Source organism: Oncorhynchus keta, chromosome 14 (genome assembly GCF_023373465.1).
Source record: "Oncorhynchus keta strain PuntledgeMale-10-30-2019 chromosome 14, Oket_V2, whole genome shotgun sequence".
NCBI classification, from domain to species: domain Eukaryota; kingdom Metazoa; phylum Chordata; class Actinopteri; order Salmoniformes; family Salmonidae; genus Oncorhynchus; species Oncorhynchus keta.
The window spans coordinates 53261086-53405264 of NC_068434.1; the positions used below are offsets into that span (position 1 = coordinate 53261086).

The window sequence follows — 144179 nt, forward strand, 5'->3', positions numbered from 1 at the left end:
CAGGCTAGCTGTTGGGACTTAAATAAATGCAGGAAATCACCAATCAAAATAAACGTTCTACCGCAGTCACCAAGTTATTTTCTGCAAACCCTATTTGATTCTGAGTTTGTACATACAAAGCTTGTATTTCTAATATGCATGTGCTGATCAAATACACCACTAGAACGCTGATCAGTACAACTCTTCAATGGGGTAGGGACTTCCGAAGGATCTCGGATAGCATGGACCCTGGAACTCCGATTAAGCTCATTACATATACTAATAATTCCAGGTTTTTATTCGGCATATGCAGGTTATGGTGTTACCATTTCCATACTTGGCCTACTGCCATAGTAAGTTTAATATCGAAGTATTAGTGTGCATGTACATTTACTATTTTGTGAATGGACTAATGCCAGTGGAGGCTCCTCAGAGGAACAAGAGCAGGACCATCCTCCTCAATGAATTCCATAAAAATAAAAATAGTAAAACTATACTAAATATATTAATGTTACCAAATAATTGATTAAAACACACAGTTTTGAAATAAAGGTCTACAGTAGCCTCAACAGCACACTGTAGGTTAGCACCATGGTGTAGTGTCGTGGTAATTTGATGTATTAGTAAATGATGAGAGTTACACACCACACACCAGTCAGAGTTATACTTAAACTTAAATATTCTAATAATATGAGCTTCACCATAGCCCTGTGACTCTCAGATCAATTCAGTGTATATAAATGAATTCTCTGAGAGTGCTTACAAAAGAATACTTCATCTTTTATAGCCAAGATACACCCCTCTCAACTCACAATGACGAACCACAGATCTTAGGAACTTCACAAAGGGCCTTTTACTTGAAGTATCCCATAGCCAGATAGCATTAGCTCTAAATTATAGTTCAGTTTGGTCACTAAAACGAGATTCTAATCTCGTTCCTGGTACTTCATAGTACCAAGACATTTCCTCACTATCTGGAATGCTCTTCCAGCTTTATTGGCCAAAGACATCGTAAATCTCCTCTGTCAGTGCTGTCTCATAGAGACCCATCCTCAGTGGAACACACACACACAATATTCTAATGCAATACAAAGATGATAAAATAATCTTACAAGCACTATAACATAATCTTGCAATTTTCCACGACATCTCCCCATCACATGGTTTAACAGATATATTCATTACGAAGACAATGTTCAAACCTGACTTCTCCCTTTCGGATATTCAGCCTATTACCAGACATGTAAGAAACAAGCCTGACCTCTCCCCTCTCTGGGCCCCAAGTGACTTTTCCCTAGAGAAGAAAGGGAAAAAATGGGGCTGCCGGTGTAACCGCTATACTGCATGATTGTAGGGGGTTTACTAACACATTAGTTCTATTAGCTATGTTGACTAGGACGTTACTTTAGCTAATATGGTGACAACGATGTAGGCTGTGTGTAGTGGTTAGGATATGGTTTGGCTTGGAAAGGTTTTTTCGCCTGGTTACATACTGCTGATGCAAGTCCACAAATGAAGGGAAAACAAGTGAACTGTTTACGTGTCATCAGGGGTGTATTCATTCCGCCGACTCTGTTGAAAAATGTTTCTTAAATGGAAGCAAACGTAAATGAAATGGGGATAAACATATCTGAATTTGTCCAATAGAAACTCTTGTTTGCATTTGTTGGACTAATGATTACACCCTAGATCAGCTAGATGCAGGCAAGAGTGTGCAAAGCGGTGTTAAATGTGTCCTGTCTATCCATGTCTGTCACCTCAACATTTTCTCTCGACCTGTGTGCAGCAAAGTTGTAAACTTTAATTCATAGGCTAGGTTGTAGCACCCTCATGATGGTGTCGTGACGTGACTATCATTAATGTGATGACTATTATCTTATCAAATCAATTAACTATGTATAATTGATTAAGTGATTCAATTAATAATGTAACAATTAACTCAGTAACTTGGGACACCACAGGAAAACTTATTTAACGAGTTACTATCTCCCGAATTGGGCTCTTATAAGATATATTCATATCTATAGATAACAGTTACTTATTAACATTTACATTTACATTTAAGTCATTTAGCAGACGCTCTTATCCAGAGCGACTTACAAATTGGTGCATTCACCTTATGACATCCAGTGGAACAGCCACTTTACAATAGTGCATCTAAATCTTTTAAGGGGGGGGGGAGAAGGATTACTTTATCCTATCCTAGGTATTCCTTAAAGAGGTGGGGTTTCAGGTGTCTCCGGAAGGTGGTGATTGACTCCGCTGTCCTGGCGTCGTGAGGGAGTGTGTTCCACCATTGGGGAGCCAGAGCAGCGAACAGTTTTGACTGAGCTGAGCGGGAACTGTACTTCCTCAGTGGTAGGGAGGCGAGCAGGCCAGAGGTGGATGAACGCAGTGCCCTTGTTTGGGTGTAGGGCCTGATCAGAGCCTGGAGGTACTGAGGTGCCGTTCCCCTCACAGCTCCGTAGGCAAGCACCATGGTCTTGTAGCGGATGCGAGCTTCAACTGGAAGCCAGTGGAGAGAGCGGGGTGACGTGAGAGAACTTGGGAAGGTTGAACACCAGACGGGCTGCGGCGTTCTGGATGAGTTGTAGGGGTTTAATGGCACAGGCAGGGAGCCCAGCCAACAGCGAGTTGCAGTAATCCAGATGGGAGATGACAAGTGCCTGGATTAGGACCTGCGCCGCTTCCTGTGTGAGGCAGGGTCGTACTCTGCGGATGTTGTAGAGCATGAACCTACAGGAACGGGCCACCGCCTTGATGTTAGTTGAGAACGACAGGGTGTTGTCCAGGATCACGCCAAGGTTCTTAGCGCTCTGGGAGGAGGACACAATGGAGTTGTCAACCGTGATGGCGAGATCATGGAACGGGCAGTCCTTCCCCGGGAGGAAGAGCAGCTCCGTCTTGCCGAGGTTCAGCTTGAGGTGGTGATCCGTCATCCACACTGATATGTCTGCCAGACATGCAGAGATGCGATTCGCCACCTGGTCATCAGAAGGGGAAAGGAGAAGATTAATTGTGTGTCGTCTGCATAGCAATGATAGGAGAGACCATGTGAGGTTATGACAGAGCCAAGTGACTTGGTGTATAGCGAGAATAGGAGAGGGCCTAGAACAGAGCCCTGGGGACACCAGTGGTGAGAGCGCGTGGTGAGGAGACAGATTCTCGCCACGCCACCTGGTAGGAGCGACCTGTCAGGTAGGACGCAATCAAGCGTGGGCCGCGCCGGAGATGCCCAACTCGGAGAGGGTGGAGAGGAGGATCTGATGGTTCACAGTATCGAAGGCAGCCGATAGGTCTAGAAGGATGAGAGCAGAGGAGAGAGAGTTAGCTTTAGCAGTGCGGAGCGCCTCCGTGATACAGAGAAGAGCAGTCTCAGTTGAATGACTAGTCTTGAAACCTGACTGATTTGGATCAAGAAGGTCATTCTGAGAGAGATAGCGGGAGAGCTGGCCAAGGACGGCACGTTCAAGAGTTTTGGAGAGAAAAGAAAGAAGGGATACTGGTCTGTAGTTGTTGACATCGGAGGGATCGAGTATAGGTTTTTTCAGAAGGGGTGCAACTCTCGCTCTCTTGAAGACGGAAGGGACGTAGCCAGCGGTCAGGGATGAGTTGATGAGCGAGGTGAGGTAAGGGAGAAGGTCTCCGGAAATGGTCTGGAGAAGAGAGGAGGGGATAGGGTCGAGCGGGCAGGTTGTTGGGCGGCCGGCCGTCACAAGACGCGAGATTTCATCTGGAGAGAGGGAGAAAGAGGTCAGAGCACAGGGTAGGGCAGTGTGAGCAGAACCAGTGGTGTCGTTTGACTTAGCAAACGAGGATCGGATGTCGTCAACCTTTTCAAAATGGTTGACGAAGTCATCTGCAGAGAGGGAGGAGGGGGGGGGGGATTCAGGAGGGAGGAGAAGGTGGCAAAGAGCTTCCTAGGGTTAGAGGCAGATGCTTGGAATTTAGAGTGGTAGAAAGTGGCTTTAGCAGCAGAGACAGAGGAGGAAAATGTAGAGAGGAGGGAGTGAAAGGATGCCAGGTCCGCAGGGAGGCGAGTTTTCCTCCATTTCCGCTCGGCTGCCCGGAGCCCTGTTCATTAATTAATGTATTTATTTTACCTCATATCAGTCTCATTCTGAATGTCATAATATTCTATAAATCTACACGAACCCTAGTCTACATGATGACTCAGCATACGCAAATTGGCTTAATTATGTATTTACTAACTAATTTAACAATTACACAGAAATTCATTAACACACAGTATAGGTTGAATTGATTACTAACATAATGCAATGAAAAGTCCCTAGTGGACTAACCCAATATGACGGCTGGTTACACAATGAACGGGGTGGGGAAAGAAAGAGCAGGAGAAGGAGAGACAAAGGAATTCCACCAAATTTCACAGTGGGTGCGAGACCTGGAGAGGCCTACAAGCCACTGTGTCTCGCACACACTGTGAAATTTGGTGGAGGATCGGTGATGATCTGGGGGTGCTTCAGCAAGGCTGGAATCGGGAAGATTTGTCTTTGTGAAGGACACATGAATCAAGACACGTACAAGGTTTTCCTGGAAGAAAACGTGCTTCCTTCTTCTCTGACATTGTTCCTCAACTCTCAGGATTGTTTTTTCCAGCTGGACAATGCTCCATGCCACACAGCCAGGTCAATCAACGTGTGGATGGAGAACCACCATATCAAGACTCTGTCATGGCCAGCCCAATCTCCAGACCTGAACCCCATTGAAAACCTCTGGAATGTGATCAAAAGGAAGATGGATGGTCACAATGTGATAATTGATCATCAATGTGAAAGACTGGTGGAGAGTATGCCGAGACGCATGAAAGCTGTGATTGAAAATAAGGGTAATATTTTTTTTTAAAGTAATATTAAAAAGTAACACAATAAGAATATCGAGGCTAGATACAGGGGGCACCGGTACCGAGTCAGTGTGCAGGGGTACAGAATAGTCGAGGGGCGAAGTAGCTGGGGGCGAAGTGACTGTCCATAGGTAACAAACAAACAGCGAGTAGCAGCAGTGTACAAGGGAGGCGGGGTCCATGTAAATTGTCTGGTGGCGATTTTTATGAATTGTTCAGCAATCTAAACACATTAGTATTGTGTTAAAAAATGAATATGAACTTATATTATTTGCATTATTCAAGGTCTGACAACACTGTGTATCTTTTTTGATTGTCTTGAAAATTTCTTCCAAATTCCAAATAAACATATTGTCATTTAGAGCATTTATTTGCAGAAAATATCTTTTATTTAAAGGGGAGATCAAGCTGATCCTAACTGTTATAGGCCCATTTCTATTTTGCCCTGTTTATCAAAAGTGTTGGAAAAACTTGTCAATAATCAACTGACTGGCTTTCTTGACGTGTCTAGTATTCTCTCGGGTACGCAATCTGGTTTGCGCTCAGGTTATGGATGTGTCACTGCAACCTTAAAGGTCCTATATTATGTCATCATTGTCCTTGATTCTAAGAAATGTTGTGCTGCTAATTTTATTGACTTGGTCAAAGCTTTTGATACGGTAGACCATTCCATTCTTTTGGACCGGCTAAGGAGTATTGGTGTCTCTGAGGAGTCTTTGGCCTGGTTTGCTAACTACCTCTCTCAAAGAGTGCAGTGTATAAAGTCAGAACATCTGCTGTCTCAGCCACTGCCTGTCACCAAGGGAGTACTCCAAGGCTCGTTTCTAGGTCCCAAGCTCTTCTCAATTTACATCAACAACATAGCTCAAGCAGTAGGAAGCTCTTTCATCCATTTATATGCATATGATACAGTCTTATTCTCAGCTGGCCCCTCCCCGCATTTTCTGTTAAGCTTTCTTTGTGTCCAAAAAGCTTTCTCTGCCCTTAACCCTTGTTCTGAACACCTCCAAAACAAAGGTCATGTGGTTCGGTATGAAGAATGCCCCTATCCCCACCGGTGTGATAACTACCTTTAAGGGTTTTATAGCTTGAGGTAGTCACCTCATACAAGTACTTGGGAGTATGGCTAGATGGTACACTGTCCTTCTGTCAGCACATATCAAAGCTGCAGGCTAAGATTAAATCTATACTTTGTTTCTTCTATCGTAATTACTCCTCTTTCACCCCAGCTGCCAAACTAACCCTGATTCAGATAGTCATCCTACCCATGCTAGACTACGGAGACGTAATTTATTGACCGGCAGGTAAAGGTGCTCTCAAGCAGCTAGATGTTCTTTACCATTCGGCCATCAGAATTGCCTCCAATGCTCCTTATAGGACACATCACTGCACTCTATACTACTCTGTAAACTGGTCATCTCTGTATACCCGTCGCAAGACCCACTGGTTGATGCTTCTTTATAAAACCCTCTTAGGCCTCACTCCCCCTATCTGAGATACCTGGGTCAAAATCACTAAAATTATTATTTTTGGTCCTCAAGGTAAATCATTCAAAATTCTATAAAAAAAAATATACATTGGATTTCAAAAGGATCCTTATGTGTGTATGCCTTCATGATAATAAAAGCATAATGACATAGACTTCAAAGTAAAAAAAAAAAAGATTTTAGACTATTTTATTTCAGTGGAAGGAGGCAATTTTTCAATGTTCCAAGTGCTGCTCAATCAACTCGAACGAGAATAATTAGGAATAAAATAACATTAAAAAAACTATTTCCTAATTTTCTTCATTAAATGTTATCTTATGTATAGTCTTTTTATGTTAAATTCTGCACTTTTTCTAAGAATATTGACTATTTTCTGTCCATTCTCAAAGTCGTTGTCCACCCTATTACATTGTGGCACTTTCAGAAAATATATATTTTCTACAATGACATCACAAATAGGAAAGTATGTCACTTCCTTAGCGGGAAAACAACTGTGGTGAACCTGGTGAGTATCTAGATTTCATACTATTACATTTTCATCATTATATGTTGGTGATGTGATGTGGGAAAGCATAACATGTCCACCCTGTGGCAGCCATTATCCTAGCTTCATCACGATCACTTGGAGCCTTGTTGCTAATTTGAACTCAAAATGTCCACCCTGTTATTGTGGGTGGACATGCTCTCAACAGGGTGGACAAATGGATATTTTGTAGTAAAATATGTGTTTTTATTCATAAATTGTAAGACATAATTACAGTGTTTATAGCATGTATAGTATTTTAATAATAAATATCAATTGAATCAGGTTTTTGTGAAGGAATTGCACATCTTAGTGCAGCAGAAAGACAGCGGCAATACAGAGAACGACGTAATGCTGACTCAGAAAGAAGGAGAGAAATCTAGAGAAATAGAGGAGAAATGGAGGAAAGATAAAGAGATAGGGAAGAAGAAGACAATAGCTGAACTCAGTGACAGAGTGTAGCGTGCAGAAAGGAAGCAATGGAGAGATTCCTTTCTAGGGAGTTTTTCCTAGCCACCATGCTTCTACACCTGCATTGCTTGCTGTTTGGGGTTTTAGGCTGGGTTTCTGTACAGCACTTTGAGATATCAGCTGATGTAAGAAGGGCTTTATAAATACATTTGATTTGATTTGATGATTCAAAAGGATACTCAGAGCCAGGGCCAAGGATAGTGCATTGCTGCAGTCCCAAACACCTCCCTCAACTCCTAAAAATCAGCCTGGGCCTTCAAGGTTAGAATACGTGAAACGTCTGAAACCTCCTGGGAATGTACAAGTTCCTCTGACACAATGGAGCTTGGGAGAAGATACAAAAAGATGAAGAGAAGTGCTCCATGATAACCGTGAAGAGGGAGGTCACAATAACAGAATCTGAACTGGTCAGTCAGTTTCAAGATAGACTCGCCAAATTTAGGCAGTACATCTTTAATATCAAGTGGCAATACAGGGCCTGTAGGGAGCTTAGTGAGAGTCTGAAGAACAATGAATGCATGCCACACATTGACGTCAGCGAAAACTATTCATGCAAATACAGTCAAGAGATCCAGTCCGTGCATTTTGGAGGATCTCACCAGCAAGCCACTCTCCACACTGCAGTGCTCTACACTGCTGCAGACCAACCGTCAATTGCTTTTTGCTCCATTTCACCACCACGCAGACACGATTCACCCGCCATTTTGGCCCACCTTGTTCCCGTTATTCCTATGTTGAAGCAGAAGTACCCTGAAGACTGCAGGCTTCATTTCTTTAGTGACGGACTGGCTACACAATACAAGCAATAAGGGAACTTCTACCTACTTGCCACAGAACCACACAAACAAGGCTTTCAAGAGGTCAACTGGAATTTATTTTGGTCCAGCCACTGCAAGGCGGCACACGATGGTGTTGGAGCCTCAAGAGATCTGCAGATAGAGCAGTGCACCATGGAAAGGATATCCCAGATGCACAGGCCCTGTACAATGTCCTAAATGGTCTCCTCTGTGGAGATGTTCTTCATTACTGAGAGTGATGTTGAGGCAAGAGCAGAGGTGTACCCTCCTTCCTCCCCATACACACATACATACATTTTTATTGTACAGTAGCCGGTTGAGTATCGAAATGTGTAAGGTGTTTGTTACTCTTTATATCTTATCATATGCTATCTCTTCTCACCTCAGATGCCTGCCTTAGATGCCATTAAAGGAACAATAAAGTTTCATCAGGTTATCAGTGTCTAACCAGGCCAGATAAAATACAGGGACATTACTTGTCTGTGCAAGAAGGATAGTGGCATGTTGGACTGTCCTTGTTTTCAGCTCAAAGAGGCAACTCTGGGTGACCCTGCAGCATCTAACCAGCCCTCTGCATCTCATGACAGGGCTGACACCACATGGCGACCTGGCACCATTGAACTTAATCACGTAGGGGAGTGGTGTGTTGTCAATTATGACCATGAAGGATACCCTGGCATCATCATGGATGTAGAGGAACATCACATTAAGGTGAAGTGCATGCACCGGAATGGCATCAACAAATTCTTCTGGCCAAGTCCAAAGGAAGATATTTGTTGGTACTCTGATGGACAGATAATTTGTCTGATGCCAGAGCCACAGGCTGTTAATAAACACTCTGTGCAGATGGAAGAATCCACCTGGAAGTATGTGGAAGAGCATTGGGGTAAAAGAGGGGGAGCGAGAGAGGGGGAGAGGAAGAGAGGCACAGGAATGTGTTTTAATGCTAATTCCAATGGTTTTGTACAAGCAATGTATTTTTGTGTTGTTGTTTTTCACAATGAATATGAAACTAAATAGCAGTTCCAGTGTTGTTACTACATGTATTACTATGTAGATGTCTAGTCAGTGTTCAGTATTCAGGGTTTAATTTATGTTCTGTCCCATTTATAACTGTTCACTCTGTTATACCTTGGTCCACCCTGTTATCTTGGCATCTTTTTCAAATGAATTCAGTTACATTGTCAAATATCAAGATCCGATCCCCGGGACCACCCATACGTAGAATGTATGCACACATGACTGTAAGTCGCTTTGGATAAAAGCGTCTGCTAAATGGCATATATTATTATTATATATAATGTTTATTAAAGAGTAAGACACGGCCAACACCAGACAATTATAATCTTGGATAAAATATAATTAATACCTGTCTCAATTTAGAAAGATAAGGTGCAAATTAGATGAAGTTCTGTATAAAACCCACAATGTATACACAATCTGTTATTTATTTATAATTTGATCAGAACAAATGGACATGGTTGACAAGGGGACACAATAGCTTTATGAAAATGTAAATATTATTAAAAATTAGTCCAATGAAAGTCATTAAAGACAGTTAAGTGCATGTCTGTAACAGGGTGGACACCATATTGCTGTTTATAATTATCTAACTCGAAGTCTACAAGTCTAATATTTCCCTTTTATAGTACAACATAAAAGGAATACAAATTCTGAAATAAAACTGGTCCAAATGGTACTGTTTTGTGATATTGAACCATCTACTGCAGCCCTCATCCTCCACATACAACACCCATTCTGCCAGTCACATTTTGTTAAAGGTCCCCAAAGTACACACCCCTGGGTCACTCTGCTTTTCAGTTCGCTGCAGTCAGCGACTGGAATGAGCTGATTTTTTTTTATTAAACTGGACTGTTTGATCTCAATCTCTTAATTCAAAGACTCAATCATGGACACTCTTACTGACAGTTGTGGCTGCTTTGTGTGATGTATTGTTGTCTCTACCTTCTTGCCCTTTGTGCTATTGTCTGTGCTCAATAATGTTTGTACCAAGTTTTGTGCTGCTACCATGTTGTACTGCTGCCATTTTGTGTTGCTTCCATCTTGTTGTCATGTTGTGCTGCTACCATGCTGTGTTTTCACGTGTTGCTGCCATACTATGTTGTTGTTTTAGGTCTCTCTTTATGTAGTGTTGTGGGGTCTCTCTTGTCATGATGTGTGTTTTGTCCTATATTTTTAATTGTATTTTTAATGGCAACCCTGCCTTTTGTAGGCCATCATTGTAAATACGAATTTGTTCATAGCTGACTTGCATAGTTAAACAAATAAAGGTTAAATAAATACAAAATAAATAAATTATCCTATTGACCTCCGAACAAAAACTCCTCGCTTGGTGAGAGAAATAAACGAATAAACGCCACCTGCTGGAAACGACCGATTTTGTGCTCAGTCCATCCTGCTTTGTCTCTTCGTCTATGGCAACATACATTGCTAAGGACTGAGGAGGTGTCCGGTCGAGAGAGCAGGGACCAGAGGGCGTAGAGGAGAGGAGAAAGCTCATGGGGTGGACAGTGGGTTCTGTGCTTTACCGATCGACTGGACTTGTCAGGGGGCGTTTGGAGATCAAACAGCGAAAACAACGAAATAACATCTCTCCTGTTTTCATATACCCGACAATTGTCTGACGGACACATTTCTCTCTATCGAACTCTCCATGGCTCTTCCGGACGCCGCTTCAACACAGTAGTTTAGGTACTGGCAATGTGCATTAATCTCGAGTGAATTAACATCTGTTCTGCTATGTGTAGTTTCACACTGTTGTGAATGTGACAATGCAGTATTTGCCTTGGAATTTATTTCGGACGAGCTACGGTGAAGAGGCAGAAACACGCCTATTATAGAGGGCAATCACCGCGCCAAACCAACAGAAACAACGTCCAGAATTTGGCCAGAGAACATTTTCCATCTGCTCATCTGCTGATTTGGTTTACCTACAATAACAATGGGGTAAGTTTGTGTAATAGCCTACAATCACATGAATGAGACTGGCTTTGATTGACTAAGCTATTTGGTATTCATCTGTCCAAATCAAATCAAATTGTATTAGTCACATACACATATTTAGCAGATGTTATTGCAGGTGTAGCGAAATGTTTGTGTTCCTAGCTCCAACAGTGCAGTAGTATCTAACAGTTCACAACAATACACACTAATCTAGTAAGTAAAAAAATGGTATTAAGAAGTATAGTTATATTAGATCGAGCAATGTCGGAGGGGCATTGACTAAATTACAATACAATAGAATACACTATATACATATGAGATGAGTAAAGCAGTTAGTAAACATAATTTAAACATCATTCATTCTTCTGGATTTAATTTACAATGTAAAGGGATTGTTATTTATCAGAGACTTATATTACAAATCTGACTCGACAAGCAAAGCATCGCCATGCCTTTGACATGCAATGCAGCAATGATGGCCAAGATCATTCAAAATGTAGCCTACCATAATATTATACTGAGAATGTGTTCCAAATTGGTGGAACGCATTTTGTTATCGCTTGTCATGTTTCATCTCGATAAGCAGGCTACCTGTTCTATTGTAGATATTAGTGACTGTCATAAGTTATTCCGTAACACACCAGTCAGTGGAGGCTGCTGAGGATGAGGATGGCTCATAATAGTGTCTGAAACGGCATTTATGGAATGGCATCGAACATATAGAAACCATGTGTTTGATACCACTCTACTTATTCTGCTCCAGCCATTACCACGAGCCCATCCTCCCCAATTAAGCTGCCACTAACTTCCTGTGACACCAGTACATAGCAATATATATAGCAATATATATATAGCAATGTAATTATATGAGCTATTTGTTGTTATGTAGGGTTAGGGGTGAGGGTTTATGAGAAGGATAATATCTATGGTTAGAAAGTGTCGTCTTCATCCAAGAATGTCTATCAAACATATATCCACTACTGGTCAGTGAGGACACCAAAAACGAATGTGCCAATCTATACCAACCAGGATTATAGTGCTAATGCTCTGTAAAGTAAATAGTTCTGTGGTTATATTGGTTGGGATTGAGATATAATGGTATGGTACAGGCATCAGCACAACTCTTGTATCCACTGTGTTGTTTGCTTTTACACCTGCATTGTTTGCTGTTTGGGGTTTTAGGCTGGGTTTCTGTACAGCACTTTGAGATATCAGCTGATGTACGAAGGGCTATATAAATACATTTGATTTTGATTTGATTTGATATTCATATTGGTAAATTACTTGACCTTTCACATTCACATCCTATTCCTAGTCTCCTTCCTTCTCTCCTCATGTCGCCTCACCGGGCATGAGATGTGAATTGAAAGACTAGGGGAGAGCAGAAGGGATAGGGTTAGGCAAGAGAAGGGTCGGGGCCTTGGGGTAAAATATCGATAAATGGGAATGGAACCAGGCTATTCATCCCCCAAAGGAAAGGGAAAGAGGGATACCTAGTCAGTTGTACAACTGAATGCGTCTTCTGCATTTAACCCAACCCCTCTGAATCAGGTTCAGCCACAGTCTGTGATGAAGCACTCTTAATTACACAGAGTAGAAGGGTCCGTTGTGGTATTTAGCCCTACTATTGTTCACCTATAAGCACGGTTAAGACTAGTGTAGACTGAGTGAAGAAATTTGAATGCCAGCCCGTCCCCCCCACACACACAGGACACACCAACTCTGCCGGTGACTATGTTTCCGTTACGCAACTGCATCAATGATTTAATTAACCCACAATGGTTTTGATAATGAGATTCAGTCCACGCACGCCCACGCCCAAAGCAATTACATTTTTCTTTATTTCTCAGGATATTTACATGAATTCACGACAGTCACAATGCACTGCACTTCTCAGGACTTGACTGTACTTAACTCCTATATCTGGAGTGTGCTGTATGTGTGTGCGTGTGCATATATGTGTGTGTGATCCTGCTCTGAACCACAGCCAGCTTTGGTACTTCTTATCTAATGATGCTGTAACTGTAACCACGCTCAGCTGTGCGTGTGTGTGTGTGTGCCTCTATTATCTGTGTTGTTTGATTGTACCCATGCTCAGCTGTGAGGGTCATGTCAAACTCTCCTCTGTAAGTGCAGCAGAAAGAGCTGTCTCTGCCTCTGGCTGTCCTACAGTAATGTTATAATGTAAAGTTCTATGACAAAGTCATATTTCACCCTAAACATTCTGGCACACAACCAAACAACTTACAGCTATAATAGTAATGGGAGAGAAGATACATTACTGTTGGACAACAACTGAAAGTGAACATAGACACCTTTCCATAAAAAAGTGAACATAAACACCTTTTTTGTTTTTGTTTGACCCACGCAAACATGATGAAAGACATTACTGAAACAGGAACCATTTTGCCATGATTTATGTGTACAGCGGATATATACCAATAAATGTGATATTGGAGAATCTCTCTCACTGATTGATTGTACAATGTGTACACCCATAATATTATATTATGATTTCAGTGTGTGAGTGTGTAATATGGGGGTTAGATACATGTTTATTTTGTTATTATAAAGAAAATATTTTATTAACAATGCCAACACTGCCATGTTGGTCTGAGCTTTGCGGTTAAAAACAACATCCAATTCAAGTGTTTTTTTCTCCCGACTGACACAAGCAAAAACTCTTACATAAATGTAGCAACCCACACCTAAACATTAGCGATCTGATATGCTTTATTGCATGGAAACAAGACTATTTTTCAGTCTGGTCGACTGTAACCTACAAACAGTTGATCAGCCTACTATGCGCCTTGTCCCTCTGGCCAGTGTAAATTAAGCTGTAATATTGTGTATTTTTAGACCATTTGTTTGTGAGAATGTGAATGGGATTAAATTTGGTTTATATTCAAACTTGGGCTGACTAGGCTACCTAGACATTTTCAATCCAAAATTATTAACTGGATAGTTTGCATAGACTGTGAGCACATTTTTTATTAGGCCTATTGTTGCATAGGGCAGGACGACACGATGCCTATCCTGCATAAAGCAAACTCAGCCCTGTGAGATGTATTGTCCAATCATGTTGCTTTCTCTGTGTCTGTGTGTAGGAAACTCCCCTATTCCTTCTTTAAAATATAATTAATATTAACAAGTACAAGGTTGCTGCAGTTTGACAGAGTTTTTTCATCCTCCCAAAGGCCAGGAGTTTTTCCAGGATTTGTTTTAAAACCATGTGACCTGATTAGAAAAAATCTGGTCCCATCATAGCCCATATTAAACCTTTTTACAACAGATTAAGCATGTCATAGCGTATAAGGTCCATATTTTTACCTGGTTAGATTACAAGATCAGGGATATCTTATAAACTATGGGCCCCAGAAATGTTTTTACACCAAACCACTCTGGTACCTGTGTGAGAGTTAATATTGCTTCAGTATGTTCAGGTCATACTCTGGGTGTTTCACTGTTTTCCCATATCACATATCGTGTCTCAGGTTGATCACCAGTGTAATTTGTCAGAGACAGACAGGCAGTTCTCTGGCGGTCATGGACAATGTTCCCTGTAAGCTGATTGAGACGGTTTGGGATGAGTTGGACCGCAGAGTGAAGGAAAAGCAGCCAACAAGTGCTCAGCATATCTGGGAAATTCTTCAAAACCGTTGAAAAAAACATTTCAAGTGAAGTTGGTTAAGAGAATGCCATTTTGAACCATTTCATGTGTCTGAAGATACCAACTCTGCCTTGCCGGCGGACCGAGAGAGCAAATTAAGTGCACTATAGGTCTACCGCTGGCCAATCGGATGGCTCACATTACCATGTCTGCAGTAACGTATCAGGCATAAATGAAAGCTACAACAAAGATAATACTGTGAGATTTAAAAAAGTTTAAAATCATGACTAGAGAGAGACTGTCAACGTATACAGCAAAGAGCTGCTGTTTAAGTTCTTACTCAGCTCTGTCAACACTTTTATAAGCCAATCTATTGCGCATTCTTCTTATTTCCACTCAACGCTATAACAAGCATTACAGCAGTAATGCATGAGTATGAAAGTGTGTCGATAGGCTTGCATTGTTGCTATTATTAGCGGCTTGCGTAATTTTTAATATCGAGGAATATTTCACATTCTCTGTTCACAATCTGCCAACCTGCTCAGCATATGTGGGAACTCCTTCAAAACTGTTGATAAAGCATTCCAGGTGAAGTTGTTTGAGAGAATACCAAGAGTGTGTAAAGCTGTCATCAAGGCAAAGGGTGACTACTTTGAAGAATCTCAAATATAAAATTAGTTTCACACATTTGTAGTTATGATATGATTCCATATGTGTTATTTCATAGTTTTGATGTCTTCACTATTATCTACAATGTAGAAAACAGTAAAAATAAAGAAAAACCTTTGCATGAGTAGGTGTTTCCAAACTTTTGACTGGTACTGTATTGATCTGTGCCATTTACTTTGAACTGGAATGTGTTTACAGCATTACCGGTCAATAGATGCAGCTTATTTTGAGATCAAAGCGAGAGCTGCATGTATCCACATGTGCACATTTTGTTCATTTCCTTTCCTAGTTAGTGAGTTATTAGCCCAGTTGTAAATTCTTTGTAGTCAGCAATAGGGGAGTGATTGCTTTCTACAGGAGCACAAAACATGTACATTTCTAGACATCTTTGAAAAGCGAGTCAGGTAAAGAGATTGTTACAGATGACAGTTTTGATACTCATCACTGTGTCAAAAGGTTGGCTGGATTTTGCTAAAGACCCGTAGATCTCTACATGACTCACTTTTTGTTTACAAGGCCCTTCTTCATAAACTTCCATCTTATCTTTGCTTTTGAAGTATAGACAACTGATTTAACCAATCCTGTGAACTGGTTAACTATCGAGGTTCCTAGGGTCTCCACAAAGCTAGGTAAATCTGTTTTTAGTTTTAATGCACTCTATTGCTGGAACAAAATTCTAAATACATTTAATCTTGATGTTCTGGTGCAGTTCTGGAAATGTAAAGTATTGATTGGGGACTTATTTGTGGAGAAATGTTCTGAGTGATTTGTGATGTTTTATTTGCGCCTCCTGTGACTGTAATTTTTGTAATACTGTGTATATTTACATTGTAAATAGAGGTCACATTTGTATAAGAGATCGAGGACTCTATATGTTTTCCCTGTTAAATAAATAAAGGTTAAATAAAAATACACGGGTGGAGATTATAACAAAACATGGCCAAGATGTTCAAATGTTCATAAACGACCAGCATGGTCCAATAATAATAAGGCAGAACAGTTGAAACTGGAGCAGCAGCACGGCCAGGTGGACTGGGGACAGCAAGGAGTCATCATGTCAGGTAGTCCTGAGGCATGGTCCCAGGGCCCAGGTCCTCCGAGAGAGAGCAAGAAAGAGAGATAGAGATCACACTTAAATTCACACAGGACACCGAATAGGACAGGAGAAGTACTCCAGATATAACAAACTGACCCTAGCCCCCAGACACAAACTACTGCAGCATACATACTGGAAGCTGAGACAGGAGGGGTCAGGAGACAATGGAGGAGGGGTCAGGAGACAGCTGCAGTTCGTTTCAGAGTGGTTAGCATGTAATAAGTTAGTCCTAAATATTTCTAAAACTAATAGCATTGTATTTGGGACCAATCATTCACTAAATCCTAAACCTAAATCTTGTAATGAATAACGTGGAAATTGAGTTGAGTTGGCTAAACAGCTTGGAGTAACCCTGGATTGTAAACTGTCATGGTCAAAACATATTGATACAACAGTAGCTAAGATGTGTTGAAGTCTCTCCATAATAAATCACTGCTCTGAATTCTTAACAGCACTATCAACAAGGCAGTTCCAACAGGCCCTAGTTTTGTCGCACCTAAACCACTGTTCAGTCGTGTGGTCAGGTGCCACACAACGGGACTCAGGAAAATTGCAATTGGCTCAGAAAAGGGCAGCATGGCTGGCCCTTGGATGTACACAGAGAGCTAACATTGATAATATGCGTGTCAATCTCTCCTGGCTCAAAGTGAAGGAGAGATTGACTTCATCACTGCTTGTATTTGTGAGAGGTATTGACATGTTGAACGAACCGAGCTGTCTGTTTGTACTACTGGCGCAGAGCTCGGACACCCATGCATACCCCACATGACATGCCACAAGAGGTCCAGAACAGAACAGACTATGGGAGGAGCACAGTACTACATAGAGACATGACTACATGGAACTCTATTCCAAATTAAGTAATTAATGCAAGATTTAAAAAACAGATACAAATACACCTTATGGAACTGTGGGGTCTGTGAAGGAACACAAACATAGGCACAGACACATACATACACACAATAACATACACACTATACACACACATGGGTTTTGATTGTAGATACAGTACCAGTCAAAAGTTTGGACACACCTAGTTATTCCAGGGTTTTTCTTTATTTTTACTATTTTCTACATGTAGAATAATAGTGAAGACATCAAAACTATGAAATAACACATATGGAATCATGTAGTAACCAAAAGAGTGTATAACATCAAAATCTATTTTATATTTGATATACTTCAAGTAGCCACCCTTTGCCTTGATGACAGCTTTGGACACTTGGCATTCTCTCAACCAGCTTCATGAGGTAGTCACCTGGAATGCATTTCAATTAACAGGTGTGCCTTGTTAAAAGTTTATTTAATTCATTTCTTTCCATCTAAATGTGTTTGAGATAATCAGTTATGTTGTGACAAGGTAGGGGTGGTATACAGAAGAGAGCCATATTTGGTAAAATACTAAGTCCATATTATGGAAAAAAAAACAGCTCAAATAAGCAAAGAGAAAAGACAATCCATCATTACTGACTGACATGAAAGTCAGTCTATCCGGAAAATTTCAAGTGTGCAGTCGTGTGGTGTCAGGAAAATAACCTCACACTCAACGTCAGCAAAACAAAGGTGATCGTGGACTTCAGGAAACAGCAAAGGGAGCACCCCCCTATCCACATTGACGGGACAGTAGTGGAGAAGGTGGAAAGTTTTAAGTTCCTCGGCATATACATCACGGACAAACTGAAATGGTCCACCCACACAGACAGCGTGGTGAAGAAGGCGCAACAGCGCCCCTTCAACCTCAGGAGGCTGAAGAAATGTGTCTTGTCACCAAAAACACAAACTTTTAGATATGCACAATCGAGAGCATCCTGTCGTGCTGTATCACCGCCTGGTACGGCAACTGCTCCACCCACAACCGTAAGGGCCTCCAGAGGGTAGTGAGGTTTGCACAATGCATCACACGGGGCAAACTACCTGCCCTCCAGGACACCTACATCACCCGATGTCACAGGAAGGCCAAAAAGATCATCAAGGACAACAACCACCTGAGCCACTGCCTATCATCCAAAAGGTGAGGTCGGTACAGGTGCATCAAAGCTGGGACTGAGAGACTAAAAAACAGCTTATATCTCAAGGCCATCAGACATCACTAACATTGAGTGGCTGCTGCCAACATACAGACTCAATCTCTAGCCACTTTAATAATTAAGGATTGGATGTAATAAATGTATCACTAGTCACTTTTAAACAATTGCACTTTATATAATGTTTACATACCCTACATTATTCATCTCATATGTATATACTGTACTCTACACCATCTACTGCATCTTGCCTATGCCATTCGGCCATCTCTTATCCATATATTCATATGTACATATTCTTAATCACTCCTTTACACTTGTGTGTATAAGGTAGTTGATGTGAAATTGTTAGATTACTTGTTAGATGTTACTGCGGTCGGAAACTAGAAGCACAAGCATTTCGCTACACTCGCATTAATATCTGCTAACCATGTGTATGAGACCAATGCATTTTTATTTTATTTTATTTGATCATGGGCTGCATCAGATTTGCCTGTTCTTGCTGTGAGATGTTACCCCACACTTTCACCAAGGCACCTGCAAGTTCCCGGACATTTCTGGGGGGAATGGCCCTAGCCCTCACCCTCTGACCCAACAGGTCTCCAACGTGCTCAATGGGATTGAGATCTGGTCTCTTCGCTGGCCATTGCAGAACACTGACATTCCTGTCTTGCAGGAAATCACGCACAGAATGAGCACTATTGCTGGTGGCATTGTCATGCTGGAGGGTCATGTCAGGATGAGCCTATAGGAAGGGTACCACATGAGGGAGGAGGATGTCTTCCCTGTAACTCATAGCATTGCGATTGCCTGCAATGACAACCATCTCAGTCTGATGATGCTGTGACACACTGCCCCAGACCATGTCGGACCCTCCACCTCCAAATCGATCCCTCTCCAGAGTACAGGCCTCAGTGTAACGCTCATTCCTTCGACAATAAACGCGAATCCTACCATCACCCCTGGTGAGACAGAAACGCGGCTTGTCAGTGAAGAGCAACTTTTGATTGTCTTGTCTGGTCCATCGACGGTGGGTTTGTGCCCATAGGCGACGTTGTTGCCGGTGATGTCTGGTGAGGACCTGCCTTACAACAGGCCTACAAGCCCTCAGTCCAGCCTCTCTCAGTCTATTGTGGACGGTCTGAGCACTGATGGAGGGATTGTGCGTTCCTGGTGTAACTCGGCAGTTGTTGTTGCCATCCTGTACCTGTCCCGCAGGTGTGATGTTCGGATGTACCGATCCTGTGCAGGTGTTGTTACACATGGTTTGCCACTGTGTGGATGATCAGCTGTCCGTCCTGTCTCCCTGTAGTGCTGTCTTAGGCGTCTCACAGTATGGGCATTGCAATTTATTTCCCTGGCCACTTCTGCAGTTCTCATGCCTCCTTGCAGCATGCCTAAGGCATGTTCACACACATGAGCAGGGACCCTGGGCATCTTTCTTTTGGTGTTTTTCAGAGTTAGTAGAAAGGCCTCTTTAGTGTCCTAAGTTTTCATAACTGTGACCTTAATTGCCTACCATCTGTAAGCTGTTAGTGTCTTTTCGACCACTCCACAGGTACATTTTCATTAATTGTTTATGGTTCATTGAACAAGTATGGCAAACGTGTTTAAACCCTTTACAATTAAGATCTGTGAAGTTATTTGATTTTTACAAATGATCCTTGAAAGACAGGGTCCTGAAAAAGGGACGTTTCTTTTTTTGTTGCTGAGTTTAGTACAGTTAAATAGTTAACATACACACATGGATGCAGCGGTCTAAGTCACTGCATCTCAGTGCAATAGGTGTCGCTACAGTCCCTGGTTCAAAAACAGGCTGTATCAAATCCGACCGTGATTGGGAGTCCCATAGGGCGGCGCACAATTAGCCTAGCGTCGTCTGGGTTTGGCCGGGGTAGGCCGTCATTCTAAGTAAGAAGACAAAGGTAACTGAACTAAATGACAAATCGCCCAGTAGCACTCACCTCTGTCATCATGAAGTGCTTTGAGAGACTAGTCAAGGATCATATCACCTCTACCTTACCTGCAACCCAGACCTACTTAAATTTGCTTACCGCCCCAATAGATCCACAGACGATGCAATCGCCATCACTCTGCACACTGCTCTATCTCATCTGGACAAGAGGAATACCAATGTAATGCTGTCAACAAAACAAAGGAGATGATCATGGACTGAAGAAAACAGCAGAGGGTGCACCCCCCATATCTACATTGACAGGACTGCAGTGGAGAAGCTTCAAGTTCCTTGGCGTACACATCACTGACAAACTGAAATGGACCACCCACACAGACAGTGTGGTGAAGAAAACGTAACAGAGCCTCTTCAAACTCAGGATGCTAAATTAATTTGGCTTGTCACCTAAAACCCTCACCAACTTTTACAGATGCACAATTGAGAGCATCCTGTCGGGCTGTATTACTGCCTGGTCACGCAATTGCACCACCGGCAACCGCAAGGCTCTCCAGAGGGTGATGCGGTCTGCCCAACGCCAAAGAACTCATCACAGGCCACTTCCCTTTATTTGGCCTACGGCGGGTGATGTGCTTCCATTGTTGGGCAGCAGGATCGGTTCCAGTACAATATGCGAGGAGACTGAAAATATCTGTAAATACACCCAATCCTTTTTTATTAAACATAATAGACTCTAGCCTGTTAAATTTAACTTTCTACGACAAACAATTCACTCAAACAAATTTGCACACTCGCTCTCCTTCCAGTCAAAGAGTTGGGGTGTCCGGTAGCAGGCAGTTCATCCACTCTGAAGATTTCTACTTCAATTAGTCGGCAGCACAGGACACCCCGGACCAGGCCCTAATCCCTGACACTCGGAAGAGAAAGAGACGGTAATATAGAGGCCGACGGGCTGGTACCCTGTGAAACTATGGCGACAAGTAAATAATCCACCTCTACCCTCTGTTCTATTGGCAAATGTATACTGAACAAAATATAAATCCAACATGCAACAATTTCAAAGATTTTACTGAGTTACAGTTCATATGAGGAAATCAGTCAAATTAAATAAATAAATTAGGCCCTAATCTATGGATTTCACGTGACTGGGAATACAGATATACATCTGTTGGTCACAAATACCTTAAAAAATGGGCCTCACAATAGGCCTCAGGATTTTGTCGGGGTAGGTTCCTTGTTCCTTGTCAATCATTGGCATATTGGTGAAATCAGCAGTCAGACAATATCTTCTTTAAGTAAATCAATTAAACCTTTATTAATGCAATTGCAGACAGAAGTTGACAATGGAAACACAGCTTGTATGTTTCAGAGTAAGTTCTGCAAGTTCTGCAACCCACCTACTGTATGTATACAGCAATAAACACCCCACTTTTATTCTACCCAGCAATTATGATTATGCTGGTTTTTAAAATTGAAATGTTTTACCCCCTTTTTCTCCCCAATTTCATGGCATCCAATTGTTAATAGTTACTATCTTGTCTCATCGTTACAACTCTCGTACGGGCTCGGGAGAGACGATGGTCGAAAGCCATGCGTCCTCCGAAACACAATCCAACCAAGCCCCAGTGCCTTAGACCACTGCGCCACCCAGGAGGCATGTTTATGCTGTTTAATCAGCTTTTTATATGCCACACCTGTCAGGTGAATTGATTTATATTGGTAAAGGAGAAATTCTCACTAACAGGGATGTAAATTAGTTTATGCACAAAATTTGAGAGAAATACGTTTTTTTGCGCGTCTAAAATGTCTGGGATCTTTTATTTCAGCTCATGAAATATGGGACCAACACTTCATATGTTGCGTTTATATTTTTGTTCAGTGTATAATCACTGGAGAACAAACTGAACTAGCGACGTTCAAGACGATCTTATCAACGGGACCTGAAGAACTGTTTTATCTTATGTTTTTCAGAACTTGGCTGGTTTTCTATGCATCGGCAGAACAGAATTTCAGCATTGGGGAAGCTCAAGGGTGGTGGTGTGTGTATTTGTTAGCAACAGCTGGTGTGCGATTGCTAATATTAAGGAGGTTCTGCTCACTTGAGTTAGAATAAGCTGTAGACCATACTATTTACCAAGAGAGTTTATCTATATTTTTCTGTCTATTTACCACCACAAACCTATGCTGGCAATAAGACCTTGCACAACAAGCTGTATAGGTCCATAAGAGGTGGTGCTCCTAGTGGTCGGTGATTTTAACTGAAATCCGTTTTACCTCATTTCTACCAACATGTCTCCTGTGCAACTAAAGAGTGAGGAAGAACTCAATCACCTTTACTCCACATACAGAAACGCATACAAAGCTCACCCATTTGGCATATCTTACCATAACTATCTTGATTCCTGCTCACAAAAACAACAGACAGAAAGTAACAGAAGTGGTCTGATAAAGCGGATGCTAAGCTAGAGGACTGATTCGCTAGCACAGACTGGAAAATGTTCCGGGACTCATCCGATGGCATTGAGGAGTTTACAACACCTTCACCAGCTTCATTAATAAGTTCATAAACGACATCGTCCACACAGTGACCATACATACTTACATATCCCAACCAGAAGCAGTAGATTACAGGCAACATCCACACTGAGTTAAAGGCTAGAGCTGTCCCTCCGACTTACCATCAAACAGGCAAAGCATCAATACAGGACTATGATCGAATCCTAATACACCGGCTCTGATGCTTGTCGGATGTGACATGGCTTGCAAACCATCACAGATTATAAAGGAAAACCGAGCCATGAGCTGCCCAGTGACGTAAGCCTACCAAGCAAGCTAAATGTCTTCTATGCTTACTTTGAGGCAAGAAACACTGAACCATGCGTGAGAGCACCAGCTGTTCCGGATGACTGTATGACCATGCTGTCCGTGGCCAATGTAAGAGCTTATAATTAAAAACAAATATTTTACTTATATATATTTTTAAAACAAAACATACACATACAAAATACAACATTCATACTCACGCAAACGTCAACATCACTCCTGCCCAGACCCACCTGTTCTAACCCCTATTTCCAGTGCCTGCACTACTCTCCGCCACATGTACTCAAATTTCACAATTTTGGTTCTCTCCGTCTCCAACACTCTCAAGTTTTAGATAATAAAGGATATGTTTTTTTCATTGTCTTAATGATGGAGGATTGGTTGATTTCCAGTTTTTAAAGTATGTTTTCTCAAGATAATTGACAAAAGGGTATCACCAACCCACTGGGTATCTCACTGCCCCCCCCCATATCCCATGACTTTAAATATGCAGACTGATGGATTAAAAGTACACTTCCACTGTAATACTTCTAAAAGACAACTTTCTAACTCCTTCCATAACTTCTGGACTTTACAGTATTGGCAGAAGTCATGGATTATTGAGTCATTGTTTTTACACTTAAGACATGACTCCTGTTGTCGTGCTGTAGAATTTGTGAATTTTGTTTATTTTATAATACATTCTGTACATTAGGTTATACTGGATTAAGAGTATATTTTTGTTACTTGTAATTTCATTAGTTATTATATTCCAAGATTCCTTCCATCTTGTGCCAATATCAGTTATTTTTAAAACTTCTTCAGGATCGGTGTCCCGTCCGCGGGACTGTTGAGCTAACATAGGCTAATGTGATTAGCATGAGGTAGTAAGAAACCAAAAAAATATTTGATATGGGCAGAAAGCTTAAATTCTTCTTAATCTAACTGCACTGTCCAATTTACATGAGCTATTAGAGTGAAAGAATGCCATGCTATTGTTCGAGTAGAGTGCACAATTATGAACTTGAAAATGTATGAATAAACCAATTAGGCATATTTGGGCAGTATTGATACAACATTTTGAATAGATAAGCAATACATCACTGGATCACTCTAAAATGTTGCACATACAGTGCTCCCATCTAGTGGCCAAAGTCAATTTCACCTGGGTTGGAATAATTCATTATGACCTTTCTCTTGCATTTCAAAGATGATCCTACAACATTTTTATTTTCTTTTTCTTTTTCTTTGTATCATCTTTTACTTGATCTAATGTGTTATATTCTCCTACATTCCTTTCACATTTCTACAAACTTCAAAGTTTTTCCATTCAAATGGTATCAAGAATATGATTTGGGTGTCATTTTAGGTGAAAATGGCAAAAAAGGGTTTGATCCTTATTAAGTCATGGTTCCAATAGTTTATATTGTTTTCCAAGAGGTAGTCAGTTGGATAGGCTCTCTGCAAGGTTTTGTATATTTTACCTATCATATGCATATCATTTTCTGACTCAAGTAGGATTTCTTCAAGATTTCAAATCGAAATATCATGTTATAAAACTTCACATATTTGCATAGTTGCATGTATTTGAAAATATCTAAATTGGTCAGTCCAAAATTGCTTTTTAATTCTGTCATGGAAGTACATGTATTTCCTATTACCAAGTAATTTACGTTTTGTATGCCTTTAGTTTTCTATGTTGACCAATAGGGTTGTGTTTTTAGGGAGTGATATTGATTCTTTTAGAATCCGTTTAATTTTCTTCCATATTGTTATAGTGTTCTTAACTAGGGTTGCAAAGGGTGGGAAACTTTCTGGTAAGTTTCTGGAATTTTGCCAGAAATTCCAGTTAAGCCCTGGAATTTTGCTTAAATTCATAAAAAAAAGTTAGCTTGTTGGATACACAAGGCAATTCTAGGTCTTGTGGCATATTTTGGTTACCTGTCCCCAATTCAATGGAATTGAAACCCTCTGCATGCACAGTGCACTCTTCCATCACATGTACAGCTGATTCTCAAGATCTTGCACACCAATGAGATGCTATTGAGCCCACACTACTACACTGTCTAAGCCAAGGACTACATGCTTTCAGGTAAGTTTTGATGACAATACTGGGTGGGGGGAATATATTTTATATGACATACATTATTTTTGTTAACTAGTAAATAGTAGCCTACAGCAAAGTGTGTTTTAAAGCATTTCTAACTTGTTAACAATTTCTGCTAGTTAGTTTTTGATACCATGTACCATTTAGCTTGCTTGAGCCTGCTAACTGAGTGTAAATTCACATGTTTAATTTTAAAACATGTATCTTACAAAGGAGTTATTTCATCTAACTACTTAACTATTTATCTGTACATGGAATTGTATTTGTTTTTTTTTACATCCCCCCCCCCCTAATCTTTACAGGAAAATGCCACGGGCACTATCTGATGTGTGGAGACATTTCACTGCAGCTAATGTATAAGGAAAAGCTGTGTACATTTTCAAATACTGTGCCAAATCATATGTGAAGAATGCAACAAAGATGCAGAATCATCTGGTCAAGTGCATAAAGTTCACTCAGCGCTCACAACCAGCAACCTCTAACAAAAGTCCCTGTACTTCTATTCAAGGTAAAACATTATGAATCAGTCACCTTATCGATAGCAACAGCTCATGGTCCTCCTGGAATTAGAAGTTTTTTTTTACTCAATGGAGGAACGTAGTCAGAGAAATGCTGATGAATGTCTTGCTCGAGCTCTGTATGGAACTGTTTCACCTCTGATGCTCACAGGCAATGTGTATTGGAAGACATTTCTGAATGTTCTTCGCCCAGCATACACCCCTCCAACCAGACATGCTTTATCTACTCATTTGCTGGATGCAGAGTTCAACAGAGTTCAAGTGAAGGTCAAGCAAATCATAGAGAAAGAAGCCTGTATTGCAATCAACTCTGATGGGTGGTCGAATGTTCGTGGGCAAGGAATAATTAACTACATCATCTCTACCCCTCAACCAGTATTCTACAAGAGCACATTGGCTATCTACACAGCTAGCTTTCAAGAAGATCAGTGGTCATTGGGCAGAAATACAGTCCATCAACGAAGCTTCGCTAAAATGATTGGTGCGTAAAGTAGTCATTGATCGGTATAGGCTTTTTTTGGTCCTCCAATAATCGATATCGGTATCGATACCGATTTATAATCGGTCGACCTCTAAATCATAATCGGTCGACCTCTTCAGCAGAGGTCTCTTCACAGTCCTCAAGTCCAGAACAGACTAAGGGAGGTGCACAGTGCTACATAGAGCCATGACTACATGGGACTCTATTCCGCATCAGATTTTTTAAAAACAGGTAAAAATACACGTTATGGAACAATGGGGACTGTGAAGAGACACTCACAAAGGTAGACGAATGCATACGTATGCATTGTTGTATGGTGGTATTAAAGATTTTGTGTTGTTGATGTGTAATAATATTATATGATGTACTGTTTTATATTTTGTTTTATATGTAATGTATGTTTGATACCAGGAAGAGTAGCTACTGCTTTTAATAATAATGGGGATCCCTAAAATATACAAATACATAGAACCAGGAAGTACTGCATTGAGTGATGTATGTTGTCCTGTGTAAATATGGGGTGCTACTTTGTCTCGAATGTTCAATACAATTTTATGGGAAAGCTGTCCATACTTGGTGCTTTTCTTTGCGCAAATGTTTTAAGTGTTACAATATTAATTTGTTCTATTTTTTTTGTCTGGTGATAGCTAAGAAGGCTGTAAGATCAGTCCAACTGTTTAATTCTGATTTATATCGATTTTCATAGAAGCTTTTAAAATTGTCATAAATAGCATTGTTGTTTCTAATTAAAGCATTTGTATCCTTACGTGGATTTTTTAAAGGGCTGTGAGTTTAACATGTAGTTGTTGGCTCTCTTCAAAAGTGAAAGATCATATTTCTGCCTAAGTTCAGAAATGTTATATTCTTCTTTGCCTTTTTCTAACTCATATTTAATTTCCGCCGAGTATGTGATGTAAAGATGGCGCCGGAGAAGAAGATTGACGTTTTACGGGTTCCTAAAAATGTTTGTTTATTTCTTTGTTTCTTTGCGTTGTTTGGAACTTATTTTTTAACTTATTTTGTACATAATGTTGTTGCTACTGTCTCTTATGACCGAAAATAACTTCTGAACATCAGTACTGTGATTACTGCCTTCTGAGGGCTGCCTTCTGAGAATTCGTAGGCAATCGAATAAACCCCCACTGCCTTCCATTCTGATAGCTTTTTTCCCTTAATAAATAAAATCATCACTTAAAAACTGCATTTTGTGTTTACTTGTGTTATCTTTGTGTAATATTTAAATTTGTTTGATGATCTGAAACATTTAAGTGTGACAAATGAGCAAAAAAAAACAAGAAATCAGGAAGGGGCAAATACTTTTTCACAGCACTGTAGTTAAAGAGCGGCAGTAAAATAACAATAGGGAGGCTATATACAGGGGGTACCGGCACCGGTTAGTTGAGGTAATTGAGGTAATATGTAGGTAGAGTTATTAAAGTGACTATGCATAGATAATAACAGAGAGTAACATGGGGGGTGAAAATTGTCTGGTTTGTAAGGGGGGCAATGCAAATAGTCTGGGTAGCCATTTGATTAGATGTCAGATTGTTCATTTGTAAATTCAGAGCCTTTCGCTCTCGGAGCATTCAGAGCGCACTCTGGACACTCTGGTTGATCCGAGTGTTCTGACCTCACAACAGCAGTCAAACACCCAAACTAACTGGCTAGTTCCTTCCATACGAGAGAACAGCTAACTCTGACCGTTTTACTCGCCCTAGCAGAGCTGGTTAGACTGTTTTTATGTTATCCAGAGCGTTGGTGACTGCTGGCAAAATGTAATTACGTTTTTTTTGCCAATGTTTACTGACACTGGCCATATTCAACGGTTTTGAGATTTTGTAAATTCATCAGTTATTCTGCGCTCTAGCACACTCAGACGAGAGTTCTCTGAAATCGAAGTACATAGCCAGAGCGAATTTACCAGCTAAGTCTATCGACAGTTGTTGCAGGGACATCATGAACATTCTATTGAAATGTTTACTTGCATAGTGGAGTCTTTTGTTTAGACATGTAGCTAGCTAGCTAAACAATGAACCACAATCCCAGCTCATAACCTTACTACCCCGCATGAATCTGCAGGTAGCTAAGCAACCAGGTTCAATGTTAGCTAGCTAATAGTAGGCCATAACTAGCCATGCAAATGGATCTATGGTACGCTTTAATTTGAAATGAAAACTACTTTCTGACTAGTTTAAATGTTTATTATCTGAAAATGTAGCTCGCTAGACTATCTTACCATACACATGGATGGACACTTCTCCCTTTTTGTCACGGATGCCATGGTTCCCCTTAGCTTGAAGATATAATCCAGAGACAGGTGTTCCTTTTTCCGACTCCTGCATATTTGCAATCAAACGCCAAAATATTCTCCATCTCCTTGGCTATCATACTCTTAATTCCACTGATTTCAAAACGGAGTCCTCCAGAAAGTGGAGAGCAACACTTTTGCAGTTCTACAAAGTGATATCTTTCAAAAAAGATGCGTTATAAAGGACTATCTACACTACTATCTACCAGCTCATATTATAGACAGAAGCGGGCTACATGGCAGACCAATCCGATATCTCAGCCAATCATAGCTAGCGGGAAGGTACTTGTCTATTTCTGTGGCTAAATCAACTAGGCTCGAAATTTAACTATTTTATTCGTATTTAGAGATGCAATATACTTTTATTATTAAGGCACATGAAAGTTTATATGTTCCAGAAGGCATTTCCGCCAAAAAAAGGCATTTTGCTAAAAAAAAGTTCACGTTCAAATGGCTCTCTGGTGAAGTAGTGATGCACGACTAGTTTCCTGAAATGAGTCACATTTCGTGCAAAAAGATATACCCACAAAATAGCAAAATTGGGCCGGAGCTCGTAACACAGCAGCCATCTCCTCATCTCTCACTCTGTTTGTGTGCGTGTGTGTGTTTATTTACCTTAATTTTATTAAGGTATAAGAACGTTGATTTACCTTCTAAGAAGTCTCTTTTATAACTTGTATTTTACCCTTATTTAACTTGCCCTGCTCAATAAAAAAACAAGCACAAACAGGCAAGTATAGGTACACGTAAATATAGACAATATACACATTAAGATACAGTTAATTAAAACAAACAAATTCTTGATGCGATTGAGTGCTATAAAATCAGCTGACAGAAAGTTGAGGAGAGAGAGATGGATAGAGTTAGCTCCCTTAGCTCCACAAATTCCTGGCTCTGTATCTGGTGGTGGTCCCCTCATGAATACATATGAGCAAGCTTTGCTAGCTGCTACAGAGGTACAGGTATTCTCCACTGTGACTACTGATGAAGGATGGAATGGAAACCTGTAGTACACTTAAACAGAGTTAACACTTCTACAAAGCCCACTTATCAGGAGTCCAGCCCTGCTTGACTTCGAGCCAGCCCTGCCTATGTCCTCCCCACCTTATATTTGATTGATGGATTGATAGCTTGCTTGTTAGCTTGATTGGCATCATTAATGGTATCAATACATGGATATGAATATGCAACCTTTTCCCCAAACGCTCTTCAGTCATTGAACACACTAGAGTGTCTCCACCAAAGATAAATACAGTGGGATTGTAACGGGAATTAAGTTACAATCAGTCAGTTGCAAATATAGGAACAACTTATTATGGGTTAATGTGTATCAGGGGTGTTAACCGTGTTGAAATCGACACATCCCGGCAAGCTAGTTCCCCTTGCAGACATTGCCATTGGATGTTAAAACCACACCTGTCCTTAATATACAGTGTCAAGATTATTATTGAACCCGTAGTGCAGTTTTTCTGTGAGTAATCCAATGATGTGATGGACTCCTGAGGACACTGTGTATTTGACAGTGTGTGTGTGTGTGTGTGTGTGTGTGTGTGTGTGTGTGTGTGTGTGTGTGTGTGTGTGTGTGTGTGTGTGTGTGTGTGTGTGTGTGTGTGTGTGTGTGTGTGTGTGTGTGAGGTGGACCCATCTCTCTTATTAATGACCCCTCTCTGGTTAAAATAAGAGCCTCTGAGCTCTAAGCTCTACTCTGTTAAATGAATAAACAGCTCAGGGGAGAGGAACAACTCCTATACAGGGATGAGTGAGGGAAGGAGGGAGATGAGAAAGGGAGAGCTCTCTGGTGAATTACCTTTTCACTAGCCCCATCTCTTCCTATGATAGAGTGAGTGTCAAGGAGTTCTCACTTTAGATAGTTTGTCAAAAAAAATGAAAGTCTATATAGGCCTAAGTGGCAAAAGTGGAGTTTGCAGAGTACTGTAGAGCTGGGGACGGCTAATGTCGCCACTAACTAAACACAACAGATAAGGGGAATATGTTAGACAGATCATTTGTCACAAGAATAGTTTCCCAGACAGCAGATGACACTTCAAATGTTTAATACATAATAATATATCTTATTTGGCAGACACCATTCAGGGCTCTCAAGGACATCTTACATCAAAAGTAGGCCTACATAAAATCAAGTGTATCAATTGAAATGCAATTTAAATTAAAGGAACGGATTGAACAGCACAGATAAAAAAGGATGGAGGGGTTGGGTCGAGGATACGGTAAGAGGTTTAGGTTTAGGGGGTAGGGATGGGAATAGGATACGGACCCGGCTTAAGGTAAGGGTGTGGGTTGCAGGGACACATAGGGATACTGGGAAGGAACAGAAGGGTGGTTTGGACAGAGTAAATCATGGACCATAGGCTATAAATTATAGGCATCCCTGAAGAAGTATGTTTTTGGGAGTTTTTTTGTGGGGGTTGGGGGCAAGGAGACCAGCAGAGGGAGCAGAGTAAGTGGGAGAGGGCATAGACTGGGAGAAGGTCAGAGAGGGTGACAGGTTGTAATTCAAATGAAGTGTGTGTGTATTTGTGTGTGTGTATTTATGAAGGAAAGAGGCAAACGTGTGAGGGCCCAAAAAGGTGACACTTTTCTTTGCACTGAAACATGCAAAAAAAATCCCTGCTAGGGGGAAATGCAGGTTTTAACTAATTAAACAACAAAGAATATGATCTACATGATCAGTCTCTGTGTGTAAAATAAAAAGTGGTTAATGTGAACCTAACTCACAGCTAAAAAAAAATTTAAGAAAGCATTCCAATGTTATTTGTTGACTTTACTGCAAATGAGAATTAACAATACACTAAGATTAGGGATACACCGATATTACATTGTTGGCCGATACCGATATGCAATATTTTCCTTGCCTAAAAAACGATACCGATACCAATAACCAATATTTAAAATTGTGGCACCCTTTTAAGCATTCTAGTAGAGTTAAATAGTTAACACACACACACACACGGATGCATCTCAGTGCAAGAGGCATGACTACGGTTCGAATCCAGGCTGTATCACATCCGGCCATGATTGGGCGGCGCACAACTGGCTCAGTGTCGCCCGGGTTTGGCAGTCATTGTAAATAAGAATTTGTTCTGAACTGACTTGCCTAGTTAAATACAGGTTACACACCACGCTGACCAAAAAGTTATTTTGTTGGCATTTATGTATGTTCCCATTACCAGTAAAACATAATCAAAACCTGTTTCGTTCCCTTACGTGCTGTGCTGTTTCGTTGTTCATTTGTTCAGTCGTTTCATTCTCAACCAGGATTTCATCATACATGTCAAGCAGTGGTTTCAGCTTTGTCTGTCCGTGGCCTCTTCCTTTGTGCGCACTGTCACTGTGTCCGTTTTCATCTTGTCCAACTGTCTATGTAACATTTCACGTAAACCCTGTTTTTTGTCTGCATCGAAGTAGCGGTCCTTGTACCTAGCATCGAGCATGGTGGCGATACAGTAAAGAGGCTCAGAGAGAATACCACCGAATCGCCTCGAGTACTTTTGTAAGTTAACCCCACGGTCTGTGTCGGCAGTTTTTTTGAGCAGGTGTTTCAATGCTTTGACCGAGGGTATCACGCCTGCTGCAGATGATTCATTTGATTAGCTTATTTCTCTGAGACAGTTTGTTCGAATGGCGCTAGGAGTGTGTTCATGTTTCCAAGTTTCAAGCATGTTCTCAAATGTCATTGAAATGGCAGCAGTGGTATGAGAACCAGCACATTCTTGAGCATGCAATACGGCTTTCCTCAGTACGAAATTCTCACCGACCCACTGTGCTGTCAGACTCAGCATGCTCATGTGGCCGACATCGCCGGTCGGTCGTGACGCCCATATGAAGCATAATGAATTCCATTATCTTGGCATTAATGTATTTCAACCTTTGAGTTGTTTCGCTGAAATGTTCTTACTCTTTCAAATGACTGCTCAATTTCAACTTGTTTGAAAGTGTGCACTTAGTATTTTTCTGGTTTTGTTCTGTATAGCTCTGTATTTTTCGTGGTGTCACTCAGTCATCTCCGTACGTTACATATACAGTTGAAGTCGGAAGTTTACATACACCTTAGCCAAATACATTTAAACTCAGTTTTCACAATCCCTGACATTTAATACCTGTCTTAGGTCATTTAGGATCACCACCTTTTTTTAAGAATGGGAAATGTCAGAATAATAGTAGAGAGAGTGATTTATTTCAGCTTTTATTTCTTTCATCACATTCCCAGTGGGACAGACGTTTACATACACTCAATTAGTATTTGGTAGCATTGCCTTTAAATTGTTTAACTTGGGTCAAACGTTTCGGCTAGCCTTCCACAAGCTTCCCACAATAAGTTAGTGAGTTTTGGCCCATTTCTCCTGACAGAGCTGGTGTACTTGAGTCAGGTTGTTGGCCTCCTTGCTCGCACACCCTTTTTCAGTTCTTCCCACAAATATTCTATAGGATTGAGGTCAGGGCTTTGTGATGGCCACTCCAATACCTTGACTTTGTTGTCCTTAAGCCACTTTGCCACAACTTTGGAAGTATTCTTGGGGTCATTGTCCATTTGAAGACCCATTTGAGACCAAGCTTCAACTTCCTGACTGATGTCTTGAGATGTTGCTTAAATATATCCACATAATTCTCTTTCATCATGATGCCATCTATTTTGTGAAGTGCAACAGTCCATCCTGCAGCAAAGCACCCCCACAACATGATGCTCCCACCCCCGTGCTTCACGGTTGGGATGGTGTTCTTCAGCTTGCAAGCCTCCCCCTTTTCCTCCAAACATAACGACGGTCATTATGGCCAAAACGTTATATTTAGTTTCATCAGACCAGACGACATTTCTCCAAAAAGGTAAATCTTTGTCCCCATTTGCAGTTTCAAACCGTAGTCTGGCTTTTTTATGGTGGTTTTGGAGCAGTGGCTTCTTCCTTGCTGAGCAGCCTTTTAGGTTATGCCGATATAGGACTTGTTTTACTGTGTTTATAGATACTTTTGTACCTTTTTCCTCCAGCACCTTCATAAGGTTCTTTGCTGTTATTCTGGGATTGATATGCTCTTTTCGCACCAAAGTATGTTCATCTCTAGGAGACAGAATGCGTCTCCTTCCTGAGCGGTATGACGGCTGCGTGTCCCATGGTGTTTATACTTGCGTGCTATTGTTTGTACAGATGAATGTTGTACCTTCAGGCATTTGGAAATTGCTCACAAGGGTGAACCAGAGTGGAGATCTACAATTATTTTTCTGAGGTCTTGGCTGGTTTCTTTAGATTTTCCCATGTTTTCAAGCAAAAAGGCATTGAGTTTGAAGGTAGGTTTTCTAAATACATCCACAGGTACATCTCCAATTGAATCAAATGATGTCAATTAGCCTATCAGAAGCCATGACATAATTTTCTGGAATTTTCCTAGCTGTTTAACCTCTTGGTCCTACCTGGCACGCAGGCGTCCCATCTAGAGCTCTGGAAATGCAAATGCGCTATGCTAAATGCTAATAGTATTAGTTAAAACTCAAACGTTCATTAAAATACACATGCAGGGTATTGAATTAAAGCTACACTCGTTGTGAATCCAGGCAACAAGTCAGATTTTTAAAATGCTTTTCGGCGAAAGCATGAGAAGCTATTATCTGATAGCATGTAACACCCCAAAAGACCCACAGGGGACGTAAACAAAATAATTAGCATAGTCGTCGCTACACAAACCGCACAAATAAAATATAAAACATTCATTACCTTTGACCATCTTCTTTGTTGGCACTCCTAGATGTCCCATAATCACTATTGGGTCTTTTTTTCCGATTAAATCGGTCCATATATAGCCTAGATATCGATCTATGAAGACTGTGTGATAAACTGAAAAAAAATAGCGTTTCATAACGTAACGTCATTTTTTAAAATTCAAAAAGTCGATGATAAACTTTCACAAAACACTTCGAAATACTTTTGTAATGCAACTTTAGGTATTAGTACACGTTATTAATAAGCGATAAAATTCATCAGGAGGCGATGTCAATTCTATAGGTGTCTGTTTCTAAAAAATGTCTTGGAGAGAGCTCGACCAAAACATCCGGTCGGAGACCGGAGGGAATCGATTCCCTTGATTCGGTTAGACCAAGAATCAATTGCGAATCAAATGACAAGACTCTAGACAACGTGTGGAAGCTGTAGGCACTGCAACCTCGGCCTCATTTAATTCGATTCACTTTGAACAATTCCTTGAAGTCGCGGATGGATATTTATTTCCATTTTCAGTGATCAGATATTCCTGCACTTTTCGATGAAATGCACGTTCTGTTATAGTCACAGCCGTGATTTAACCAGTTGTATAAACGTCTGAGTGTTTTCTATCCACACATACTAATCATATGCATATACTATATTCCTGGCCTGAGTAGCAGGGCGCTGAAATGTTGCGCGATTTTTAACAGAATGTTCGAAAAAGTAGAGGGTCGACTTAACAGGTTAAAGGCACAGTAAACTTACTGAATGTACACTACTGTTTCACTGGAATTGTGATACAGTTAATTATAAGTGAAAAAATCTGTCTGTACACAATTGTTGGAAAAATTACTTGTGTCTTGTGTCTTGTACCGTACGTACATACCCCAACCAGAAGCCATGGATTACAGGCAACCCTGAGTTAAAGGCTAGAGCTGCCGCTTTCAAGGAGAAGGACTCTATAACCCGGACGCTTATAAGAAATCCCGCTATGCCCTCCGACGAACCATCAAACAAGCAAAGCGTCAATACAGGACTAAGAATGAATCGTACTACTCCAGCTCCGACAGTCGTCGGATGTGGCAGATCTTGCAAACTATTACAGACTACAAAGGGAAGCACAGCCGCGAGCTAACCAGTGACACGAGCCTACCAGACGAGCTAAATAACTTCCATGTTTGCTTCGAGGCAAGCAACACTGAAGTATGCATGAAAGCATCAGCTGTTCCGGACGACTGTGATCACGCTCTCCGTAGTCGAATGTGTGTAATATCTTTAAACAGGTCCACATTGAGAAGGCCGCAGGGCCTGACAGATTATCATGACGTGTACTGCGAGCATGCGCTGACCAACTGGCAAGTGTCTTCACTGACATTTTCAACCTGTCCCTGACCGAGTCTGTACTAACATGTTTCAAGCAGACCACCATAGTCCCTGTGCCCAAGAACAACAAGGTAACCTGCCTAAATGACTACCGACCCGTAGCATTCACATATGTAGCCATGAAGTGCTTTGAAAGGCTGGTCATGGCTCACAGCAACACCATTATCCCAGAAACCCTAGACCCAGTCCAATTTGCATACCGCCCCAACAGATCCACAGATGATGCAATCTCTATTGCACTCCACACAACTTTTTCCCACATGGACAAAAGGAACACCTACGTGAGAATGCTATTCATTGACTACAGCTCAGCGTTCAACATCATAGTGCCCTCAAAGCTCATCACTAAGCTAAGGACCCTGGGATTAAACACTTCCCTCTTAACCTGGATCCTGGACTTTCTGACTTGCCGCTCCCAGGTGGTAAAAGGGTAGGTAACAACACATCTGCTATGCTGATCATCTACACGGGGGCCCCTGAGGGGTGCGTGCTCAGTCCCCTTCCGTACTCCTTGTTCACCCATGAATGGATGTCCAAACACGACTCCAACACCATCATTAAGGTTTGCTGATGACACAACAGCGGTAGGCATGATCACCGATAACGATGAGACAGCCTATAGGGAGGAGGTCAGAGACACTGCCAGGATAACAACCTCTCCCTCAACGTGATCAAGACAAAGGATATGATTGTGGTCTACAGGAAAATGAGGACTGAGCACGCCCCCATTCTCATTGATGGGGCTGCAGTGGAACAGGTTGAGAGCTTCATGTTCCTTGGTGTCCACATCACCAGCAAACTATCATGGTCCAAGCACACCAAGACAGTCGTGGAGAGGGCACAACAACGCCTATTCCTCCTCAGGTGACTTGATTTGGCATTGATCCTCAGATCCTCAAAAAGTTCTACAGCTGCACCATCGAGAGTATGGTTGCATCTGGTTGCATCACCGCCTGGTATGGAAACTGCTCGGCCTCCGACCGCAAGGCACTACAGAGGGTAGTGAGAACGGCCCAGTACATCACTGGGCCCAAGCTTCCTGCAACCCAGGACCTCTATACCAGGCGGAGTCAGAGGAAGGCTCTAAAAATGACCATAGACTCCAGCCACCCTAATGGGTTCTTTCTGATGTTCTTTCTGCTACGGCATGGCAGGCGGTACCGGAGCGCCAATTCTAGGTCCAAAATGCTTCTAAACTGCTTCTTCCCCCAAGCCATGAGACTCCTGAACAGCTAATCAAATGGCTAGCCGGACTATTTGCAATTGTCCCCCCTCAATTACCTCGACTAACCTGTGTCCCCGCACATTGATTATTTACCCTTATTGCCTCGCTACTCTTATTTTATTGTTGCTCCTTAATTATATTTATTTTCTTTATATTTTAATTGTATTTTTTTTTTAAACTTCAGTTTATTTGAGTAAATCCTTATTTTTTATTAAAACTGCATTTTTGGTTAAGGGCTTGTAAGTAAGTATTTCACTTTTCTCCCAGTGCTTCACCGTAGGGATGGTGCCAGGTTTGCTCCAGACGTGATGCTTGGCATTCAGGCTAATGAGTTCAATCTTGGTTTCATAAGACCAGAGGATCTTGTTCCTCATGGTCTGAGAGTCCTTTAGGTGCCTTTTGGCAAACTCCAAGTTGACTGAGGAGTGGCTTCCGTCTGGCCACTCTACCATAAAGGCCTGATTGGTGGAGTGCTGCAGAGATAGTTGTCCTTCTGAAAGGTTAATCTTAACAGAGGAACTCTGGAGTTCTGTCAGAGTAACCATCGGGTTCTTTGTCACCTCCCCGACCCCGATTGCTCAGTTTGGCCAGTCTTGGTGGTTCCAAAGTTTCTCCATTTAAGAATGGTGGTGTCCACTGTGTTCTTGGGGCCCTTCAATGATGCATACATTTTTGGGTACCTTTTCCCAGATCTGTGCCTCGTCACAATCCTGTCTCAGAGGTCTACGGACAATTCCTTTGACCTCATGGCTTGGTTTTTGCTCTGATATGCACTGGCAATTGTGTGACCTTATATAGACAGGTGTGTCCAATCAATTGAATTCACCACAGGTGGACTCCAGTCAAGTTGTAGAAACATCTCAAGGTTGATCAATGGAAATTGGATGCACCTGAGCTCAATTTAGAGTCTCCTAGCAAAGGGTCTGAATACTTATGTAAATAAGCTATTTCTGTATTTTTTAAAATAAATTGCAAACATTTCTAAAAACCTGTTTTCACTTGGTCATTATGGAGTATTGTGTGTAGATTGATGAGGAAAATGTTTTATTTCATACATTTTAAAATAAAGCTGTAACGTAACAAAATATGGAAAAAGTCAAGGGGTCTGTATACTTTCCGAATACACTCTATATGATATTATATGTAAAAAGAGAGAAATAAAGAAAATGCATCATGTTATCCTAATTATTGTGCTTGGGATATTTGTTATTTAACTTTTATTTAGTCAGGTGAAACCCATTGAGATCAGGGTCTCATTTTCAAAGGTACCCTAAGCACAGTAATACAATAGTACAAAATGATCATTCTAACAAGGATAGAAAATATTTAAAAAATTCAAAGTACAACTCATAACAATCTCTTCATTCAATCAAAACATCTGCATTTCTCATTCAACACACTAATACTGGAGTCTTAACTGCCCTGGCGGCACCAGGGAATCAAGATGCAAGGAGATCTGCAGGCTATTTCAAGAATGGGAGGCATTAGAACTGAAAGTGGATCTACCCCGATTGGTATGGACTATTTTAACCTCGAGAGTTAACCATCCCTGTGAACGGGTTTGGTGTATCATATTTATTTATTTTAAACAGTGAAATTAGGTAGGTTGGAAGCTTTTTCAGAATAGCTTTGTGAACAAACAGGGAGTATTGAACTTATGTACGGGACTTTAGTGAGGTCCAGCCGACCCTTTGATACAGGATGTAGTGATGAATATTAAACCTGTCACCTGTGATGAAGGGAAGTGCGCTATGGAGACTGTAGCCAAAGGTTTTAGAGTGGTGTCTGCTGCATTTTGCTAAAATGGTGTCACCATAGTCCAAAACTAGCAGGAAAGTTGTCAAGATCTATTTCTAAAAAAGAAGCCCACTTTAAATCATAGCTATTTAACTAGCTCTTCCATATGTTTTTTAAACATTAGATCTTTATCAATCCAAACACCCAAATAATGTATTGTGAAATCTGTCGTAAAATGTATTTTAATATTTACATGTTTTATTATCATGTATATAACTGCCTTATTTTTTGCTGGACCCCAGGAAGAGTACAGCAGCTACTGGGGATTCTTAATAAATTCAAATACAGTGGGGAAAAAAGGTATTTAGTCAGCCACCAATTGTGCAAGTTCTCCCACTTAAAAATATGAGAGAGGCCTGTAATTTTCATCATAGGTACACTTCAATTATGACAGACAAAATTAGAAAGGAAATCCAGAAAATCACATTGTAGGATTTTTTATGAATTTATTTGCAAATTATGGTGGAAAATAAGTATTTGGTCAATAACTAAAGTTTATCTCAATACTTTGTTATATACCCTTTGTTGGCAATGACAGAGGTCAAGCGTTTTCTGTAAGTCTTCACAAGGTTTTCACACACTTGTTGCTGGTATTTTGGCCCATTCCTCCATGCAGATCTCCTCTAGAGCAGTGATGTTTTGGGGCTGTTGCTGGGCAACACGGACTTTCAACTCCCTCCAAAGATTTTCTATGGGGTTGAGATCTGGAGACTGGCTAGGCCACTCCAGGACCTTAAAATGCTTCTTACGAAGCCACTCCTTCGTTGCCCGGGTGGTGTGTTTGGGATCATTGTCATGCTGAAAGACCCAGCCACGTTTCATCTTCAATGCCCTTGCTGATGGAAGAAGGTTTTCACTCAAAATCTCACGATACATGGCCCCATTCATTCTTTCCTTTACACGGATCAGTCGTCCTGGTCCCTTTGCAGAAAAACAGCCCCAAAGCATGAAGTTTCCACCCCCATGCTTCACAGTAGGTATGGTGTTCTTTGGATGCAACTTAGCGTTCTTTGTCCTCCAAACACGATGAGTTGAGTTCTTTCAAAAAGTTATATTTTGGTTTCATCTGACCATATGACATTCTCCCAATCTTCTTCTGGATCATCCAAATGCTCTCTAGCAAACTTCAGATGGGCCTAGACATGTACTGGCTTAAGCAGGGGGACACGTCTGGCACTGCAGGATTTGAGTCCCTGGCGGTGTAGTGTGTTACTGATGGTAGGCTGTGTTACTTTGGTCCCAGTTCTCTGCAGGTCATTCACTAGGTCTCCCTGTGTGGTTCTGGGATTTTTGCTCACTGTTCTTGTGATCATTTTGACCCCACGGGGTGAGATCTTGCGTGGAGCCCCAGATCGAGGGAGATTATCAGTGGTCTTGATACAGGTAACGAGTGGAGGACAGAGGAGCCTCTTAAATAAGAAATTACAGGTCTGTGAGAGCTGTACAGTACAATATGAATGTCAATACACACAATAGGCTGACTGGGGAGGTAACAATGGCACCGGAGAAGAAGGTTGACTTTTTTCCTTGTCCCCAACAGATTGTGTTTTTTTTTTCGTTTCTTTGCGTTGTTTGTAACTTATTTTGTACATAATGTTGCCGCTATCGTCTCTTGTGACCGAAAATAACTTCTGGACATCAGGACTGCGATTACTCACCACTGACTGGCAGAATCCTTTTTTTCCTTTAACGAGTCTGACGAGCCCGACACGAATGATATTCTACTTTCTCGGGAACAGGCCCAGATCCCTGTGAAGAGGAGGTGGAGAAAAAGGGGCCAGAGGGCGGCCTGCCTTCTGAGAATTCATAGGCGATCGAATAAACCTCCACTTCCTTCCATTCTGCTAGCAAACGTGCAATCTTTGGAGAATGAAATCGATGACCTTCGCGGAAGAATAAACTACCAACGGGACATTAAAATCTGTAATATCTTATGCTTCACGGAGTTGTGGCTGACGCTATACAGGCAGGATAAAACAACGGTGTCTGGTAAGACAAGGAGCGGCAGAATATGTATTTTTGTAAATAGCAGCTGGTGCACGATATCTAAGGAAGTCTCGAGCTATTGCACATTGACTCTGTACCGGTACCCCCCTGTTTAATATAGTCTTGCTATTGTTATTTTACTGCTGCTCTTTAATTACCTCTTACTTTTATTCCTTATTCTTATCCTTATTTCTGTTGGTTAGGGGCTTGTAAGTAAGCATTTCACTGTAAGGTCTACACCTGTATTCGGTACATGTGACTAATAAAATGTAATTTGATTTCCCACAGTCAAAGTCCCGCAATAAGAGCTAAGACGCTAATATTTGCACAGTTGTGTTCTGTGGGTGTCACCGAGTAGACTGACAGCCCATTTCATTGCTCCACATTCCAACACTGCAACCTTGTTTAACATGATCTAGTCTAAATATGGCATGATTCCACCAATTGTAACTTTCTTCATCACTTTCAAATGGGAACTTTTATCTTAAAGGTGAAATGCAAATTCCACTATTGTGGCTACCCCTTATTATGACTAGCTTCACAACACATAACCCAGTCCGGTCAAGCCATACTAGTCAGAGGAAGCTAGCTGGCTGCTTATAACATTAGTTTTGGGCAACAGGGTTAAGTACCTGGCAAGCTAGTTCTTTCAATAGGAGAACAACAAGTGGCTACCTAGCTAATACTTACTCACACGGATTCCTAAATCATTGCTAACAATATTGAAAATGTCTGCAGTTTCCACTGGTCATTGTTTTCAGGCTGGTTGCATTGATGCTAGCTAGGTACCAAGCTAAAGCTAGCGAGCTAGCTAGCTACCCCAGAAGTTGCTAATAACATCTCTATCAAAGATATTTGCAAACTTTTTTTATCCTGCTCGTTTGATCTTGATCTAATTTCAAATGCTCACACAGACGTATTCCCATTCGGTCGAACAAATAATGCCTTATTATCAACACAGTTTTGTACAGCTTTGACAGTGATCGTAATGATGGCCCTTGGCTTGTACATGCAAATTCAGCAAAAACAACAATCAATAATAGAATTGTGTTATTTGACATGTCAAATTAAAAGCTTATTTGAGGCGTCAAATAGTGTTATTTGACATGTATCTTTTTTGACACACAAAGACCCAAACAGCGTTCCATAGTGGATTGACTGCATTGTTTGAATGTAATGTTGGCATATTGGCAGTTAATTTGAAAAATGAATGGAATAATTCCTCTAAATCTGTCTGGCTAGCTAGCTAACACATACAGTGCCAATAAATTCTTCACATTCATTGTTTTACACTATCACAGCACTGGCAAACCATGGCTGTACAACTTCCTGACCAACATGGCTGACCTTTGGACCATCATAAGAAGGTTCATGTCAACTCTAGTATTCTAATTCCTAATTCTATGGTCTGACATCAGAATCGGCAGGGTATGTTTGGCAGCATGAGTGAAGGATGCTTTGTTGCGAAATAGGAAGCCGATTCTAGATTTAATTTGGGATTGGAGATGCTTAATGTGAGTCTGGAAGGAGAGTTTACAATCTAACCAGACACCTAGGTATTTGTAGTTGTCCACATATTCTAAGTCAGAACCGTCCAGAGTAGTGATGCTGGACGGGCGGGCAGTGAATGGTTGAAGAGCATGCATTTAGTTTTATTTGCATTTAAGAGCAGTTGGAGGCCACGGAAGGAGAGTTGTATGGCATTGAAGCTCGTCTGGAGGTTAGTTAACACAGTGTCCAAAGAAGGGCCAGAAGTATACAGAATGGTGTAGTCTGCGTAGAGGTGGATCAGAGAATCACCAGCAGCAGGAGTGACATCATTGATGTATACAGAGAAAAGAATCAGCCCGAGAATTAAACCCTGTGACATCCCCATAGACTTCCACAGGTCCGAACAACAGGCCCTCCGATTTGACACACTTAACTCTGTCTGAGAAGTAGTTGGTGAACCAGGCGAGGCAGGCATTTGAGAAACCAAGGCTGTTGAGTCTGCCGATAAGAATGTGGTGATTGACAGAGCCTTGGCCAGGTTGAAAGCCTAAATATGCATGCATTAAATGCTGCACAATTATGAAAATATGACTAAAAAATTGACAACTTTGTCAGGAAACATAAGGAAATAAATACTGTACTCAGTTATTGCATTCATGCACAATGAAGGATAAAACAGTTAGAATGATGATGTTAGAACACCAGAGATTCTATGCGCAGCCACAGGCGGCGAGCTGAACTCTTTATTTAACACTGTATGCCCGTGCTAGCTGTGACGTCATCAGTCACTCAGGTTTTCTTAAAGGTGAATAAAACAGAAATTAGTGTACAACTGTTGTTTTCCGATCAATGAAAATGTTGTAATTAATGTTGTTGTATTGTACTGGAACTTATGACAGCAAATTGTAATCTATTGGGTTCATTTAGGACAAAATGACAAAATCCTACAAGACTTGTCAAAAACCTTTAGGATCCAATCAGATTACTTTTGATTTCCAATAGGAAAAAAGTAGTTCAATAGGATTCCAATAGGATTCTGATACAGGCGACACAATATCCTATAGGACTGCAATAATCTTATAGGATCACTTTTTATTTCCAATAGGAAAACGTAGTCCAATAGGATTTTGATATAGGATTCCAGTAGAAAAATCATAAATCCTATAGAATATTTTGACACATTTGCCTCTCCCAACAACTGGAATAGGCACATTCAAACAGAAGTGGAGATAGAAAATTTCCGAAAAGTCCATTTTCAAAAATATTCCATGCTAGTGATGCTAGCACAGTAAATTAGCTTACTTGCTTCTGAAGAGGGATAGGAGTGGTGGATGTTTTTGAAAAATCTACTTCCAGCCAATAATTGCTTTCACTGGCAGCCGCTGGCAATCTGCACTCCATTCATATGTATTAGAAACGTTTCCAATATGAACTTCCTCAGGCTTTCGAACTTCACATTTACAACCACTGCTTTCCCTCCCTCCCTTCTCTCCTCCTCCCCCTCTCTTGGTTGATTATGTACAGGAGTGGTTATCAAACGGTCGATCGCAGTCGAATGGTCAATCTACAAGGCATTCCTAGTCGATCACCTAACATTTCTGTTGAAAAGCCGATAAAGCCTTGCACCACTATTTCTTTTAAATTCAAGTGTATTGCTGGCCATTTGGATAGCTCAAATCACTGTGCCGGCAGCTTCTATGACCCCACAGCCACGTTTGATACTATGTGAGATTTCATATATTTTTTCTATATTTAGCCGGTTCTCTATATTTAGCCTGTAGCCCCTCTCTCACCATACCACTGGCATTCCCAAATCAGAGCAGGGAGAGACAGCACTGCCATTCAGAGGAGAGACTGCGTGGAAGTGCACTTGTATAGCCTACATGTATAGGACGTACCATTTTGCAGACACTGTTATCCAGAGAGAGTTATAGGAGCAATTAGATTTAAGTGCCTTGCTCAAGAGCACATTTACAGATTTTTTTACCTTGTTGGCTCGGCGATTCAACACAGCGAACTTTCATTTACTGGCCCAACGCTCTTAACCACTACGCTACCTGCGGCATGTATTAGTATGTGCAGCATGATTGGTGTGTATGTGGCCTGTGTGTGGGTGTAGTAGGTCTGTGTATGTTTATAGGAGGTCTGTGTGTATAAGAAGATAGTGTGTGTGGAGAAGGTGGTGTGTAGGCAGTAAGTGTGTGTGTGTGTGTGTGTGTGTGTGTGTGTGTGTGTGTGTGTGTGTGTGTGTGTGTGTGTGTGTGTGTGTGTGTGTGTGTGTGTGTGTGTGTGTGTGTGTGTGTGTGTGTGTGTGTGTGTGTGTGTGTGTGTGCGCATTGACTGTCAGTCAATCAGTTGGTGAACTTTAACCACACGCTGCCCTCCCTGTGGTTGTCATGGAAGGCGGTGGCGAGTTGGTGATTCGGTTACCGGGACGATCCCATTCCCCGGACAACAAAGGCGACAGTAACTTTGGGTTAGGCGAGTTTGGCCAGACAATGGTGTTAAGGCACAAAGAGGTTCACCACTTCTTCTTGGCCCCCTTCAGGGAGCAGCCGATCTACAGCACGCGGGCCCATGCGTTCCAGATTGACCCCAACACCAAGAAGAACTGGGTGCCCACCAGTAAACACGCTGTCACTGTGTCCTACTTCTATGACAGCACCCGCAACGTTTACCGCATCATCAGCCTCGACGGCACCAAGGTAAAGGCTACTTATAGTGCTTATAACACGTACAACTCTCCTGAGATACTGAAACTCCTGTTATGCCTCTATGCTATGGCCACTTGCAGGTATTGTTTTCTAACACTGTGCAGGTCTTTATGGACATTGTTAGAAGTTCATTTTGGTTGGTTGAGTACAACATAGGAGCTGCACTGTGATATTGCAAAAGCAGTAGGTTTTTCACCTTCTACACTGGAAGCATAACTTTTGTCCAGCCTGGGCAGTGTGAGCGTTCTCAATTGTGAGCTGCATGCCCGAAATCTTGAAAATTGAACCAGAGTGTAAGTTTACGCTGAGCAGCACGAGCATCTTGCAGAGCCGCACTGCTTCCGCCCAGTTTTCATTGAATTGGAGCGTCTCACACTCCTAAAAAGTTACGTGTCTAGTGTAGCAGGCCAGTAAGTTACATGTGAGACAAGTATCTTTAAAAAGCATTGTAGAAGGGTCATTACTTTTTGTAGGCTGGAGCTCGGAAAATGATTTGGTTCATTGGAAAGCTCTAAAACATTCTAAAGACATTAAACACAAGGTGACTGCACCATCATCCAAAGCCAAGGGAAAGATAACTAGCACCATTTTAACACATCCAGTTTAGTGGGTTTGTCTAGTGTTAATGGACAATCTAATGTACAAACATGTCAGTGGGTGGACAGCATAGCTAACACTGGCATGATTCAGCCGAGTGCCGGAATCTAGAATGTGTTTTATTCAGCTCATGTGTCAGACAGAGCCAGGAGTGCCCTAATAGGTGTGCGTGAATGTCTTACTGTGTGATAGGCACAGGGTCCATTTTAGGTCTGGACTTGAGTCCACTCTCCTCTCTGGGTATTTTAGTCTTGTGGGTTTGATTTGTTGTAATTTGATCTTATGTGTGTGTTTGCTCCTGTAGGCGATAATCAACAGCACCATCAGCCCCAACATGACCTTCACAAAGACGTCTCAGAAGTTTGGCCAGTGGGCCGACAGCAGAGCTAATACTGTTTATGGCTTGGGCTTCTCTACTGAACACCACCTGACCAAGGTACACAGACACACGCATCCCTTAAAAGTGGTTCCCTCTGCCCTTTCTCTCTCTCTTCTTCACTGTTCTTTCTTTCTTCTCGCTGGGTAGCTCTTCCACTTTTCGCTCTAATGAGGCACTATGTGTGTGTGTCAGTGTGTGTGTATGTGGGCGGGTGCTTCTTTCCTCTGCAGTATGATTAAGCTATGTCGTGAGCCGGGGGATGCACACAGCAGCCCTACTCTCAGACAAGACGGATATGCATACATGCACCCACCCACCCACCCACCCACACGCACCCATCCATCCATCCATCCACACACACACACACGCACGCACGCTCGCACGCGTTGTAAATGAGAACTTGTTTTCAAATGGCCTACCTGGTTAAATAAAGGTGAAATTTAAAAGAAAACACACGCACCCACACATACACGGGCACCCACACATGCACCCACACACGCACGCACACACATACGCATGCACCCACACATACACACGCATCCACACACGCGCGTACACACACTCGCACCCACGCACATATACACACCCACACACACAGAGAGAATAAGCAGAATAATGATGTTCTTAGTCTTATAATCATTAATGTCTTAATTTCATGATTAGGGATATTAACATTGGGTATAAATTCTCAATCAATATTCCACTAGTAATCCAGTAATAATGAACCCTCTGAGCACACACTGGTTGAATCAACGTTGTTTCCATGTAATTTCTATGAAATTGTATGATCTGTTCACCCCAGGGGACTAGGGTAGGTAACAACACATCTATCACGCTGATCTTCAACATGGGGGGCCCCTCAGGGGTGCATGCTCAGTTCCCTTCTGTACTACCTGTTCGCTCATGACTGCACGACCAGGCACGACTCCAGCACAATCATTACGTTTACAGATTACACAACGGTGTTAGGCCTGATCACCGACAACGACGAGACAGCCTATATGGAGGTGGTCAGAGACCTGGCTGTGTGGTGACAGGACAACAACCTCTCCCTCAACGTGATCAACACAAAGGAGATGATTGAGGACTACAGGAAACGGAGGACCGAGCACGCACCCATTCTCATCGACTGGGCTGTAGTGCAGCAGGTTGAGAGCTTCAAGTTCTTTGGTGTCCACATCACCAGCAAATTAACATGGTCCAAGCACACCAAGACAGTCGTGAAGACGACACGAAAAAACCTATTCCCCCTCAGGAGACTGAAAATATTTGGCATGTGTTCTCAGATCCTCAAATGGTTATACAGCTGCACCATGAAGAAAAAGTTCTACAGCTGCACCATCTAGAGCATCCTGACGGGTTGCATCACTGCCTGGTATGGCAACTGCTCGGCCTCCGACCGCAAGGCACTACAGAGGGCAGTGCGTACGCCCAAAAAATTGTCAAAGACTCCAGCCACCTAGTCATAGACTGTTCTCTCTGCTACTGCAGGGCAAGAGGCTTCTAAACAGCTTCTACCCCCAAGCCATAAGATTCGTAACATCTAATCAAATCCCCCCCCCTCCCTCCGTTTACACTGTCGCTACGCTCTGTTATTATCCATGCATAATCACTTTAATAACTCTACCTGCAGTACATGTACATATTACCTCAATTACCTTGACCAACCGGCGCCCCCGCATGTTGACTCTCTACCGGTACCACCTGTATATAGCCTCGCTATTGTTATTTTACTGCTGTCCTTTAATTATTTGTTACCCTCATTTATTTTTTTGTGGTATTTTTCTTAACTGCATTGTTGGTTGAGGGCTTGTAAGTCAGCATTTCACTGTAAGGCCTACACCTGTTGTATTCGGCGCATGTGACAAATACAATTTGATTTGATTTGTTCCCAGTGGGAAGACATAGGTGTCCCTCAAGACTACACTAAAACTAGTGAATCCAGTTGGTTGGAGTAGCATGGTGCCACCAGATTTGTGGCTTTGACTCCCAGATGCATGGGACACATACTGTATTACTGAATATAAACTTACTCAATTGGCGTGACATGACTATCATTAATGTGATGACTGCTATTCATCAAATAATTGCCTCCTACGTTTAGTTAATACTTGATTAAATTAGTCATGTAACAACTAACTTAGGAATCTGGGGCACCATGGGAAAAGTTTATTAAATGAGTTACCGTTTCCAAAGCTAACTCAAGAATACAGTTGAAGTCGGAAGGTTACATACACCTCAGCCAAGTACATTTAAACTCAGTTTTTCACAATTCCTGACATTTAATCCTTGTACAAATTCCTTATCTTAGGTCAGTTATGATCACCACTTTATTTAAAGAATGTCAGAATAATAGTAGAGCGAATGATTTATTTGAGCTTTGTTTTATTTCATCACATTCCCAGTGGGTCAGAAGTTTACATAGACTCAATTAGTATTTGATAGCATTGCCTTTAAATAATTTAACTTGGGTCAAACATTTCTGGTAGCCTTCCACAAGCTTCCCACAATAAGTTGGGTGAATTTTGTCCCATTCCTCCTGACAGAGCTGGTGTACCTGAGTCAGGTTTGTAGGCCTCATTGCTCGCACATGCTTTTCAGGTCTGCCCTTTTCTATAGGATTGAGGTCAGGGCTTTGTTATGGCCACTCCAATACCTTGAATTTGTTGTCCTTAAGCCATTTTGCCACAACTTTAGAAGTATGCTTGGGGTCATTTGTCACGTTCTGACCTTTATTTCCTTTGTTTTGTCATTATTTAGTATGGTCAGGGTGTGAGTTGGGGTGGGCAGTCTATGTTTGTTTTTCTATGATTTGGGTATTTCTATGTTTCGGCCTAGTATGGTTCTCAATCAGAGGCAGGTGTCATTAGTCTCTGATTGAGAATCATACTTAGGTAGTCTGGGTTTCACTGTGTGTTTGTTTCCATGTCTGTGTTTTTCACCACACGGTACTGTTTTGGGTTTCGTTCATTCCACGACAGCGACGACAGCAGCAGCAGCAACAACAGCGGCCAGCATCACAGGACTCCTGGACATGGGAGGAGATACTGAACGGAGAGGGACCTTGAGCACAGGCTGAGGAATATCGCCGCCCCAAAGCAGAGCTGGAGGCAGCGAAAGCTGAGCGGCGGCGATATGAGGAGGCAGCACGGCAGTGCAACAGGTACGAGAGGCAGCCCCAAAGAAATTGGGGGGGGCACACGAGGTGTGGAGCTGAGCCAGGTAGCAGACCTGAGCTCACTCCTCGTGCTTATTATAAGCAGCGCGTTACTGGTCAGGCACCGTGTTATGCGGTTAAGCGCACGGTGTCGCCAGTACGTGCCCATAGCCCGGTGCGCTATAGGGCAGCAAATGTGGGAGTGGAGCCTAAGGGAGAGGTGCGCGTAGTAGGCACTAGATCTCCCATGCTTACCCACAGCCCGGTTCAACCTGTGCCTGCACTCTGGAGGGTCCGGGCTAGAGTAGTGGTCCAGCCTGGGGAAGTGGTGCCAAGGCTGCGCACCAGAGCTCCAGTGCTCCCCCAGAGCCCGGTCCTTCAGGTGCCTCCTCCTAACACCAAGCCTCCTGAAGGTCTCCCCAGCCTGGTGGTTCCTGTGGCAGCCCCACGCACCAGGCTGTCTCTCTGTCTTCTCCCTACAGGTGGTCCTGTTTGTCCGGCGCTGCCGGAGCCTCCCGTTTGTCCGGCGCTGCCGGAGCCTCCCGCCTGTCCGGCGCTGCCGGAGTCTCCCGCCTGTCCGGCGCTGCCACGGAGGCGGACAATAAGGTGGACTAAGACGATGAAGTGGGGTCCGCGTCCCGCGCCAGAGCCGCCACCGCGGACAGACGCCCACCCAGACCCTCCCCTATAGGTTAAGGTTTTGCGGCCGGAGTCCGTATGGTCAGGGCGTGAGTTGGGGTGGGCAGTCTATGTTTGTTTTTCTATGATTTGGGTATTTTTATGTTTCGGCCTAGTATGGTTCTCAATCAGAGGCAGGTGTCATTAGTTTTCTCTGATTGAGAATCATACTTAGGTAGCCTGGGTTTCACTGTGTGTTTGTGGGTGTTTGTTTCCATGTCTGTGTTTTTCACCACACGGTATTGTTTTGGATTTCGTTCATTCCACGTTTATTTTTTTTGTATTCAGTTGTTCATCTGTACATTTTCGTATTAAAAGAACCATGGACACTTAGCCCGCCGCATATTGGTCCTCTGATCATCTTCGCCTCTCCTCTTCGGAAGAAGAGGAGGAAATCCCTTATATCATTGTCTATTTGGAAGACCCATTTGCGACCAAGCTTTAACTTCCTGACTGATGTCTTGAGATGTTGTTTCAATATATCCACATAATTTTCCTTCCTCATGTTGCCATCTATTTTGTGAAGTGCACCAGTCCATCCTGCAGCAAAGCACCCCCACAACATGATGCTGCCACCCCGTGCTTCACGGTTGGGATGGTGTTCTTCAGCTTGCAAGCAATTTTTCCTCCAAACATAACGATGGCCATCAGACCAGAGGACATTTTTCCAAAAAGTACGATCTTTTTCTCCATGTGCAGTTGCAAACCGTAGTCTGGCTTTTTTTATGGCGGTTTTGGAGCAGTGGTTCCTTCCTTGCTGAGCGGCCTTTCAGGTTATGTCGATATAGAACTCGTTTTACGGTGGATATAGATACTTTTGTACCAGTTTCCTCCAGCACCTTCACAAGGTCCTTTGCTATTGTTCTGGGATTGATTTTCACTTTTCACACCAAAGTACGTTAATCTCTAGGAGAAGCTATCAGAAGCTTCTAAAGCCATGACATAATTTTCTGGAATTTTCCAAGCTGTTTAATATAAACTTCTGACCCACTGGAATTGTGATATAGTGAAATAATCTGTCTGTAAACAATTGTTGGACTAGATGTCCTAACCGACTTGCCAAAACTATAGTTTGTTAACAAGAAACTTGTGGAGTGGTTGAAAAACGAGTTTTAATGACTCCAACCTAAGTGTATGTAAACTTCCGACTTCAACTGTATATACATATCATACCAGTCATCAATTAATAATTTCCTCATATCAGTCGTAGACTCCGTGAATCTGCACAAACCCGGGTCTCACTGATCATTCCGTACCACACAAATTGATTTAATTATTTACTAACAAGCTAAATGATAACATAAGATTTACATACACACACACACGGTATAGGATATTGATTAGAAATAATGCGATGACAACAGGTCCCTAGCGGAGCAAGACAATATAACGTGTTACACAAGATGGAGATTTAAAGAGCGAGAGTGAGAGAGAAAGAGAAACAACACTTGGATACATTTGTAAACTGCACTTACTTTTGCCCTGATACCTTGCCCCGAACTAACGATCTTATGGGTAAGAAGTGTAAGGCATGTATTTACATGTTGAAGGTCTTCGTTGGGTATCTCTTTGGTGTTTCTCTGTTTGGCCCAGACCTTCGTGGGCCGAGTTCCACTTTGTGAGAGAGGTTCGGCCTTGTTCTTTGTATGGCCATCTCCTTCGTTCTCTGGTGTAAATCTCTGATTAGATACAATAATAAGAACAGCTACTCAACCGTGGCATTGTTTGTTAAGAGGTTCTTTTGTCTTTTTCAACCTCATGTTGCGTTTCGGTGTCGCGACTAATCGTGGACCTTCTAGTTTGATATGTTAATTCTTAACTCAAGTGCTTTATAACCTCAAGTAGAAAGGGTGAATTTCTGTCTTGCTGACACGCTCCCTCCGTTCCCTGGGGCGTAGCTAGTTATGAGGCAATGTATCAGAATTTACTATGATCTCGTTAGATAACTAAAATCACAGTCTTCTCTTTAACAAAAACATTCTCTTTAATCTGGATATTTTCTGCACAACGTAAAGTATGTCAACATGAGATACACATTATGAAAACCCATCAAATTACATTGTTTTCGTTATAACGTCTTCATTTAACTTTTAATGACATCACAAAATAGTCAATCTTCCACATTCCATCTCTTATCATTACCAAAATTCGGAGGATGAAATAATTGTCCCTGTGTCCATTGTTGGATGTTGTAGTTTTGAGCGATAAACTCTTCATAATGCAGACAGATATTCCAATCACCCATACTGGAGACCAGAAATCAAATCAAATGTTATTTGTCACATAAACATGGTTAGCAGATGTTAATGCTTGTGCTTCTAGTTCGGACAATGCGGTAATAACCAACGAGTAATCTAACCTAACAATTCCACAACTACTACCTTATACACACAAGTGTAAAGGGATAAAGAATATGTACATAAAGATATATGAATGAGTGATGGTACAGAACGGCATAGGCAAGATGCAGTAGATGGTATCGAGCACAGTATACAGTGGGGCAAACAAGTATTTAGTCAGCCACCAATTGTGCAAGTTCTCCCACTTAAAAAGATGAGAGAGGCCTGTAATTTCCATCATAGGTATACTTCAACTATACTTCAACTATGACAGACAAAATGAGAAACACAAATCCAGAAAATCACATTGTAGGATTTTTAATGAATTTATTTCCAAGGGTATGCATTGTTTTAAAGTGGCTAGTGATACATTTTTTACATCACTTTCCATTAATAAAGTGGCTGGAGTTGAGTCAGTATGTTGGCAGCAGCCACCCAATGTTAGTGGTGGCTGTTTAACAGTCTGATTGCCTTGAGATAGAAGCTGTTTTTCAGTCTCTCAGTCCCAGCTTTGATGCACATGTACTGACCTCGTCTTCTGGATGATAGCGGGGTAAACAGGCATTGGCTCGGGTGGTTGTTGTCCTTGATGATCTTTATGGCCTTCCTGTGACATTGGGTGGTGTAGGTGTCCTGGAGGGCAGGTAGTTTGCCCCCGGTGATGCGTTGTGCAGACCTCACTACCCTCTGGAGAGCCTTACGGTTGTAGGCGGAGCAGTTGCCATACCAGGCGGTGATACAGCCCGACAGGATGCTCTCGATTGTGCATCTGTAGAAGTTTGTGAGTGCTTTTGGTGACAAGCTGAATTTCTTCAGCCTTTTGTTGACGTGTGAGGTTATTTTCCTGACACCACACACCGAGGGCCCTCACCTCCTCCCTGTAGTCCGTCTTGTCGTTGTTGGTAATCAAGCCTACCACTGAAGTGTCGTCCGCAAACTTGATGATTGAGTTGGAGGCGTGCATGGCCACGCAGTCGTGGGTGAACAGGAGGTACAGGAGAGGGCTGAGAACGCACCCCTGTGGGGCCCCAGTGTTGATGATCAGCGGGATGGAGATGTTGTTACCTACCCTCACCACCTGGGGGCGGCCCGTCAGGAGGTCCAGTACCCAGTTGCACAGGGCGTGGTCGAGACCCAGGGTCTCGAGCTTGATGACGAGTTTGGAGGGTAATATGGTGTTAATGCTGAGCTGTAGTCAATGAACAGCATTCTCACATAGGTATTCCTCTTGTCCAGATGGGTTAGGGCAGTGTGGTAGCGATTGCTACGTCTGTGGACCTATTGGGGCGGTAAGCAAATTGGAGTGGGTCTAGGGTGTCAGGTGGGGTGGAGGTGATTATGGTCCTTGACTAGTCTCTCAAAGCACTTCATGATGACGGAAGTGAGTGCTACAGGGCGGTAGTCATTTGGTTACCTTAGCTTTCTTGGGAACAGCAACAATGGAGGCCCTCTTGAAGCATCTGGGAACAGCAGACTGGGATAAGGATTGATTGAATATGTCCTTAAACACACCAACCAGCATGCTCTGAGGACGCAGCTGGGGATGCCTTCTGGGCCTGCAGCGAGGGTTAACACTTTAAATGTTTTACTCACGTCGGCTGCAGTGAAGGAGAGTCCGCAGGTTTTGGTAGTGGCCCGTGTCAGTGGCACGGTATTATCGAGCAAAGAAGTTATTTAGTCTGTCTGGGAGCAAGACGACGGGGCTGGTTTTCTTTTTGTAATCCGTGATTGACTGTAGACCCTGCCACATACCTCTTGTGTCTGAGCCGTTGAATTGCAACTCTACTTTGTCTCTATACTGACGCTTAGCTTGTTTGATTGCCTTGCGGAGGGAGTAGCTCCACTGTTTGTATTCGGTCATGTTTCCGGTCACCTTGCCCTGGTTAAAAGCAGTGGTTCTCGCTTTCAGTTTTGCGCGAATGCTGCCATCAATCCACGGTTTCTGGTTTGGAAATGTTTTAATCGTTGATGTGGGTATAACATCGCCGATGCACTTTCTAAAGAACTCGCTCACCGAATCAGCGTATTCGTCAATGTTGTTGTTGGATGCAATGCGGAACATATCCCAATCCACGTGATCGAAGCAGTCTTGAAGCGTGGAATCAGATTGGTCGGACCAGCGTTGAACAGACCTGAGCTTCTTGTTTTAGTCTCTGTCTGTAGGGTGGAAGCAACAAAATGGAGTCGTGGTCAGCTTTTACGAAAGGAGGGCAGGGGAGGGCCTTATATGCGTTGCGGAAGTTAGAATAACAATGATCCAGGGTTTTACCAGCCCTGGTTGCGCAATCGATATGGTGATAGAATTTAGGGAGTCTTGTTTTCAGATGAGCCTTGTTAAAATCCCCAGCTACAATGAATGCAGCCTCAGCATATGTGGTTTCCAGTTTACATAGTGTCAAATAAAGTTTGTTCAGGACCATCGATGTGTCTGCTTGGGGGGGAATATATACAGTTGTGATTATAATCAAAGAGAATTCCCTTGGTAGATAATGCTGTCGACATTTGATTGTGAGGAATTCAGGTGAACAGAAGGACTTGAGTTCCTGTATGTTGTTATGATCACACCACGTCTCGTTAATCATAAGGCATACCCCCCTGCCCCTCTTCTTACCAGAAAGATGCTTGTTTCTGTCGGCGCGATGCGTGAAGAAACCAGCTGGCTGCACCGACTCTGATAGAGTCTCTTGAGTGAGCCATGTTTCCGTGAAGCAAAGAACGTTACAGTCTCTGATGTCTCTCTGGAATGCTACCCTTGCTCGGATTTCATCAACCTTGTTGTCAAGGGACTGGACATTGGCGAGTATTTATGCTACGGAGTGGTGCGCGATGTGCCTGTCTCCGGAGCCTGACCAGAAGACGGCTTCGCCCCTTTTACGGCGTCGTTGTTTTGGGTCGCCGGCTGGGATCCGATCCATTGTCCTTGGTGGAAGGCAAAACACAGTATCCGCTTCGGGAAAGTCATATTCCTGGTCGTAATGATGGTGAGTTGACGTTGCTCTTATATTCAGTAGTTCCTCCCGACTGTATGTAATGAAACCTAAGATTACCTGGAGTACCAATGTACGAAATAACACGGAAAAAAACGAAATACTGCATAGTTTCCTAGCAACGCGAAGCGGCCATGTCTGTCGGGGCCATTAAACTCAAGTTAGATATTCTAGTAGGGGGTTTATATGACTAACTGTTAGATATTCTAGTAGGGGTTTATGACTAGGAGTCTGCTGACTTACAATTTATGATTGATGTAAGGTGTCATAAAAACCCCACATCAATCCCTCTTCCCCCTGTGGGAGAGAGAGAGCTCTGTAGAGCTGATCCACTGTAACCTGATCCTTTGGATCCTCACAATAGAGTCATGACACATGTATGACAAAGCTGTAAGTCACTTTGGATCAAAGTGTGACAGAGAACAGCTGGTGGCATAATATAAATTAAGCCCCTCCCACAAGGGAGAGAGAGGGAGAGCGAATCGAGAAAGAGGAGTTTAACCAGTTTGTCTGTGTTTATTGATGTTACTAATGTTCCTATGATGTTACTATGTCTCTATGTGCATGCCTGTGTCCGCGCACTGGCATGGGTTTTACTGTAAGGGTTACTGTGCCATTCTCTGGTTGACGTACATCGCTCACATTTCTACCGAAGCATTATGGGTAGGGGCCTCCATTCCATAGCCCAAATGTTGGACGTCAAATCAGATGCCTCCCATTTGGTCGCTAATGACAACCTCCTCTACCCTCTTAGTACTAACATACTAGTGTGTTATTTTGTGTGTGCACAGGTGTACCCTAAAGTGACAAATATTTTGTATTAGAACTAGAAATTGACGTTCTACCTCTCAGAGTATGTGACCAGTCTCTGTCTCTCTCTCCAGTTTGCAGAGAAGTTTTCAGAGTATAAGGAGGCAGCACGTCAGGCCAAGGGAAAAAGTCAAGATGGAAAGATGGAACTAGCCACCTCTCCCTCTCAGGTATTCACCACTAAAAACACTGCCACTGCTCCCTCTTAGGTACTCACACTAAAAAGGTCACAACACTCTCCTGTGGTACTTCATAAGTTAACAGCTGGAAAAAAAGAGAACCACGCAACAAACATATGAACTTGGAAATCCCTGCATTTGTTAGATTATTGTGTTTTCGCTGCATATTTAATTGTCCTCCTTTGAACAGAAATGGAAGAAATTAGGTTGTTTTTAAGATTCAATCCCCAGAGTCCCACCACTTCAAAAACCAGCTTAACACCCTCCCTAGTCCAGGGAAACCCTGCTATTTTACTACACATTGCATCAGTTTACATCACATCATTACATGCACAGAAAACAGGATGCTGATGAATGGTTCCTCCATCCGATTCCTCCATCCAAAAATGATTTGATGCTACACTAAATATGTCAGCACAATGGAAATGGACATTGTTGCACATGTAGAAGTCTGAGAACAGCATTAAGAGTATGATAAGCATGCATTAACCCAGCCTTCTTCAATAAGGCCACTTATAAATGTAAATTATGAAATTATACTTTCAATGGGAATGTCCTGAAAGTAATTTCCTACAGTGATTAAGTCTCAGTTATCTCTGTCCGTCAGGCCTAAGTGGTGCATGGTTTGAGTGTGTACAATGGCCAGTTTATAACCCCTTAATTGTTTTGTTTCATGTAATTAAAGTGTGTAAATGTTTAGTTTGGTCACATAAGCTTAATTGTTTGGGAAATAAAGATAAACGTTTATCTGCAATTTCTCTGAGCTACAATAAGCTTTGGCAGGCAGAACAGCTCAGTAATGTCCTCTTGGTAATACAGAGCTAGGAGCTTATCACCAGATTCTCCTATCCGTCTCTCTCTATTTGTTTTCTCTTTATTTATTTATTTCCAATTTTCTCGATCTCTCTCTCACGCCAAACAGAGGAAAAAGATGACTGCTGCATCTCCTCATGAAAAAATGACTTGGTTCATTTGAACTAATTTCATTCTTGCTCTTTGCTAGATACATCCAGAATCACTGTTCAGCACTTTCAGACGAATGGGTTTTTAAGATGTAAACAATTCTTTAGTTATATGTTGATTGATGGATCGATTGCTTGTCCTGTATGTAGGAGTCGCCAGCAGGTGAACTCTCTTCACCTCTGACTCCTGTGACTCCTCCCGCCATGGACAACATCAACGGGACAGATGACCCCTGTGACATCACACCCGAGCCCCGTCCTGAACCGTCTCAGAACGCACTGGCTTTCACACACAGGTAACACACACAGGGGTGTTAATAAGGGGTTGTGCGTGCGTGTGTTTGTGGGTGTGTGTGGTTGTAAACACTGAGTTTACGAAACACTTGCAATGTCAAAATCAAATCAAATGTTATTTGTCACATGCCGAAATACAACAGGTATAGATAGACCTTAGAGTGAAATGCTTACTTAAATGCCTTTAACCAACAATGCAGTTTTAAGAAAAATAAGAGTTAAAAAATAAAAACAAATAAATAAATAAAACAAATTGAAAAATAACAATAAAAAACAACAATAAAATAACATTAGTGATGCTATATTCAGGGGGAAATGGTACAGAGTCAATGTGCGGGGGCACGGGTTAGTCGAGGTGATTTAGGTAATATGTACATGTAGTTTGAGATAAAGTGACTATGCATGGATAATAAACAGAGTATCAGCAGCGTAAAAATGGGGGTGTGGGGTGGACAATGCAAATAGTCCAGGTAGCCATTTGATTAGCTGTTATGGCTTGGGGGTAGAAGCTGTTTAGATGCCTCTTGGACCTAGACTTGGCACTCTGGTACCGCTTGCCGTGTGGTAGCAGAGAGAACAGTCTATGACTAGGGTGGCTGGAGTCTTTGCCGATTTCTTTGGATCTTCCTCTGACCCCTCCTGGTATAGAGGTCCTGGGTGGCAGAAAGCTTGGCTCCAGTGATGTACTGGGCCGTACCGCACTACCCTTTGTAGTGCCTTGCGGTCAGAGGCTGAGCAGTTGCCATACCAGGCGGTGATGCAACCAGTCAGGATGCTCACAATGGTGCAGCTGTAGAACGTTTTGAGGATCTGAGGACCCATGCCAAATCTTTTCAGTCTCCTGAGGGGGAACAGGCGTTGTCGTGCCCTCTTCACGACTGTCTTGGTGTGTTTGGACCATGATAGTTTGTCGGTGATATGGACACCAAGGAACTTGAAGCTCTCAAGCTGCTCCACTACAGCCCCGTCGATGAGAATGGGGGCATGCTCACCTGGTTATGGACTGACCAGGTGAACACTATGATCCCTTTTTGATGTCACCTGTGAAATCCACTTCAATCCGTGTAGATTTAGGTGGAAGAGACTGGTTATAAATCAGGATTTTTAAGCCTTGAGAGAATTGAGACATGAATTGTGTATGTGCGCAATTCAGATGGTGAATGGGCAAGACAAACGATTTAAGTGCCTTTGAATGGGGTATGGTATTAGGTGCAAGGTGCACTGGTTTGAGGGTGTCAAGAACTGCAACGCTGCTGGGTTTTTCACACTCAACAGTTTCCCGTGTGTTTCGAGAATGGTCCACCACCCAAAGGACATCCAAGTAACTTGACACAACTGTGGGAAGCATTGGAGTCCAAATGTGCCAGCATCCCTGTGAAACACTTTTGACACCTTGTTGAGTCCATGGCCCAATGAATTTTGAGGGATGCAATTCAATATTATGCATAAATGGTAGATGCTTCCAGTTTGCAGAATAAGACAGAAGTGTGCAAGGCTGAATAAGATACGGTGTGTGTTTGGGCACTGGGCAGTAGTTGTATATAGTTGGAAGGACAGAAATAGTGTCACTCAGTGTCTGTGTGTATGATGGGGTAAGTGTGTGTGTGTGTGCCACATATATAATTTCAAATCTTGGTTTTGTTTAAACTTTATTGTATGAAGACTCACATTTTTCTAAAACCCCCTCTATTTGTATCTTTTCTTTCCAGGGAGCAGTATAAAGCCCGTCGGGTCTGCTCTTTCTGATAGCTTGCTATACAGGATCTTAAATAGGAGCTCTTTCCTACCCTACCAACACCAACCTCTATAGCTACTAGGCCACTAACATCTTGACTATAGCACCTCTTTACTGTAGCACACTGATGGAATCACATTTTCAACATCTGTACTATGACTTCAGTTAAGAGAAATCACACTCTTGCTATCAGACTTATACACCTTTATTATTATATCTCCCTCATTTAAAAACAGAGGTCACTAAAAAACTCCTCAAATGTGACTGACCCCTTGAGTGAAAAACACTGATGCCTTGTTTGGTTCTCTTACTATACTGAACAAAAAACATAAACAGAACATGCAACAATTTCCAAGATTACAGTTCATATGAGGAAATCAGTCAATTTAAATCAATTCATTAGGCCCTAATCTATGGATTTCACATGACCCGGAATGCAGATATGCATCTGTTGGTCACAGATACCTTGAAAAAAATAGGCCTCACAATGGGCCACACACAACACAGTATTTTTGTGCATTCAAATTGCAAATGATAAAATGCAATTGTGTTCGTTGTCTGTAGCTTATGCCTGCCCATACAATGACCACACCGCCACCATGGGGCACTCTGTTCACAATGTTGACATCAGCAAACTGCTCGCCCACACAACACCATACACGTACTCTGCGGTTGTGAGGCCGCAGAGACGTTGGAGTTGGATGGATGGATTATCTTGGCAAAGGGGAAATGTGCACATGGAAAATTTCGGTGATCTTTTATTTCAGCTCATGAAACATGGGACCAACACTTTACATGTTGCGTTTATATTTTTGTTCAGTGTAAATGTTATAGTAATAGATTACGTTATTATATCAAAATGTCTTTATTTTAATGCTATTATAGCTCCATCTTTATTGCAAAAATAGCTTTTCTAAATAGATTCTAATAAATGATATTAGTCCAGTTGGCACTTTCCACAATTTTTCCATTGATCTCTATGCATTACTTGTAAGAATTATGTTGTTTAGAAATTGAATTTGGTTAGCTGGCCCTCAGAGACTTGTTGTTAATCTGTGTATATTCTTGTGATTTTGTGTCATCTCTTAAAGGACAAATTGTCTTACCTCTCTTGTATTCACATTTTTTTAAACTGGCATGTTGTTTTTATGATGTCATACAGTAGTTTACAGTATGTCAAGATGTGGGGCAAAGAATGCTGTCGTCTATACATTTCTGGGTCTATGACTAGATACTACATATTGATTATGTTCATAGATATTGAATAATGATGACTGAATATTTAATTAAATAGCCCAAGTCCTACCATGCAGGGACTAGTTTTAAGGTTATTCTCCTGAAGGGGTTGATAGAGGATTTATGTAACTCTTGTATAACATATGCAGTGGGGGGTGGGGTAGAGGGAGGGAGAGAAGGAGAGAGGGAGAGCGAGAGGTGCAGTGTCTAAGGGCCTGTGTGTGTGTGTCACTGCAACCTAAACATGAGCTTATTGCAGATACGCACACACACACACACACACGTATGCACGTACACAGACAAACACCATACACTACACTACACCACAATACTGCACCAATAACCAGAATTGATTTGTACTTTTTTATTGCACAATAAAGACAAATAAAACTTTATTTTCAACATAAATAATCATGAACAATTTTAATGACCACACTAATACAGATTTCAAATACTGTATGTGTAGTCAAGCATCCCAGTAGGGCATTCATCATATTTTCGAGTACCCACTGGAGACTATTGACATTTCACTGTGTAGAATGAATAAGACCTTACTGATATTCAAAAATGATGTATTCCCTGGCCATAAAAATCACTATGATTGTGGTTCATATTGATTAAAGTCATCAATCAATTTATCAATGTTTTTTTTTCTTCTTTTTTTCTTAGATTTATCAGTTTGTCTATTAGCTGATATTCAGCAACTGTATTAACCCCCTCTGTAGTGCAGTCCGTTTTGTGAGAATTTGCAGAGGTGCTCTTTAAACACACACACACACACACACAAGCACAAACACTTTGGTGCAGATTGCTGATTGTGTGGGAGTCAGGACTGATTTTTTTCACTCATGCAAACACCTGCACACACACACACACGTGATGTGGTGTTACTTTGTGAACAACAGCTGTTGTTGCTTATTAAGCTGTTGTTCAATCAGGGTGTTACATTCTGGGTGTTAAAGGGTGTTAAAGTCTGTGTTACATTTCTAGTGTTGATTCAGGTGTTTAATTTAAAAAACTATGTTGGTGTTAATAACAAGTGTTAAACCAAAACTACGCCCATCATTATCATATTTCCCAGCATGCTCTTTTGCAGGTTGCTTTTTCAATGTTTTTTATTTTCAATATCTATGTCTATCAAAGGCATACATATTGAAAAAAATACATTCTATAATTAGTATAATAAGAAACATCCCCATCAAAGTTCGTCAGTTTAAGCTAGAGACATCAGTTTACATTTGATGTGTCTTAATCCACCTCATCTGCCGATGTTGCACTTCCACATCTCCAGGGGCAGAGCTAGAGCAGGGTTTGTCAGACTTTGAAACATTGGTCTTCTCTGAACGGGTTGGCCTACAAACAAGTATGACCCCTCTATGGAAAGATGAGACTTTCACGAACAAGATGGTGTTATCTGTTTTGAACAAGCGTCTTGGGACTTGTCTGAAGTTGGTACACCCGTTCTGACAACTTCTGTCTGTAGCATCCGGACAGTTTGTGCTACACACTAATATGACTCCTTTTTGGGGATTATCTATTGTACCACATTGTGAATCTGTTATTCAATGCATTAGAAAGGGGTAATAGCAGTAAGGCCACATTTAAACTGTGCCCCCCATCTGTTACTTGAACTTAACGCACCCGCTACTGGAATGGTTGTTTCAGTTTAGATGCTTTTGGTAGTCTCATATTTTAGTCTTCCCAACCCGGCAGCAGTGGTGTAAAATATTTAAGTAAAAATACTTTAAAGTAGTACTTAAGTAGATCTTGTGGTATCTCTACTTTACTAATGATATATTTTTTACAAATTTTACTTGCAGACTGCAATGCAGACATAGTGTAAAATATATTTTGATTTGTTTAACACTTTTTTGGTTACTACATGATTCCATATGTATTATTTATTCATAGCTGTGATGTCTTCATTATTATTAAAAAATAGTAAAAATAAAGAAAAACCCTTGAACTTTAACTTTTGACATGGTACTGTATATGCTGGGGAATTAAACATGTATTTACATGTACACTGTTTGTCCAAAATAGATTTATGAAATATATAACTTATATGTAAATATATGTAAACTTATAACTTATATGTCATATGTAAATATATCTTAAAATATACAGTACCAGTCAAAAGTTTGGACACACTTACTCATTCCAGGGTTTTTCTTTATTTTTACTATTTTCTACATTGTAGAATAATAGTGAAGACATCAAAACTATGAAATGAAAAGTATGGAATCATGTAGTAACCAAAAAAGTGTTAAACAAATCAAAATATATTTTATATTTGAGATTCTTCAAAGTAGCCACCCTTTGTTTTGATGACAACTTTGCACACTCTTGGCATTCTCTCAACTAGCATGAGGAATGCTTTTCCAACTGTCTTGAAGGAGTTCCCACATATGTGACCGACCTCTGTGATTCGGTCTTATGTAGCATAAGTAGCACATTTGAAATAGTGTTTTTTTACATTGAAAAAAAAGCGTAGACATAGAGCTACAAAATTGTATATCATACACTGCTTTGAGGAACAATGGGAAAGTAATTCTCCTTTGAAAGTTGATAAACTTGTAACTTCACTTTTGAGAAAATGGCCATTGAATGTTTTGATACCTACTGGAGAGCTGTTCTTTATCTACACCCATTCAGCATCATTCACACCCTCTTAAGCTTTAGCCCCTTCTATCTCTTTAATGGTTGATCCGAGCATTCTGTCCGAACAACAACAGTCAAGCACTCAAGCTAACATGAGAACCATTCACTGACCATTTTACTCACCCTAGCAGAGCTAGTGAGGCTGTTTTTATGTTATCCAGAGCGTTGGTGACTGAAACTGTGCCGCTGGCAACAATTTACACTTTTTTGCCACCGTTTACTGACACTGGCCATATTCAACTGGTGTTGGGCGTTCATAAATTCATCAGTTATTCTGCGCTATGGCACACTTAGATGCTCTGAAATCTGAGTAGATAGCCCGAGATTTACCAGCTACGTCTATCAACAGTTGTCGTAGTGACATTCTATTGAAATGGTTACTTGCATAGGGGAGTCTTTTGTTAAGACATGTAGCTAGCTAGCTAGCTAGCTAGGTAAACAATGAACCATAATCCCAACTCATGACGTTACTACCCTGCATGAATCTGCAGATAGCTAAAAAAAACACGTTCAATGTTATCTAGCTAACATTAGGCAATAACTAGCAACGCAAATGGCTCTGAGATCCAAATAGTAAGATCATAAACGTAACATTAGCTAGCGAGCCAGCCAGCTAATGTTAGCTAGCTAGCTAACAGTACACTTTAACTTGAAATGATGATGCCATGGTTGCCATTAGTTTTAAGATGTAATCCGCAGACAGATGTTTTCTCCGTCTCCTAAACTATCATTCTCTAATTCCACTGATTTCAAAACTCGGTCCTCCAGAAAGTGGAGAGCAACACATGCAGTTCTACTACGCGATACATAAAAAAAGCCATGTTAGACAGGATTACCAACACACACTGACCAGCTCAAATAGACAGAAATGTCCTATATGGCAGACCAATCCGAACTCATCTCTCGGCATGTCCAGCCCACTCATTATCTCAGCCAATCATGGCTCGTGGGAAGGTTGGTGACTTTTTCTGTGGCTAGGCTCATAATTTAACAGTCGTATTCATATTTACAGATGGCATACAAGTCTGTTATTAAGGCACATGAATGTTCACATGTTCCAGAAGACATTTCTGCCAAAAAAAATGCATTTTGATTTGAAAAAGTTTGTTCAAATGCTTCTCATGTGAAATAGTGACCCACAAAATACGCCTAGTTTCCTGAAATGAGTTACATATGCTAAGCACTTGTTGGCAGATTTTCCTTAACTCTGCAGTCCAACTCATCCCAAACCATCTCAATTGGGTTGAGGTCGGGTGATTGTGGAGGCCAGATAATCTGATGCAGCAGTCCGTCACTCTCTTTCTTGGTCAAATATCCCTTACACAGCCCGGAGGTGTGTTGTGGTCATTGTCCTGCTGAAAAACAAATGATATATATATATGCCATTTAGCAGACACTTTTATCCAAAGCGACTTACAGTCATGTGTGCATACATTCTAAGTATGATAGTCCCACTAAGCTTAAACCAGATGAGATGGTGTATCGCTGCAGAATGCTGTGGTAGCTACGGTGGTTAAGTGTGCCTTGAATTCTAAATAAATCACTGACAGTGTCACCAGCAAAGCACCCCCACACAATCACACCTCCTCCATGCTTCACGGTAGGAACCACACATGTGGAGATCATCAGTTCTCCTACTTTGCATCTCACAAAGACATGGCGGTTTGAACCAAAATATCTCAAATTTCGACTCATCAGACCAAAGGACAGATTTCCACCGGTCTAATGTCCATTGCTCATATTTCTTGGCCCAAGCAAGACTCTTCTTCTTATTGGTGCCCTTCAGTAGCAGTTTCTTTGCAGCAATTCGACCATGAAGGCCTGATTCACGCAGTGTCTACTGAACAGTTGATGTTCAATCTGAGGTGCAGTTAACTCTAATGAACTTATCTTCTGCAGCAGAGGTAACTCTGGGTCTTACTTTCCTGTGGCGTTCCTTATGAGAAACAGTTTCATCGTAGAGCTTGATAGTTTTTGTGCCTGCACTTGAAGAAACTTTCAAAGATCATGACATTTTCCTGATTGACTGACCATGTCTTAAAGTAATGATGGATTATCGTTTCTCTTTGCTTATTTGAGCTGTTCTTGCCGTAATATGGACTTGGTCTTTTACCAAATAAGGCTATCTTCTGTATACCACCCCCAACCTTGTCATAGCACAACTGATTGGCTCAAACGCATTAAGAAGGAAAGAAATTCCACAAATTAACTTTTAATAAGGCACAGCTGTTAATTGAAATGTATTCCAAGTAACTACCTTATTAAGCTGGTTGAGAGAATGCCAAGAGTGTGCAAAGCTGTCATCAAGGCAAAGGGTGGCTACATAGAAGAATCTCAAATATAAAATATATTTAGATTTATTTAACAACTTTTCGGGTACAACTTGATTCCATATGTGTTATATCATGTAGAAAATGGTACACTTAAAGAAAATCCATTGAATGAGTAGATGTGTCCAAACTTTTGACTGGTACTGTATTTATTTCAAATATTAATTTGCTTTGGCATTGGAAAGTAAATTCAACACTTTCTGGTGTTTCTCATATAAACAGTTCAAAAGTGTTTAGTTTGAACAAGCACAAGTGTTCTATTTACCGATCAAATTTTGCTGTGTGTGCTGCTTGTTTTCAGACTATCTTATGGGCTGGTGAAACTCCTGGCATTAACTACAGTATAGCTGACAGGATTTACACTAGTGTGTAGCTGATTTGTGATTTATTATTTATTTAACATTTGTTTATTTAGTTTATCCAGATTAGTCTCATTGAAATGCACTCTTTTTCAAGAGTTATGATTTCAAGAACAGCTCCTCATGTAACAATGCAGCTTCTTGACATCTGTGATGGGATGTTATTTCCAGTCTGTGGAAGTCCAGTAGATATGTCTGGGTCTGTGTTTACCTGTATTTACCTGTTTGCTCTGCAAAGAATGTGTGTTTACCTGTACCATCTTCTTTATGCTCACAGTCTGATGAACTTCCCTCTCCGGTGTGGTTTCCGTAGCGACGTCGTCATAGACCTAGTTTTGCTTACCACCATTGCTGACATACAGTGGGGAGAACAAGTATTTGATACACTGCCGATTTTGCAGGTTTTCCTACTTACAAAGCATGTAGAGGTCAGTCATTTTTATCATAGGTACACTTCAACTGTGAGACGGAATGCAAAACAAAAATCCAGAAAATGACATTGTATGATTTTTAAGTAATTCATTTGCATTGTATTGCATGACATAAGTATTTGATACGTCAGAAAATCAGAACTTAATATTTGGTACAGAAACCTTTGTTTGCAATTACAGAGATCATACGTTTCCTGTAGTTCTTGACCAGGTTTGCACACACTGCAGCAGGGATTTTGGCCCACTCATCCATACAGACCTTCTCCAGATCCTTCAGGTTTCGGGGCTGTCGCTGGGCAATACGGACTTTCAGCTCCCTCCAAAGATTTTCTATTGGGTTCAGGTCTGGAGACTTGCTAGGCCACTCCAGGACCTTGAGATGCTTCTTACGGAGCCACTCCTTAGTTGCCCTGGCTGTGTGTTTCGGGTCATTGTCATGCTGGAAGACCAAGCCACGACCCATCTTCAATGCTCTTACTGAGGGAAGGAGGTTTTGGCAAAGATCTCGCGATACATGACCCCATCCATCCTCCCCTCAATACGGTGCAGTCTTCCTGTCCCCTTTGCAGAAAATCATCCCCAAAGAATGATGTTTCCACCTCTATGCTTCACGGTTGGGATGGTGTTCTTGGGGTTGTACACATCCTTCTTCCTCCTCCAAACACATGGCGAGTGGAGTTTAGACCAAAAAGCTCTATTTTTGTCTCATCAGACCACATGACCTTCTCCCATTCCTCCTCTGGATCATCCAGATGGTCATTGGCAAACTTCAGACGGGCCTGGACATGCGCTGGCTTGAGCAGGGGGACCTTGCGTGCACTGCAGGATTTTAATCCATGACGACGTAGTGTGTTACTAATGGTTTTCTTTGAGACTGTGGTCCCAGCTCTCTTCAGGTCATTGACCAGGTCCTGCCGTGTAGTTCTGGGCTGATCCCTCACCTTCCTCATGATCATTGATGCCCCACGAGGTGAGATCTTGCATGGATACTCAGACCGAGGGTGATGGACCATCATCTTGAACTTTTTCCATTTTCTAATAATTGCGCCAAAAGTTTTTGCCTTCTCACCAAGCTGCTTGCCTATTGTCCTGTAGCCCATCCCAGCCTTGTGCAGGTCTACAATTGTATCCCTGATGTCCTTACACAGCTCTCTGGTCTTGGCAATTGTGGAGAGGTTGTGGAGAGTCTGTTGTGGAGAATCTGTTTGATTGAGTGTTTGGACAGGTAATGAGTGGAGAACAGGAGTGCTTCTTAAAGAAAAAACAACTGGTTTGGGAGAGCTGGAATTCTTACTGGTTGGTAGGTGATCAAATATTTATGTCATGCAATGAAATGCAAATGAATTACTTAAAAATCATACAATGTGATTATCTGGATTTTTGTTTTAGATTCTGTCTCTCACAGTTGAAGTGTACCTATGATAAAAATTACAGACCTCTACATGCTTTGTAAGTAGGAAAACCTGCAAAATCGTCAGTGCGTCTGTGTGTGTGGGTAAATTAAGACATTGATGATGTTAATGTGTATGTAGCACAGCTGCTTTGTAGCACAGCCGCGCTTTAGCACGGTTCTGATTGAATCCAGGCCTAGGTATTGTTTTATAGCGGGTGTAGTGGTGTGTGTGTGTAAGCAGAGATTTAAATCATAAATCAGGATTCCATTGGCCAGTTGAACATCTGGATGTCCTTCTGGTGTTATCATGGTGATGTATTACCTGTGTCCAGCAGCGGAAGGTCCATAATAGGAGAACTTACCTGACCAACTCTCCTGGTAAACAACAACAACACACTTAAAGAACCATTTTAAACAGTTACAACTGTTTAAACGACACAATTGACGCTCATCTTCTCCACATTACTGCATCATTTCTTCTTTGTTGTCAGTGAAAGTAATGGTGTTTTTTCTGCAAGATATTTTATTTTTACACATATGTTTTACAATGGTGTTCTTTATTTAGTTATACAGAAAGAGAAAGAAACCCGATCCTTCCCAATTCCAACTGCCTGTGAGGTGAAAGAGAATAGTTATTTCCTGATTCCTTCAAAAAAGAATGCCCTTAATCTTGCTAAGCTAGACGCTGTATAGTGGCTGACATTCGGTCTGTAGCGTGGAAATCAAGGCTAGAATAGTCTTAACATCTTTGTAAAGTAAGCATTGATCACACTCCATGTACAGTCGTGGCCAAATGTTTTGAGAATGACACAAATATTAATTTTCACAATATATGCACAATATATCTCAGTTTGTTTTGAAGAGTGATCAGATGAGTTGCAAAGTCCTTCTTTGCCATGCAAATGAACTGAATCCCCCAAAAACATTTCCACTGCATTTCAGCCCTGCCACAAAAGAACCAGCTGACATCATGTCAGGGATTTTCTCGTTAACACAGGTGTGAGTGTTGACGAGGACAAGGCTGGAGATCACTATGCAGACTGGAAGCTTCAAAAGGAGGGTGTTGCTTGGAATCATTGTTCTTCTTCTGTCAACCATGGTTACCTGCGAGGAAACACGTGCCGTCATCATTGCTTTGCACAAAAAGGGCTTCACAGACAAGGATATTGCTGCCAGTAAGATTGCACCTAAATCAACCATTTATCGGATCATCAAGAACTTCAAGGAAAGCGGTTCAATTGTTGTGAAGAAGGCTTCAGGGCGCCCAAGAAAGTCCAGCAAGTGCCAGGACTGTCTCCTAAAGTTGATTCCGCTGCGGGATTGGGGCACCACCAGTACAGAGCTTGCTCAGGAATGGCAGCAGGCAGGTGTGAGTGCATCTGCACACATAGTGAGGCGAGACTTTTGGAGGATGGCCTGGTGTCAAGAAGGGCAGAAAAGAAGCCACTTCTCTCCAGGAAAAACATCAGGGATAGACTGATATTCTGTAAAAGGTACAGGGATTGGATTGCTGAGGACTGGGGTAAAGTCATTATCTCTGACGAATCCCCTTTCCGATTGTTTGGGGCATCCGGAAAAAAAGCTTGTCCGGAGAAGACAAGGTGAGCGCTAACATCAGTCCTGTGTCATGCCAACAGTAAAGCATCCTGAGACCATTCATGTGTGGGGTTGCTTCTCAGCCAAGGGAGTGGGCTCACTCACAATTTTGCCTAAGAACAAAGCCATGAATAAATAATGGTACCAACACATCCTCCGAGAGCATCCTCCGACTTCTCCCAACCATCCAGCAACAGTCGATATTTTGGGTCCATGGCCTGGAATCTCCCCAGACCTTAATCCCATTGAGAACTTGTGGTCAATCCTCAAGAGGTGGGTAGAAAAACAAAAACCCACAAACTCCAAGCATTGATTATGCAATAATTGATTATGCAAGAATGGGCCAGGGCAGATTGCAGAGTTCTTGAAAAAGAAGGGTCAACACTGCAAATATTGACTCTTTGCATCAACTTCATGTAATTGTCAATAAAAGCCTTTGACACTTATGAACTGCTTGTAATTATACTTAAGTATTCCATAGTAACATCTGACAAAAATATCTAAAGACACTGAAGCAGCAAACTTTGTGGAAATTAGTATTTGTGTCATTCTCAAAACTTTTGGCCACGACTGTAGTTAGTTTTCTCTCCATGGTCTCCTAAACTAGCCCGTTGGGCTGAACGGAGTGATTCCTATAACACTGTAGTGTAGATATTCACGGAGCTCTTTTGCAGTCATCATGGCATTATAAAGGAATAATGGTTCTATCATAATAATAATAATAATAATAATAATAATAATATATGCCATTTAGCTGACGCTTTTATCCAAAGCGACTTACAGTCATGTGTGCATACATTCTACGTATGGGTGGTCCCGGGAATCGAACCCACTACCCTGGCGTTACAAGCGCCATGCTCTACCAACTGAGCCACAGAAGGACCATAACTGTGATGCTCAGATGCAAGTGTCAAATAAAGTGTTTACAATGGAACTTTATTAATTTCAAACTTCATTGACAAACTAAAGATGTTTTCAACAGTGAAGAAGTCTGAGGCGATTACCCAGAAAGAATCACAAAACACTTCAGAAGTTCGACTGAGGGACCTTACAGATAATTGTATATATGAGGTACAGAGATGAGGTAGTCATTCAAAAATCATATTAACACTATTAATGCACACAGAGTGAGTCCATGCACCTTATTATGTGACTTGTTAATAAGCAAATTGTTACTCCTGAACTTATTTAGGCTTGTCATGACAAAGGGGTTGAATACTTTTGGCTCATGACATTTCAGCTTTTTATTTGTAATTCATTTCTGAAAATGTCAACAACAACAACAAAAAATCCACTTTGACGGTATGGGATATTGTGTGTAGGCAAAAAGTTGTAAGAGCTATAAATACTTTCTGAAGGCACTGTATGTATGCATTGTATGGTTATTGTTGTAACCATACTGATTGTGTTCTGTGACATACATGATTGATATTTGTATTTAAAGTGAGTTTAATGTTAACCAATTGTTCCCATTGGCTTTGGCGGTCTAACTGTTAGTGCCACCCCCTACAGCACATGCATGTTTGTACACATGGTGTCGGCGTGGGTTCAAATCATTCACCACTGCCTTTCTGACACGTTCTCTGTCTATCTTCCCCAATATCTCTCCTGTGTCCAATAAAATAAAACATGTATACAGTATATAAAACACATTTTTTTGTTCATATTAATTGGCAGACCAGAAACATTATACTAATACCTTACCACATAACAGGCTCCATTGTCACAGAATAGCTGTATCTTCAGATTGACACTTCTAGTAGGGATACAGTCACGCCAAGAACAATGAAACACAATAAAACTTGATTGCCCAACATGGGGATATTTGCATTCATATAGCAACACAGGCAGAGAGCATGTTTCAGGTGATGCTATTCATGTGAAGGCTAATGTTCTCAGATGTAGGAACAGCTCACTTACCATGCTGAGGTCTCTCGATGTGTGTTGCTTTCTCTGTGTGTGTGTGTCGCTGTCTGCAGAGTAGATGGATCCAGTTCACAAGCAAGTGGGTTTAAGTAAAATAACAGAAGTCTTCCTCATCTTAAAACTGTCAGGTCCTTCTGTTGTGAAAGCTCTCCCTTTCTCTCCTGGTCTCTCCATCTCTTCTGCCTTTCTCTCTCTCTTCCTTCACCTCAAATGTTCTCTCTCTCTCTTTGAGTCTGGTTGAGGCGTGTGAGCGGTTTTTACATTTGTGTGGCTGTGTGTGGAGGTGACAGCCTCACAGTGGGTGTGTGTGGGACGTGGTGTTGTCTCTCTCATCTGCGTCATGTGGTACGCACACGCACACACACACTGAGGGGGTGGCTGTGTTGTGTAAGAGCCCAAGGCATTGTGAGAGTTTGTCATTATGGAATACTACATTGTGTATGTGTGTGTGTGTGTGTGTGTGTGTGTGTGTGTGTGTGTGTGTGTGTGTGTGTGTGTGTGTGTGTGTGTGTGTGTGTGTGTGTGTGTGTGTGTGTGTGTGTGTGTGTGTGTGTGTGTGTGTGTGTGTGTGCATGCCACTAAGAGGAGATACTGCAGAGTGTGTGGGAGAAATCACTCCTATTCAAGAGGACTCTCAGCGTTAAGGTCTTTATTTTCCACTCTAACAGCTGCATATCCATATGTGCTGAGATACGGGCTGAATGAGTATTACCTTAACAGGTGAATTGGGTGAGGAAGATGGACTGTGGAGTAATGTTTGATGTTTTTTATGTATTATTTCTTACATTGTTAACCCATAAAGTATTCAGTGTTATTACATACACCTGGGAAGAACTATTGGATATCAGAGTGATGTCAACTTACCAGCACTACACCCAGGAATACGACTTTCCCAAAGCGGCTCCTTTGTCTGGACTACAGAGGACATTTATACAGATTCCAGAGGCCGACCCACAACAACGCCGCCGGAGAAGAGGCAGACGGAGTCGTCTTCTGGTCAGACTTCGGAGGTGCGCACACCACCCACCGCTTCCGAGTATATTATTAGATAATGTCCAGTCTCTAGATAACAAGGTAGATGACATTAGGGCAAGGGTTGCTTTCCAGAGACATCAGGGAATGTAACATACTCTGTTTCATGGAAACATGGCCCTCTCGGGATATTCTGTCAGAGTCGGTACAGTCACCTGGATTCTATGTGCGTTGCGCCGACAGGAATAAACATCTCTCCGGGAAGAAGGAAGGAAGGGGGTGTATGGTTCATGATTAATGTATCATGGTGTAATTGTAACAACATACAGGAACTTACTCCTTTTGTTCACCTGACCTATAATTCCTCACAGTAAAGTGCTGACTATATTATCTCCCAAGGGAATTCTCCTCGGTTATTGTCACAGCCGTGCATATCTCCTCTCAAGCCGATACGATGACGGCCCTCAAGGGACTTCACTGGACTTTATTTATGCAAACTGGAAACCATATATCCTGAGGCTGCATTTATTGTGGCTGGGGATTTTAACAAAGCAAATTTGAGACTATTAATACTTCACCAACACCTCCCCTACCATATTCATTTTGTAACCTTTAATTAGGAATCAAACCCAATTCACTTATTTGGCATTTTATCCAGACATTTTTGCATTTTCATCGTAAAATGTTGAAACAACAATGGCCATGAGTCACAAAAGAGCAGGCCTCTGTTTATCATTAAGTCTGAACAGACTGTGCTGGCTAAGGTGGAGTCACTATCCACTGACCTATATGCACAAATAGCAACACTCGCCAACGAGGTCAAAACAAAGGTCAACTCTGTTAAAGAAGATTTGGCAAAATGCCTTTATTGCCTGGAGGGTGGCACAAATATTTACTCCAACAAAGTGGTGACAATTCAAGAGCAAGTCACACGGCTATCATCAGATGTTGTCAAACTTTCTTCCAAGGTCTAGGACCTCGAGAACAGACAGCACCGAGGGAACGGTCGCCTTTTCCGCGTGAGAGAGGGACTTAAGACCGTAGGCGGATTGCGGCCTCGATTACACCCACACCCTTGACCGTGCGCACAGAAGCCTACAGTCCGCACCGAAGAATGGGGAGTCGCCCAGGCCCATCATAGTCAAATTCCACTACTTTCAGTAGAAGGATGGTGTCTTTCGTAAGGCATCATCGAACGGCTCCCATCACCCACAAAGAGGTCAGCCTTCAACGAGGTGAGGGGGCTCCTAGATCGCTGCCGGGAGTCCAAGTTCAGCATTCTCTACCCACTAAAGTGCTAAAGATCACTACTACCTCCGGCGAGCAGAAGACATTCGTGGACCCAACCAGGGCCAAAGAATACATTGTCACGCACCTACATCCATCCACAGGACAGACGGTATATGACTAGCTAGCCTTTGTAGGCCCGTACTTTGCCCCTGGCCCTAATACACTAGGCATTCTAACGTGACTAAGGACCACCTAACTAGTGAACTCATCTCTTGATGAGAGACGTGCCTCCAACCTGCCAAAATGGACAATTATTCTTCCAGTAACTTAACTTTATAAACAAGGATGGTATGTATGTGGTGGCATGTTTTTACAAGGACAATATAGTATTTTATTGACATGGCAAAATGAGCTTTTACCAACTAACTAGCTGCGGCTGGACAGCCTAGATGGTGCAGTACTAATTAGTCTAGTCGCTACCTAAGACTAGCCACTGAACTTTATATTTCCATGCCTTAATAGGATACCCTACCAGTATACTGTGGGCATGTTTAATGCCTGCAAGTTTGTATTCCCAAAGGACCACGTGTATTATTCTTTACTATTTGACTGGTTGGCCCGCTTTTATGCTTACTGGCTGCTGGCACAGGACAGCAGGTTGGACCGGTATTAATTACCAAGCGTTTGCCAGTAATATTTCTGTGTTCTGCCTTGTGTCACGACTTCCGCCAAAGTCGGGCCCTCTCCTTGTTCGGGTGGTGTTTGGCGGTCGACGTCACCAACCTTCTAGCCATCACTGATCCATTTTTTAAAATGATTTTCCATTGGTTTTGTCTTGTCTTCCTTCACACCTGGTTCCCATCCCATCAATTACATGTTGTGTATTTAACCCTCTGTTTCCCCTCATGTCCTTGTCGGAGATTGTTTGTTTGATTGTATGTTTGTGTGTTGGTGCGCGACGGGTTTTGTACCAACTTTTTGCATCGTTCACAACCTCTTAAACCTTAGCCCCACCCATCTCTTTAAGAATTGACATGTGAGCCCATGTGCTAAACAGAGTGAGTAAGGTAGTGTAGTTTAGTAGTAGTAAACAACCAAAGATTTCAAGATTAAAAGTGTTAAAAATAGTAGCCTACAATAAAGTGTATTTATACCTGGAGTTATCTAGTCCTTGGCCTATATCCGAATCTGACTTTGGTGCAGGTCATGTTGTTCTTCACATTACAGTCTCTGGTAAACACACACTTTATCAAATAAAATAAACATTTATTTGTCACATGCACAGGATACACAAGGTGTAAACGATACAGTGAAATGGTTACTTGCATAGTAGCAATATCAAAAACAGAGTATCCAGATAAAATTATTTAATAAATATTTGATCATTATTAGCTGACGCTTACTTGACACACTTTAAATGGATTGGTTATGTGAATGAAGTGCTATAAAAACCACCCGGCCACATCAAGCTAAGTGGATGGGTCACTATTGTCTAGACATGTACACATGTTCATGAAATACAATAGATGGCCATAATCACCCCCAGACACACCTGGCTAACTTGATGGGCCATGTAATCATCTGGCGAGGTAGAGTATTTTGTTTAGACATGTAGCTAGCTAAATAATGAATCAGCATAATCCCAACTCATACTACTACCAATACAAACATTGTCATAGCTGTAGTATGAATCTGCAGGTAGCTAAAGCTAACCAACCAGGTTCAATGTTAGCTAGCTAACATTAGGCTATAACTAGCAATGCAAATGGATTTCTGAATCAAAAAATAATACTGCACAGATCATACAACTAACTTTAGCTAGCAAGCCAGCAAGCTAACATTCGCTAGCTAGCGAACTGTACGCTTTTCCAATGAAAATTATTTTCTGACAAAATTAGAAACGTACAGTATCTGAAAATGTAGCTAGACTGTATACATGGATGAACGTTTCATGGCAGACTGGAACCATTCAACTCCATTTTGTTTGTAGCTACATCTTGTTTGGGAAGTATTGTGTCAAGTCACTCCGGTTCACACTGACTGTGGTGTGTACAGAAAGTAGCCCATCACTTTTTCCAACCGATCTGTCAAATGCGCCTGCTAAATTCAGGGCATCAAAGTTGTTGAGAAAAGTAGTAAAACTTTTGTAGTTCACGATGGCTAACGTTATATCTTTCAAAAATGGCGTGGAGAAAGGGCTATCAACACAAACTCAGCCAATCACTTTATAAACAGAAGAATCCTACATGGCAGACCAATCCAAACTCATCTCCCGTCATGTCCAGGACATCCATTATCTCAGCCAGTCATGGCTAGCTGGAAGGTGCCTGTCTTTTTATGTGGCTAAACCAACTAGTCTCAAAATTTAACATTTTCATTTGTACTTGTGGAAGGAATACAAATGTGTTATTAAGGCACATGTTCTAGAATACATTTCTGCCCAAAAAAACATTATGTAGTATTCATTTGAAAAGTAGCGAAGAATAGCTACTAGAAATAGAAAGGCTGCCCATGTACTCCCTCTCCACAAAGGTGGTTGCCCCTCTGAAATTAACTTGCCTAGCAATTAAAAATAATATTTAATCAACACTCAGCTTAGATATTTTCTAGCTTCAAAATGTATTCTAACTGTCCACCAGTCGGGTTTCAGGCCATATCATAGCATTATATCTGCTGCTTCGTTGGTGATAAATGAGACTGCAAATTGCGTGGACAAAAGGCAGCATTGTGCTGACCTTTTCATATACCTGTTGAAGGCTTTCGACACTGTTGACCATTTATTATTAATTTGTAGACTTGTCTGAAATTGGCCTCAGTCAGGCAGCCTGCATTTGGTTTGAAAACTACCTGAAAAACTGGACACAAGGTGTTTCTTCTGATGGAACGGGTCATGGTAGTAGATGCCAGGTCGCACTGGTTTGTGTCAAGAACGGCAACGCTGCTGGGATTTTCATGCTAAACAGTTTCCCGTGTGTACCAAGAATGGTCCACCACTCAAAGGACATCCAGCCAACTTGACACAACTGTGGGAAGCATTGGAGTCAACATGGGCCAGCATCCCTGTGGAACGCTTTTGACACCTTGTAGTTTCCATGCCCCAATGAGTTGAGGGGTGTGACCTCAATATTAGGATGGTGTTCTTAATGTTTGTACACTCAGTGTACAGTACAGTGTACACTTGATGTGTATGTTTGATATAGGGCTCATCTGTAAAAGAGACCTTGGTCTCAGCATGACTGATCTCATCTCCTGATTACAGCGGATCGTCACATACAGTGGGGCAAAAAAGTATTTAGTCAGCCACCAATTGTGCAAGTTGTCCCGCTTAAAAAGATGAGAGAGCGCTGTAATTTTCATCATAGGTTCACTTCAACCATGACAGACAAAATGAGGGGGAAAAATCCAGAATATCACATTGTATGATTTTTTTATGAATTTATTTGCAAATTATGGTGGAAAATAAGTATTTGGTGAATAACAAAAGTTTATCTCAATACTTTGTTATATACCCTTTGTTGGCAATGACAGAGGTCAAACGTTTTCTTTAAGTCTTCACGTGGTTTTCACACACTGTTGCTGGTATTTTGTCCCATTCCTCCATGCAGATCTCCTCTAGAGCAGTGATGTTTTGGGGCTGTTGCTGTCCAAAGATTTTCTATGGGGTTGAGATCTGGAGACTGACTAGGCCACTCCAGGACCTTGAAATGCTTCTTGCGAAGCCACTCCTTCGTTGCCCTGGCGGTGTGTTTGGGATCATTGTCATGCTGAAAGACCCAGCCACGTTTCATCTTCAATGCCCTTGCTGATGGAAGAAGGTTTTCACTCAAAATCTCACGATACATGGCCCCATTCATTCTTTCCTTTACACGGATCAGTCGTCCTGGTCCCTTTGCAGAAAAACAGCCCCAATGCATGATGTTTTCACCCCCATGCTTCACAGTAGGTATGTTCTTTGGATGCAACTCAACATTCTTTGCCCTCCAAACACAACGAGTTGAGTTTTTACCAAAAGGTTATATTTTGGTTTCATCTGACCATATGACATTCTCCCAATTTTCTTCTGGATCATCCAAATGCTCTCTAGCAAACTTCAGACGGGCCTGGACATGTACTGGCTTAAGCAGGGGGACACGTCTGGCACTGCAGGATTTGAGTCTCTGACGGCGTAGTGTGTTACTGATGGTAGGCTTTGTTACTTTGGTCCCAGCTCTCTGCAGGTCATTCACTAGGTCCCCCCGTGTGGTTCTGGGATTTTTGCTCACTGTTCTTGTGATCAATTTGACCCCACGGGGTGAGATCTTGCGTGGAGCCCCAGATCGAGAGAGATTATCAGTGGTCTTGTATGTCTTCCATTTCCTAATAATTGATCCCACAGTTGATTTCTTCAAACCAAGCTGCTTACCTATTGCAGATTCAGTCTTCCCAGCCTGGTGCAGGTCTACAATTTTGTTTCTGGTGTCCTTTGACAGCTCTTTGGTCTTGGCCATAGTGGAGTTTGGAGTGTGACTGGTTGAGGTTTTGGACAGGTGTCTTTTATACTGATAACAAGTTCAAACAGGTGCCATTAATACAGGTAACATTTACTTACATTTACATTTAAGTCATTTAGCAGACGCTCTTATCCAGAGCGACTTACAAATTGGTGCATTCACCTAATGACATCCAGTGGAACAGCCACTTTACAATAGTGCATCTAAATCTTTTAAGGAGGGGGGGGGGTGAGAAGGATTACTTTATCCTATCCTAGGTATTCCTTAAAGAGGTGGGGTTTCAGGTGTCTCCGGAAGGTGGTGATTGACTCCGCTGTCCTGGCGTCGTGAGGGAGTGTGTTCCACCATTGGGGAGCCAGAGCAGCGAACAGTTTTGACTGGGCTGAGCGGGAACTGTACTTCCTCAGTGGTAGGGAGGCGAGCAGGCCAGAGGTGGATGAACGCAGTGCCCTTGTTTGGGTGTAGGGCCTGATCAGAGCCTGGAGGTACTGAGGTGCCGTTCCCCTCACAGCTCCGTAGGCAAGCACCATGGTCTTGTAGCGGATGCGAGCTTCAACTGGAAGCCAGTGGAGAGAGCGGAGGAGCGGGGTGACGTGAGAGAATTTGGGAAGGTTGAACACCAGACGGGCTGCGGCGTTCTGGATGAGTTGTAGGGGTTTAATGGCACAGGCAGGAGCCCAGCCAACAGCGAGTTGCAGTAATCCAGACGGGAGATGACAAGTGCCTGGATTAGGACCTGCGCCGCTTCCTGTGTGAGGCAGGGTCGTACTCTGCGGATGTTGTAGAGCATGAACCTACAGGAACGGGCCACCGCCTTGATGTTAGTTGAGAACGACAGGGTGTTGTCCAGGATCACGCCAAGGTTCTTAGCGCTCTGGGAGGAGGACACAATGGAGTTGTCAACCGTGATGGCGAGATCATGGAACGGGCAGTCCTTCCCCGGGAGGAAGAGCAGCTCCGTCTTGCCGAGGTTCAGCTTGAGGTGGTGATCCGTCATCCACACTGATATGTCTGCCAGACATGCAGAGATGCGATTCACCACCTGGTCATCAGAAGGAGGAAAGGAGAAGATTAATTGTGTGTCGTCTGCATAGCAATGATAGGAGAGACCATGTGAGGTTATGACAGAGCCAAGTGACTTGGTGTATAGCGAGAATAGGAGAGGGCCTAGAACAGAGCCCTGGGGACACCAGTGGTGAGAGCGCGTGGTGAGGAGACAGATTCTCGCCACGCCACCTGGTAGGAGCGACCTGTCAGGTAGGACGCAATCCAAGCGTGGGCCGCGCTGGAGATGCCCAACTCGGAGAGGGTGGAGAGGAGGATCTGATGGTTCACAGTATCGAAGGCAGCCGATAGGTCTAGAAGGATGAGAGCAGAGGAGAGAGAGTTAGCCTTAGCAGTGCGGAGCGCCTCCGTGATACAGAGAAGAGCAGTCTCAGTTGAATGACTAGTCTTGAAACCTGACTGATTTGGATCAAGAAGGTCATTCTGAGAGAGATAGCGGGAGAGCTGGCCAAGGACGGCACGTTCAAGAGTTTTGGAGAGAAAAGAAAGAAGGGATACTAACGACTGTAACGACTGGAGGACAGAGGAGCCTCTTAAAGAAGAAGTTCCAGGTATGTGAGAGCCAGATATCTTGCTTGTTTGTAGGTGACCAAATACTTATTTTCCACCAGAATTTGCAAATAAATTAATTACAAATCCTACAATGTGATTTTCTGGATTTTTTTTCTTCCATTTTGTCTGTCATAGTTGAAGTGTACCTCTGATTAAAATTACAGGCCTCTCTCATCTTTTTAAGCGGGACAACTTGCACAATTGGTGGCTGACTAAATACTTTTTTGCCCCACTGTATGTGACGATCCGCTGTAATCAGGAGATGAGGTGAGAGGAGAGGTGAGAGGGTGAGGTCAAAAGAGGAGAGGAGTGGAAAGAAGGAGGCAGAGAGGAATGAGTCAAAGGTAGACGTGGGGAGGTTAAAGTCGCCCAGAACTGTGAGAGGTGAGCCGTCCTCAGGAAAGGAGCTTATCAAGGCATCAAGCTCATTGATGAACTCTCCGAGGGGACCTGGAGGGCGATAAATGATAAGGATGTTAAGCTTGAAAGGACTGGTAACTGTGACAGCATGAAATTCAAAGGAGGCGATAGACAGATGGGTAAGGGGAGAAAGAGAGAATGACCACTTGGGAGAGATGAGGATCCCGGTGCCACCACCCCGCTGACCAGAAGCTCTCGGGGTGTGCGAGAACACGTGGGCGGACGATGTATGTTACCTTTTGTTCTGTTCTTATAAAGTAATCATGTTAATGTGTCCTCTTTCCCAGCCCCTCCATCAATAAGCACTGGGAGGCAGAACTATCAGCTCTAAAGGGGAACAATGCTAAGCTAACAGCCACTCTGCTGGAGTCCACGGCTAACGTAAAACAGTGGAAACAACAACTGGCTGCCTACCAGGAGGAGGCCGAGAGACTCCACAAACGGGTGAGGAGGCAGAAGACATGGGAGAGAGATGGGAGATGGGAATGGTGTGTGGCGCATCAATGGTATTTGTTCAGTTTATGTGTGTATCTTATTTCTGATTTATTTTGTCTGTGTGTGTGTGCGTGCATGTGTGTTATAGGTGACTGAGTTAGAGTGCCAGAACACCCAGACCCCTGTGATCAAATCCCAGAAGACAGAGCTAAACCAGACCATTGAGGAACTGGAAAGCACTCTGAAGGATAAAGAAGAGGTACGTGTGTGACATATTTGAAGACACCTATTTTATTTGATCTTTATTTTAGCATGGAGTCCCATTGGGACCAAGGCTTCTTTTCCAAGGGAGCTCTGCATGAACACAATTTATAACATTTACAACATTCAACCATTAAACATAATGAGAACGTACAATACTACAAGCAATTTAAGAAGCAAACACATTCCCTAACAAAGAGGTTAGAGGTCCTCAATTAACCTCTAGTGACACCCCATCCCGTGAACGGGACCGTTGTCATCATCTGACACTAATTAGCATAACGCAACGGACATAAATATTACTAGAAAATATTCCTATTCATGAAAATCACAATTGAAATATATTGAGACACAGCTTAGCCTTTTGTTAATCACCCTGTCATCTCAGATTTTCAAAATATGCTTTACAGCCAAAGCTAGACAAGCATTTGTGTAAGTTTATCGATAGCATTTTTATCGATAGCATTTTGTCCAGCTAGCAGCAGGTAACTTGGTCACGGAAATCAGAAAATCAATCAAATTAAATTGTTTACCTTTGATGAGCTTCGGATGTTTTCACTCACGAGACTCCCAGTTAGATAGCAAATGTTCCTTTTTTCCCAAAATATTATTTTGTAGGCGAAATAGCTCCGTTTGTTCTTCACGTTTGGCTGAGAAATCGCCCGGAAATTGCAGTCACGAAAACGGCGAAGAATATTCCAAATTAGCTCCATAATACCGACAGAAACATGGCAAACGTTGTTTATAATCAATCCTCAAGGTGTTTTTCAAATATCTATTCGATAATATATCCATCGGGACAATTCGTTTTTCAGTTGGACCGATTGGAGTAATGGCTACCTCTGTATTTTACGCGAGAATCTCTCTGGGAGCATCAGGTGACCACTTGCGCAATGTCGCCGCCTACGGGTATTCTTCAACATAAATGTGTATAACTACGTCACAATGCTGTAGACACCTTCGGGAATACGGAGAAAGAGTAATCTGGTTGATAACAACTTGAACTGCTCTAGAGGCACCAGAGCATCAAGGTGCAGAGAGCTCTGCATATCATTCTATACATAGGTCGTAAAATAACTGAATGCAGATTTCCCTATAGTGATCATTGTGACATGATCGTGTCTGGTGACTCGTATGTCTGTAAGGTAAGGTGAAAGTTTGCACAAGAGGGCTTTATAAACAAAAGGAGAGCAGGGCATTGATCTATGAGACTGGAGATGGCCAACCTACTTTCTGATTCAGAATGCAGTGATGTGTACTGAACCTATCGCCTGCATTAAAGCTTGGTGTGCTATGACACACTGGGTCCATTACCTTCAATACAGTGGTAGCTGCATTCATATAGACGATATAGTGTAAAGCCGGAATGTCAACTGAACAATTTGTTTTCTACTATTTAATGAAAGGCATACCCTATTCCTATAAAGGAAGCTCATTATAATTCTTAACTTTTAACTAACCCATCAATATGATTTTTGGAAGATAGCTTGTCAATCCAGATACCCAGATATTTATAAGCAGGGTAACGTTCAATGCTTTATTCACCTATTTTTCACATTTGTGTTTTTTCATCAGAAAATATTTATGGGTCCCTTCATCAGTGTGTAAAATATGACTGTTCTCAAATTTGCTTATTCATACATTTTAGTATTAAAATGGGTTTTGTTGCAAAATGCTATATATTTATTGTTTAGCTAGAATTGAATGTTCGTATCCTATATATTTGACTGTGATATCTGGTTGTCTAACCTGCTAAACGACTCAAATGATAAAATGTAAATATTTTACATACAGATCTCATGTTACTGTATTGATACACACACACGCATACCGACACAACACACACACACACACACACACACACACACACTCAAAATACACATACACACACACTTTTACACTCATTATTTGCCGATGCTACTCTGTTCTTTATTTTACTACTATTATTATCTATCATGATGCCTAGTCACTTTACCCTGCCTGTATGTACATATCTACCTCAAATACCTCGTACCCCTGCACATTAATCTGGTACTCCCTGTAGTGCCTTCAGAAAGTATGAATACCTCCTGACTTATTCCACATTTTGTTGTGTTACATTCAAAATGGATTGAATTCATTGTTTTTCTCACCCATCTACACACAATAGCCCATAATGACAAAACAAAAAAGTGTTTCAGAAATGTTTGCAAATGTATTCAACATGAAATGCAGAAATGTCTCATTTACGTGTATGTTTACACCCCTTGAGTCAATATGTTTTAGAAGCACCTTTGGCAGCAATAACAGCTGTGAGTCTTTGGGCTTTAAGAGCTTTGCACACCTCGATTGTACAATATTTGCCCATTTGTCTTTTTAAAATCCTTTAAGCTCTGTCATGTTGATTGTTGATCATTGCTAGACAGCAAGACTTGAAATATATTTTCAAGCCGATTTAAGCCAAAACTGGAACTAGGCAATCTCAGGAACATTACATTTTGTCTTGGTAAGCAACTCCGGTGTAGATTTGGCCTTGTGTTTTAGATTATTGTCCTGCTGAAAGTTGAATTTGTCTCCTAGTGTCTGTTGGAAAGCAGACTGAACCAGGTTTTTCTCTAGGATTTTGCCTGTGTTTATATCTGTATTCCATGTATTTTTATCCTAAAAACCTCCCTAGTCCTTGCCAATGACAAGCATACCCATAACATGATGCAGCCACCACCATGCTTGAAAATATGAAGAGTGGTAATCAGTGATGTGTTGGATTTGCCCCAAACATAATGATTTTTATTTTTATCCCCCCTCATCTCTCCTGTAACTAATTCCCATTGCTGTAAATGAGAATGTGTTCTCAGTCAACTTACCTGGTAAAATAAGGGTTAAATATATATATTTATAAAAATATTACTTATTGAAGGCACTGTATCCCAACCAGAAGCCATGAATTACAAGCAACATCTGCACTGAGCTAAGAGCTTGAGCTTCCTCTTTCAAGGCGGAGAACACTAATTCGGACTATGACCTTGGAGCAATGAAAACAGGCAACGGCATGTCTTGCAAACTATCACGGATTACAAAAGGAAACCCAGCCGCAAGCTGCCCAGTGACGCGAGCCTACCAGAAGAGCTCAATGTATTCTTTGCTCGCTTCCAGGCAACCAACACTGAACAATGCATGAGAGCACCAGCTGTCCTGGATGACCTTGGGATCATGCTCTCCATAGCCGATGTAAAACCTTTAAACAGGTCAACATTCACTTACTATCAGGAGATGTGCTCAGATTATATGCTGACCAGCTGTCAAGTGTCTTCACTGACATTTTCAACCTCTCCTTGACCCAGTCTCTAATACCTACATGTTTCAAGTAGACCACCCTAGTCCCTGTGCCCAAGAACACCAAGGTACTGTAACCTGTCTAAATGATTATAGCCCTTAAGCACTCAAATCTGTAGTGATCAAAAGCTTTGAAAGTCTGGTCATGGCTCACATCAACACAATCATTCCAGAAACCCAGTACCCATTCCAATTTGCATACCATCCAAACAGATCCACAGATTACGAAATCTCTATTTTACTTCACACTGCCCTCTACCACCTGGACAAAAGGAGCACCTATGTCAGAATGCTGTTCATTGACTACAGCACAGCATTAAACACCATATAGTGCCCTCCAAGCTCATCACTAAGGTAAGGACCCTGGGACTGACAACCTCCCTCTGCAACTGGATCTTGGACTTCATAACGGGCCACCCCCAAGTGGTGAGGGGTAGGCAACATATCCTTTCAATACGGGGCCCCTCAGGGGTGCATTCTTAGTCTCCTCCTGTACTTCCTGGTCATCCACGACTGGGTGGCCGTGCACGACCTCCAACACTATCATTAAGTTTGCTGAGTACACGATGCTGGTAGGCCTGACAGTGTGATGCCAGGACAACAACTTCTCCCCCAATGTCAGCAAGACCAAGGAACTGATCATGGGTTACAGGAAACAGAGGGCCAAGCACGCCCCCATTCACATTGACATGGCTGTAGTGGAGCGGGTCAAGAGCTTCATGTTCCTTGGTGTCCACATCACTAATGATCTATCATGGTCCACACACACCAACGCAGTCGTGAAGAGGGCACGGCAATGCCTCTTCCCCTATTACTGAACAGGAGAACTTGAGAACTCACATCACTGCTTCATGATCAGATTCAAATAAAAAAGTCATCCAATGCTGCGGAGGTGCAGCTTAAAGTTATTTACCTGAGAGAGTCAATAAACGCAGAAGCCTCTTCAGGTGTGTCGTTTTTTAGGCGATCCGTTGACCATAATCTTCAATGTGGCCGGGTACAGCAGTGCGTAGTCCATCTTCATTTTCTTGATTCGATCCTTCACCTCATCAAATGCCTTGCGTCTTCGTATAACCGCTGTGGAATAATCATTGAAGAATGAGACCCTTGGACCTTGACTACCATCAGAACCGATACGTCTGGACGCATCCATGACGCGTTGCTTGTCGGTGAAGTTGTGGAACTTAACCTGTCGCGACGAGCCATCCCGGATCCGGGATCGTGAATACAGCCTCAAGCTCATTACCATAACGCAACGTTAACTATTCATGAAAATCGCAAATTAAATAAAATCAATATGCTAGCTCTCAAGCTTAGATTTTTGTTAACAACACTGTCATCTCAGATTTTCAAAATATGCTTCTCAACCATTGCAAAACAAGCATTTGTGTAACACTATTTATAGCTAGCGTAGCATTTAGCATTAGCATTCAGCAGACAACATTTTCACAAAAACCAGAAAAACATTAAAATAAAATAATTTACCTTTGAAGAACTTCAGATGTTTTCAATGAGGAGACTCTCAGTTAGATAGCAAATGTTCAGTTTTTCCAAAAGGTTATTTGTGCAGGACAAATCGCTCAGTTTTCTGCGTCACGTTTAGCTACGAAAGAAACCTGTATCCAGGATTGTGTAAATCTATCCGCAAGCTCATTAGCATAAAGCAACGTTAACTATTCATGAAAATCGCAAATGAAATGAAATAAATGTATTTGCTCTCAAGCTTAGCCTATTGTTAACAACACTGTCATCTCAGATTTTCAAAAATATGCTTCTCAACCATTGCAAAACAAGCATTTGTGTAACACTATTGATAGCCTAGCATAGTATTATGCCTGACATTCAGCAAGCAACATTTTCACAAAAACCAGAAAAACATTAAAATAAAATCATTTACCTTTGAAGAACTTCAGATGTTTTCAATGAGACTCTCAGTTAGATAGCAAATGTTCAGTTTTTACAAAAATATAATTTGTTTAGGACAAATCGCTCTGTTTTCTGCGTCACGTTTAGCTACGAAAGAAACCTGTATCCAGGATTGTGTAAATCTATACGCAAGCTCATTAGCATAACGCAATGTTAACATTCATGAAAATCGCAAATGAAATGAAATAAATCTATTTGCTCTCAAGCTTAGCCTTTTGTTAACAACACTGTCATATCAGATTTTCAAAAATCTTCTTCTCAACCATTGCAAAACAAGCTTTTGTGTAACACTATTGATAGCCTAGCATAGTATTATGCCTGACATGCCTGACATTTGCGAAGCAACATTTTCACAAAAACCAGAAAAACATTCAAATAAAATCATTTACCTTTGAAGAACTTTGAAGAACTTCAGATGTTTTCAATGAGGAGACTCTCAGTTAGATTGAAAATGTTCAGTTTTTACAAAAAGATTATTTGTGTTGACAAATCGCTACGTTTTCTCCATCATGTTTGGGTAAGAAAAAAAACCCAAAATTAATTTTTTTCCAAATTAACTCCATAATATCGACAGAAACATGGCAAACCGATGTTTAGAATCAACCCTCAAGGTGTTTTTCACATATCTATCGACGATAAATCCATCGTGACAGTTGACTTTCTCTTCTGAAGAAATGGAACGCACATGGACCTAGAGATTACGCAATAATTTCGACACAGGACACCGGGCGGACCCCTGGTAAATGTAGTCTCTTATGGTCAATCTTCCAATGATATGCCTACAAATACATCACAATGCTGCAGACATCTTGGACGAACGGCAGAGAGCTCAAGTTCATTCATGGCACATTCACAGCCATATAAGGAGACGATGGGAAACAGAGCCTCAAAAATTCTGCTCATTTCCTGTTTGAGGTTTCATCTTGGTTTCGTCTGTAGCATGAGTTCTGTGGCACTCACAGATAATATCTTTGCAGTTTCGAAAACGTCAGAGTGTTTTCTTTCCAAAGCTGCCAATTATATGCATAGTCGAGCATCTTTTCATGACAAAATATGGCGCTTAAAACGGGCACGTTTTTTATCCAATAATGACATAGCGCCCCCATAGGTTGAAGAGGTTAATAACCACTGGCCGTGAGCGCTGGTTGGGACTGGGTATCGGTGCTTGAGAGCGATGGGCTCTGTCCAGCTTCACAAGACCAGCCTTAGTGTCCATTTGTAGGTAGCCATAAAATATTTACTGAACGTGTCCCTTTAGAACCTTCCGGGAGTCCCATAACACGGATATTGCATCTGCGTCCTCGATTATCCAAGTGGTCAATGTGCTCCGCTATTTTGCGCACCTGTTTCTCAAGTGTCTTTATCTTAGTGTCCATTGATGTAGTTGAAGTTTCCACAATAGCAATTCTTCCTTCCACCTCATCCACACGCTTGACAACCCTCTGTAGTTCAGCTGAATGGCCTGCTATTGCTTCCAAGACCGTTCCTATCTTAACATCGATCACTTTAGTAATGTTATCCGTCATACTTTGAATCACCAGGTCCATTGTGCCTGGATCCGCAATGGTGTTAGCTTCGCTAAAGTTAGCTAGCTCCTCCCGCACATCTACAGTGGTGGTGGTTTTGGTCGAGTTCTTAGTAGTTCTGCTGGTCATGTTGTCGGAAATCTTTGAGGAATAGCCGTCAAGACTCATTGTAGGATAACTTATTTAGCAAATTCTACCACTTTTTCAAGCTAGAAAATTAATATAAAAAGAGAAATTAACAAATGCCACGGGAGCTGAAACACAGTGTTCTCTCTCAGGCGCCATTTTATCCCCACTCCAGACATAGATTTTTCATTGAATCAATAAATGGTTTTGATGTGTTCCATTGAAACATTAATAAAGTACAGTATTTCTCACATGTTGGTATTTTTAGTTTTTCTCTATAATTGTGTTGTTTGTATTTCTTTTAAGTATTGTTTGTGCAGTGCCAGTCATTTTGGAGCCCACTGTAGACAGGTGTGTGTCTTTCCAAATCATGCCCAATCAATTGAATTTACCACAGGTGGACTCCAATCAAGTTGTAGAGACATCTCAGGATGTTCAATGGACATTTTGAGTTTCATAGCAAAGGGTCTGAATTTGCGAATAAATTAATTAAAAATCCTACAATGTGATTTTCTGGATTTTTTTTCTCATTTTGTCTGTCATAGTTGAAGTGTACCTATGATGAAAATTACAGGCACAATTGGTGGCTGACTAAATACTTTTTTGCCCCATTGTATGTAAATAAGGTATTTCTATTTATGATACATTTGCAAACATTTTTAAAAACCTGTTTTCGCTTTGTATGGTGTGTAGATTGATGAGGATTTTTATTTATTTAATACATTTTATTTAAGGTTGTAACGTAACATAATATAGAAAAAGGGAATGCCACTTCTACTGAATTCGGCTCCTCTCCTTGTTCTACGTCACCGGCTTTCTAGCCATCACCGCTCCATTTTGTATATATCCATTTGTCTTGTCTGGTTTTCATACACACCTGGTTTTCATTTCCCCAATCAATCTAATTGTATTTAACCCTATATTTCCCATCATGTGTTGTGTGTAATTGTTTTCATGTCATACGATGGTCTTTAGCGCTTTACTTTATTGTTCCATGTTTTTGAGCACGTTTGTTTTGTTGTGCTCCCGTTTTGGAACTTTAATAAAGTGCGCTTTATTTATAATACTCTGCTCTCCTGCACCTGACTTCGCCTTTAGACACACCTTGACAGGGAAGGGGTCTGAATACTTTCCGAATGCACTGTATAGCAAATAACAATCTGTAACAATGTGTATCTTGATTCTCTGAAACTCCCTGTCTCACCCACAGGAAATGGAGCGGTTGAAAGAGGAAGTGGAGAACGCTAACGAGCTGCTAGAGCAGAGACACTCCTTGACACAGAAACTACAGGTGAGTACATTGTATCAGTTGCTTTAGACTTTTGTATTTGTATTTATTATGGATCCCCATGCCAAGGCAGCAGCTACTCTTCATGGGGTCCAGCAAAATGAAGGCAGTTATACAATTGTTAAAACATTACAATACATTCACAACAGATTTCACAACACAAGTTGCAGATGATGGATGATAATTATTTGGAAAAATAGTAACTTTTCAATCGAACTGTTAGGAACACAACAGCACCAATGTGCATTCGTTTGTTTCACATCAGTAAGCAGCCCATAACACCCTGGACCAGAGCTAGCTGTTGCTAATTTAACAAGCTTTGAAAACACATCTTTGTGCTGTCTATCTATGTGCATACACTAAACTACCCCATATATAATAACAATTTTCTCTCATTACAACTCTCTCTACCTATCTTCTGATTTGCACAGTATGTTTTATTTTTAATTAGGGATCAATTCAATCCGTAGCGTGTAAGACCTGCGTTGTTGCATGATTGCCATACCAAGGCATGTTTACTGCGTTTGCAGAGACTGCATTCACGGTAACCGCTGCATATGTCAGCTCAATCGAAAAATGACCTTTAAATTTCAACCGTATGATGCGGATCTTCAGCGCTACGGATTGAATCGAGCCCTTAACCTATATTGTAACAGTAGTCCCATTGAGACCAAGGTCTCTTTTGCAAGGGATCCCTGCATCTCAACAATTACACAATCAAGGCAGTATAGGAGCATAGAAAATACAAAACACAATCATGAAAAACAATCACATTCCTATGTAAAGAGGTCTTCAACCAAAAATCTGAATTGCCCAAACGGCACCAATGCATCCAGCTGTAAAGTAACAGAGTTGACCGTAAACAGGGTTGAAAATTTCAGCAATTGAATACAGGGTTCACAAAAACAATGTATTTGTTCAAACATTTTTAGCCTGTCTATCTATGGGTAACAGGGTTGACGTGTTATGCTCAACCCAGTCACAAAACATCAGGAAAACAGAAGAACCAGCCCACCTGCTTTTACAATATGATTTGAATGTTAAATTCCATTTCGTTTCCGGTTCCGGGTTGGGGCGAGCGGTCGCATTCGCACTTCGCTCTGCAGGTTGTATAACTTTTTCATTACATTTCATTATAGTACAACGGTTGATTTGTCTAATCTTAGCAATTCTTCTTAGCTAGCAACATAGCCGTCCTTGTATCAGAGATAATTGCATAATTATCGTATTTCGTCGCCCTAACGTAGCCTTCACTGCTATTCGCCCAGGAGCTAGCAAGCGCTAGCTAACGCACACAGATTAGCATCACTGTAGTGCTATTCACTCAACTGTACGACTTGATTAGTCTAGTGTTAGCTAGCTACATAGCTGTCTTTGTTTCCAAGATAATTGTGTAGTTTAGTGTGTGTAGCCTTGGAGTGATTATCTTAATTCACTGAGGTTCGCTAGCCAGCTATTTGTCGTCCTTAACGTAGGAGACTCTGCTAGCTAGCCAACAGCTAACAGCTAACAGCTAGCCAACAACAACCCGGTCGCATTCCGCTCGCTCCACAGTTAGTATCACATTTTCATTTACATTTCATTACAGTACAACGGTTTGATTTGTTTGATCGTAGCTAGCTACATAGCCGTCTTTGTTTCAAAGATAATTGTGTAGTCTAGAGCGATTTCCTAGGTTAGCTAGCCAGCTATTGTCGTTCTTTTAACGTAACGTAAACAACACTGCTAGCTAGCCAGCTAGCCCCCGATTAGCAGCACTGTAGAAACTATTACACTCAACGGAACGACTTGATTAGTGTAGTGTCAACAACGCAGCCACTGCCAGCTAGCCTACTTTAGCAGTACTGTATCATTTTAATCATTTTAGTCAATAAGACTCTTGCTACGTAAGCTTAACTTTCTGAACATTCGAGACGTGTAGTCCACTTGTCATTCCAATCTCCTTGCATTAGCGTAGCCTTTTCTGTAGCCTGTCAACTATGTGTCTGTCTATCCCTGTTCTCTCCTCTCTGCACAGACCATACAAACGCTCCACACCGCGTGGCCGCGACCACCCTAATCTGGTGGTCCCAGCGCGTACGACCCACGTGGAGTTCCAGGTCTCCGGTAGCCTCTGGAACTGCCGATCTGCGGCCAACAAGGCAGAGTTCATCTCAGCCTATGCCTCCCTCCAGTCCCTTGACTTCTTGGCACTGATGGAAACATGGATCACCACAGATAACACTGCTACTCCTACTGCTCTCTCCTCGTCCGCCCACGTGTTCTCGCACACCCCGAGAGCTTCTGGTCAGCGGGGTGGTGGCACCGGGATCCTCATCTCTCCCAAGTGGTCTTTCTCTTTTCTCCCCTTACCCATCTGTCTATCGCCTCCTTTGAATTCCATGCTGTCACAGTTACCAGCCCTTTCAAGCTTAACATCCTTATCATTTATCGCCCTCCAGGTTCCCTCGGAGAGTTCATCAATGAGCTTGATGCCTTGATAAGCTCCTTTCCTGAGGACGGCTCACCTCTCACAGTTCTGGGCGACTTTAACCTCCCCACGTCTACCTTTGACTCATTCCTCTCTGCCTCCTTCCTTCCACTCCTCTCCTCTTTTGACCTCACCCTCTCACCTTCCCCCCCTACTCACAAGGCAGGCAATACGCTTGACCTCATCTTTACTAGATGCTGTTCTTCCACTAACCTCATTGCAACTCCCCTCCAAGTCTCCGACCACTACCTTGTATCCTTTTCCCTCTCGCTCTCATCCAACACTTCCCACACTGCCCCTACTCGGATGGTATCGCGCCGTCCCAACCTTCGCTCTCTCTCCCCCGCTACTCTCTGCTCTTCCATCCTATCATCTCTTCCCCTCTGCTCAAACTTTCTCCAACCTATCTCCTGATTCTGCCTCCTCAACCCTCCTCTCCTCCCTTACTGCATCCTTTGACTCCCTATGTCCCCTATCCTCCAGGCCAGCTCGATCCTCCCCTCCCGCTCCGTGGCTCGACGACTCCTTGCGAGCTCACAGAACAGGGCTCCGGGCAGCCGAGCGGAAATGGAGGAAAACTCGCCTCCCTGCGGACCTGGCATCCTTTCACTCCCTCCTCTCTACATTTTCCTCCTCTGTCTCTGCTGCTAAAGCCACTTTCTACCATTCTAAATTCCAAGCATCTGCCTCTAACCCTAGGAAGCTCTTTGCCACCTTCTCCTCCCTCCTGAATCCTCCTCCCCCTCCCTCTCTGCAGATGACTTCGTCAACCATTTTGAAAAGAAGGTCGACGACATCCGATCCTCATTTGCTAAGTCAAACGACACCGCTGGTTCTGCTCACACTGCCCTACCCTATGCTCTGACCTCTTTCTCCCTCTCTCTCCAGATGAAATCTCGCGTCTTGTGACGGCCGGCCGCCCAACAACCTGCCCGCTTGACCCTATCCCCTCCTCTCTTCTCCAGACCATTTCCGGAGACCTTCTCCCTTACCTCACCTCGCTCATCAACTCATCCCTGACCGCTGGCTACGTCCCTCCCGTCTTCAAGAGAGCGAGAGTTGCACCCCTTCTGAAAAAACCTACACTCGATCCCTCCGATGTCAACAACTACAGACCAGTATCCCTTCTCTCTTTCTCCAAAACTCTTGAGCGTGCCGTCCTTGGCCAGCTCTACCGCTATCTCTCTCAGAATGACCTTCTTGATCCAAATCAGTCAGGTTTCAAGACTAGTCATTCAACTGAGACTGCTCTTCTCTGTATCACGGAGGCGCTCCGCACTGCTAAAGCTAACTCTCTCTCCTCTGCTCTCATCCTTCTAGACCTATCGGCTGCCTTCGATACTGTGAACCATCAGATCCTCCTCTCCACCCTCTCCGAGTTGGGCATCTCCGGCGCGGCCCACGCTTGGATTGCGTCCTACCTGACAGGTCGCTCCTACCAGGTGGCGTGGCGAGAATCTGTCTCCTCACCACGCGCTCTCACCACTGGTGTCCCCAGGGCTCTGTTCTAGGCCCTCTCTTATTCTCGCTATACACCAAGTCACTTGGCTCTGTCATAACCTCACATGGTCTCTCCTATCATTGCTATGCAGACGACACACAATTAATCTTCTCCTTTCCCCCTTCTGATGACCAGGTGGCGAATCGCATCTCTGCATGTCTGGCAGACATATCAGTGTGGATGACGGATCACCACCTCAAGCTGAACCTCAGCAAGACGGAGCTCCTCTTCCTCCCGGGGAAGGACTGCCCGTTCCATGATCTCGCCATCACGGTTGACAACTCCATTGTGTCCTCCTCCCAGAGCGCTAAGAACCTTGGCGTGATCCTGGACAACACCCTGACGTTCTCAACTAACATCAAGGCGGTGTCCCGTTCCTGTAGGTTCATGCTCTACAACATCCGCAGAGTACGACCCTGCCTCACACAGGAAGCGGCGCAGGTCCTAATCCAGGCACTTGTCATCTCCCGTCTTGATTACTGCAACTCGCTGTTGGCTGGGCTCCCTGCCTGTGCCATTAAACCCCTACAACTCATCCAGAACGCCGCAGCCCGTCTGGTGTTCAACCTTCCCAAGTTCTCTCACGTCACCCCGCTCCTCCGCTCTCTCCACTGGCTTCCAGTTGAAGCTCGCATCCGCTACAAGACCATGGTGCTTGCCTACGGAGCTGTGAGGGGAACGGCACCTCAGTACCTCCAGGCTCTGATCAGGCCCTACACCCAAACAAGGGCACTGCGTTCATCCACCTCTGGCCTGCTCGCCTCCCTACCACTGAGGAAGTACAGTTCCCGCTCAGCCCAGTCAAAACTGTTCGCTGATCTGGCCCCCCAATGGTGGAACAAACTCCCTCACGACGCCAGGACAGCGGAGTCAATCACCACCTTCCGGAGACACCTGAAACCCCACCTCTTCAAGGAATACCTAGGATAGGGTAGGTAAGGGTAAGTAATCCTTCTCACCCCCCTTCTCCCCCCAAAAAAAAGATTTAGATGCAAGTGGCTGTTCCACTGGATGTCATAAGGTGTATGCACCAATTTGTAAGTCGCTCTGGATAAGAGCGTCTGCTAAATGACTTAAATGTAAATGTAAATGTTAAAAATGAATAGTTTCATATTAAAATGAGAGTTCAGTTCACGTAACAGGGTTGATATTAAAATTAAGGACAGACGTATAAATTAATCACTAACCACATGAAATAAATCATAATCTTCAGAAATGACTGTCAAAGAAACAAAATAATTAGTGCTTTAACATGGAGAAATATTGTGGTTAAATGGGTTAAAATCTTCTTATAAGTCACAAACGAGAATTGCACAGAGGGACATATCAAAAGTCTTGGCACTTTAGGAAGTCTTTATTCATATAAAAAATCTTGATTTATTGACTCATGTGGTCTATATTAAAAGGCATTTAATTTAATATAACAGGCTTTTAAAAATCAATATTGGTGCATGTCTACTTAAAATATCAAAGGGACGCAAAAGGCACTATTTTTGTCGAATGACCCTTTTATCTAAAGTAACAGACGAAATTTAAAGTATTAGCCATCCCTGTGACTGGGTATGGTATCTCGTACGTTAGTAGTAGCAATGTTAGTAGTAGCAATGTTAAGTAATGCAGGAGTTTTTGCAAAAAGGCTTTATAAATTAACAGGATGCAAAGTTTTCACCTATGCAACATCAAACAGGACTATCCTACTTTATGATAAAGGAAGCAGTGATTAGTGCAAAACCTTTCACCCATGATAAAAACAAAGTGCACTGTGGTAAACTGCAGTTCATTCAAATGTGAGTTCATTCAACCTTTGATTGGATGTAAATTGCTACTGATCTGATTGGTCATCTATTCATTCTCCCCTGTGAGTCGAGAAGCAGGTGCAGGTGAAACAATTAATAAAAAAACATGAAACAAGACAGCATGACAGTGGCGAGATAACAGGAAACAATACCAACTGGGGAATTAACATAATGGAGGGACATATAAAGGGAGGTAATGAAGACGGTAATGGTGTCTAGGTGTGAATCATGATGATCTGCAGGTACGCATAATGAAGGATGCCAGGTGTGCATGATGATGAATCCCAGGACCAGTGGTTAGTATTCCAGTGTGTTGCGTGCCGGAGTAGATGTGACAAGCTCTTTTTTAATATTAATATTATCCATATAAAGTACCGTTTAGCAATCTGTATAAACACATCTTTGCCACAACAATAGGCTACCTGGTGATTTCGTTGATCATTTTTATATTTCAGATAGGCCTAGGTGTTTGGGTCGGTTATAATGTTATACCTCAGTGGTACTGGCTATATGTCTAAAGTTAGCTGTAACGATGCAGTACCTTCAATACTTATGGGATGACGATGTAACATATTCTGGCAAATTAATTCTATATTTGTGAGGAAGAAAAAGGCTAGAGACAGATCATGCTTTCCATCTGATCCTGCAACCTCCGCTGCATAAAGGTAGGCCTTATGTGACCGACTGGCTTGATTTGGTCTTATGTAGCAACATTTTAAATTGTGTTTTTTTTTTACATTGGATAAAGGTAGAAACTAGAAAATGATATATCATACATACACTACAATTGAGGAACAATGGGAAAGTAAAATCTGCTTTGAAAGTTGATTAACTTGTAACCTCACTTTTGAGAAAATGACCCTTAAATGTTTTGGTAAACCTACTGGAGAGCTCTTCTTTGTCTACACCCATTCAGCATCGTTCACACCCTCTTAAGCCTTAGTCCCACCCATCTCTTTAAGGATTCAAATCTTTTTATATATATTTTTTATTTCACCTTTATTTAACCAGGTATGCTAGTTGAGAACAAGTTCTCATTTGCAACTGCGACCTGGCCAAGATAAAGCAAAGCAGTTCGACACATACAACAACAGAGAGTTACACATGGAATAAACAAGCATACAATCAATAATACAGTAGAAAAATCTATAAAAAGCATGTGCAAGTGAGGTAGGATAAGAGAGGTAAAGGCAATAAATAGGCCATGGTGGCAAAGTAATTACGATATAGCAATTACACACTAGAATGGTAGGGTGTGCAGAAGATGAATGTTCAAGTAGAGATACTGGGGTGCAAAGGAGCAAGATAAATAAATAAATAAATAAATACAGTATGGGGATGAGGTAGATTGGATGGGCTATTTACAGATGAGCTATGTACAGGTGCAGTGATCTGTGAGCTGCTGTGACAGCTGGTGCTTAAATCTAGTGAGGGAGGTAAGAGTCTCCACCTTCAGAGATTTTTGCAGTTTGTTCCAGTTATTGGCCGCAGAGAACTGGAAGGAGAGGCGGTCAAAGGAATAATTGGCTTTGGGGGTGACCAGTGAGATATACCTGCTGGATCACGTGCTATGGGTGGGTGCTGCTATGGTGACCAGTGAGCTGAGATAAGGTGGTGCTTCTGTGGTGCTCCGATTTGACATACAACAGGCCCTCCGATTTGACATACTGGAATTTATCGGAGAAGTAGTTGGTGAACCAAGTGAGACAATCATTTGAGAAACCAAGGCTGTTGAGTCTGCCAATAAGAATGTTGCAATTGACAGAGTCGAAAGCCTTAGCCATGTCGATGAATACGGCTGCACAGTAATGTCTCTTATCGATGGCGGTTATGATATCGTTTAGGATCTTGAGCGTGGCTGAGGTACTCCCATGACCAGCTTTGAAACCAGATTGCATAGCGGAGAATGTATGGTGAGATTAGAAATGGTCGGTAATCTGTTTGATAACTTACCTTTCAAAGACCTTAGAAAGGCAGGGTAGAATAGATATAGGTCTGAAGCAGTTTGGGTCTAGATTGTCTTTCTCTTTGAAGAGAGGTATGACCGTGACAGCTTTCCAATCTATGGGAATCTCAGATAATACAAAAGAGAGGTTGAACAGGCTAGTAATAGGGGTTGCAACAATTTCGGGCAGATCATTTTAGAAAGGGTCCAGATTGTCTAGCCCGGCTGATTTGTAGGGGTCCAGATTTTGCAGCTCTTTCAGAACATCAGCTATCTGGATTTCGGTGAAGGAGAAGTGGGGGAGGTTTGGGCAAGTTGCTGTGGGGAGTGCAGGACTGTTGACCGGGGTAGGGGTAGCCAGGTGGAAAGCATAGCCAGCCGTAGAGAAATGCTTATTGAAATTCTCAATTATTGTGGATTTATCGGTAGTGACAGTATTTCCTAGCCTCAGTGCAGTGGGCAGCTGGTAGGAGGTGCTCTTGTTCTCCATGGACTTTACAGTGTCCCAGAACTTTTTTGAGTTTGTACTACAGGATGCAAATCTCTTTTTGAAATAGATAGCCTTAGCTTTCCTAACTGCCTGTGTATATTGGTTCCTAACTTCCCTGAAAAGTTGCATATCACGGGGGCTATTCGATGGTTAATGCAGAACGCCACAGGGTGCTTTTGTGCTGGTCAAGGGCAGACAGGTCTGGAGTGAACCAAGTGCTATACCTGTTCCTGGTTCTATTTTTTTTAATGGAGCATGCTTATTTAAGATGGTGAGGAAGGCATTTTTAAAGAATAACCAGGCATCGTCTACTGACGGGATGAGGTCAATGTCATTCCAGGATACCCCGGCCAGGTCGATTAGAAAGGCCTGTTCGCTGAAGCTTTTTAGGGAGCGTTTGACAGTGATGAGTGGTGGACGTTTGACCGCAGACGCCATTACGAATGCAGGCAATGAGGCAGTGATCACTGAGATCTTGGTGGAAAACAGCAGAGGTTTATTTGGAGGGCAAGTTAGGATGATATCTATGAGGGTGCCCGTGTTTACGGATTTGGGGTTGTACCTGGTAGGTTCATTGATCATTTATGTGAGATTGAGGGCATCAAGTTTAGATTGTAGGATGGCCGGGGTGTTAAGCATGTCCCAGTTTAGGTCACCTAGCAGCATGAACTCAGACGACAGATGGGGGGCAATCAATTCACATAGGGTGCCCAATTTGTAAGTCGCTCTGGATAAGAGCGTCTGCTAAATTACTTAAATGTAAAATGTAAATGTGTCCAGGGCACAGCTGGGGGCAGAGAGTGGTCTATAGCAAGCAGAAACGATGAGAGACTTGTTTCTGGAAAGGTGCATTTTTAGAAGAAGAAGCTCAAATTGTTTTGGTATAGACCTGGATAGGAAGACAGAACTCTGTAGGCTATCGCTGCAGTAGATTGCAATGCCGCCCCCTTTGGCAGTTCTATCTTGGCGGAAAATGTTATAGTCGGGGATGGAAATTTCAGGGGTTTTGATGGTTTTCCTAAGCCAGGATTCAGACACGGCTAAGACATCTGGGTGGGCAGAATGTGCTGAAGCAGTGAATAAAGCAAACTTCTGTGAGTCCATGTAATGTGAGGTTATGTACTAAACAACCAAAGATGTAAAGACTATAGGCTGGTTTATAAATTCAGCAAAAAAAATAAATGGCCCTTTTTCAAGAACCTGTCTTTAAAAGATAATTTGTAAAAATCCAAAGCACTTCACAGATCATCTAAACTAAAGGGTTTATACACTGTTTCCCATGCTTGTTCAATGAAACATTAACAATTAATGAACATGCACTTTTGGAAAGGTCGTTAAGACACTAACAGCTTACAGATGGTAGGCAATTTAGGTCACAGTTATGAAGAGAGGCCTTTCTACTGACTTTGAAAATCACCAAAAGAAAGATGCCCAGGTTCCCTGCTCATCTGCATGAACATGCCTTAGGCATGCTGCAAGTAGGCATGTGGACTGCAGGGCCAATAAATTGCAATGTCCGTACTGTGAGATGCCTAAGACAGCGCTACAGGGAGACAGGATGGACAGCTGATCGTCCTTGCAGTGGCAGACCACGTGTAGCAACACCTGCACAGGATCGTTACATCCGAACATCACACCTGCGGGACAGGTATGGGATGGCAACAACAACTTCCCGAGTTACATCAGGAACGCACAATCCCTCCATCAGTGCTCAGACTGTCCGCAATAGGCTGAGAGAGGCTGGACTGAGGGCTTGTAGGCCTGTTGTAAGGCAGGTCCTCACCAGACATCACTGGCAACAACGTCACCTATGGGCACAAACCCTCCGTTGCTATACCAGACAGGACTGTGCTCTTCACTGACGAGTTGCGGTTTTGTCTCACCAGGGATGATGGTCGGATTTGCGTTTATCATCGAAGGAATGAGCGTGACACCGAGGCCTGTACACTGGAGAGGGATCAATTTGGAGGGTCCGTCATGGTCTGGGGCGGTGTGTCACAGCATCATTGGACTGAGCTTGTTGTCACTGCAGGTAATCTCATCACTATGTGTTACTGGGAAGACATCCTCCTCCCTCATGTGGTACCCTTCCTGCAGGCTCATCCTGACATGACCCCCCAGCATGATAATGCCATCAGCCATACTGCTCGTTCGTGCGTGATTTCCTGCAAGACAAAAATGTCAGTGTTCTGCCATGGCCAGCGAAGAGCCAGGATCTCAATCCCATTGAGCACATCTGGGACCTGTTGGATCGGAGGGTGAGGGCTAGGGCCATTCCACCAGAAATGTCCGGGAACTTGCAGGTGCCTTGGTGGAAGAATGGGGTAACATCTCACAGCAAGAACTGGCAAATCTGGTGCAGTCCATGAGGAGGAGATGCACTGCAGTACATAATGCAGTTGGTGGCCACACCAGATACTGACTGTTACTTTTGATTTTGATCCCCCCCTTTGTTCAGGGACGCATTACTCAGTCACGTGTCTGGAACTTGTTCAGTTTATGTCTCAGTTGTTGAATCCTGTTATGTTCATACAAATATTTACACATGTTAAGTTCGCTGAAAATAAACGCAGTTGACAGTAAGAGGACGTTTCTTTTTTTTCTGAGTTTAGTTGTCGCAGTGACATCATGAACATTGTCATCCGCCTTCAAATTGGTTGTTGTCATTATGAAAAAGTAGAATCACACAAAATACAGGCTTCATGACATCAGCAGCCTAGTGTACAAAATAGCATAACTAGTGTATTTTAACACCAATAAACCCAACCGTTTAAAAATGAATTTAGTATATGTCAATCTAGCAAACTTGGCAACTAAATGTAACTATCTAAACATTGTTTTAGTTCATTTCTAGCTAGTTAGCTAGAGCTTGCTATCAGTTCAAATAATGACCATATATAGCTAACAATGTCTTCACTTTAGCTCATTTGTCTTCATTATTACAGGAAGATAAACTCACAACAAGATCGTTATTTAGTGTATGGCGAGCCATGACAAAATAAAAGCAGGGCATTCTACTTGTCATGCCCTGACCATAGAGAGCTTTTTATGTCTCTATTTTGGTTTGGTCAGGGTGTGATTTGGGTGGGCATTCTATGTTCATTTTTCTATGTTTTGTATTTCTTTGTTTTGGCCGGGTATGGTTCTCAATCAGGGACAGCTGTCTGTCGTTGTCTCTGATTGGGAACCATACTTAGGCAGCCCTTTTCCCACCTGTCTTGGTGGGTAGTTAACTTTGTGGCACATAGCCCTTAAGCTTCACGTTTGTTTTGTATTGTTTTTGTCGGCATCATCCTAAATAAAAGGAATATGTGCGCTCACAACGCTGCGCTTTGGTCCACTTCCTTTGACGGCCGTGACACTACTAGAGAATTTTAGAACTTGGACAGTCTCAATGGCCTAGCTTTGGGTGTGTTAGAAAATTTGCTCTGGCTACATACTCCGCAGAATAACTGATACATTTGCGAATGCTCAAAACCTGTTGAATATGGCCGGTGTCAGTAAAAGTTTGCAAAAAAAGTGTAATTAAATTGTTGCCAGCAGCACAGTTAGTCACCAAAGCTCTGGATAACATGAAAACAGCCTAATCAGCTCTGGTAGTGCGAGTAAATTGGTCAGAGTGAGGTGTTCTCTCAGTTGTATCTGGAAGTTGCCTAATCATTGGCCAGAGCATCCAGTGTCACTCTGAACACTCCGAGAGCGAAATGCTCTGAATTTACAAATGGACAATCTGGCAATGCTCTGAATTTACGAATGCCCAGAGCACACTCTGAGCGCACTCTGGCACTGCAGTTTGAATTTATGAACACACCCGTTATATCCTAATTTTACTTTGGTGCAGGTCATGTTCTTCACATTCCTGTCTCTGGTAAACACATAATATATCAAATTAAATCTAAGTTTATTTGTCACATACACAGGATACAGAAGATGTAGTGAAATAGTTACTTGCATAATGGAGTATTTTGTTTATACATGTAAGTAGCTAGCTAAACAATGAACCATAATCCCAACTCATAAAGTGGCTCTGAGATACGAATAATATTACTACACAGATCATACACGTAACGTTAGTTAGCGAGGCTGTCAGATAATGATAGCTAGCTAACGGTGCACTTTAACTTGAAAGGAAAATGACTTTCTTAAACCTATCTGAAAATTTAGCGAGCTAGACTATCTTACCCGTATACATGGTTGGACACTTCTCCCTCTCTGTCACGGATGCCATGTGTGACCTATACAACAGCCTTCTGTGTGTTCTCTTTTCGACTCCCTCTGTATATTTGCAATCAAATCTCCTTAACTATCATACTGTAATTCCCACTGATTTCAAAACTCGGTCCTCCAGAAAGTGAAGAGCAACTTTTGCAGTTCTACTACGTGATATCTTTAAAAAAAGTGGCGTTAAAAAGGATTACCTACACATACTGTTCAGCTCATATTATAGACACACATGTGCCACATGGCAGACCAATCCAAAGTCATCTCTCGGGAATGTCCAGCCCATCCATTATCTCAGCCAATCATGGCTAGCCGGAAGGTTCCAGTCTTTTTCCATGGCAAAACCAACTAGACTCGTAAATTATTTTATTCGTATTTATAGATGGCATACACGTTTGTTATTAAGGCACATGAAAGTTCACATGTTCCAGAAGGAATTTCCGCCCCAAAACTAAATTTGATTAAATACATGCAAAATGCCTCTAGGTAGTGACGCCTAGTACCCCTAGTTTCCCGAAACAAGTCACATATGATCCTGCTTGCTCTGGACTCCAGAGAAGTGACAATGTGACATGATATCCCTAATTGATATTGACTGCTAACATGAATGACTTTCAGCTCAAAATGCAGGTGAAAACACAGTTTATTTCTGATTCTTGCGTTGTGAAAATCTGTCACCGTTTATGGCTGTAATGATAGCCATAAAGTTTGAAAACCACTGAACAAATTGCTGATTTGCTGAAATGCTATAGGCTAAAGTGAAATTGTAGGGAGAGAGAACTGCTATAAATGAAATCTGCAGCTCCCCAAAATTTTGGTGATCAAGAATATGAACTGTTTACTTATGGAGCTTGATATTTGGAAAAAAAATTCAAATGAATTATTACATAATCAAAATGTGAAAAGGGCTGTCTTGTAGCCTCAATAAATAGAAAAATATTTGTTGTTGAACAACATGTATCTCGACCCGTTCTACTTGGGACTCAACTTGAGACTTGGGCCTTGTGACTTGAGACTTGCTCTCTCCCCCCTCTCTTCCCTCCACAGGAGACGGAGTTGCATGGGCGAGTGTTAGAGGAGCAGCTCCTGGGAGCTGAGCAGCGATTGGAAGAAAGTCAGGAAGAGCAGGAGAACTTCAGGAAGAGCCTAAGGACCCTACTGGAGATGCTGGATGGGAAGATATTTGAGCTGACAGAGCTCAGGGACAGCTTGGCCAAGCTCATAGAGGGCAGCTAGTTAATCACACACCACCTACCACTGGCCAACACACTGAATTACACATAGACACACTGACCCCTACTGGCAGAGTCAGAGAACTAACCACACAGATACACCACATGATTGACATGGCTCCTATAGAGCTCACTGGCTCACAGCGCCCCTTAATGTTAGACATACAGAACAGCACTCTCACCTTCTGCCAGACCCATAGAACAATACTATACACTGCTGCCAGACCCACACAACAACATAACCCAGTGCTGATGACATAGAACAGCACCCCTTATTGGCTCCTAGGTGTATTGTAACTGCACCCTCTCCTTCCAAAATAACCTCCTGCAGCTGCTGCCACACTGCCCTCAGCAGTTGAACACACAGAACAGGTGTCCCATGCAGACTCTCTGAACATATGTCTGAGCAACGACATCCTTTGCAGACTGACAGAACAGCAACCCTTTCTGGTAGACTCACAGGAATACGGCTTTACAGTTAATTCACATACAGTATTCAGTATCTGGCCCATGCAGAAATAAAACCCACAAATCTAATGTTGCCAGCACCATATTACAACACGCTGAGCTATTGAAAATCACAGAACTACAGGAGAGCCCTAAATCAACCACTGAAACCCACAGAGCAGAAGCAGGAGTCATGTCCAACACACAAACACACACCTTGGCCTAGGATTTACAAAGGCTGCTGTAAATTGGAGTACTGTTTACATTGATGTTCAAGTCTTCATGAGTATGACTGAACCTTCGCAATATGAAAATAGTATAGTATACTATGACAAGAGAATCTTCCAGAAGCATCGGTCATGCTTTATTTAGAACTCCAGTTTGCCTAGCGCTTAAGAGCATTAGGCTAGTAACCGAAAGGTTATTGGTTAGAATCCCTGAGCCGGCAAGGTGGAAATATCTGCTGTTCTGTCCTTGAGCAAGGCAGTTAAGCCCTAACAACAACTGCTCCCTGGGCGCAGATGAAGCAAATTAAGGCAGCCCCAGCACCTCTGTTTCAGAGGTTGGGAAACTGACTCTTGACTGGGAAATTTCTTTATGGTTTATTCTTCACTTCTTATTCCACCAGCCCAACTGGTTGATTTCTCACTTCTTATTCCACCAGCCCAACCCCAGAGACCTGGGGAATGTTCCCTCTAAACTGCACGTACTTCCTCCAGGACTGCAGCACAGAAGAAATGCCATGCTGTGCTCAGAGATGCAAGAGATTGAAATTCACTGAGTTCGCCCTATATAGATCAACGTCTTTCCTGTGATTCAATCAACATTATATCACACCATTTTCAATGCAACAAAACAAATCAAACTCTGCAAGATTGAGTCTGTGATTGTGTTGTACGCAAGGCCAGTGCACAACGGAGTATAATTATATTGTCTGGGGTAGCCCACAAGCATCTTTCAATCACCAAGTGAATGCGCTTTTCAGATGATTTCAGATCAGAGTGCAGAGCCGTGCAAGTGCACATTTGTTGATATTCTTTGATAGTTAGTTAGTTATTAGACCAGTTACATATAAGTATAGGTCAGCAATGGGGAGTTACTGCTTCCTACAAGAGCACAAACCTTGTAGGCTACATTTCAAGCACTTGTTGAAAGGCAAGTCAGATAAGAAGCTTTTGTCTTAATTAAAGGGGCAATGTATTTTGAGTCATGCTTGAATATGCAAATAAGCCAATAGACAGAGGGGTAGCCTATATTGTCTAATTCTCTGTATGGTAATAGTAATTCATTTTATTTTGTGAAATGGTTTATTCCATCATACAACACAATGCAATCACCTTTTTGGCCCATGGTGTTACAAAAAAAATAATTGATTAATGTCAATGTAAAAACGTTTTTAAAAGCCTCATGAAGTGTAGGCCTGCATTGAACAATACATATAGGCTACTGTAGCGCATAGAAAACAAAAGCTATTTCCATGTGAAAATGTTATGGGATTTGCTCCATTGGTTGTGTTGGTAGGCCTACCATTAAGTTCAAATAGCCATAATAGCCTATTGGCTACTTTCTAAAACTGTAAGGGTACAGCCTCAGTGTTCACTGTAAATGCGCGCTGGAAATTGCACAGAATTCTCACAATGTTCAATTTTCAGCTCACACGACCTAAAATTTGCTCAGTGCCCCCCAAAATTTGAGGAAACATTGGACGTGGGGTTTGGAGAAACGTTTCAGAACGTTTCAAGCAGTTCAGAGTTAGCCCTGTTAATTTGAAAGATGTTTAAATGTTTTAAAATCTTACACATTCTGAATCCACCCTTACTTCCTCCTGAATAGAGAACTGACCTTATCTTCCTGCAAAGCTTGGAGCAATGTGTGTGTTACTGAATGGGTTCTGAACTCTACACTGCTTGAGTGTGTTGGAGTGTGTGTATGTGTCTAGAGAGACACATGCACAAAGAGGCCTGTATACACACTGAGCAAAACCAGACATTCTCTGGATGACAGACTTTAATCTAACAATCAGGTATTCACAGTGGTCTGACTCGGACACCAAGACTGCACCTCAAATGACACTCTATTCCTTCCTCATATAGTGCTTTACTTATTAAAAGATACATAGAAAGACATAGGTAGTTAGAAAGATAGATAGTTGTATAGTTTATTTATGTAACTCTTCAATAAAAAAAGCATAGTATGACATTTATGCATCAGCACTTTAAAATGAAAGATTATAATATGGCTTAAAGCATAAATGCAATATGTGCAAGGAAAGAAGAAAAACTGTACCATTCATGTGTCTCTACTGCACTTTAATGGGAATAAGGGGAAGACATGCACCCTAAAACTCTTTGGTCTCAGAAACACTGGGTACACCCACATGAAAAAATACTATGGTTTACTATAGAATACTACCGTACTTACAATAGAATTCTGTAGTAAACTGTTGTATACTGTAGAATACTATACTACACACTGTAGTATCCCTTGATCATGTGTAGGACTTTACATACTATAGAGCCAAGGAGGCTGGTGGGAGGGCTATAGGAGGACGAGCTCATTTTAATGGCTGCAATGGAGTAAATGGAACAGAGTCAAACATGTGGTTTCCGTATGTTTGCTGTTTGAAACCATTTTATTTATTCCATTCCAGCCATTGCAATGAGCCGATCCTCTTATAGCTCCTCCCACCAGCCTCCTCTGCTATAGAATGTTGTAGTATACTATAGAATACTATAGTATTATCTGCAAAAAAACACTGTAGTATATACTATATAGATCAGGGGTGGGCAAATCCTGACTGCGATGAATACAAAATAACTGTCCTTAGTTTATATATATTTTTATATTCAGTATATATTATGTATATTAAATAAGACATACTGTATAATATAACTTTATACTTGGGCTCGGGTGTAACCAGAAAGTTGGTTAAATCTGCAAAATAATTTTCTGTTGCTTTGCTGTATGTTTTTGGATTACAGAAATCAATATCTTAATTTTGAGATGAATGATGTAAATGAAATGCTTTTCTGAGATAATGCAGAGGATATAAGAATTTGTTTTCCTATTTTGTAACTTGTGGTACTTAATTTAAGTATGAGTGTATTTAAAACTGTGAGAAAGCTGGCAATATTTTGGACTATTTAAGTAATTTTGAACAAAATTGAGGATGCTATTTAATTAGATGTAGGTTTTTGGATAATGATGCTAGGGTGTACTGCTGGTGTGATGACGCATTTGTGATGAAATATGTGGTTGTGGTGGAGATGAATTTGCCAAATTGTATGGAGAATTCAGAGCTTTGACACTATTTCAAAAGTTTTGTAATCATCAAATAATACTACAGGAAGGGATCACTGTTTAAGTAAAGTTCTTAAAATAGTTTCTAGACTGACCAGCTTTGCAATGTGACACATTGGTTGAAATGGTTGAAATTGGTTGAAATGACATCAGGCTGACATATTCTGGTTGTTGTATACAGGCGTATTTTTTTTACGTCTTTCAGAAAATGTCCAACCTTTTTCCAGACTTATTCAATTGGTCATGAAAAAGACATCTTGAGATATTTGGATATCTGACATAAAAAAAACAGACTTCAACCACAACTATTACATCATTATGACATTGTATGCTCACTAGGTCATGTTCAGAAATATGTTGGGTTTAGATTTCAGGGGTTCCATGCACTGTCTGTTTCTTTCATTTACAGAACCATGGACATGAGAATGGACTAATGGGAAATTGTTGGGTTTTATTTTTCAAAACAGCTGATGGACTAAACTGTGTAGCTTATTTTATAAAAACATAATAGCTCTCATTGGTCTGGCTATAACTGCCATGGAGTCAATTTGTATTTCTCTGGTGGAGGTAGTGATACTGTTTGCAGAAGCATACCTTCATTATACGTTGACAAAATTGCACAGAATGTCAGGAAATTCAACACATAAGTAAAATACACAAAACACCATGAATGGAATTTTAAAATACTTAAATGAATTAACTAGGCCAAAATAATAAAACATGTCACAATTTATATTTTTCACAGAAAGAGAGGCAACTTCAGTACTCGGTATACAAGGTTTTATTAAGCTTTGAATACATATGAAAAACAGAGAAAAGGCAAAAAAGTTATTTTTTGAAAAACTATTGCTATATAAATGTGAAACCATTAAATGTTCAAATAAAGACAATTTGACCGTTTAGGTCAATCACATGTATGCATTTCTTGTCGAGATTTGTTTATCACTCATTCTCTAACTGCAATATGTTGCACTTCTGAAGTGACTGCCCAATCAAAATCCAGGACCCGTGTGAGAGTCCAGGTAGAGTAGGATGAAGTTGCTCCAAGACACTGATCTATGGTCAGTTTTGTGTTCCCCTCTAATTGTGCATATTCAGATTTGGAAAGAGCCAATAGTCAACTTTACCCAGAGCTGCAAGTCAAAGGTATACAGTACAGTGTCATGACTTTACTTTCATTAATCTGATGACTTTTTTTTATTTCATCCACTAACTATGTTTTGTTACCCGACTAAATTAATCAATGTAACAATTAACTCATTAGGATTTGGGTACCACAGAAGGTTGTTTAAAGAGATGCCATCTCCAGAATTAAACTATAAAAGGTATATATCTATTTCATCGATAAACAGTCATCTTATTAATCATTACTTCTCATCATATCAGCATTCTGAACACTCATAACCTCATGCATCTGTAAAAAAAAGTGGGTGTCCTTCTCCATCGTGTAGTCCTGAGCAGAACTACAGATTTCACTCTGTTCCATTCGCTCTTGAAGTTGCTTATTTGAAGATAAGCCAGCCGTGCCAATGGTTCCAGTGGGGTGATGAGAGTAGTGTACTACAGTGATTTGACAAGGGTAGTAGGATGGTTTGAAGAGTTTGAGATATTTTACTCAGGACAGATAATCATCTGTACCAGTGATTGTCTGAGAGGGGTGTTTGTCTTCCTCTCGTGTTGATAGTCAGGATTCAGACCACAATAGACATGAGCTGCAGCTTGCCATCTCTCATGTTGAGTTTCAAAGTTCCAACCATTCCAAACATTTAGCTCCCGCCTCATGTTTCCTGGTCTATTGTTCATTTTGTTACCAAGGCTTTTTATGCACTCTGGGCGAAGGGGACGTCCGTCCGTCTGACACGCTCTCCGACCTCACTTGGGGCATGACTACTTACTTTTCTCTACTTTTCTCCCCAATTTCATGGTAGCCAATTGGTAGTTACAGTCTTGTCACATCGCTGCAACTCCCGATACGGACTCAGGAGAGGCAAAGGTCGAGAGCCATGCGTTCTTTGAAACACGACCCAACCAAGCCACACTGCCTCTTGACACAACGCCCACTTAACCCTGAAGCCAGCCTCACCAATGTGTCGGAGGAAACACTGTACACCTGGCGACCGTGTGCATGCGCCATAAAAAAAATGAATGTTTACGTTCCAATTTCTCTCCTGTGAACTGGTGACGCGCGACATATGCCTAGTTTCCTGAAACGAGTCACATTTGACTCTCAGGCTCCTTGTTCCGGCCTTCTAGCCATCGCCGATCCACTTTTCATTTTCCATTAGTTTTGTCTTTGTTTTAAACTCCTGATTTCAATTCCCCAATTACATGTTCATTATTTAACCCTCTATTTTACCCATGTTTTTTGTGCGTTATTGTTTTATGTATGTTCGGTCCATTTATTGGAATATTTGAGTAAAGTTACTTGTGTTACTCATCCCTGCTGTCCTGCGCCTGACTCATCTGCACCAGCTACACACAGACCATTACAATAGGCATTGCCGTGCCCTCTTCACGACTGTGTTGGTGTGTTTGAACTATGATAGGTCCTTAGTGATGTGGACACCGAGGATCTTGAAGCTCTCTACTTGCTCCACTACAGCCCATCGATGTGAATGGGGACGTGTTTGGCCCTCCGTTTCCTGTAGTTCACGATAAGCTCCTTTGTCTTGCCCATGTTGAGGGAGAGGTTGTTGTGCTGGCACCACACAGCCAGGGCTCTGACCTCCTCCCTATAGGCTGTCTCATCGTCATCGATTAGGACTACTACCACCCTTGTGTCGCCGGAAAACTTAAAACTTCTGAAAACTACTGCAGGGGCAGTATTGAGTAGCTTGGCTGAAAGGTTCCCAGAGGTGCCCAGAGTAAACAGCCTGCTCCTCAGTCTCAGTTGCTAATATATGCATATTATTATTAGTATTTGATAGAAAACACTCTGAAGTTTAAAACTGAATGATGTCTGTGAGTATAACAGAACTCATATGGCAGGCAAAAACCTGAGAAGAAATCCTACCAGGAAGTGAGCAATCTGAGGTTGGTCGATTTTCAACCCAGGCCCTATTGAATTCACAGTGGGATATGAATGAAGTTGCACTTCCTAGGACTTCCACTAGATGTCAACCGTCTTTAGAAACTTGAATGAGGCTTCTACTGTGTTGTGGGACTGAATAAGAGCTGAATGAGTCAGGTTACTGGCAGAGAGCCATTTCCTGGTCACGCGCATTCCACATGATATCGACCTGCGTTCCATTGCTCCTCTAGACACAAAGGAATTCTCCAGTTGGAACTTTATTGAATATTTATGATAAATACATCCTAATGATTGATTCTATACTTAGTTTGAAATGTTTCTTCGACCTGTAATATAACTTTTTGAAGTTTTTGTCAAAGATCATCAAAGGTAAGGGAATATTTATCATGTAATTTCTGGTTTCCGTTGACCCCAACATGGCGGCTAATTTGATTATTTTTTCTGAGCGCCGTCTCAGATTATTGCATGGTTTGCTTTTTCTGTAAAGTTTTTAAAAAATCTGACACAGCGGTTGCATTAAGGAGAGGTATATCTATAATTCCATGTGTATAACTTATATTATCATCTACATATATGATGAGTATTTCTGTTGAATCGATGTGGCTATGCAAAATCACTGGATGTTTTTGGAATTAGTGAACGTAACGCGCCAATGTAAACTCAGATTTTTTTTATATAAATATGAACTTTATCAAACAAACATACATGAAGTCATATGAGTGTCATCTGATGAAGATCATCAAAGGTTAGTGATTAATTTGACCTCTATTTGTTCTTTTTGTGACTCCTATCTTTGGCTGGAAAAATGGCTGTGTTTATTCTGTGGCTTGGTGGTGACCTAACATAATCGTTTGTGGATCTTTCGCTGTAAAGCATATTTGAAATCGGACACTGTGGTGGGATTAACAACAATTACCTTTAAAACAGTAGAAAATACATGTGTTTGAAGAATTTTAATTATGAGATTTGTTGTTTTGAATTTGGTGCCCTGCACTTTCACTGGCTGTTGTCATATCGATCCCTCTAACTGGATTGCAGCCATAAGAAGTTTTAATGATCGTGTTGGAGTGGTGCACAGCCACACAGTTGTGGATGAACAGGGAGTACAGGAGGGGACTAAGCACGAACCCCTGAGGGGCCTCCATGTTGAGGGTCAGCTTGGCAGATGTGTTGTTGCCTACCCTCACCACCTGGGGCCGGCCCGTCAGGAAGTCCAGGATCCAATAGCAGAGGGAGGTGTTCAGTCCCAGGATCCTTAGCTTAGTAATGAGCTTAGAGGGCACTATGGTGTTGAAAGCTGAGCTGTAGTCAATGAACAGCATTCTCATGTAGGTGTTCCTTTTGTCCAGGTGGGAAAGGACAGTGTGGAGTGCAATAGAGATTGTGTACTCTGTGGATTAGTTGTGGATTAGCCTACCTGGTTAAATAAAGGTGAAATATATATATATTTTAAATAGTAAAGACCCCTTTACTGGCTCAAATAGCTGACCAATCAGCCTGTTACCAACCCTTAGTAGAGCTTAGGAAAAAATTATTTGACCAGATACAATGCTATTTTACAGTAAACAAATTGACAGACTTTCAGGGTGTTTATAGGGAAAGACATTCAACAAACACAGCACTTTCACAAATTACTGATTGGCTGAGAGAAATTGATTTGTTAGACTTGAGTGTGGCTTTTGACATTATCGATCATAGTCTGTTGCTGAAAAAGAATGTGTATTGGCTTTACATCCCCTGCTATATTGTGGATAAAGATTTTACCTGTCTAACGAAACACAGAGTGTCAGGCATATGTGTATAGGTGGCAGGGAAGTCAGGCGCAGGAGAGTCAAACGGAGTGTAAAATGGAGTCTTTTAATAATGTCCTAGTAACATGCTCCATAACACTAAACAGGAAAAGAACATAAAAAAAATATGGGTACGAAGACCCGTCGCGCACCTATACAACAAACACTACACTGACAATAAACAATCTCTGACAAAGACATGAGGGAAAACAGAGGGTTAAATACACAACAGGTAATGAATGGGATTGAAAACAGGTGTGTGGGAAGACAAGACAAAACCAATGGAAAATGAAAAATGGATCAATGATGGCTAGAAGACCGGTGACGTCAAACGCCGAGCACCGCCCGAACAAGGAGAGGCAACGACTTCGGCAGAAGTCGTGACACAGAGGGTGTTCTTTAATGGAAGCTCTCTAACATTAAAGCAGGTAGAATCAGAAAATCCCCATGGCAGCTGTCTAGGCCTCTTACTTTTTTCAATCTTTACGAACGGCTTTGAGTAAAGCCAGTGTGTCTATGTATGCAGATGACTCAACACTATACATATCAGCTACTATAGCGACTGAAATGACTGCAACACTTAACAAAAAGCTGCAGTTAGTTTCAGAATGGGTGGCAAGGAATACGTTTTAGTCCTAAATATTGCAAAAACTCAAAGCATTGTATTTGGGACAAATCATTTACTAAACCCTAAATCTCAACTAAATCTTGTAATAAATAATGTAGAAATGAGCATTTTGAGGCAACTAACTGCTTGGAGTAACCCTGGATTGTAAACTGTCATAGTCAAAACATACTGATACAACAGTAGCTAAGATGGGGAGACGTCTGTCCATAATAAAGTGATACTCTAACTTATTAACAGCACTATCAACAAGTCAGGTCCTACAGGCAATAGTTTTGTCACACCTAGACTACTGTTCAGTCGTGTTGTCAGGTGCCACAAAGAGGGACTTAGGAAAATTGCAATTGGCTCAGAACTGTGCAGCATGGCTTGCCCTTGGATGTTCACAGAGAGCAAACATTAATAATATGCATGTCAATCTGTCCTGGCTGAAAGTGGAAGAGAGATTAACTCCATCACTACTTCTATTTGTGAGAGGTATTGACATGTTGAAAGCACTGTGCTGTCTGTTTAACTTCTTTGGGGCAGGGGGCAGTATTGAGTAGCTAGGATAAAAAGGTGCCCAGAGTAAACTGCCTGCTACTCAGTCCTAAATGCTACAATATGCATATAATTAGTAGATTTGGATAGAAAACACTCTTGAAGTTTCTAAAACTGTTTGAATGATGTATGTGAGTATAACATAACTCATTTGGCAGGCAAAAACATGGGAAAAAATCCTGGGAATTGGGAAATCTGAGGTTTGTAGTTTTTCAACTCTTTGCCTATCGAATATACAGTGTCTATGGGATCAGATTGCACTTCCTAAGGCTTCCACTAGATGTCAACAGTCTTTAGAACCTTGTTTGATACTTCTACTGTGAAGGAGGGGGGAATGGGAGCTGAATGAGTCAGAGGTCTGCCAGAGTGCCATGAGCTGACCACGTGCGTTCACGTGAGAGTTCACATGAGAGAGCTTGCATTCCATTGCATTTCTACAGACACATTCTCCAGTTGAAACATTATTGAAGATTTATGATAAAAACATCCTAAAGATTGATTCCATACATCATTTTACATGTTTCTACGGACTGTAATGGAACTTTTTGACTTTGTCTGGTCGTGCCTAATAAATTTGGATTACTGGGCTAAAGGCGCAAACAAAAATAAGGTATTTGGACATAAATGATGGACTCGAACAGAGCAAAAATGTATTGTGGAACTGGGATTCCTGGGAGTGCATTCTGATGAAGATCAAAGGTAAGTGTATATTTATAATGCTATTTCTGACTTTGTTGACTCCACAACATGGCGGATACCTGTATGGCTCGTTTTGTTGTCTGAACGCCGTACTCAGATTATTGAATGGTGTGCTGTTTCGGTAAAGCTTTTTTGAAATCTGACACAGCGGTTGCATTAAGGAGAAGTGTATCTACAATTCCATGCATAATACTTGTATCTTTTAGCAATGTTTATTATGAGTATTTCTGTAAATTGATGTGGCTCTCTGCAAAATCACCGGATGTTTTGGAACTACTGCGCCAATGTAAACAGAGATTTTTGGATATAAATATGAACTTTATCGAACAAAACATACATGTGTTGTGTAACATGAAGACCTATGAGTGTCATCTGATGAAGATCATCAAAGGTTTGTGATTCATTTTATCGCTATTTCTGCTTTTTGTGACTCCTCTCTTTGGCCTGAAAAATGGCTGTGACTAGCAATCGTTTGGTGTGCTTTCGTTGTACAGCCTTTTTGAAATCGGAAACGGTGGCTGGATTTACAACAAGTTTATCTTTAAAATGGTGTGAAATACTTGTGTTTGAGGAATTTTATTATGGGATTTCTGTTGTTTTAAATTTGGCGCCCTGCACTTTCACTGGCCGTTGTTGAGGTGGGATGCTACCGTCCCGAATATCCCAGAGAGGTTAAACGACTAGCACACAGTTCAGACACCCATACGTACTCCACAAGACATGCCACCAGAGGTCTCTTCACAGTCCCCAAGTCCAGAACAGTATATGGAAGATGCACAGTACTACATAGAGACATGAGTACATGGAACTCTATTCCACCTCAGGTAACTGATGCAAGCAGTAGAATCAGATTAAAAAAGACACCTTATTGAACAGTGGGGACTGTGAAGCAACACAAATATTGGCACAGACACATGCATACACACACATGATAACTAAACCACTATACACACTGTCGTGGAAATTTCCTCTATTTACCAAATCATGGGTGCAAACCACACACACACGTCAGAGTTAGTTATAAAAGTCCATCTTTAATTATATGAGCTCTATCACAATCCTGTGACTCTCAGATAAATTCAGTGTCTCTCAGTGAATTCTCTGAGAGCCCCTTTACAATGCAACTGAGTTCCTTTAATAGCAAAGACACACATAGTCAGACAGCATAAACATAATTCATTGTTCAGCTTTGTCTCCTTTCCCAAACCCCAGAACCATAAACCAAATCCTCCATATCAACAGGCATATATCAAATTATAATTTAGATGCAACCAACTCAAAATACAACCTCCTGGACAAACTCACGAAGAGGAGAATGAGGCTATAGGTTAAGATAGAAACAACATTAGAGGGGGCATAGAATGATTCCAGACACTGCCACCCTTCTTTCCCCACTAGAAAAGGTAGGGAGTAAAAGATATGTTTACACATGATGACACTTTGACCTCTCCCCTCTCTGTGGCCCATGCATCTTAGTTTTGACATAGAACAGATAACTGCAACCTCGCCACAGTATTATACAAAAATACCATTCTGATGAGAAGTAATTTACACACATTTGATGAACATTAAACATCTTACAAATGTTACCAACAAATTCTGATCCTTCCACGACAACACAAGTACAAATTGATTTTATGTTGTAGATACAGTGGGGAGAACAAGTATTTGAGACACTCCCGATTTTGCAGGTTTTCCTACTTACAAAGCATGAAGAGGTCTGTAATTTTTATCATAGGTACACTTCAACTATGAGAGACAGAATATAAAACAAAAATCCAGAAAATTACATTGTATGATTTTTAAGTAATTCATTTGCATTTTATTGCATGTCATAAGTATTAGATCACCTACCAACCAGTGAGAATTCCGGCTCTCACAGATCTGTTAGTTTTTCTTTAAGTCCTCCTGTTCTCCACTCATTACCTGTATTAACTGCACCTGTTTGAACTCGTTAACAGACTCCAACCTCTCCACAATGGCCAAGAACAGAGAGCTGTGTAAGGACATCAGGGATACAATTGTATACCTGCACAAGGCTGGGATGGGCTACAGGACAATAGGCAAGCAGCTTGGTGAGAAGGCAACAACTGTTGGCGCAATTATTAGAAAATGGAAGAGGTTCAATATGACAGTCAATCAACCCCGGTCTGGGGCTCCATGCAAGATTTCATCTCGTGGGGCATCAATGATCATGAGGAAGGTGAGGGATCAGCCCAGAACTACACGGCAGGACCTAGTCAATGACCTGAATAAAGCTGGGACCACAGACTCAAAGAAAACCATTAGTAATACACTATGCCCAAGGTCATCCTGCTCAAGCCAGCGCATGTCCAGGCCCGTCTGAAGTTTGCCAATGACCATCTGGTTGATCCAGTGGAAGAATGGGAGAAGGTCATGTGGACTGATGAGACAAAAATAGAGCTTTTTGGTCGAAGGATCTGGAGAAGGTCTGTATGGAGTAGTGGGCCAAAATTCCTGCTGCAGTGTGTGCAAACATGGTCAAGAACTACAGGAAATGTATGATCTCTGTAATTGCAAACAAAGATTTCTGTACCAAATATTAAGTTCTGCTTTTCTGATGTATCAAATACTTGTCATGCAATAAAATGCTAATTAATTACTTAAAAATCATAAAATGTGATTTTCTGGATTTTTGTTTTAGATTCCGTCTCTCACAGTTGAAGTGTACCTATGATAAAAATCACAGACCTCTACATGCTTTGTAACTAGGAAAACCTGCAAAATCGGCAGTGTATCAAATACTTGTTCTCCCCACTGTATGTGGTGGTGGAGTAGGGGCCTGAGGGCGCACACAGTGTATTGTGAAATCAGTTATGAATATATTGTAGTGTTTGTATAACTGCCGGAGTAGGGGATAAAGGGGATCCATATGAATACAAATACAAAGTACAGCTTTTACTACTCTTAAACCTTTGGATTCCATCTAAAATAGTACCCTTCATTTTGTTATTGGTGACAATTTTGATACTCATCACTGCATCCTGTATCAAAAGGTTGGCTGGACTTCGATAAAGACCCTGAGATCTCTACATTCCTCCCTTTTTGTTTACAAGTCTGTCCTATCTAACTATGCTGTTGAAGTACAGACACCTAAGTTGCCTAACAGGATTGGTTAACTCTTGAGTTTAAGGTCTCCACCAAGCTAGGTAAATCTGCTTTTCATTTTATTGCACTGTATTCCTTCAACAAAATTCTAAATAGATTTCATTCTGATATTCTGGTGCTGTTCTGGCATTTTTTAAAGTATTGATCGGGACTTATTTGTGGAGGAATGTAACTGTTTTTCTGGTTGATTTGTGATGCGTTATTTGTGCTCACTTTGTGCATGGGGGCATTGTCATGCTTAAATAGGAAAGGGACTTCCCCAACTGTTGCCACAAAGTTGGAAGCACAGATTTGTCAACAATGTGATTGTATTCTGTAGCGTTAAGATTTCCCTTCACTTGATCTAAGGGGCCTTGCCTGAACTATGAAAAACAGCCCCAGTCCATTATTCCTCCTTCACCAAACTTTGCAGTTGGCACTATGCATTGGGGCAGGTTGCATTCTCCTGGCATCCTCCAAACCCAGATTCAAATCAAAATCAAATCAAATGTATTTATATATTGATATCTGATATCTCAAAGTGCTGTACAGAAACCCAGCCTAAAAGAAAGAGAGAATTAGAGAGAGCATACTTAAATTCACACAGGACACCAGATAGGACAGGAGAAGTACTCCAGATATAACAAACTGATCCTATCCCCCTGACACATAAACTACTGCAGCATAAATACTGGATGCTGAGACAGGAGGGGTCAGGAGACATTGTGGCCCCATCCGATGACACCACTGGACAGGGCCAAACAGGAAGGATATAACCCCACCCACTTTGCCAAAGCACAGCCCCCACACCACTAGAGGGATATCTTCAACCACCAACTTACCATCCTGAGACAAGGCCGAGTACAGCCCACAAAGATCTCCGCCACGGCACAACCCAAGGGGGGCGCCACCCCAGACAGGAAGATCACATCAGTGACTCAACCCACTCAAGTGACACACTCCTCCTAGGGACAGTATGAAAGAGCCCTAGTAAGCCAGTGACTCAGCCCCTGTAATAGGGTTAGAGGCAGAGAATCCCCGTGGAAAGAGGGGAACCGGCCAGGCAGAGACAGCAAGGGTGGTTTGTTGCTCCAGAGCCTTTCCGTTCACCTTCACACTCCTGGACCAGACTACACTCAATCATATGACACACTGAAGAGATGAGTCTTCAGTAAAGACTTAAAAGTTGAGACCGAGTTTGCGTCTCTCACATGGGTAGGCAGACCATTCCATAAAAATTGAGCTCTATAGGAGAAATCCCTGCCTCCAGCTGTTTGCTTAGAAATTCTAGGGACTATTAGGAGGCCTGCGTCTTGTGACAGTAGCGTACGTGTAGGTATGTACGGCAGGACCAAATCAGAGAGATAGGTAGGAGCAAGCCCATGTAATGCTTTGTAGGTTAGCAGTAAAACCTTGAAATCAGCCCTTGCCTTGACAGGAAGCCAGTGTAGGGAGGCTAGCACTGGAGTAATATGATCAAATTTTTTGGTTCTAGTCAGGATTCTAGCAGCCGTATTTAGCACTAAGTGCTGAACTGAAGATTCATCCGTCAGAGAGCCAGATGGTAAAGCGTGATTCATCACTGCAGAGAATGCGTTTCCATTGCTCCAATTACATCACTCCAGCAGACGCTTGGCATTGCACATGGTGATCGTAAGTTGTGTCTGCGGCTGGTCGGCCATGGAAACCCATTTCATAAAGGTCCTGACGAACAGTTAATGTGCTGACGTTGCTTCCAGATGCAGTTTGGAACTGGGTGGTTAGTGTTGCAATAACAGCAGTTAAAGTTGACCGGGGCAGCTCTAGCAGGGCAGAAATTTGATGAACTTACTTGTTGGAAAGGTGGCATCCTATGACGGTGTCACATTGAAAGTCACTGAGCTCCTCAGTAAGGCCATTATACTACCGATGTTTGTCTATGGAGATTGCATGGCTGTGTGCTCTGTCAGCAAGTGCATTCGGAAAGTATTCAGACCACTTAACTTTTTCCACATTTTGTTAAGTTACAGCCTTAATCTAAATGTATTAAAGAGAACATTTTCCCTCCTCAATGTACACACAACACCCCATAATGACAAAGTGAAAGCATAAATACCTTTATTTACATAAGTATTCAGAACCTTTGCTAAGAGACTCAAAATTGAGCTCAGGTGCATCATGTTTCCATTGATCATCCTTGATGTTTCTACAACTTGATTGGAGTCCACCTGTGGTACATTCAATTGATTGGACATGATTTGGAAAGGCACACACCTGTCTATATAAGGTCCCACAGGTGACCATGCATGTCAGAACAAAAACCAAGCAATGAGGTAGAAGGAATTGTCCGTAGAGCTCAGAGATAGGATTGTGCCGAGATCTGGGGAAGGGTACAAAAAAAAATCTGCAGCATTTAATGTCCCCAACAACACAATGGCCTCCATCATTCTTAAATGGAAGAAGTTTGGAACCACCAAGATTCGGGATAAAGGGGATCCCTATAAATATGTCATTTTTTACTCATAATTGAGCTCAAGTGCAGAAGGGCCTTGGTCAGGGAGGTGACCAAGAATCCGATGGTCACTCTGAAAGCACGCCAGAGTTCCGCCAGAGTTTCATTCTGTGGGAATGTTTTTCAGCGGCAGGGACTCAGAGACTAGTCAGTATCGAGGGAAAGATGAACAGAGAAAAGTACAGAGATCCTTCATTAAAACCTGCTCAGAACCTCAGACTGGGGCGAAGGTTCACCATCCAACAGGATAAAAACTCTAAGCACACAGCCAAGACAAAGCAGGAGTGGCTTCGAGACAAGTCTCTTAAAGTCCTTGAGCGAACCCGATCGAACCTCCAACCAGAAAAAGCTTGAGGATCTGCAGAGAAGAACCTATGGGACCTCAATCCTATAGAAAATGTGTGGGAAGAACTGAAAAAGGGTGTACGAGCAAGGAGGCCTACAAACCTGACTCAGTTACACCAGCTCTGTCAGGAGGAATGGGCCAAAATTCACCCAACTAGTTGTGGGAAGCTTGTGGAAGGCTACCCGAAACGTTTGACCCAAGTTAACAATTTAAAGGCAATGCTACCAAATACTAATTGAATGTATGTAAACTTCTAACCAATTGGGACTGTGATGAAATAAATAAAAGCTGAAGTAAATAATTCTCTACTATTATTCTGACATTTAATTCTTAAAATAAAGTGGTGATCCTAACTGACCATAAACAGGGATTTATAACTAGGATTAAATGTCAGGAATTGTGAAAAACTGAGTTTAAATGTAGTTGGCTAAAGTGTATGTAACCTTCCGACTTCAACTTTAGATGTTGTTCCACTTGGAACTGACAGGTTGGTCAACGTTATTCATCGTGTGTAAAGGTGGTGGAATTATGAGGGAATTAAATCAAGGTCAGAATACGACGTATCTGTAGACACACCTCTGCCCCACCTTCATTTAAAAAAAATATCCACCCCGTGCTTCTACACCTGCATTGCTTGCTGTTTGGGGTTTTATGCTGGGTTTCTGTACAGCACTTTGAGATATCAGCTGATATACGAAGGGCTATATAAATACATTTGATTTGATTTGATTTGAATACCAGGTCAATGGCATGCTATTATCATGCTTAAGTTCAAGGTCAGAATACACGTTGAGAGAAAAGTTCATAAAAAGGAATTATGTTACATTTTCCATGCGGTTAACTCGGGTCGGAATTTTCCCCTTACAGATCTGGGACATGTCTACATGTATGCTGCTTCATCATAGAAAACTTCTGTGCCCTTCATCATATTTGGTGAATAATTTTATTTGAATGTTGAAGTATAAGTAATAAGAAAGTTATCGATACAGAAACAAGCAAAATAGTTAAATATCATCGATGTACTGGTTTAGTAAAGTGAGTAAACTGAACATCTTTGGTGAAAGAGGTAATGGCAATTCTAGAGTGCGTGTGTGTGTCTGTCTGTGTGCGTGGGGGGCTTGCCACCACGCCTCTGCCTACTCAGAGAGAGAGATAAAAAGGAGGAATGCAGAGGGAGAAACAACTTCCTGCATTTTTACATAATTTCAGTCAGTCGTAACCAGTGTTCCTATAGAGAGGCCCCGGTGTAGGCTGTCCTTGTAAGTGAACTGCCCTATGAGTGGGAGAGTTGTTTACATAATTATGGATGGTAAATTAGGCCAACTTTAAGGTTGGGCGCCATTTTGCTGCCACTGAGTATTTCACTAATGCATATTCTCTACTCTAACTGACTATCTCGCTCACAGTAGTGTGATTTCCAGGAAGATTTGGAGCCCAAGCATAATCTAATTTTTCACTCCAAATCTCCCACCAGCCCAGCCATATGCTGCAATCTGACAGATGGTCAGATACATATCCTCATCACTCTCAAAGGACACACACACACACACACACACACACACACACACATACAGAGAGATCACAAATAAAAGATTATTACTCTAATCTCTCTCTTTCTCTGTGTGTGGTGTATGTGTATTGTAGAGTACCCAACCCTATATGGTGTCCACTTCTACTATGTATAATAATGCCATATTTACAGTATGATTATCAAATAAAACATAATTACATACAGTACACCATCAACATGGGTGATTGATTATTATCATTGGGTTTGAAAATTCTCATGACAATCAATCAATTCAGCTTTGACCAATTCCAGAGGTTTGTAAGACCCTGGGTTTAATAATAATTAGGCAAAGACTCAGCTTATGCAAAAGGTATGGTCTTTTATTCACGAGAATGTTCTAAAAATCATATAATGCGCACAGCCTTTTAACTCCTACAAGCTCCTACAAGTCTACAAGCGTATCTGTTCCTCCTTGGGTGGAGGAACTTTATCTCCTGTCTTTGGTCTCACAGTACAAAAACATGTTGTCAGTTCCTCTTTATCACACACAAACACAATGTTCTCACTGTCTCACAATATTCTAGTATTATGTCTAAAAACATTTTCTACGCTTCTGTAACTATTAGGGTGAAATACTTTAGTCATTACTCTTAAATGTCATTCAGATTTTCTTATTAATTTAAACATATAAATTCCCTTATCAGTGATGTCATGCAAAACTGCGCTACGCCGCTGACTACACAATTTTCTATTTAGTCAGGGGGAAAAATATTCTCTTTTACAAGTGTGCCCTGTTTACATTATTAAAAATCTCAGCGCACAAAACACAACAAAAACATGGAAGCACTCCAACGCAGGCAAATACAACAACAAGCATATTCCTCCTTAAGCAAATCCTACATCAATGCTTTAAATTAATTTAAAGGCACAAGGCGTTTAAGCTTGAGCTCATTTTGCAGCATATTCCATTTCTGCGGAGCATGACAATTAATGGCAGTTTACCCTAGTTCTGAAAGTACTTTTGGTACAGTTGAAGTCTGAAGTTTACATACACTTAGGTTGGAGTCATTAAAACTAGTTTTTCAACCACTCAACACATTTCTTGTTAAACTAAAGGTTTAGCAAGCTGGTTAGGACATCTACTGTGTGCATGACACAAGTTATTTTTCCAACAGTTGTTTACAGACAGATTGTTTCACTTATAATTCACTGTATTACAATTCCAGTGGGTCAGAAGTTTACATTCACTAAGTTGAATGTGCCTTTAAACAGCTTGGAAAAATTCAGAAAATTATGTCATGGCTTTAGAAGCTGTTGATAGGCTAATTGACATCATTTGAGTCAATTGGAGGTGTACCTGTGGATGTATTTCAAGGCCTACCTTCAAACTCAGTGCCTCTTGCTTGACATCATGGGAAAATCAAAAGAAATCAGCCAATACCTTTTAAAATGCATGGTGAAGTAATGAACTACTGTCACTACCCAGTCCTTCCTAACTCAGGTGCTGGAGAGGAAGACATTTCTCAGGGATTTCACCAGTGGGCCCACGGTGCACAGGGCAGGGTTCAGACCCAGGGCCTCAACCTTAATGATAAGCATGGAGGGTACTATGGTGTTTAATTCAGAACTATAGTCAATAAATAGCATTCTTACATGGGTATTCCTCTTGTCCAGGTGGAATAGGGCAATGGCGATTACATCATCTGTGGATCTATTGGGGCGTTATGCAAATTGAAGTGGGTATTGTGTGTCAGGTAAGGTGGAGGTGATATGATCCTTAACTAGCCTCTCAAAGCAGTTCATGATGACAGAAGTGAGTGTTTTGGGGTGATAGTAATTTAAATCAGTTACTTTTGCTTTCTTGGGTACAGGAACAATGGTGGACATCTTGAAGCAAGTGAGGACAGCAGACTGGGATAGGGAGAGATTGAATATGTCCGTAAACATCCCAGCCAGTTGGTCTGCGCATGCTCTGAGGACGCTACTAGGAATACCGTCTGGGCTGGCAGCCTTGTGAGGGGTAACATGCTTAAATGTCCTACTCACGTCGGCCATGGAGAACGAGAGCCCACAGTCCTTGGCAGCGGACTGCATCGATGGCACTGTGTTATCCTCAAAGCGGGCATAGAAGGTGTTTAGCTTATCCGGGAGCAAGACGTTGGTGTCCGATGTGGCTGGTTTTCCCTTTTTTTCCCCTTTCCCTTTTGATTGTCTGTAGACCCTGCCACATACGTCTCGTGTCTGAGCCGTTGAATTGCGTCTCCACTTTGTCTCTCTACTGATATTTTGCCTGTTTGATTGCTATACGGAGGGAAAAGTTACACTGTTTGTAATCAACCATATTCCCAGTCACCTTGCCATAGGTAGATACGGTGGTTTGCGCTTTCAGTTTTGCACTGCCATCTGCCAACAACATCCCAGTCACCTGTGTATACAATCGTGTATACGTCAATGTTATTCTCAGAAGCAACCCGGAAACATATCCCAGTCCACGTGATCAAAACCATCTTGAAGCATGTATTCTGATTGGTCAGACTAGTGTTGAATAGACCTTAGCACGGGTACTTCCTGTTTGAGTCACTGCCTGTAGGAAGGGAGGAGTAGAATGGAGTTGTGATCTGATTTACAGAAGGGAGGGTAGGTGAGTACCTTGTAGCCAGGGAGAGTAACAATGGTAGAGAGTTTTGTAGCGTGAGTACTACAGGTAACGTGTTGATCTTCAGTAGCTTTTTCCTCAATTTTGCTTTGTTAAAATCCTCACCTACAATAAATGCGGCATCAGGATATGCAGTTTCCTGTTTTCACAAAGTCCAGTGTAGTTCCTTGAGGGATGTTTTGGTATCGGCTTGAGGGGGAATATACACGGCTGTGACTGATACGTTCGACATTTGATTGAGATATTCTAGATCGGGTGAACAAAAGGGCTTGAGTTCCTGTAAGCTTAAAGGTTGTAATATGAGAACTGAGGATGGATAAACAACATTGTAGTTACTCCACAATACTAACCAAAATGACAGAGTGAAAAGACAGGAGCCTGTACAGAATACACATATTGCAAAACATGCATCCTGTATGCAACAAAACACTTAAGTAATACAGCAAAAAATGTGCCAGAGAAATTAACTTTTTGTCCTGAATACAAAGCGTTATGGTTTGGCCAAATCCAACACAACACATCACTGAGAACCATTCTTCATATTTTCTAACACGGTGTTGGCTGCATCATATTATGGGTATGCTTATCATTGTTTTTTTTGAGGGATATAAAGAAACGGAATACAGCTATTAGCACCGGCAAAATCCTGGTTCAGTCTACTTTCCAACAGACATTTAGAGACAAATCCACCTTTCACTAGGACAATAACCGAAAACACAAGGCCAAATCTAGACATGTTGCAGGTTTGTTACATTGTTACAGGTTTAGTGGTGAGGTGACAGAAGATAACTTTTCATTTATAGCATTTGCAGTGTGCTCTCCACATTTGTTACTTCCAACCATTTATGGAGGGAAAGCCACTGACTAAATGCTCTACTGCTTGACTCTTTCATTGGTTGAATTTTTCATCCTGGTTGCGTTTAGTGACAGAATGAGACTTGGGTGTGATAGCTACAATATTATGATCACTGAGACCCAAAGGTGACATTGTTGTAGGGGTACTATAAAAGTCCTCTAGGTGGGTAATGACAAAGTCAAGGATGGCATTCTGTCTAGTTGGAATGTTAACAAGTTGTTGTAAAAAGACACAAAGTGCTTTCATCTTTAAATTGAGAAAACCAATTATTTATGAATAAAGAAAAGTGACACTCTTCTACTGCCTCATGAATTTGATCTCAAATCCCAAATGCTTTTGTACAAAAGCGAAATGTATATGTGGCAACAACAACACAAAATCAGTAGGCTACACTTAGTAGTGTAGTAAAATTGTGATTTGAGTCCCACTAGTCAACGCACGGGGAGGGAAGGGTATGGACTGCACTATTATTTATTTTTTTAACCCCTTTTGTCTCCCCAATTGGTAGTTACAGTCTGTTGTTGTATGTGTCAAACTGCTATGCTTTATCTTGGCCAGGTCGCAGTTGCAAATGAGAGCTTGTTCTCAACTCGCTTACCTGATTAAATAAAGAAAAAGACAGAGGGCAAAAAATGTGAGGGTGAAGATAGTCACCCCAATTGCTGATCACAACCACACATATTGACCACACAACAGCTAAACTACACAACTACTGATCACAACCACACAACTTATGATAAAACACCTTCTGACCATTCAATTGCTGACCACAAACACACTTTCTGACCACAACCACATTTCTTACCACATCTAGTGACCACAACAATACAACTGCTGACCACAACCACGCAACTTCTGACCACAACTACACAACTTCTTACCATATCTAGTGACCATAACAACTGACAACAACCACAACTTCTGAACACAACCACACAACTTCGGACCACGACCACACAACTACTAACCACGACCACACAACTTTTGATAAAACACCTATTGACCATCCAGCTGTGCAGACCACAAACACACTTTCTGATCACAACCACACTTCTTACCACATCTAGTGACCACAACAATACAACTGCTGACCACAACCACAAAACTAACGACAAAACATCTACTGACCACACAACTTCTGACCACAAACACACCTTCTTCTGACCACAACAACACAACTACTGACAACAACCACACTACTTCTGACCACAACCATACAACTTCTTACCACATCTAGTGACCACAACCACACAACTTATGATAAAACACCTACTGACCATTCAACTGCTGACCACAACCACACAAATTCTGACCGCAACCACACAACTGCTTACAACATCTAGTAACCACAACCACAGCACAACTTTTGACCACACAACTACTGACCACTCATCTACTGACCACAACCAAACAACTGCTTACAACACCGAGTAACTACAACTAAACAACTGCTGACCACAACAACACAACTATTGACCATGACCACAACTTCTGACCACAACCAGGACTACCACACAAACTATGTGCTGTTGCGCATACTCAAGGACGATGGGAGAAAATGGGTGGGAGACGAGTTTAAAAGGCAGGCATGTTACATCAGTCAGGATGGGATGAAAGAAGATATTACCATCTTCTGGTAGTTGCAGACTGACTGTCAACTTCAAACATTTTCTCAAATGAGGGTCTGATCAAATACGCTTACACATTTAGTTTCCCATGGAATGAGCCTTGTGTAAATAAGTAAATGCATGTCTGTGTGTGTGGGTGTGTGTGTTTTGGGGAGGGGATGTTAAGCCTGCTTGTTGTAGTACAGTACTGTACCTGTCCATGTATGTGTCTCTCTTTTATATCGTCCTCCCTCATTCATTTCTCACCTATTCCTGGATCTGTTGTTGCTGCTTCTACCAGTGTCTGTAGGGAGGGCAGAGCAGTCTAGCTCAGCTACTATCTACTCGGCTCTTTCAGGCCCTCGGGCATTGTCTGACATGGGCACCACTTCAACATCCACAGCCACTCCTCCACTGCAGGCTCCTGCCTCTCCGCCTAGACCACCACCACCTCACATTTAATGTTAGTATTTGAACCATCCAGTCCTTTGTGTAATGTATCGATTTGACTCAGACTCATGGGAATCATTGACCTGTTCATTATTCGTCTCAAAACCCATCCAACTGCATACTCCAAGCATAGCCTCCATCCGTCCTCATGTGCTTCATAGTGCCTCCCTGGTATTGCACCACCAAGTGTCGCTAATACACTACATCCCTCCTCTTCTTAGATGTTTGACTAAACATTATTCATAATCTCCAAACTGTAGATCTATTCATTATAATGTAACAAAACGTTATCTAGTATTCAAAATAAACTCTCTCTCATATACAGTATTTAAACATTTTCTAAAACAACATACTGTAATGTCTACTTTTACTTTCTATAAACTACCAACCATGATACTGGTTACATTTATGGAACTATTTTGTTGACAATGTTTATTTGACAAGAATTCTTGCCAGAACTTTTCTGTGATGGCTAGGGGTAGACTGACCTGCCATTGAGACTCTGACGGAGATTATTTTGCCCTATTATGGCAACGTCTATCTAACATAGTCCTTCAGATGCATAGCTTGTTGTCTGAGTCTTTAGGATCGAGGCTGTAGTTGAAGGCCTCGTCAGGTGCAGGCACTTGTCTTTTTTATTTTTTATTTTTTTATTTCACCTTTATTTAACCAGGTAGGCTAGTTGAGAACAAGTTCTCATTTGCAACTGCGACCTGGCCAAGATAAAGCATAGCAGTGTGAACAGACAACAGAGTTACACATGGAGTAAACAATTAGCAAGTCAATAACACAGTAGAAAAAAAAATGGGCAGTCTATATACAATGTGTGCAAAAGGCATGAGGAGGTAGGCGAATAATACAATTTTGCAGATTAACACTGGAGTGATAAATGATCAGATGGGCATGTACAGGTAGAGATATTGGTGTGCAAAAGAGCAGAAAAGTAAATAAATAAAAACAGTATAAAAACAGTATGGGAATGAGGTAGGTGAAAAAGGGTGAGCTATTTACCTATAGACTATGTACAGCTGCAGCGATCGGTTAGCTGCTCGGATAGCTGATGTTTGAAGTTGGTGAGGGAGATAAAAGTCTCCAACTTCAGCGATTTTTGCAATTCGTTCCAGTCACAGGCAGCAGAGTACTGGAACGAAAGGCGGCCAAATGAGGTGTTGGCTTTAGGGATGATCAGTGAGATACACCTGCTGGAGCGCGTGCTACGGATGGGTGTTGCCATCGTGACCAGTGAACTGAGATAAGGCGGAGCTTTACCTAGCATGGACTTGTAAATGACCTGGAGCCAGTGGGTCTGGCGACGAATATGTAGTGAGGGCCAGCCGACTAGAGCATACAAGTCGCAGTGGTGGGTGGTATAAGGTGCTTTAGTGACAAAACGGATGGCACTGTGATAGACTGCATCCAGTTTGCTGAGTAGAGTGTTGGAAGCCATTTTGTAGATGACATCGCCGAAGTCGAGGATCGGTAGGATAGTCAGTTTTACTAGGGTAAGCTTGGCAGCGTGAGTGAAGGAGGCTTTGTTGCGGAATAGAAAGCCGACTCTGGATTTGATTTTTGATTGGAGATGTTTGATGTGAGTCTGGAAGGAGAGTTTGCAGTCTAGCCAGACACCTAGGTACTTATAGATGTCCACATATTCAAGGTTGGAACCATCCAGGGTGGTGATGCTAGTCGGGCATGCGGGTGCAGGCAGCGATCGGTTGAAAAGCATGCATTTGGTTTTACTCGCGTTTAAGAGCAGTTGGAGGCCACGGAAGGAGTGCTGTATGGCATTGAAGCTCGTTTGAGGTTTGATAGCACAGTGTCCAATGACGGGCCGAAAGTATATAGAATGGTGTCGTCTGCGTAGAGGTGGATCAGGGAATCGCCCGCAGCAAGAGCAACATCATTGATATATACAGAGAAAAGAGTCGGCCCGAGAATTGAACCCTGTGGCACCCCCATAGAGACTGCCAGAGGACCGGACAGCATGCCCTCTGATTTGACACACTGAACTCTGTCTGCAAAGTAATTGGTGAACCAGGCAAGGCAGTCATCCGAAAAACCGAGGCTGTTGAGTCTGCCGATAAGAATTTGGTGATTGACAGAGTCGAAAGCCTTGGCGAGGTCGATGAAGACGGCTGCACAGTACTGTCTTTTATCGATGGCGGTTATGATATCATTTAGTACCTTGAGTGTGGCTGAGGTGCACCCGTGACCGGCTCGGAAACCAGATTGCACAGCGGAGAAGGTACGGTGGGATTCGAGATGGTCAGTGACCTGTTTGTTGACTTGGCTTTCGAAGACCTTAGATAGGCAGGGCAGGATGGATATAGGTCTATAGCAGTTTGGGTCCAGGGTGTCTCCTCCTTTGAAGAGGGGGATGACTGCGGCAGCTTTCAATCCTTGGGGATCTCAGACGATATGAAAGAGAGGTTGAACAGGCTGGTAATAGGGGTTGCGACAATGGCGGCAGATAGTTTCAGAAATAGCGGGTCCAGATTGTCAAGCCCAGCTGATTTGTACGGGTCCAGGTTTTGCAGCTCTTTCAGAACATCTGCTATCTGGATTTGGGTAAAGGAGAACCTGGAGAGGCTTGGGTGAGGAACTACGGGGGGGGCGGAGCTGTTGGCCGAGGTTGGAGTAGCCAGGCGGAAGGCATGGCCAGCCGTTGAGAAGTGCTTATTGAAGTTTTCGATAATCATGGATTTATCGGTGGAGACCGTGTTTCCTAGCCTCAGTGCAGTGGGCAGCTGGGAGGAGGTGCTCTTGTTCTCCATGGACTTCACAGTGTCCCAGAACTTTTTGGAGTTGGAGCTACAGGATGCAAACTTTTGCCTGAAGAAGCTGGCCTTAGCTTTCCTGACTGACTGCGTGTATTGGTTCCTGACTTCCCTGAACAGTTGCATATCACGGGGCTATTCGATGCTATTGCAGTCCGCCACAGGATGTTTTTGTGCTGGTCGAGGGCAGTCAGGTCTGGAGTGAACCAAGGGCTGTATCTGTTCTTGGTTCTGCATTTTTTGAACGGAGCATGCTTATCCAAAATGGTGAGGAAGTTACTTTTAAAGAATGACCAGGCATCCTCAACTGACGGGATGAGGTCAATGTCCTTCCAGGATACACGGGCCAGGTCGATTAGAAAGGCCTGCTCACAGAAGTGTTTTAGGGAGCGTTTGACAGTGATGAGGGGTGGTCGTTTGACTGCGGCTCCGTGGCGGATACAGGCGATGAGGCAGTGATCGCTGAGATCCTGGTTGAAGACAGCGGAGGTATATTTGGAGGGCCAGTTGGTCAGGATGACGTCTATGAGGGTGCCCTTGTTTACAGAGTTAGGGTTGTACCTGGTGGGTTCCTTGATGATTTGCGTGAGATTGAGGGCATCTAGCTTAGATTGTAGGACTGCCGGGGTGTTAAGCATATCCCAGTTTAGGTCACCTAACAGGACAAACTCTGAAGCTAGATGGGGGCGATCAATTCACAAATGGTGTCCAGGGCACAGCTGGGAGCTGACGGGGGGTCGGTAGCAGGCGGCAACAGTGAGAGACTTGTTTCTGGAGAGAGTAATTTTCAAAATTAGTAGTTCAAACTGTTTGGGTATGGACCTGGAAAGTATGACATTACTTTGCAGGCTATCTCTGCAGTAGACTGCGACTCCGCCCCCTTTGGCAGTTCTATCTTGACGGAAGATGTTATAGTTGGGTATGGAAATCTCTGAATTTTTGGTGGCCTTCCTGAGCCAGGATTCAGACACGGCAAGGACATCAGGGTTAGCAGAGTGTGCTAAAGCAGTGAGTAAAACAAACTTAGGGAGGAGGCTTCTGATGTTGACATGCATAAAACCAAGACTTTTTCGATCACAGAAGTCAACAAATGAGGGTACCTGGGGACATGCAGGGCCTGGGTTTACCTCCACATCACCCGCGGAACAGAGAAGGAGTAGTATGAGGGTGCGGCTAAAGGCTATCAAAACTGGTCGCCTAGAGCGTTGGGGGCAGAGGATAAGAGGAGCAGGTTTCTGGGCATGGTAGAATATATTCAGGGCATAATGCGCAGACAGGGGTATGGTGGGGTGCGGGTACAGCGGAGGTAAGCCCAGGCACTGGGTGATGATGAGAGAGGTTGTATCTCTGGACATGCTGGTTGTAATGGGTGAGGTCACCGCATGTGTGGGGGGTGGGACAAAGGAGGTAACAGGGGTATGCAGAGTGGATCTAGGGGCTCCATTGTGAACTAAAACAATGATAACTAACCTGAACAACAGTATACAAGGCATATTGACATTTGGGAGTGTATCAGGTTCTGCCCAGTCAGTGTCTCTGTCACTTGTAGTCCATTGTCCTGACTGTGGTTGTATCCACAGTTTTACAAAATAAACATTTTGCATGGCCCTCTTGCTGTTCCTTTTCAGGACAACAGAGTTCCCCTTCCTGCCCACAGTGTATGGTTCTGGTTCGAAGGTAGTTGACCACTTGTTCTGCTTCGGTTGCTGTAGCAGAACAATGTTCTGGATTTGCTGGATTGTGCTCCCAGTTGCTCTCCTAAATCTGTCGGCCCTTTTCGTTCCTTTCAGCATCAGCAAGCCGTGTAACTGACTGCAAGCCCTTAGATTCAATTTATTCTCCAAAATCCAAACCACCAGCGAGGATGGAGAGATGGTCACTGAGAATGCAGCCTTACAGATTCAAGGTTGTATACAAGCCTGGGCCTCAGAATGCAGCCGACTGGAGAATGGAGAGATGGTCATGACCTTGTCGTGTGGTTCAGCTCCTGACTGCATGTCGGCTGACAGCTCTGGCAGTGTGGTTCTAATTTGGCGGTTGAACAAAAGTTTAGCTGGACTGCGGCCTGTGACTGAGTGTGGCGTACTCCTGTAGGCCATAAGAAATGTTTGTAGTTCTGTGCTCCAATCCTTCCCTTCTCATTGAGCAGCGGGGATTGCTTTGATAAGAGTCCTGTTCTCTTTCAACTTTGCCATTGGCATGAGAACATGGTCCTTTGCTGACATTTATTCCAGCTCTCATGGGGTGAATGCACATGGCACTGCGTGTTTGTACTAGACGTATGTCTCCGTAGTGTGGAGATGTTGTTTGGGTACGTAGTAGATGTGGTCGTCCCCGTAGTGTAGAGATGCCGGAGGGTTCAGAGTCAACCGTGACAGTGAGTCGGCTGCATTCTGAGGCCCAGGCTTGTATACAACCTTGAATCTGTAAGGCTGCATTCTCAGTGACCATCTCTCCATCCTCGCTTGTGGTTTAAATTGAATCTAAGGGCTTGTGGCCAGTTACCATTACAAAGTCTTTGCTATATGAAACACATAAATTCTTGCACATCCAGACTATGGTGAGGGCCTCTCTTTCAGTCTGAGAATAGCGTTGTGCTTCATCTGTGAGAGCACGGCTAGTATAGTACACTGGCCTGTGTGAACCATCTTTTTGCTTCTGACTCAAGATAACCCCTAACCCCACTGGACTAGAATCTACAATCACTTGTGTCTCTGGATCTTCATTGAAGTAAGCCATGTTGTGTGAACTGGCAAGTGCGTTCTTATTTGTCACATGCGCCGAATACAAAATGTATTCAACCTTACTGTGAAATGCTTACTTACAAGCCCTTAACCAAAAATGCAGTTCAAGAAATAGGGGTAAGGCAGTTCTACTGGAAACTTGCCTTTATCTACTATGTATGTGGGAGTGTGTAATAATGTGTAACCCTTGCTCCAATGGTGTGAGCCCACTTTGAGAATGCTCTGGAGGTGACCCGCTACACCCCTCACTACATTGACCAATCACAGCAGGAGGAGAGGAAAAGGATCAGCAGTGACCCACAACTGACGTCACCAATAATGAGAGGTAGGCTATACCTCTTGTCAGACTGTTTCTAGAAGGGTGTGTGCAGATATGGATGTTCTTTCTTTATCTCATCTCTTACGTGCCCTGATCTCTCATTACCCCTCTCTCCCTTCCCTTTCTCTCTTTCTCTCTCCCCCTCTTTCCTTCTTTCTCCCATTGTGAATGCCGTGTATAATGATCTTCAAAACACTCTCATGGCCATCAATGAGCAGGACACATTACGCTGGTGGAAGAACACCCACAGACCGGGCACACACACACACACACACACACACACACACACACACACACACACACACACACACACACACACACACACACACACACACACACACACACACACACACACACACACACACACACACACACGGCTAATGGAAGTTAATGGGGCCTAATGGAGTGTACTGTAAAATGAGATGATGTAGACTTCAGCCATGTGTTATTGTCAGTTAGTCTAATGTAGTGAACAGTGTTACAAGCTAATGTAGCAGACTATATGACAGTAGAGTATGGTCCAACAATGTGTAGAGGCACAGCAATGCCCAATAGAGAGGAGTTGAGCATGGCCATGTCTGAATAACTGTTACTTGCATTCTAAATAGTAGGCGTTTCATCCATATCGAGTGAATCACTTAGAAATTACAGCATGTTTTGTACATAGTTGCCCCATTTTAAGGGAGCAAAAGTTTTGGGACAAATTCACTTACATGTGTATTAAAGTGGTAAAAGGTTACGTGTTTGGTCCCATATTCATAGCACAATCAAGCACTACATCATGCTTGTGACTCTACAAATTTATTGGATGCATTTGCTGTTTGTTTTGGTTGTGTTTTAGATTATTCTGTGCACAATAGAAATTAATAGTAAATAACGTATTGTGTCGTGAATAATAATGAGTGAGAAAGTTATAGATGCGAAACTATCATGAGGAATTGAACAATTTTATGATTGAGAGGGAAATCATGTGACTGAACTAAAGAATAAGAAATATAAACTATTCTATGAAACAAAAACAAATGATTTAAATAATGATAGTAAAATAGCTTTGGAGCACTTTAAATGACATTTTGGGAAAAAAGGCTAACTCGGCTCCATCATTCATTGAATCAGATTGCTCATTCATCACAAAACCCACTGATATTGAAAAGTACTTTTATGATTATTTCATTGGCAAGATTAGCAAACGCTGACACTCCACATCCATAAAACTGTTTGAATCATGTCTGTGAGTATAACATAACTTATTTAGCAGGCGAAACCCAGAGAACAAACCATTCTGATTTTTTTTGTTTTGAGGTCACTCTCTTTTCAATGGGTTTTCATTGGGAATCCAGATTTAAGGGACCTTCTTGCAGTTTCTATCGCTTCCACTGGATGTAAACAGCCTTTAGAAATTGGTTGAGGTTATTCCTTTGTGTAATGAAGAAATACGGCCATCTTGAACGAGGGTCACTTGAAGTGTACTGTTAGATAGAGGCCCATGACCAGAAAGCATGCTTCAGTTTGTTTTCTTCCTGTATTGAACACAGGTCATCCTGTCTTCAATTTTTTTGATTATTTATGTTAAAACATACCTAAAGTTGTATTTCAAAAGAAATACAACTTTTTAAATGGTTTGGCAAAGTTTACAGGTAACTTTTGAGAAATTTTATAGTGACGTTGAGCTAGTTGGAACCAGTGTTTTACTGGATCAAACACGCCAAATAAATTGACATTTTGGATATATATCGACGGAATTAATCGAACAAAAGGACCATTTGTGATGTTTATGAGACATATTGGAGTGCCAACAAAAGAAGCTTGTCAAAGGTAAAGTATGAATTATTTTTTTTATTTCTGAGTTTTGTGTCGCGCCTGCAGGGTTGAAATATGGTTTCTCTCTTTGTTTACGGAGGTGCTATCCTCAGATAATAGCATCGTTCGCTTTCGCCAAAAAACATTTTTGAAATCTGACATGTTGGCTGGATTCACAACAAGTGTAGCTTTAATTTGATATATTGCATGTGTGATGTAATGAAGGTTTGATATTTATAGTAATTTATTTGAATTTGGTGCTCTGCATTTTCCCTGGCTTTTGGCCAGGTGGGACACTAGCATCCCACATATCCCAGAGAGGTTAATGGAAGTTTCTCAAACATAATCCTGGTAGAATCAGGAATTCCCCAGGGTAACTGTTTAGGTCCCTTACCTTTTTCAATCTTTACTACCGACATGCCATTGGTTTTGAGTAAAGCCAGTATGTCTATGTATGCTGACGACTCAACACTATACACGTCACCTACTACAGTAACTGAAATGACTGCAACACTTTTTATTTTTTTATTTCACCTTTATTTAACCAGGTAGGCCAGTTGAGAACAAGTTCTCATTTACAACTGCTACCTGGCTAAGATGGTGGCTTGGGGATGACCAGTGAAATATACCTGCTGGAGTGTATGCTACGGGTGGGTGACCAGTGAGCTGGGATAAGACGGAGCTTTACCGAGCAAAGACTTATAGATGACCTGGAGCCAGTGGGTTTGGCGACGAATAAGAAGCGAGGACCAGCCAACGAGAGCATACAGGTCGCAATGGTGGGTAGTATATGGGGCTTTGGTGACAAACGGATGGCACTGTGATAGACTGCATCGAATTTTCTGAGTAGAGTGTTGGAGGCTATTTGGAAATTACATTGCCGAAGTCAAGGATCGGTAAAATAGTCAGTTTTACAAGTGCATGTTTGGCAGCATGACTGAAGGAGGCTTTGTTGCAAAATGGGAAGCCGATTCTAGATTTAACTTTGGATTGGAGATGCTTAATGTGAGTCTGGAAGGAGAGTTTACAGTCTAGTCAGACACCTAGGTATTTGTAGTTGTCCACATTCTAAGTAAGAACCTTCCAGAGTTGTAATGCTAGTCGGGCGGGCGGGTGCGGGCAGCGATTGTTTGAAGAGCATGCATTTAGTTTTACTAGCATTTAAGACCTGTTGGAGGCCACGGAAGGAGTGTTGTATGGCGTTGAAGCTTGTTTGGAGGTTTGTTAACACAGTGTCCAAAGAAAGGCCGGATGTATACTGAACGGTGTCATTTGAACGGTATCCTTCCTGTTTGGCCTTGTCCGGGGGTGTCCTCGGATGGGGCCACAGTGTCTCCTGACCCCTCCTGTCTCAGCATCCAGTATTTATGCTGCAGTAGTTTATGTGTCGGGGGGCTAGGGTCAGTTTGTTATATATGGAGTACTTCTCCTGTCCTATGCGGGGTCCTATGTGAATTTCAGTGTGCTCTGTCTAATTCTCTCTTTCTTTCTCTCTCTCGGAGGACCTGAGCCCTAGGACCATGCCTCAGGACTACCTGACATGATGATTCCTTGCTGTCCCCAGTCCACCTGGCCGTGCTGCTGCTACAGTTTCAACTGTTCTGCCTTATTATTATTTGACGATGCTGGTCATTTATGAACATTTGAACATCTTGGCCATGTTCTGTTATAATCTCCACCTGGCACAGCCAGAAGAGGACTGGCCACCCCTCATAGCCTGGTTCCTCTCTAGGTTTCTTCCTAGGTTTTTGCCTTTCTCGGGAGTTTTTCCTAGCCACCGTGCTTCTACACCTGCATTGCTTGCTGTTTGGGGTTTTAGGCTGGGTTTCTGTACAGCACTTTGAGATATCAGCTGATGTACGAAGGGCTATATAAATACATTTGATATGATTTGATCTGCATAGAGGTGGATCAAAGAATCACCTGCAGCAAGAGAGACATCATTGATACAGTGGGACAAAAAAGTATTTAGTCAGACACCAATTGTGCAAGTTCTCCCACTTCAAAAGATGAGAGAGGCCTGTAATTTTCATCATAGGTACACTTCAACTATGACAGACAAAATCAGAAAAAAATTCCAGAAAATCACATTGTAGGATTTTTTATGAATTTATTTGCAAATGATGGTGGAAAAAAAGTATTTGGTCAATAACCTAAGTTTATCTCAATACTTTGTTATATACCCTTTGTTGGCAATGACAGAGGTCAAACGTATTCTGTAAGTCTTCACAAGGTTTTCACACACTGTTGCTGGTATTTTGGCCCATTCCTCCATGCAGATCTCCTCTAGAGCAGTGATGTTTTGGGGCTGTTGCTGGGCAACACAGACTTTCAACTCCCTCCAAAGATTTTCTTTGGGGTTGAGATCTGGAGACTGGCTAGGACCTTGAAATGCTTCTTACGAAGCCACTCCTTCGTTTCCCGGGCGGTGTGTTTGGGATCATTGTCATGCTGAAAGACCCAGCCACGTTTCATCTTCAATGCCCTTGCTGATGGAAGAAGGTTTTCAGTCAAAATCTCACGATACATGGCCCCATTCATTATTTCCTTTACACGGATTAGTCGTCCTGGTCCCTTTGCAGAAAAACAGCCCCAAAGCATGATGTTTCCACTCCCATGCTTCACAGTAGGTATGGTGTTCTTTGGATGGAACTCAGCAATCTTTGTCCTCCAAACACGACGAGTTGAGTTTTTACCAAAAAGTTATATTTTGGTTTCATCTGACCATATGACATTCTCCCAATCTTCTTCTGGATCATCCAAATGCTCTCTAGCAAACTTCAGACAGGCCTGGACATGTACTGGCTTAAGCAGGGGGATACGTCTGGCACTGCAGGATTTGAGTACCTGGCGGCGTAGTGTGCTACTGATGGTATGCTTTGTTACTTTGGTCCCAGCTCTCTGCAGGTCATTCACTAGGTCCCCCCGTGTGGTTCTGGGATTTTTGCTCACCGTTCTTGTGATCATTTTGACCCCACGGTGTGAGATCTTGCGTAGAGCCCCAGATCGAGGGAGATTATCAGTGGTCTTGTATGTCTTCCATTTCCTAATAATTGCTCCCACAGTTGATTTCTTCAAACCAAGCTGCTTACCTATTGCAGATTCAGTCTTCCCAGCCTGGTGCAGGTCTACAATTCTGTTTCTGGTGTCCTTTGACAGCTCTTTGGTCTTGGCCATAGTGGAGTTTGGAGTGTGACTGTTTGAGGTTGTGGACAAGTGTCTTTTATACTGATAACAAGTTCAAACAGGTGCCATTAATACAGGTAACAAGTGATGGACAGAGGAGCCTCTTCAAGAAGAAGTTACAGGTCTGTGAGAGCCAGAAATCTTGCTTGTTTGTAGTTGACCAAATAATTTTTTTCCACCACAACTTGCAAATAAATTCATAAAAAATCCTACAATGTGATTTTCTGGATTTTTTTCCCTCATTTTGTCTGTCATAGTTGAAGTGTACCTATGATTACAATTACAGGCCTCTCTCATATTTTTAAGTGGGAGAATTTGCACAATTGGTGGCTGACTAAATACTTTTTTGCCTCACTGTATATACAGACAAAAGAGTCAGCCCGAGAATTTAACCCCATGGCACCCCTATAGAGACTGCCAGAGGTCCGGAGAACAGGCCCTCTGATTTGACACACTGAACTCTGAGAATTAGTTAGTGAACCAGGCAAGGCAGTCATTTGAGAAACCAAGGCTGTTGAGTCTGCTGATAAGTATACGGTGATTGACAGAGTCGAAAGCCTTGGTCAGGTCGATGAAGACGGCTGCACAGTACTGTCTTTTATCGATGGCGGTTATGATATTGTTTAGTACCTTGAGCGTGGCAGAGGTGCACCCGTGAGAGCTCGGAAACCGGATTGCAGTGGGATTCGAAGATGACAAAGAGCTGCAGTTAGTTTCGAAATAGGTAGCAAGGAATAAGTTAGTCTTAAAAATGTCACACTTAAAGCATTGTATTTGGGACAAATCATTCACTAAGCCTTAAACGTAAACTACATCTCGTAATGAATAATGTGGAAACTGAGGAAGTTGAAGTGACTAAAGTGCTTTCAGTTACCCTGGATTGTAAACTGTCATAGTCAAAACATATTGATACATCAGTAGCTAAGACAGTGAGATCTCAGTCCATAATAAAGTGTTGCTCTGCCTTCTTTACAACACTTTCAACAAGGCAGGTCCTTCAGGCCCTAGTTTTGTTGCACCTAGTCTACTGTTCAGTCGTGTGGTCAGGTGCCACAAAGAGGGACTTTGCAGTTGGCTCAGAACAGGGCAGCAAGCTCTTAAAAGTACACTGAGAGCTAACATTTGTTATATGCATGTCAATTTCTCATGGCTTAAAGTGGAAGAGAGATTGACTTTATCACTACTTGTTTTTGTAAGAGGTGTTGACAAGCTGAATGTACCTAGCTGTCTGTTTAAAAACTTGCACACAGCTCGGACACGCATGCATACCCCACAAGACATGCCACAAGAGGTCTCTTCACAGTCCTCAAATCCAGAACAGACTATGTGAGGCGCACCGTACTACACAGAGCCATGAATACATGGAACTCTATTCCACATCAGGTTACTGATGCAACAGTAGAATCAGATTTAAAAAACAGGTAAAAATATACCTTATGGAACAACTGGGACTGGGAAGAGACACACACAATGGTACAGAAACAAAAATGGGCATACATTGTGATTTTGTTGGTAGTATTAAACATTTTGTATTGTAGATATGTAGTGGTGTAATATTGTTATATGATGTACTGTTTTATCTTTTGTTTTAATGTAATGTAAGTGCTTTAATATGTTTGGATCCCAGTTAGAGTAGCTGCTGCCTTTGCAGGGGGGATCCCTAATAAATACAAATACCCCTTTAAAATGCTAACCTCCCCTTTTATTGTAATTTTGAGAGGTATGTCTTAGGGGTATGGTATTTGTTAGTTTGTAACTTTCTGACTCATCATTATTTAAGATTCATTCAGGATTATCAGTCATCGTGGTAGCATCCATATTCATGTAGAAGTGTTTAGAAACATATTATTTTTCTCATTTACAATAAAAGTAAGCCCAAAATAACCTAATAATACCTAATTTATCATTAATTTATTTTGGGCACAAAATAATCTGAAACACAAACATTAAAAACAGCAAATGTATCCAACAAATTTGTAGAGTTACACGCTTAATGTACAGTAGGCATTGCGTACTATGAATAAGGGACCAAATACTTTACATTTTACTGCTTTAATACACTTATAAGTGAATTTGTCCCAATACTTTTTCTTCCCTAAAATGGGGGGGCTGTGTACAAAAAGTGCTCTCACCTGAGCTACCGCCATATGGGAACAGCAGCCGGCCATATGCGCAAGCCTGGAGGGGTTCGTGGGAGAGGCGAGGAAGGTCTTTGATGCCTTGGAGAGAAGCTGCCCTGAAGCTAATCCAGCTCCGGAAGGATGCCAGCACTGTGGCTGACTATGCGGTGGATTTCCATACGTTGGCAGCGGAGAGTGCATGGAACCCGGAAGCACATGTTCCTGCACAGCGTCTCAGAGGAGATTAACCTGAGCTTGTGGCTTGGGAGTTACCCAGAGATTTTGACTCCCTCATCTCTTTGAACATCCACATTAATGGGCGATTGCGGGAACGACGGATGGAGAGGAAATTCGATTTTACTCGCACGTCCAAGGATTTCACCTCGCCTTTGAGTCATCCTGGATGTCCCCGACAGACCCATGGCCGAGAGCACCCGAGATTTCCCGATCTTCCTCGAGAGTCACCAAGGAGGGCCGAAGCACTGTTTCCCGAGCCCATGGGCACCAGCAGGGCTGGGCTGTTGCCAGTGGAACGGCACCGGATCAGCACATGGAGCTGTCTGTATTGTGGGATTTTTGGTCATTTTGTGTCTTCGTGCCCGGTAAAAGACCAGGCTTACTGGTAGGAGCGAGTTCTCTGGTGGGCCATATGGGGAACTTTTCTGCTTCCCTTACTCGCACCCCTTTTCATGTCATTCTGCTTTGGGTAAACCAGTCCAAATCTCTCCGGGTCCTCATTGACTCTGGGGCCGATGAGAGCTTTTTGGTCGCCACACTGGTTTCCGAGCTGAACACCCCCTCTCCATTCCTGTGGACATCAGAGTTTTTGGACAGGCGCTCTATAGGTCTGGTCACCATAACAACACTCTCATCAACCTACACGTGTCAGGGAATCACAGCGAGACCATTCAGTTCCTGCTCATCAAGTTCCCCCCAGATCCCCTTGGTTTTCGGATTCTCCTGGCTCCAGCGACACAACCCACTCATCAACTGGTCTACGGGTGCAATCATGGGCTGGAGTCGGTGCAATATGCCCTGGGATGTGTGGTTCCGGACCTCTCCGCTATTCCCGCAGAGTACCAGGACCTTCTGGTAGGTGTTCAGAAAGTCCCGGGCCATTTCCCTTCCGCCGCAACGCCCCTATGACAGCGGGATTGACCTTCTCCCTAGCACCACACCACCCCGGGGGTGTCTGTACTCGATGTCGGGACCTGAAACCAAGGCTATGGAGGACTACTCCCTAGCTACTGGATTTATGCCTCTTCCTCTCCCGCTTGTGCGGGGTTCTTCGTGGAGAAGTACAAGACCCTGCGGCCATGCATTGACTACCGGGGACTCAATGACATCACTGTTAAGAACCGTTACCTGCTACCACTAATTTCCGCGGCCTTCGAGCCACTCCATCGGGCCACTACGTAATGCCTACCACCTGCTGTGGATACGAAAGGGGAACGATTGGAAAACTGTCTTCAACATGGCCAGCGGCCACTACGAATATCTGGTCATGCCCTTTGGCCTCACCAACGCCCATGCCGTGTTCCAGAATCTGGTAAATGACGTTCTCCTCGACATGTTGAACCGGTTTGTCTTTGTCTACATTAATGAAATCCTCATCTTCTCCCGCTCCCCCCAAGAATACGTGCTCCATGTCCGGCAGGTTTTCCAGCGCCTTCTGGAAATCCAGATGTTCGTTAAGGCGGAAAAGTGTGAGTTCTATTGCTCCACAATTTCCTTTCTGGGCTACATCTGCTGCGAGCGTCACGATGGATCCTGACAAGGTGAATGCAGTGGTGGATTGGCCTCAGCCTACATTTAGAGTGCAGCTGCAACGCTTCCTGGGGTTAACCAACTTTTATCACTGCTTTATCCGGAGTTACAGCACCTTGGCCTCCCCCGTCTGCCCTCGCCTCTACCAAGGTTCAGTTCACGTGGTCCACAGCCGCGTACCGGACATTCTGGGACCTTAATTTGATTGTTTTTCTGATTTTCGTGACCAAGCTTCCTGCTGCTAGCTGGACATAATGCAATGCTATGCTATCAATAAACTTACACAAACGCTTGTCTTGCTTTGGCTGTAAAGCAGTGACCCGAGTTTCAAGAGGTTAAACTTCTCCCAACACCTCACCTCTACTGAGAGGAATTACGATGTGGAGAATCGGGAGCTTCTTGTGGTGAAGATGGCATTTGGAGGAATGGAGGCACTGGCTGGAAGGGGAGGAACATCCGTTCATTGTGTGGACCAACCACAAAAACCTGGAGTATCTCTGCACCGCCATGCGCCTCAACTCCAGGCAGGCTAGATGAACCTGGTAAACAGCAGGGCCCAACTTTTCCCTCTCCTACCGGCCGGGGTCCAATAACGTCAAGCCGGATGCAATGACTCGCCCCTATAACCCCACGGCTACCACCCTGGAGCCTGAGACCATCCTTCCCATCTCGTACCTGGCGACGGCACTCTGCTGGGGTATCGGGAAACAGGTCTGGGAGGCGCAGCGGTCCCAGCCGAACCCTGGGGGGACCCAGATAACCAGATGTTCATGCCTGAAGCTGTCCACTCCGTGGTCCTGGAGTGGGCCCCATTCCTACAGGCCTGCCTTCCCCATGGACTCCCGCTGGTCTCTGACCTTCATGCAACATTGCTTTTGGTGGCCTACCATGGTTCCGGACGTTGCCGTCATTGTCATCGCCTGCACAATCTGTGCATAGAACAAGACCCCTCGACAAGCTCCCGCTGGCCTCCTCCAACCTCTGCCCATCCCTCATTGCCCCTGGTCTCACATCTCTCTGGACTTTGTCAAGGGTCTCCCCCCGTCCGATGGCAACACCGCAATTCTGACCGTGGTGGATCGCTTTTCCAAGGCTGCCCACTTTATTCCTCTCCCTAAGTTACCCTCTGCCAAGGAGATGGCCCAGCTCATGGTGCAGTAAGTCTTCTGGATCCATGGACTGCCCGTGGACATGGTCTCGTTCCGGTTCTGGAAGGCGATCTGCATCCTCATTGGGTCGTCGGCAGCCTGTCCTCCGGGTTCCACCCCCAGTCTAATGGCCAGTCGGAGCGAGCCAACCAGAATCTTGAGACCACCCTGCGCTGCCTGGTCTCCTGGTCACCTGGAGCCAGCAGCTGGTGTGGGTGGAATACGCCCACAACACCCTTCCCTGCTCTGCCAACACAAAGATTCCTTGATGCCCTTCGGGACTCCCTTTGCCTACCCAAGGACGTCAGAGGAAGAAATCAGTTAACCACCTAACTGAGGAACTCAATTTCACCTTGCGCAATGATGAAAATAATCATGGCCTCTAAACCTTGAAGCTGCATACTCAAATCAAATCAAATCAAATTTATTTATATAGCCCTTCGTACATCAGCTGATATCTCAAAGTGCTGTACAGAAACCCAGCCTAAAACCCCAAACAGCAAACAATGCAGGTGTAAAAGCACGGTGGCTAGGAAAAACTCCCTAGAAAGGCCAAAACCTAGGAAGAAACCTAGAGAGGAACCGGGCTATGTGGGGTGGCCAGTCCTCTTCTGGCTGTGCTGGGTAGAGATTATAACAGAACATGACCAAGATGTTCAAATGTTCAAAAATGACCAGCATGGTCGTATAATAACAAGGCAGAACAGTTGAAACTGGAGCAGCAGCACAGTCAGGTGGACTGGGGACAGCAAGGAGCCATCATGTCAGGTAGTCCTGGGGCACGGTCCTAGGGCTCAGGTCCTCCAAGAGAGAGAAAGAAAGAGAGAATTAGAGAGAGCATGTGTGGGGTGGCCAGTCCTCTTCTGGCTGTGCCGGGTGGAGATTATAACAGAACGTGGCCAAGATGTTCAAATGTTCATAAATGACCAGCATGGTTGAATAATAGTAAGGCAGAACAGTTGAAACTGGAGCAGGAGCATGGCCAGGTGGACTGGGGACAGCAAGGAGTCCTCATGTCAGGTAGTCCTGGGACATGGTCCTAGGGCCCAGGCCAGTTGAAACTGGAGCAGCAGCATGGCCAGGTGGACTGGGGATAGCAAGGAGTCATCATGTCAGGTAGTCCTGGGGCATGGTCCTAGGGCTCAGGTCCTCCGAGAGAGAGAAAGAAAGGGAGAAGGAGAGAATTAGAGAACGCACACTTAGATTCACACAGGACACCGAATAGGACAGGAGAAGTACTCCAGATATAACAAACTGACCCTAGCCCCCCGACACATAAACTACTGCAGCATAAATACTGGAGGCTGAGACAGGAGGGGTCAGGAGACACTGTGGCCCCATCCGAGGACACCCCCGGACAGGGCCAAACAGGAAGGATATAACCCCACCCACTTTGCCAAAGCACAGCCCCCACACCACTAGAGGGATATCTTACTGGACCCTATTCCAACTAAACTACTGAAAGAACTGCTTCCTGTGCTTGGCCCTCCTATGTTGAACATAATAAACGGCTCTCTATTCACCGGATGTGTACCAAACTCACTAAAAGTGATAAAGCCTCTCTTGAAAAAGCCAAACCTTGACCCAGAAAATATAAAAAACTAAACAGCCTGTATCGAATCTTCCACTCCTCTCAAAAAATGTAGAAAAAGCTGTTGCTCAGCAACTCACTGTCTTCCTGAAGACAAAACAATGTATACGAAATGCTTCAGTCTGGTTTTGGACCCTATCATAGCACTGGAACTGTACTTGAGAAGGTGGTAAATTACCTTTTAATGGCGTCAGACCGAGGCTCTGCATCTGTCCTCGTGCTCCTAGACCTTAGTGCTGCTTTTGATACCATCGATCACCACATTCTTTTGGAGAGATTGCAAACCCAAAATGGTCTACACGGACAAGTTCTGGCATGGTTTAGATCTTATCTGTCGGAAAGATATCAGTTTGTCTCTGTGAATGGCTTGTCCTCTGACAAATCAACTGTAAATTTCGGTTTTCCTCAAGGTTCCGTTTTAGGACCACTATTGTTTTCACTATATATTTTACCTCTTGTGGATGTCATTCGAAAACATAATGTTAACTTTCACTGCTATGCGGTTGACACACAGCTGTACATTTCAATGAAACATGGTGAACCCCAAAATTGCCCTCGCTAGAAGCCTGTGTTTCAGACATAAGGAAGTGGATGGCTGCAAACTTTCTACTTTTAAACTCGAACAAAACAGAGATGCTTGTTCTAGGTCCCAAGAAACAAAGAGATCTTCTGTTGAATCTGACAATTAATCTTAATGGTTGTACAGTCATCCCAAATAAAACTGCGTTACTCTGGACCCTGATCTCTCTTTTGACGAACATATTAAGCTTTTTTTCCATCTACGTAACATTGCAAAAATCAGAAACTTTCTGTCCAAAAATGATGCAGAAAAATGTATCCATGCTTTTGTTACTTCTAGGTTAGACAACTGTAATGTTCTACTTTCCGGCTACCCGGATAACACCACCCACGCACCCTGCGCACCAGGGACACATGCTCGGCGTGTGTCCCTGGTGTCATGACAAGCTAACCAGGCTAGGCCGAGCACTACGGGAAACACAGGAGAGTCAGTGAGAAAGAGACTGATTCTCTCCGTGTGACCCCCCCA

At 42.4% G+C, this 144179-nt stretch overlaps 1 protein-coding gene across 2 annotated transcripts; it reads left to right on the forward strand.

Annotated features, from left to right (window-relative positions):
• Window positions 1–10565: 10565 nt before the first annotated feature.
• On the forward strand, window positions 10566–106883 carry homer1b (homer scaffold protein 1b). Of its 2 annotated transcripts, XM_035786475.2 has the most exons (9): window positions 10566–11088; window positions 44751–44907; window positions 45818–45949; window positions 55938–56033; window positions 57155–57300; window positions 79982–80138; window positions 80278–80388; window positions 88491–88571; window positions 102039–106883. In XM_035786475.2, exons 1-9 carry the CDS (start codon window positions 11084–11086, stop codon window positions 102225–102227), a joined length of 1074 nt encoding a protein of 357 aa, XP_035642368.1. In that variant the 5' UTR covers window positions 10566–11083; the 3' UTR covers window positions 102228–106883. The 2 variants fall into 2 exon arrangements, with proteins under 2 accessions (XP_035642368.1, XP_035642366.1); XM_035786473.2 differs by lacking the exon at window positions 10566–11088 and having other exon boundaries at window positions 44031–44907.
• The last annotated feature ends 37296 nt before the right edge of the window (window positions 106884–144179 follow it).

What these genes read in the sequence shown, in the direction of transcription:
- homer1b (XM_035786473.2), top strand. Translation starts at nt 44,599, where the DNA reads ATGGAAGGCGGTGGCGAGTTGGTGATTCGGTTACCGGGACGATCCCAT. An exon ending in TCAGCCTCGACGGCACCAAG is followed by an intron (nt 44,908 to 45,817) that starts GTAAAGGCTACT and finishes TTGCTCCTGTAG; the next exon opens with GCGATAATCAACAGCACCAT. An exon ending in GCACTGGCTTTCACACACAG is followed by an intron (nt 57,301 to 79,981) that starts GTAACACACACA and finishes CCTCTTTCCCAG; the next exon opens with CCCCTCCATCAATAAGCACT.